At 27.0% G+C, this 138,279-nt stretch overlaps 5 protein-coding genes across 7 annotated transcripts; 3 read left to right on the forward strand and 2 right to left on the reverse strand.

Moving 5' to 3' along the window:
- Positions 1-33,087: 33,087 nt before the first annotated feature.
- LOC134835223 (kunitz-type serine protease inhibitor A-like) lies at positions 33,088-33,567 on the forward strand. The gene has a single exon (XM_063850093.1). It carries the CDS (start codon positions 33,088-33,090, stop codon positions 33,565-33,567), a length of 480 nt encoding a protein of 159 aa, XP_063706163.1.
- A 2-nt stretch (positions 33,568-33,569) lies between these two features.
- LOC134833277 (epimerase family protein SDR39U1) lies at positions 33,570-36,537 on the forward strand. Its single transcript, XM_063847543.1, has 4 exons — positions 33,570-33,814; positions 33,907-34,355; positions 34,410-34,643; positions 36,227-36,537. Exons 1-4 carry the CDS (start codon positions 33,790-33,792, stop codon positions 36,428-36,430), a joined length of 912 nt encoding a protein of 303 aa, XP_063703613.1. The 5' UTR covers positions 33,570-33,789; the 3' UTR covers positions 36,431-36,537.
- Positions 36,380-38,389, reverse strand: LOC134833276 (nudC domain-containing protein 1). The gene is made up of 2 exons (XM_063847542.1): positions 38,199-38,389; positions 36,380-38,138 (listed from the first exon to the last, which is right to left on the reverse strand). The coding sequence occupies exons 1-2, from the start codon at positions 38,286-38,288 to the stop codon at positions 36,507-36,509; spliced, it is 1,722 nt and encodes a 573-aa protein (XP_063703612.1). The 5' UTR covers positions 38,289-38,389; the 3' UTR covers positions 36,380-36,506.
- Positions 38,390-46,278: 7,889 nt separating this feature from the next.
- On the forward strand, positions 46,279-49,831 carry LOC134834362 (NCK-interacting protein with SH3 domain). Of its 3 annotated transcripts, XM_063848998.1 has the most exons (5): positions 46,279-46,488; positions 46,547-46,644; positions 46,700-48,691; positions 48,767-48,836; positions 49,713-49,831. In XM_063848998.1, exons 1-3 carry the CDS (start codon positions 46,458-46,460, stop codon positions 48,575-48,577), a joined length of 2,007 nt encoding a protein of 668 aa, XP_063705068.1. In that variant the 5' UTR covers positions 46,279-46,457; the 3' UTR covers positions 48,578-48,691; positions 48,767-48,836; positions 49,713-49,831. The 3 variants fall into 3 exon arrangements, with proteins under 3 accessions (XP_063705068.1, XP_063705069.1, XP_063705067.1); XM_063848999.1 differs by lacking the exon at positions 48,767-48,836; XM_063848997.1 differs by lacking the exon at positions 49,713-49,831 and adding an exon at positions 49,650-49,701 and having other exon boundaries at positions 46,700-48,836.
- Positions 49,832-52,047: 2,216 nt separating this feature from the next.
- On the reverse strand, positions 52,048-121,548 carry LOC134835224 (netrin-B-like). The gene is made up of 8 exons (XM_063850094.1): positions 120,432-121,548; positions 87,055-87,165; positions 86,887-86,964; positions 61,348-61,497; positions 61,153-61,284; positions 56,472-56,537; positions 52,462-52,708; positions 52,048-52,399 (listed from the first exon to the last, which is right to left on the reverse strand). The coding sequence occupies exons 1-8, from the start codon at positions 121,546-121,548 to the stop codon at positions 52,246-52,248; spliced, it is 2,055 nt and encodes a 684-aa protein (XP_063706164.1). The 3' UTR covers positions 52,048-52,245.
- Between the last annotated feature and the right edge of the window lie 16,731 nt (positions 121,549-138,279).

Here is a 138,279-nt window from a genome sequence, read left to right on the forward strand (position 1 = left end):
CCATAAAACTCTTGTTTTGTAACACTTGTAAAGCAAATTTACGAGTTTAGTTTGAGAATAAATGTTTATGCGGTTTCATTTTATTTTATTCCGTTGTTTTGTTTTTTTTTTCTCGCAAAAATTATATGCAGCCGATATTCCACAAAAATTATTTATCATGAAAACTGATCATTTTCCCGCATTTTCCTCTGTTCGCAAGAAATGAGGAGGAAAAAAACATCTTTTGTAGTTTATTCAATAAATCAAGCGGTCTTTATGTGCGAAAATGCTTTTCCACTTAATAGAATACACAAAAAGGAGAGTATTTAACGTCTTCAGCATGAAGCAAAGAAACAGCTTCGTGTCATTGAATGATTGTTCATATTTTTCTTACTCATGTTCTGCTTTATTGTTCATTTGCCTAAAAAAATTTTTTTACCCACATAATAACACAAAAAATTGCGTCAAAAACAATTCTTGAGCTAGAATGACACGAAATATGAGAAGTTGGAGTTGGCGTGAAAAATTAATGGACTTGAGTGTATTTTAAAATTTTTGATTAAAATTAATGGATTTCGAATTAATTTAATTCTGAATTAAATTTATTCTTAAAAAATTAACAAAAATATTTTTTAAAAATATTTAAATTTTTATTTTTAATTTGTAATGAAATTAATTTAATTTTTTTAAATAAAAAATAAATTTTTTAATTAAAATTATATTATAAATTAATAAAAATAAAATTAAATTAATTTTCATTTGTAATCAAAATATTTTTATGCTAAAAATTTTCAAAATTATTTTTTTTTATAATAAATATTGTTGTTAATTAATGTTTTCATATTTTTGTAAATAATTTTAATTAAATTATTTTAATTTTTATTTTAATTGAATTATTTATTATTTATTTTTTAGTTTTTACTTCAACTTTTTTTGCAATATTTTTTTTATAGTTCCTAATTCTAAAATAATTTCAAATATATATTTTTAGAAAAAAAAAAAATATTGAGTAATTTTTTAATTAAATAATTTTTAATTAATTTAATTTAATGGAATTTTTGAATTTTATAATTCTTCTTTGTAATTTAAAAAATATTGTTTTTTAATTTTTTTAAAAATAATTTTAAATTACGAAATTTAAAAAAAAATTTAATTTAATAAATATTTCTGTTTAAAAATATAATTTAAATTATTAAACTTAATTTAAAAAAATATTTATTTTAATTTTGTTGAAATGTAATTTTTTAAATTAATAATTACTTTTTAATTAAATTTATTAATTTAATTTTATAATTTAAAAATAAATAAAATTATTTTTCTTAATGTTAACTGTTAATATTGTAATAAAACTAAATAATAATTATTGAAAAAAAAAATAGATTTAATATTTTATTTTTAAAAAATTCTTCAGATTAATTTAATTTAATTTAACTAATTTTAATTTATTTTAATTTTTATTTTATTTAATTTATTTTAAATTTTTCTTAATTTTTTTTTTATTAAATTTAATTTTTTACAGACAGATGCTAGCCTCAAATTTCCAAAAAAAAAAGCTTCCAAAACGCTTTTCAAACACACAAAAAACCAAAAAAAAATAATGAATTTATTTTACCACAAAACATCACAAGTAGGAAGCGCGAATGTAGGACACGCGTTACGCAAATAATAAAATAAACGATCATGCTTTAGACAAACAATGAACGTTATGAATGGCAAAGCAGGGATGATGCGAACGATGATGATGATACGAACCACCCTTCTTGTGTTTTATTACGCGAGCACACACACAAAAAAAAACTCGACGCACAAAACAATGTCAAATTTAGATAACACAAAACGCGCAGGAAGCAAAAAAAAATAAAGAAAAAACGAGAGAGAGATAGAGAAATCTCGTCAGTATTAAGCTTCTTAATATTTTCATCCATCAAATCCCTGAAGAATAATCACATTCATGTTTCATTCATGCATGCGTCTTCTGTTTTTTTGCGAGAATATCGAAACGTTTATTTAAGACGGCAAACCGTTTTAATTATGTGAACGTCACGAAATGCGTGTCTTTTCATGTCGGTCATGCCCTCTTAACGATGGCCCTTTGTCCGCAATTTCGTAAGTAGCACAAGCGGATTATTTTTTTCTCCTTTTATCTGATTTTCCAAACAAAACAAAAAAATACCCGAATTTGCATTAAATTTCTCCATCAAAATAAAAATTTCATCGTCATTTTATTGATTCGCAGAAAGAAAAAAAAATATCTCGTAAAACGCACGGAAATCGATACTAATCTTATCAATTATTCAAAAGTATCAAACACAAAAGAATGTTAAACAAAGGACAATATTCAATTTTAGCTCGTACAATTTTTCCTCATTTTATTCATTATTCAGAAAAATTATTTTTTTTTTGCTACGAGGCAAAATGAAACTTTTTTTTCTTCTTCTTTGGTACGATAATGAGGAGTTACTAAAAAAACGACAATAATAATTATAATAAAAAAAATATCTCCAGAAACCAATTTTGTGTTCGCCAGATATCCAAATCAATTTTGATAACAGACGTTTCTTTGTTGCTGCTTTTAATGAATTAAAAATTTAAGGAACAAAAAAAAAGTTTTGCTTCAGCTGATAGTGAACAAAAAATAATAATAATATTAAAATAGGCCACAGCGATTTATTTTAATTTATTTTTTAAAAAAATATTTTTTTTTGTGATTGTCTGTCTGTTTTAAATATTTTTTAATTCTGAGTTTTTTTTATATGTGTAACATATTTTTAAGAAATTTTTGTGGAATCTTAGAAAAAATTTTTTTTTTATTTAATTTTTTGTAAGTTTTTGAATAATTAATTTTATTTTTTTAATAAATTTATTTTTTTTTATTTATATTGTTATTTTTTTTAAATATTTATATTTTTTTTTAATTTTTAAATTTATTTTTAAAAATTTTCTGACACTTTAAAACAATTGTTAATTGTTAAAAATGTTAATTTATTTAAAATTTCTGTTTGAATTTTTTTCATGACTCACCGGTTAAAATATATTAAATAAATAATTCAAAAATTAAAAAAAAATCTAAAAAATTTGAAAAAAAAAATTAAATTTAATATTAAATAATAATTTTAAATATTTTAATAAATAAAACAAATAATTTTTTCTAAAATTTCTATAATTTTTATTTTTTAAAAAAAAATATTTTCAAAACATTTAAAAATAATAGAAGTTTAAAAAAATAAAATTGTAATATTTTTTTTTATTTAACTTCAATATATAAATTAATTTTTTTTTTTTTTTTGAATAATTTTTAAATAAATTAATATTCACTTTAAAAATATTTTTAAAAATTATTAAAATAAAAAAAAACCCGGATAATAATTAATAAAGAAATGATAAAGAATCAATTCAATAAATTTTGATTTATCAATTATCCAAGATTAAATTTAATAATTATTAATCTAAAATATATTAAAAATAATCAAAAATTAAAAGTTGAAAAAAAAATTAAATTTAATCTTAAATAATTAAAATTTTTTAAAATTAAAACATTTATAAATAAAATAAATATTTTTTTTAATTTTATTTTTTAAATAAATTTATTTTAAAATATTTTAAAAAATAATAAACATTAAAAACAAATTAATTTAAATATTTTTTTTTTTCAATATAAATTAATTTTTTTCTGATTAATTTTAAAATAAATGAAGATTTACTTTCAAAATATTTTTAAAAAATTATTATAATTAAAAAAAAATCGGGAAAAATTCAATAAATTTTAAATTATTTTATAAATTTTAATTCATGGAATTATTATGACTAAAAATAAATAAATAATTATTTATAATTAAAATTTAATAATTATTAATGAAAACAATTATTAATAATATTAAACATTTAAAAAAAATAATGATTTATTGGTGAAAACATTAAAAAATCTTAAAAATATTCATTAAGTTTTATTTAAAAAAAAATAAGGATATAATTTATTAAAAAATAAATAAATAAAATAAATATATTAAATATCCATAATAATTTTTTAAAATTCAAAAAATAAATTACAAAAATGCACTCAAACAAATTTATTCATAAAAAAGGAATTTCCCAGCCTTATTTTATTCCGTGTTATAAATAATATTATTCGACGTTATGCAAATGCCTGTCTCATCTCTGAATTAACGACGTGACGTACGCCACATCAGCGAAAAAATATTTCATCAACTTTTCTACAAACAACGAGCGTAGGTATAATTGAAACTATTTTCTCCCTTATCTCGTCAAAAAAAAAATTGTCACTTCAATATTCCATTGCGATCGTGTCTCCCGTACTGTGTCGTCAGATGTCTGAAAATCACGTGCTTAAGAAATAATTTTTTTTTTTGAGAAAATCGTCAAGGAGGAGCTGAGCTGCCACTTCTGTTGGTTGATTTGATGAGTAAATGCAGAAGAGGAATCCATATTTTTTTTTAGCAAAACTTTTTACAGTCTTATCACGTAAAATTCGTAAAAAAAAAGTTTTGTGTTCATTTTATGGTCTGGTCCGGTTTATTTTATGGTTTTAACAAAAGAAAGATGCTCTTTCATTGCCTCTTTTTATTATTTTTCTGGTATTATTCTGGTGTCTAGTTGGAAAAAAATTTTTTTCTTATTTTTAGCAAATGAACAATTTTCGGTACCCAACGGAGGAGAGGTGTATGAATAAATTTTTGGCAGTTATTGGATTGGCTCTTATCTGTCGGATGAATGGCAAAAAATGGAAGTCAAGAAGGATAAAAAACTCAAATTAACATAAAATGTGTTGGATAGGTCATTTCGAGCAAATTTGCATTGCAAGTTTTAAAAATCATCAACTTTTTGATAGACAACCGCACTAACGAAAAAAACACGAATTTGCTTTTAATTCTGGTTTTTCTCTTGAAAAAAGTTCATTAGAAATTTATTTTGATGCAAACAAAGACAGGTGTGAGCAAAATCGTGATAGATGAGGATGCGAAAAAAATTGCAATAAAATTGTCACTCAATTCAAGCCGTTTGGAAAAATTTTGTTTTAAAAAGTTTTCGTGGATTGTTCAATTTTTTATTTGGTTTATTTTTGTTTCTCTAAGTTTTTTTTTCAATTTTTGTATTTTTTTTTATATTTTGTAATTTATTATTTTAATTTTTTTTAAAATTATTTTTTTTTAGTTTTTAATATTTTTTTTATAAATTTTTAATTTTATTTTTTTTAACAAATTTATTTTATTTTAATTTTTCTTTAATTTTTAAAATAATTTTTTAATATTTTTTTTTTAAATTAAAAAAAATTATACCTATTATTCAAAATTTCTTAAACTTTATTTTCAAATTCTGCATTATTAATATTTTTTTCTGATTTAGTTCGTTTATCAAATTTATTTATTTTTTTTATCTTATTTTATTTTTTTTTTATTTAACTTAATTTAATTTAATTCAATATAATTTAAATTATTTAATTTAATTCAATATAATTTAAATTATTTAATTTTATTTTATTTTATTTTTTTTATATTTTATTTTATTTTTTTATTTGATTTTAATTATTTTTTTAATTTTTTTTGCAGTTTCATTCAAATTTTGAAAGCAACGGGTGTTTGGCGAAACTATACGTTTCCGAGCATATGTTTCATGGAGAAAAATGTTAGTTTTGACGTCCTAGAAGTTATGCGCGAAAAAAAATTCAAGAAAATTTTCACTCAAACCCTTTGGAAATTTTTTGATTTTTTTTAATTTAAAATTTTTTAACCACGTGACTTAATTTTTATGTTAAAGGACAGATGAGTAAAATTTTGATAATTTTTTTTTTCGAATGAAGTTAAACTCAAACTTTTCAATATGTTCCAATTTGACTGCGATCGGTTTCCGTTTTGCTCCAAATAGTTTTTTTTGTCGTCGTCGTGAGTGTCACGTACATTTGACATAAATTTTCGCTACGCATGATTTGACCCTTGTCTGAAATTTAATTTTAGTGTCGATGTTATAAATTTTATGCATACACAACGAGCTGCGATGCCGAAAAAGGACACCAAACCGAGCAAATTTTTATATTTATTTATTTATTATATAAACATCAAAAAAAAAAAAGTTGTAGTGTATATTTTATGATAAATTGTGCTGGGACTCTTTTTGGACAGGTCATTATTATTTGCACAACTACTCTTGACATCGCTTGCTCTCTCACATTAGAGACGTTTTGTGACAGGCTGTAAAACCCCTAAAATATTACGACGATCGAATATTTTTTTAGTAGCAGTTAAAGAGACGAAAATTTATGAGGATGATAAATTAGATATTGACATAAAGTTTTTTTTCCGAAGATCGTTCTTCGGCATCGGAAGTTAATTAAGATGTTTACTGTCTGAAACGAAATAACCGAAAAAAGTGGTTAATTCCGGTATGCGATGAAATGATGTATCGTGATGGAGAATTTATGTGGTCTTGTTATCGTCGTACGGCAGCATGTGAGAGACGTTCGTCAAACCATCCGAAAAACCATCATTTGGGGAGAAACAAATTGCTGAATTTGTTGTTTTAATGATGATGGTGATACTTTGGAGAGTTGCTTGGGATATAAAGCAAACAAATATGAGGCAAAAAAAAAATTAAGTGAGTCACATATGGAAATGTATAAAAAAAATTATATGGAGTGATATTAAGTGGAAAGGCAAATAGAAAGCGTGAGAGCGTAAAACATGTGAGTATTTTTCATTTTTTATGTCAAAATTTAATAAAATTTTCTTTTGAGGAACATTTGTTAATTTTTTTATCAAAATATATTTTTACAGAGCCATCTAGTGGCAATTTTTAACAAAAAATATTTTTTTCAGAGCCATCTATCGTCAATTTTTACCAAAAATATTCTTTTGAGAGCCATCTATCGGCAGTTTTAACCAAAAATATTCTTTTCAGAGCCATCTATTGTCAATTTTTACCAAAAATATTCTTTTGAGAGCCATCTATCGGCAGTTTTAACCAAAAATATTCTTTTCAGAGCCATCTATTGTCAATTTTTACCAAAAATATTCTTTCAGAGCAATCTATAGTCAATTTTAACCAAAAATATTCTTTTCAGAGCCATCTATCGTCAATTTTAACCAAAAATATTTTTTTCAGAGCCATCTATCGTCAATTTTAACCAAAAATATTCTTTTCAGAGCCATCTTTCGTCAATTTTAACCAAAAATACTTTTTTCAGAGCCATCTATCGTCAATTTTAACCAAAAATATTTTTTCATTGCCATCTAGTGGCAATTTTCAACCAAAAGTATTCTTTTCAGAGCCATCTGATGACACTTTTTAACCAAAACTTTTTTTCAGGGCCATCTTGTGTCGAAATTTGAACGAAATTTTGCCTTTGAGAAACATTTGGTAAGGTTTTGATTAAAAATTTTGTTTTAAGAGCCATCTGAAGTCAAAATTTTACTCGATTTCAAATCAAAAACTTTAATTTTAGAGCCTTCTTTGGATAATTTCTGTCATTTAGACAATTAGAGCCATCTTGTGGCAATTTTTTATACAAGTTTCACTTTTAAAGTCATCTGGTGTCTTCAAAATTTAGCTCTTTGGTAAATTTTTGATTAAAAATTATATTTTTTAGAGACATTTAGCGGTAATTTTAGACCATAAATATTCTTTTCAGAGCCATCTATCGTCAATTTTTGATCAAAAAACTACCAAAACCTTAATTTCAATTCAAAGAACTTTAAATTAAAACCCTTCAGATGTATCAACCAACTTTACCAAATAAATCCACTCAGACACAAACAATGCGAAACCTCATGAAAACATTCTCTCTAAGAAGCAGTCTAAGCACAATAATAAGATAAATTTAAATATTTATCCACTTGACGAACATGATCTCCTTTCTCCTCACTTTCACAGTTATTCGCATGTAACTCTTTAGACAATGCGAGAGATTGTTGAACACTCACAGACATGCAACAACATCGTTGTAAAAGCAAAATTTCTAATAAAAAGGCATTCCGACTCTCTCACACATTCTGGATGGAATATTTTCTTACATTTAACAAAAGCATATCATGCATAACCCTTTTTTTATTTTAATAAAGTTTTTTTTTGCCTTTTTTCATTCACATTGCTTCATGTTATATTTATTTTCTAAAAAAAAAACAAAACAACGCAAATGAGGAAAAATATTTAACAAACATGTGAGGAAGCTACACAAAAGTATGTTTCATTTATTTAAATTTTTCGAGATGAGTTGAAATCATGTTCTGTTCATGCTGGTTGGTTTGGGTTTTATTTCTCATGCAAAAAAAAAAATACAAGTGCGACTTCGTGCTGTTTTTTTTTTCAGAGAAGTAGCGAGAGACTAAATATGAGCAATTTTGCGTCTATTTATTTAATTTTATGCAGTACCAAGTATTGTTTCGAGACAATTGAAGACTAGATTTTTTTTCTAATTTGAATGAATTCAGATTTTTATTTAAAGTAGAAAAAAAGTTGTCTTTAAAAGACTTCAAAACACAACGACAAACAATTTCTCAGGTAACTCGATATTTCCACTGGCATGACAACAGCAAAAGTACCAGGTTTGTAAAATGTTTCAATGGTTTCATGGCACATTATTAGATAGCTTCTCTATTGCAATAACTTTCTTTTTATTATCACTTCGTTTGTCATCATGATAATGTAAAAAGTTTGTAAATGAAGCATTTTGCACTTTGTACTGTTGTAGGTTTGTGACAGACCGAGTATTTACTTGCTACACTTGAGAAATGTACCTTTGGTATTGTTTCGTATGACGTGAGGATAAAAACTAATTACAAAAGTTATGTCAATAGAATTTTAATTAAAATCGGATTCTTCTGTCTCCGTTATGTGTGATTCTCCGGGTTTTTGTCATATTGTTTTGTAGGAGTTTTTTTTTCGAAAACTTGAACAATTTGTCATTATTACATTTCATCGCAATTTATTTTGAAGTTTTTTAGAAAAATAAGACTAAAATTTTATATCAGTTTTTAAAAATTAAAATTAAAAATTTGTAAATGTCAATTCAAAAAATGACAGTTTGAAATTTGAAAATCGCCTTTTTGCTAATTCAAACAATATATACCAAAATTTTAATAAAATTTTACAAAATATAAACTTGAATTCATTTAAAAATATTAAAAAAGTTAAAACATATGATTTTTCTTATTATATTCTTAGTTTTGGCGGGAAAATAGTATAAAGACATATATTTAAATTTTTCCCGCCAAAATTAAAAATTTTAAACAAAAATTGATATTTGTTAGGTTTTCAAAGAAATATCTGATTTTTATCAAATTTTACACAGATTTATATAATTTTTTAAGTAATCAAGCGAAATTTCTTTAAAAAAATCAAAATCAAAACATACTTGTTAAATATATTTCATGATTTTAAAAGCTGAATTAGCAGAAAGCGATTTACAAATTTTACAAAAATTAACAAACTATAATTGTTTTTAAAGTAATTAAGCAAAATTTGTTAGAAAAAAAATCAAAATTGAAGCATACTTAGTTGTTAAACATATTTCATGATTTTAAAAGTTGAATTAGCAGAAAGCGATTTACAAATTTTACAAATATTAACAAATTTTAATTGTTTTTAAAGTAATTAAGCAAAATTTGTTAGAAAAAAAATCAAAATTGAAGCATACTTGTTAAACATATTTCATGATTTTAAAAACTGAATTAGCAGAAAGCGATTTACAAATTTCAAACATTTTTTTTTAGAATTAATTTTTAATCATTTTCATATTTAATTAATATTTAAGAGTTAAATATTTTTATTTATAATTTTTTCAAACTAGGTATGTAAAAATTTCTTTTAATTTTATTATTTTTTAAAAAAAATTAATTGTTTAAAATTTTATAAAATTAACTTTTTATTGTTGAAAAAAAAAATATGTATAAAATTGCAAAAAGTAAAATTTCTTGAAAAATATTTCGCTTGTTGACCTAAGAAATAAATCAAATTCAACTCAAAAATTTAATAAAGGTCAAAAACCCGTCAACGTTAACTCAAATTAAATTGATTATGATAAATTAATTTATTATAAATAAAGTACGGAAAAAACTCGTCTTTCCAATAGAGATAAATTGAGGAGACATTGCAATGAAGAATGACGACACTTTTTATTATTATTAAAACTTTTTCAATTTAATCTTAAAACGAAATTGATTGCCGCAATATTTATCACCTGCGTTGCTTCTGCTTACTGCCTCGGAGGCGTCAATGGCGTTGTCGTCGTCGTCAGGTATGTCTAAACTTTGCAGACAGCAATAAATATTTACGTCATCATTACTTTTTTCATCTTCTTCATTTTTTAAGCCATTAAGGGATTGAATTGATATTAAATTGTCGTTGAAATATTCAAATTTTCTTGAAAGGATGAAGATATTAAAAACTAATAAATAAAACATTAATTTCGCATTTTACGAAATAATCAAAAAAATGTCAAATTACTGGACGACCTGAAATTGCAAAAATTATTTCGCATCTGTTTCCGAATATTTTGATTCTCGAAATCGAAGGAAATTGTTCAAAGATATGAATTCCGACTTTTTTTTTGTCGTTCATAAAGACACATATTTATCTCTGAAAGCAAGAAAAATTCAAAAATATTTTCTTTCAAATTTTTCTCGTGAACATTTTCTCTTTTTTTCTTGTTTGTCGAGAGAGATATGATGACGCTGCTACTACAAGAAACTTTTGGAATTCCTCGCATTATTGTAATATATTACAAGCTGTCGACTCGAATATTTGAACGGTTTTGTTATAGATGTTCTTTGGGTTGAAATGTGAGGCACTTGTCTCTCGTTTGCTCCTTATCTATGGGGAGTTTTATCTCTCCCTATTTTTATTCGTATGACATGCAAAAAGAAATAATGTAGGCATTTATATCTAATAACGACTCTATTGAAAAGAATAAAAGAAATTGGCAAATTTTCACCTGATGTACTCAGACAAGCCACACATACACGCTTTTCGATTGGTGTCATGTCGTATAATCCCACGAGAGAGAGAAAAAGGCAGAAAAAAGTTTCGTTGTCATGCAAAATCGGGTTAGTGAACTTTTTTTTTATGGAGCTGCGGAACGAATTGACGAAACGCTTTTCCCCCCTAAAGTGATTAAAAGACGCGCTCATTAACACGTCGAAGAATTACTGTTATGAACTGTCTTCTGGAGTTAATGTCGTGCGATTGCGAGGCGACGGCTTACGTGACGAATTAGAAAAGTGCGTTTTGATGATGATTAAATTGAGCAGTTTTATCGTTCATGCTTCGTTGAAAGTGGAGGAGGGTAAGGAAAATTACATGTATTTGAGGAAATATTTCTAAGTGGATGATTTGAGCGCGTTTTTTCCGGTAAGAATTCATTTTTATTTTTTTTAAAATTTTTTTTTTATTTAAAATTTTTAATTTTTTAATTTTTTAATTAATTAATTTATTTATATTTTAAATAATTTTTATTAAATTGTTTAATTTTTTAATAAATATATTTTTTTTAATTTTATATTAATTTAATAAAAATTTAACTTTATTGTTTTATTATTTTTATTTATTTAGGTAGCTTTAATATTTATTGCTTTTTATAAATTATTTTAATATATTTTTTATCATTTAAATTTTTTATGAAATTTTTCTCAAAAAAAAAAAATTTTTTTTTAAATTATCATTTTAAAATTTTAAGATTTTTTTTTATTATTTAAATATTTTTAATTTAATTTATTTTAATTAATTAATTTTTTAAAAAATAGTTTTTATTAATTTAATATTAATGAAATTAAATTATTCTTAATTAATTAATTATATTAATTAATTATAAATTATTAAATATTTTTTTTTGTAAATAATAATTTATAATGTAAATAATTTTTTTGCAAAAAACTTTAAAAATTTATTAAAATTAAAAATGAATTATTTTAGAATATTTTTTTATCGATTTATTTTTTTATATTTCTACCTAAATTTTTCTGTTTTTTTAAATATTATTTATTTTAAAATTTTATTTTTATTTTGTTTACTAATTATTTAAATGAATTTTATTTATTTGACTTTATTATATTTATTTATTATATTTTTGAATACTTATTTTTATGCATTTTCAAGTATTTTTTTATATTGAATTTTAAAAAATAATTATTAAAAATTAAATTATGTAATAAATTAAAATTAATATATTTTAATATTCAAGGGCAGATCCAGGGAGCTCTGAAGGGGGGGGGGGGCAAAAAAATAAAAAATTGGCTTTTTTGTTAATTTTACGGTCTTTTTTGTGAATTTTTGGGACTTTTTTTATCAATTTTTGGGTATTTTTGTTATTTTTAGTATATTTTGAGCTGAAAGGGGGGGGGGCAAATACCCCCTGGATCCGCCCTTGTTAATATTAGTATATTAAATTAATAATTAAATTTTATATTAATATTTATTAATTTTTCAATATCATTCTTTCAGTATTGAAGAATTCTTAAAACAAATCAGGTAAGTAAATATTTAGCTGGTATCCTTACCACTAGACAATATGGGAAAATTTAATCTTTTTGTTTGTTTTTAATTTTCAATATTTTATTAAATTTATTAAAAAATTATTATGACTTTGCGCAGACTTTGCTCAGTAACTATTAAACATCTAAAAGAAATTAACACTTTTCCAACTTTTTTTACATAAAAATAATAAAATGCACTTAAAACTTTTCTTAAGCAAAAAATTGAATATTTCAAGCTTTTCGCCTTCAATGAATGAATGGTATGCACTTGAGTCATTTACCTCCGTTTTCATGTTTTTTTTTCTTGCATTTAAAAGCAGACCAGGTTCCTTAACTGGTTCTTGTTCTTTTCGCTCATTCTCATGAATGAACGTTGAACACTTTTTCGCCATTTAACACGTTCGCCTTTTATTCCTTTTATATGTTTATTCTTTTATTTTATTTTTATTCCTTTTATTTACTATTTCACTTAAAGGAACATTTTCTCCTTACTCGTCTCTTCATTTTTTTTTCTTATTTTTTTTTGTGTCCAAACACGCAAACATCCACACAGAAGCCCGTTGGCTAAAATAATAAAATAAAAATAATAATCAAGATATGCAAAAGAACCATAAAAGCGGCACAAATTGCATTTGCTCGCCTTCTGCCTCGCATTTGGTCAATCGCCACGAGCAACACAAAAAAAAACACGGCACTAGCTTACTCAAAGAAAAGGGAATAATAATCAAAGTGAGAGGAAGTGCGACCGACAACGGCATCTCCCACAAGAGTAAGTAAATCACGTTAGAACCTTACTTACATTTATGCATCAACGTTCGTTTTTTTTTTGTCGTTCTTGTGTGAAATGAACAAACACCGAGCACTCGAAAGAAAAAGTAAATATACCTTGACGCAGATGCAAGGAGGAAAGTGCGACGAGAAAAATCATATTGCGAAAAACAATTATCGTCACTTTTCTTTGTTAATATTTTTATTTGTTTTTCTCTTCAACTTTAATACTCTTTCGACTGCGCTGAATAATTGGATTCAATCTTTGTTCGCTTTTTTGTTCCCATTTTATTTTTTTCCCGCTGCCATGCCATGCTTTGTCATAACAAAAAAAAAAGCTTTTTGAGGAAAAAAATATTGTTTTCCCAAGCAAACTATCAATCAGCTTATAATATTATCATGATTGGAGTGAAATTGATGTTTTTTATGACGTCAGGCGATAATTTTATTATTTTTTTCTCCCTCTGATAAAAGATAGTGGCGACCACATGCAGGCGGAAAAAACACACCAACGAGAAAAAACTTTGCAGGTAAGCTGTTTTTGATTGAGTTTGTTCTAGTTTTAACTTGACGGGATGCAGAGATATAAAAATGCTCTGCGTATGCTATGCTTTGCTGTCAAAAGTGATTGAGCTTTGACTTTGCTTTTCATACACGTGGAAGTAATTTCGCTTTGAAGGAAGTGTTTTTTGATTGGCTGACATTCAATTCTATGAATTTTTTTTAGGACATGATTTTTTTTGTGAATCTTTAAGATTTAAGAAACTTTTTGAGTAAGTATAAATTTTATTTATTTTTTCGTTTAAATAATTATCATTTTTTTATTTTTCAGTTGAAGAGAACAATCTTAAAGAAGAGCTTAAAATGAGGTAAGTATAAATTTAGCTGGTATCCTTACCACTAGACAATATGGGAAAATTTAAACTTTGAGTTTTCAGCAACGTCATTTTGTGCTTTCTAAAATCTAATATGAAAAGCTTTTCTGTGTGGATCTCTTTAATATGAGAAAGTATGTGAATTTGCAAATCATCCAGTGTCCAATGCTGTGATTTGAAAAGAGATGAATTTCGATATTTATAGGCTAAATTTAGCCTTAAAGTAAAGAATCTCAAAACTTTAAGTATTTTTGAAGGGATCTTCGAAATTCACAAAAAAATTTTCAAAAGGAAATTTAACTTTCAATTCTTATCCAACTAATCCAAACCAAGCAAAAAATTTAACAAGTTTCAATTCTTTGACCCATTTTTCAAAAGCCTTAAGTATCTTAAGTGCTTTGACAGATAAATTGAACCCCTAAAAGTAGTCAAATTCATCTCATTTTAAACCAATGGGATCCAGTTCCGGAAAATTGGATCTTAACTATCTTGATTATGGCATTTCCGCTTAATGCGGGTCCGACAGACGAATCTTTCACGATACAATCAACTATTAGTCGATCCCTTTATTATTCATTGATAAATATAACGGAATTATTCAAAAAAAGGTCTATCGATAAATTATACTTTCTTCGATAAAAATATGAAAAAAAAATCAAAGAAGAGGGTGTTGGTCAAATTCTTATTTTTAAACTTTTATTTTTTTGTTATTTGGGAAAAAACCAAATCTTTGAAAAAAAAGGAAGAAGAATGAAAAAAAAACAGCAAAAAGATTTATGGACATCGATTAAACCTATAGCAACGTCATGAATGAAGGTTTGCTGTGTCTGCTTATTTTGACCGAAAAATAAAATAAATATGTAGGACGAAGATGTCCCTCTGGAGCACCACATAAAATATCAGCACATCTACCTATATCTCTGTCTCGTTTGGACGACACATAATATAAATGTCACTTCCGTTTTCTGTTTCCTTTTTTTATCCTCGTCCCAAAGACATGCATTTGCCTCCAGATAGAAAACACAATTTATAAATTTTGTACGAAAAGTGATGATCAAATACATTTAAGCAGTAGTCCGCTCTCAAATGCAATAAATATTGCAACTCTTGTCTGAAAATGTTTCAGGAAGCGAAACAATAGCAAACTCTCACATATCGTACTGGGATGAAAAAAGAAAAAAAAAGAAGATTTATTTCTTGTATTTTTATTTTCGTTTGAACAAACTTGTTTATCACAAATTCCAAGAAAGAAGATACATGCTGAGAAAATGAGAGGAAAGCATGTCACTCTTAGACGAAAAATCGAGACACTTAGCAAAGAATTTAAAAAGTAATTCTATCTAAATATTGTTACACACACTTTATACACTCGAACCAACACACTTGCAGAGATCAAGATCAAAACCACCTCAAGTATTGCCACAACACCAACCCAGGAAAAACTTGACTCTAAATGAAAAATTGCTTATAACGAAATTACGCTCTGGCAAAACTTTGTCATCATTTAAATTTGTTGCTGCTCCTGTCGTTGTTGCTTTTGCTGCTTCTACCGTGCGGCGGCACATTATGTGATATGCATGAGAAAAATCAAGGCGCAAATATTATTAACTAAAAACTTGGTAAGCCTCATGTGTGTTAGGTATATGGCACAAACGATGTGTGAGAAAAACTTTTTCTAAAAAAAAAATCTTTCATCAGTCAAAATTATGGAGCGCGTTTCCTAGAAAAATTATTCTTTGCTTTATAGAAATTTTTCTTCATCTAACGAGAATTGTCAAGGATTATCAAGAAATTTATCAAAATTTAATTAAAAAAAAATTTTTGAGAGGTATAAAAAATTTTTTTTCAGATACTCAAAAATAAATTAAATTTTTTTTGATTAATTAATTTATTTAAAAATTAAAAAAAAAATTATGCAAAATATTAATTAAATTCTGTAAGTATAAAATTAATTTTTTTTTTGTCTTTAAAAAAATATAAAATTTAATTATTTTTTTCAGCCTTCAGGAAGTCTTGAAAAAATCAGGTAAGTATAAATTTAGCTGGTATCCTTACCACTAGACAATATGGGAAATTATTTTTTAAAACTTCTTCGAAACATCAAATTTTATTTTTTTAAAAGCCTAATTCAAAAGAAAAATTATAAAAAAAATTTCTTCTAAAAATTTGAAAGAGAGTTTCTTTAAAAAAATCAACTTCAGAAAATAATCGAACTATAAATTCTCATTATAAATTTTTTTCATTCTACAATAAATTTCGGTTAGCTTCAATGCAGAAATGTACTTTTCATTTAAAATCAAAAAAAAAAGTTTTTTCTTCCTACTTTTGCTCTACTTTTTCTCAGATAGAGAGGAAACAACCACTCAAAGTTTTGCTCCGAATGACATCTCTCCATAAAAATTTCACATAGAATAAATTAATCAACGAGACACAAAACACGCTGAAGGACAGCTACAGATTTTTTTTGTCATTCACATGCAAAAAGTGTGTCAAAAACTTTGATAAAACTAGATTTAAAAGCAATCAAAATAGTGTAAAATTTTCTCGGATTTCTTTTAAGATTTTTTTTTCTTTTTATGACACAAAAGTTATGACATCAACTTTGTGTATTGCACATTCCTTGTAGAGTATTTCTTTTGGCTATACGACTAAGACATTACATAACGCCATGTAAAAATTCTCTTATCCGCCATTATTATGTGAGATAAGGCAAAAAAAAAGTTGTGTACGAAGAAAAATCATCTTCATGCATGAAAACTTGTCCTATTTCAAGAGCATGCATTACATTGTCTTCCGACATTACATTGTCGACGACTAGTGTACAAGGATTACTCCGTTTCCTACATCATGATCGTGTAATAATGTCTGCCGAAGACAAGCTAGCGTGTATCAAACATTAAAATAATGTAATTTATGTAGGTACGAAATGACGACGACGACGAAAGATGGGTATGCAAAAAGGCTAGAGATAGTAGAATGGATAAACAACAAACTAATGAGGGTACTTTAGAGATATCTATATTTACGAAATGTTGATTGATGAGGAGATTATCATCACATATTTTCTTTATAACCGGAAAACGCGTTGAACGACCGGCAGGACATACGGAAAAAGCATGGAAAATTGATTCCATTAAATTTAGTGTATTAAGAGATTTTTTTTAAATGAAGGAATAAAGGAAAAACGTGACGATATAAAGATCTGAGTGCATTTATATCGGATGTTCTACTTTTGGACACATTTATCACTAAAAATGTTTAACAAGATTTACAATTTTTCTCACATAGTCATGCATTACTCTTGACAGTGAAAAATATTCTGTGACAAATTTTATTTAAAAAAAATATATTTTGAATTTTTTTTTCAATACTATCAAATTTATCTTTGAAAAATAATTTGAAAGAAAATTTTCAACTTAAAAATTATTAAATATATTTTTTAATTAATAAAATTATTTATTATTATTTTTTTTATTTTTTATTTTATTTTTTTTTTTTTTTTTTTTAAAAAATAATTAAATAAGTTTTTTATTTTTCTTTTTTTTATTTTTAATATTTGAATATTTAAAAAAAAAATAATTCATTTAAAAAAATTTTTTGAATAAAAATAATTTCCGTAATCTAAAATGCTAAAAGAATTTAAAAATCTGTTTTTAAAATATTTAAATTTTTTTGTTTCAAATTCTAATTTTTGAATTTTTTAATAAAAATTTGATTTTCATTTTGTAAATTTTTAAAAATAATCATTTTTGTGTCAAAAATATTTAAAAATTTTTTTAAATATTTAATATTTAAAAAAAATTATAATTCATCAACATTTCAAAAAAATATTTCGGTTTCAGTAATAAAATTAATTTAATAAATAATTTATTTAATTCTCAAATATATTAAAACAAATTTTTTAATGTAATTATTTTAAACTTAACTTTTTTTTTTATAAAAAATTAATTTTAATTATTTTTTTTAATAAATAATTGAAATAATTAAATTAAAATTAATTTTTGACTGAAAATGTCTTAAAGTTGATCAAAAAGACGTAAAAGCCCTCAAAACGAAAATTTTTCCTTTTAAAAATTTTTACAGGAAAAAAACATGTTGAAAAAAAGAAGAAAAAAACAATTCTTATAATTGTCTATTTTTTTTTCTTCCTTAACAAACTGTCCAACTGCTCCATTGCCCGGGTAGTTAGAAGATCGTGGAATGCGATAAAATAAATAATTTTAATGGGTTAAATCAGACATCATTTATTTCAAGGGGCCTCCCCATTTGTCTATGTCAATCTCTGTCATTGCCATTGATTGAAGTGAATTTAAGCGAATAACGAGAAAAAAAGAAAATGTAAGACTATTAAAATATCTCTTTTTTTCATCACCATCCTGTACGTTCACACACTTTCTCACAACGAGAGTAAATACATTTAATTTCATTTCGTTAAATTCATTAAAAAAGTTTAAAATTCTTCTGCGACGATAGATGAAGAGTGAAAAAAAAATGTTGGCGACATGAAACAAAAAAAATTTAAGAGAGCAGTCATTTGCTTTTAAAAGTGTCACGAGTAAAGTGATTTGATTTTATTTTATATTTTCAAATGGTGTCAAAGCTCGTTCTTTAAGCTTTTATTAAAAAAAAATGTTCAAACCGATAAAAATTCATTTAACAAAATCACCGATCCCGTCTTAATTTAATTTTTATTCAGTTGATTAATTTACACACAAACAAAAAAGTGACAGTTTTGATGCACTCACAAAAAATTCAACATCTTTTTTCGCTATTTTTCAAACGACTTGAAAAAATTTGTAGAACTGAACAAGAAATGGCAATCAATGAAGTGACACGACTCGAACATGCTTTTGCTAAATCAACTAAATTTTCATTTTTCATAATATCTACATCTGTTTTTAAAATGTTTTTTTTTGTCTTTTTTTTTCAGAAGCTTTATTTAATAATAAAGTTTTTTTTGGCGCACTATTAATTTTGCTATTCATGAAAAAAATGGAACTAAAAAAATATAAAGGAACAGATGGAATTATTATTTTAAATATTTTTTGTTAAATTTGGCTCGCAAAAGTGTTTGTGTTAAAAGTTTAACATAAATTTTTATTTTTTTGAGAGATAAAAATTTATCAGTTGCTTTTTGTGTTACATTTAGATAAGGTGCATTATTTTCGCTAATTTTTAAATAAAAAAGTTTTTATACAAGGCAAATGTTGATTTTTGTATATTTTTTTTTCGAAAAAATATTTTTAATGCAAATTTTTTTATTTTATTTTTTTATTTAACTTATTTTTATTTTAATTTTTTATTTAGTTTTTAACCTACAAAAATTCTTAAATTTTCAAAAAAAAAACTATGTATTTTTCAATGAATGTTTTTATTATTATTTATATAGAAATATTTTTATTTAAATTATTTAAAAATTATTTTTAAAATTAAAATTTGGAAATTTAATATTTTTGTTTTCATTGATATTTTATTAAATCTAAAAAAAACATATTTTTAATTAAATTTAAATTTTCAAAAAATACTTTAGGTACAAATTTTTATTTAAACTAATATTTGGCTAAAAATTTAGTTTTTTAATTTTATTAAAAATAAAATAAAAATTATTAATTACTTAAAAATGTATTATTTGATATTTTTATTATTTATAAAAAAATTAAAAGATTATAAATTTATTTTATTTTGTTCAATTTTTAAATTAATTATGTATTTTTTTTATTAATTTTGTTTTAAAACGCTTTTTCTAAAATTATTAAAATTAATTATTAAATTTATATTTTTTAAATTATATTGACATTTTTGACAAAATTTTTATATAAAATTTATTTTTTTGAAATGCTTTAAAAATTTTCTGATAAATCCTTTTCTAAAATTAAAATAAATTTATCAAATTTAATTTTTAAATTATTATTTTTTTATTATTTTATTTTTTTTATTAAATTTAATATTTTTTAAGTGAAACTTAAATTTTAAAAACTTAATATATCAAATTTAATTAATTTTTTTAAATATTTTTTTTTCAAAATTTTAGAACAAAAAATTCAAAATTAATTCAATACTGAATTAAAATTAATTAATTTTTTTTAATTTTAAACTTTTTCACAAAATATCCAAAAAATCACCCAGTTTTAAATTTTCTTCAAAATAAAAATTTAAACATTTGGTCGAAATTTTCCTTTAAAAAAAATTTTCATAAAAAAACATTCACACTTGCATCCTCTTTTTTTTCATCCTCCTTCCATTGAATGCATCGTGCATAGTGCAATGACAGCACACATTTAAAAATTGCATTATTATGTGTGTGCAATCAAATGGAATGAATTGGAATTTTCACAGACTGCAAAAATGTGTGTGGCAGCGAATTTTGTTTTATGCAAAAAAAAAAGAAAATTCACAGACAAAAAAGATAAAATTAACGTTCACCGGAAAAAAATCATTCTGAAATAGTTTCAACCTGAATCATCATTCATCATTCATTTTGAGCAAAAGAAAAATCTTTAAAGATATTTATTTAAGAATATTTTATCCTACTTTTTTTCTGTAGGTATCTACTCAAAAAAAATATATATATGTCACTCAATCACTTTTTCAAGGAAATGAACTTTGTGTCAACAAATGATAAAATATTCTGTGACAATTTTCAACGTTGCCTGATGATAAAAAAATATTTACACACCTTTTTCGAGAAAACTAGAGCATGATATCCAAAAAAATTAACTGAATATTTTTTTATAATTTTTTATTTTTTTCACGAAATTACGTAATTTTTCTAACCGTTTTTTTTTAAATTATTTTTTTTTATTAAATTTAAATATTTTTTTTTAATTAATTAAAAATTTTTTAACACTCACTTTTTAACCCATTTTGCTGGATAAAATTTTTTTAATACAGTATTTTTCCATATTTTTCTTGTATTCACAAAATTCTATTATTTAATTTTTTTTTATTTTAAAAAACTTCAATTCCGAGATCCTTATTATTACATAAGTTTTACACTTTTTTGTCTATTATCTTAGATATGTGTGTCGGAATTTGTTCGTGCCTTTTATATGCGCTGATAAAACACACTTTTGTACGTGTCTATACGTATATATGATATCCGCATATATATATCGCAAATAAGTAACTTTTACACCATGAACTGCTTTGCTCCCACAACACTTTATGTGAGAGTTAAAAGTTAATAATAATAATAATTTTTTCCTCGGTTGAGTATTTTTTCCAAGAGAAAACGTCTGAATAGTCCGATTGCCAAACACTCACTGACTTGTCTTGGATCGCAAACTGTGATACAAAGCCCCCAAGACACGTATGCGACGTACGTGAATGTGCAAATTTTTTGCATACGCACATAAAAGAGGCGCCTCGTACACACGCACATCTCCCGTATATGCTGTACGTGTGTACGTGGGTCTATGTGTGGGTACATGAACCCGAAAATGAGGACAACACACACATAAAAATTAACGAGAATCCCCCATTTAACGGAAAAAGTGCATTTTACGTACATACCGTTCTGTACGAGGTTCTGTAGAGTTATACGTAAACAGGATCATTCATCTCGTGTTTTATTTCAATGTCATTCTGTACTGCAGTCGCGGCAGGATTTATCTCAGTCAGTCGTTAACTTCCATCTCTTTCGCACCAATAAAGACGGTTCATATCAAAAGCACATGGTCCAGGACGAAGGACGCATGCCTGAGAGTAAGACTGAAATCATCTGTGATGCTCCGTTAACGGAAACACTGCATCTTGCGGCGTGTATGTGTGACATTGTGCCACATTTGTCGTCGTCGTTGATGTGTTTGGAGCAGAGCAGTAGCTGAGATGTGTACTTTTGTAAAGTGATGTGCAATTTTATTCTATTATTATAATAAATCTCAGATGTCTCCCCCATTATGAACTTCTTCTTCTTCGTAGTCGTCGGCTTCGTAGAAGACGTCTTAGTCGCTTCAACGTCGTTATGTGTGTTACTTTGGCATCATTAGGTACAAATGGAGATGATGTACCAGGCGTTTTCACATGATTTATTTTTCATCATTTTTTTCCCGTTTTTATTTATTTGCAAAAGTAAACAAAACTATTCAAGATTATATAAGGATTTAGTTACTTTTTCCTGTATAAGAATAATAAATTGAAGGGATGTAATTTTTATAATGAATTAAATTTTTAAGTTAGCTTTAACATTATTCAAGTCACGTGGTTTGAAACTTTTTTTCCGTAACTTGATTTGAAAATTTGTCAAATCATGAAAAGTCATGAAGTCACGTGGTTTAAAAATTTCTTAAGTCACGTGGTTTGAAAAATTCTCAAGTCACTTGTTTTGAAAATTTCTTAAGTCACGTGGTTTGAAAAATTCTCAAGTCACGTGTTTGAAATTTTCTCATGTCAATTGGTTTATAAACATGTGAAGTTAAGTGATTTAAAAACTGGTTTTAAGTCACGTGGTTTTATGATTTCTTAAGTCACGTGGTTTGAATATTTCTCAAGTCCCGTGGTTTGAAAAATTCTCAAGTCAAGTGGTTTGAAAACTTCTTAAGTCACGTAATTTAAAAACTTCTCAAACCACGTGGGTTAAAAAATTTTCATACAACCTAGTTTGAAAACTAAGATCACGTGTTTCAAAAATTTCTCAAACTACTTGGTTTGAAAGTTTTTTAGGTCACGTGGTTTACAAATTATTCAGATATCTTAGTTTGAAAATTTTTGTAAGCCACGTGCTTATAACATTCGGAAACCACGTGGTTTCAACAATCAACTAATTAACATTTTTTCTAAATATGACGAGAAATCATTTAAAAGTTTCAAAGTTTGAATTCTTTAGGGTAATTTTAGGTCAAACACTCTAAATTAAAACTCTTTAAAATACAGTTTGAAATTGCTGACAATGTTAAACATATTTTTGTATGAGTTCTTCTCTATTAAAATTATTTCTCAAAACAATTCATCAATTCATTGACAAATCCCAAAAGTTGAGCATTCACATCACTAACCGCAATACGAAAACCTCCCATTAATGTCTCCATTGTGACACTTCGAAATAAGGACGAAACAAAACAATTCACAATTATCGCATAAACAACTCAATCATCCGCACAAGGATCACTTTATTACTCATTCAAAATGATTATTTGCACTTATGTCTCCATTGATTACTTGTACACCAAAGCAATCCTTAATTGCTAATAATTATCTGATCGTTCACTAAGAGAATTGAACACAGACATACAGAGAGAAAGTGGTGTCATTAGTCCACGAGTGCATTGCTGTTTGTGCGACTTTATGCTTGTTTGAACATCGAAAATTGCAACACGTATCATATCAAATTAAAATTATTCTGTTCCGTGATATCAATAGACGACTGCGTTTGATGTTGAGGAAAATGAAATAAAAACAAAAACAAGCTAATCCGAAGGTAATCTAAAGTAATGAACTCGTCAAATGATGAAAATACGACAACAGTCGAGCACTAAATGTTAGGCAATTTGACATTTTTTACGGAAACTCTAACATCAATCATTGCGAAGTTTTATCTACGAGGTCCGTTTGATAGCCCTGTGGATTAAAAGGAGGTAAGATTTAACACTGAATGAACTAAATATTTGCGTTTGCACTTCCCTTTATAGATTCCAAGACACGCAAAAAATGAAGGATGAAGCTAAATTTCGTCAAAAAATGAATTTTTAAAAGATTTTCACTACAAAATCATTAAAATTATGATATTGAACGAAGAAAAGTGACTTCCTCAATGATTTCTCAAGCAAATTTTGAAGAGAAATTTTGCAAATTCAATTAAAAACTCTTTTTTTCATTAATTTTGTGTGTGTCTATACACATACGCAATACATTTCACTAATACCTGCATCCGAAAAAAACAGTATAAAAGGAAGCGAACAAAATCTTGTTAGCAATTTATCAAAATGGCTAAGAAAAAAACTACTGCGTCTAACTTCAAAATAGAACTTGAAGAAAGCAAGGAAGAATTAACCGAACGTTATGAGACAGCAAAAAACAATTTTAAGCGTTTCAAAGAAGCTTTTCTTGAATTTAGCGACAACTTCAAAGAAATTTTCCGCAAGCACAAAAAAATGCTCCTCCAGAATTTTTCGAAATGGCTAGCAAAGGCAGATTCATAAATCCAGTTCTCAGCAATAATATTAAGCGTTGAAACCGCCATACTTAAAGAAGAGAACAAAAAAAATCAGTTGGAGCTAGAATTCGATGACGAGATTTTGAATGAAATGGAGGAAGAAATGAAAAAGCTTCAAGAAGAGATTGCTAATGATGCGGAAACAGATTAACGAAATGACTTTTAAGGACCACAAAAAATATTACCTAAATATTGACGGCATGAACTCAGCTTGCCTATAGCTTTACATTGAATAGCAAACTGTAAAAAGGTATTTATGATCAGCTATGCTCAGAACGCAAAATATAGACAGGTCAAAAGTATACTGACCAGTAAACATATCCCCAAAATATTTTTTATTGAAGACTCATATATCAAACTTGTATTTTCTCTTTGACTTTGCTTTCAAAAACGAATATTTTAGTAACCAAAGTCTTTTACAATTCCAAATTATAGTCAATAATTTCAAGCTGGTTTCTAAGATCTTATTTAGAAAATTAATTTCTTGCGAATTGTGAAAAAAGATTTCAAATTAGAATTTCTTCTGTAATATAAACGTTTAAATATAGAGTATTATGAACTAACAATAGATCGAAAATAAAGTAATCTAACATAAAAATTTGATTCGAGCTAGGGAGATGAAGAAAGATCATTCAAGAAATAGAGGTTTTGCAAATTATGAAGTAAGTTGCTTGATCGTAATCCAAAATTTTTTATTTTCATGGGATGTCAAAATCGTAAAATTTTATGTATACCAGATTATTCGTACATCGATATAGTATGAGATACCTTCAAGTTTCTGATCTTACATTTATTGTTAATAATTAGACCTTTGAAGGTAGCTTTGATCTTAAAACCAAATACACAAAAAAATAATTTAGCTTCTCAAGGACTTAAATTGCTCCATTTTTGATCTTCAGGGTACGCACTTGCTTCCAATATATTCAAATAAATATTCGCTCGCACTTTTGTCGGCGCTATGGACGATGTTGTCAAGGCACGTTATGCCACACACTCTCACACACAAAAAAAATATTTATTTGGTAATCCCACTTGGGAGTTGAATGTGAAAAAAATGTACTTGTAATATTTTTTCCCCATCTACTTCATTTGTAAACATGAAAGTGTGTGTCTCAAAGGAGGTAAAACAATATTTGTGTTGCTTGGCGAGAAAAAAGCTAGAAAGGACTGCAAGGAGAGCAAATTCAAAGGAAAAACAGAGCCAGTCAAGAGCAGAAATGAATAAAAGGGTGTGAATATGCATAAATTTCTATTTTCATTTCTTTTTGAAGTAAAAGTGTGTCGTCGCAACTTCTTTTCTTTCCTTTTTGGAAAACCACACTCACGTCTTTCAAGAAGTTTTCCCGTATTCCACAGGTAACTTGTCGAGGGAAAATTGTTTTTAATATTAGGTGTGATGTTCTTTTTTTTCGTCTACTTTTTCTTATTCTTTTTTGCTTAACACAATATTGATTGTTTATTCTCGGAGGAGGTCATCATGAAAAGTCGTGCGTGAACCTTTGTCAATGACAAGCCTTTTCACAGACTAAGGGACATGTTTGCAGGATATATTTTTGTTGTTTAAATGTAATAAAATATATCGTAGCAAATAGATAGAGACAGGAGGTAACACCTGCATGACAGGAAATGACAAATAAAATTTTCTTGGGATTCTTTTTAAATTGTATGTTTAAGCGTATTTTATAAAGAAAAAAAATTAAAAAAATATTTTCATGAAAATTCTGGTTTTTGATATCTAAAAAATTCTAAAAAACTTTAATATTTTGATTAAATTATTTTTTTATTTTTAAAAGAATTTTTAAAAAGTTTAAAGATTTTATTTTTTTTTTTACTATTTTATATTAAATTTTAAAACCAAAATTAAAAATTAACATGCAATAAAATTTTTATTCAAAAAAAAAAAAAAAAAATAATCGCTTTCGAATTTTCTTCAAAAATATTTTTAAAGATAATTTCATAAAATATTCTAAATATCTCTTTGCAAAATAATTTTTCTAAAATTATTTTCAATTTATTCAATAAAATTTAAAAAAATCAAATTAAGTAAAAAATAAAAAATAAATTTTTTTTCTGGTTTGTAAAATTTAATTTTAATTTAAAATTTATTAATTATTTTTTTTTAATAAAAAATTCGAAAATAATTTATGAACTTCGAAATTGTAAAAATAAAAAATTTTACTTACAAAATAACTCATTAACCTCATTAGAAAAGTACTTTCAACGCTTATTTTATCTCTCCCGGAATGTCTTAATGCTCCACATGTCACACAAAATTAGGAAAAGTAAACTTTCATATCTCTCAAAGATCTCTAAAGCAGCATTTAAAACGTTAAATTGTTGACTTTTCAACTCTTCTTCTCCTTCTTTTTGCCAAAAGTAACGCAACTCGTCCAGCTCGCATGTACACGATGTAAACACACATGACGACTACAAATGTGTGTCTATTTACTTTTCAAATAAAATTTTCAGAGAGAAACGAGGATGACAAGACAAACACCCAACACAAGTAAGCACCCGGAGGAAGCAGATCCAAAGTACCGTTAAACACACACAGCAGGATTCTTCTTCGTTTTTTTTTTGCGAATAAGTAAGTAAAAAGACAAATGTTGACCTAAATGAAAACTCAAATAAATACACAGAAAAGCAAAGAAGAAGAATAAAGGAGACAAGTTGAGTTCAGAAGCTACCCGAGTCATGTTTTATCGTCAAGTCAACGGAATTGGTTTGAGTGAGTGAGAGACAGACGTAAGTGGATAATAATATGATGAATGACTGGCTGAAAATTAAAAATATGTACGACGTGGTAAATGTTTATTGTTTAACAAAAAAAACGAGAACTTTGCCTGCAGTTGAAAATTTTCTCAAGTGGCACATCACGTATTTACTTGCATCACTTTTCGAAAGGAAAGAAAATCTAAAACGTTGAATTTCTTTCGCAGTGCAACGACAAACTGCTTCAGCAAACATGACACGACATGTCTAATTTCCTCTCAAGCTAGTTTCTGCGAAAAACCCATTTTTTTGTGGAAAGCGTTCATAGAATCCTGATTTAAAAATTTAAACTGATGGATGCCTTTTGAGGTTAAAAGAAGTCAATTTAAAACCATAATTAACTAGTTTTTTGAGTTCTAGTTTGTGAATTTCAAAAAAAAGCCCGGTAGAGGGCGTTTAATCCTAATTTTTAATAAAACGCCCTCTAGAGGATATTTTTTTGATAAACTTGAATTTTTTTGCTCAATTAAACTTTTTTTTATTCGAAAAGCTAATTGAGTGAAAATTTTCAAGTTTATTAAAAAAAATCCTCTAGAGGGCGTTGTATTAAAAAAATAATTTAAACGCCCTCTACTGGTTTTTTAGAGAATCAGAGAGGTCTCTTCTAAAACTTCCATACTAAAGTAAACTAACTTCACAGAAAATCTCAAAATCTTACCAAAGAGTTTTGATTTGAAAGCTACAAAGACGCCCTCTAGCGAAATTTTTACAATTTGGTTCTAATGATAGATCAAGTATTAAATTTAACTCTTAAAAACTAAATTTGACTTTCAGAACTTTTTAATTCAATACCTGAAGAGATAAATGAATGATCTTAAAGTCAAAAGTTTATCAGAGTCAAATTTAATCCTAACCAACCATTAAAACCAAATACTTTAGGTCAGTTTACGCTCAGAGTAAAATTCATTCCCTTTCAACCCATTAAGTGACATTTTAAAAACCGGATGAAAAATTATTCAACCACAAAAGAACATTATTTCATGCATTATTAAAATTGCATTTGCCATATAATGCACAAAAGACAACCCATATAGTCAAATGTTATCGCGTTAACAATACCAAAAAAGTGGAAAATGTTGCCTTTAATTTTGTGTTTTTACAGTCGCTAATGTTGTTTGAAAATTCTTCATCTATTGACAGGGTGCGCTTTGTATATCGTAGAACAGCAGCTGGAGGCATTTACTCCTTCATTGGTAAACATGTGTAACCTTTTATTACCGTTCTTCGGCAGGTGCATGCCTTTTAAGTTCATTTATCAGGTTCCTTTTTTTTGCGTCGTTGCTAAAGCGTTGTTAGTCGAGTTAAATAAACATTTAACATCGCAGTGAAAAATTGAAATTGAAAAGAAAAGGAGGGAAAATGTATTGACATGAGACGATAATTGGCTGAAGATTTCAACAGTTTTAGAGAAGCCACTTTCTCTGTGATTTTTTTGGTTTGTAAAAAATATCCGCTAGATGGCGCTTTATTTTTATAAAAGAGTCATCTAGCGGATTTTTCTTGATCAAACTATTTAGAAGATTTAAACAGTTTTAGAAAAGCAGTTTTCCGTGAGTTTATTAAGTTTGTTAAAAAATCTCCGCTAGATGGCGCTTTAACTTCAAAAAGAGTTATTTAGCGATTTATTTCGACCAACTTAATTAGAAGATTTCGACAATTTTATAAAGAAGCCATTTTCCCTGAATTTATTAAGTTTGTAAAAAAAATCTCCGCTAGATGGCGCTTTATATTGAATTAGGGTTTTTAGCGGATTATTTTGGGCAAACTTAATTAAAAGATTTTGACAGTTTAAGAAAAGCCATTCTCCGTGAGGTTATTAGTTTAAAAAAATATTCGCTAGAGGGCGCTTTATTTTATTTAAAAAAGACCTTTTAGCTGATTATTTTGAACAAACTTAATAAGAAGCCATTTTTCCTGATATTATAGGCTTGTTAAAAAATATCCGCTAGAGGGCGTTTTAACTTTTAAAACAGATCTTTGGCTAATTTTTCTTGGCAAAATTAATTTGAAGTCAGTTTTTCAAGTTTTTTTCAAAAATTTAAAACAAAATTTTACAGTAAATACAAAAAAACTTTGCATACTTTGAGGAGTCCAAAGCGTTAATGACCCTCAAAAAATTTTCAAGGACTCGGAAAAAGCCGTTGATACAATCAGATCGCAACGACCAACAACGAAAAAGCAACAAAGGCATGCAATAATCTTTATTTTACTGCACAGTTTGACTTTTTTTTTCTTTCTCTATGCGAGAACAAAAACGAACAATGCACGAAAGGCACATTACATTACGGCATTTTTCATTGTTCCCAAGTTGCTATTCATCTGCATTATTATTCTTCGTACCGCCATTTCTCCCTCTATCGCATGCATTTGTATCATTGTTAACTCTTCTTTTTTTCTCCCTGCACACTAAATTAATGTGCAATCTTTTAAATATAAAAGCGGTAACTTGTAAAAGGAGCTCTTCCGTTTTAATTTTTCACCACGCAGTGTACCAATCGAACTTTTCTCGAAATGCATTAGCACCTCTTTCTTATCAGATTCTTGTTTCAACAGTAAATCAATGCTGCTGCTGCCTGCCAGACATTTATCCTCCGCACTTGGCTGTGCTGTATCTGTGGCAACATGATTAAACTTTATTTAAAAACTTTCAATATAATGTTCGAGCTTCAATTTTTCTTGATTTTTATACAGAAAAAAATACATTTTAAGGCCATTAACAAAAGTACCGTTAGTGCAGTGTGGTTTTGTAGCCAGTTGAACTGAGAGGAGTAACTTTATGTTTTATGACGGGTGATAACCGTTCGTTTTTGTTCTGCAATGTCCTTCAAATGAAGATATAAATGACCAGTCATGCATTAAAGAAAATGTACAAAAAACCAATAAATTGATGAAACTTGTAAATTAATGACTTTCGAGAATTGCTTTTAAGGTTTCGCATAAATAGCAATTCGAGAGGAAATTTTAACTCCAAGAAGATTTTCTTTATTTTTGTTTTAAAGAAAAAATTTGAAGACTCGTAAGATTTAATATTTGTCACTAACCGCTGAAGGCTTTGACTAATGACTTTGAAATATCTGATAAATATATTTTTTAAACTTCAGATAAAAATGTATGTTGCCATATTTTGTAGTTCATATATAAGTAAAAGCTTGAACTTATTTTCAGTTCAATAGAAAAACTTCAAGATGACTAAATTCTTATCAATTGCAATAACTTTTATTTTCGCCGTAATTCTTGGCGTTTCCTGTCAACCTTTGTCCTCTCGAAATGAGCAACAAAAACAGGAGCTTAAAAGATGTTTCCTTAGACCTGATTCGGGAAGCGGTCTAGCAATGTACAAGAAATATTATTACGATGGAAATTCGCGTAAATGCAAGGAACTGACTTATGGAGGAATGTATGGAAATGCAAACAGATTTGATTCGTTGAACGAATGTAATGAAAAATGTGCGAAATTGGTAAATCCAATGTTGAAACTTGTACCAGGAAAACACTAATAAAATATTTTGACTTTTTCAAGTACTAAAGTTAATTTAAAAATTGTTGAACAAGATTTTGGATTTAAATAAAGGAAACTAACTTATACTAACTTTACTTCCCATAAACGTTTTTTAAATTTTGTTTTGTGTTTTTATGGCTTTTTATCATCTTTTTATTCAATTTTAGGCTTTAAACTGGTCAAAAATTGACTTGCAAAAAATTTATATCAGCATGAGGTAGAATCGAGATAATTTTTTTTTGTTCAAAAATTGACAAGATATGAATTGAAATCATCTTTAGAACGACTTTTTAATTAATTTTAGGCTTGAAATCGATCAAAAATTGACTTGCTGAGAAAAGCTCATCGGCTTAAATTGTAGATTTTAACCTTAGAAATAACTTTTGTTTTGGTTTTTTTCTAAATTCTGCGTTTCCGATGTACAGGAGCCATTTAAAGATGTTAGCGAAAAAAATTGATCAAAAAAAATTTCAGCCAAAATCCTCTTATTATGAGGGCTCACGTACCGATTTTGATGATATAGATGATGATTTTATGACAATTTCAATCGATATTTAATTAAAAAAAAAACCTAAAAATTGACGTTGTCTTAAATTGTACAATATTTCGTGATTTTTCGTGATCTTACAAGCCAGTTGTTAGCAGTCGATTCTTTTCCTTATTAAGTCAAAAGCAAACATGGAGTTGATGATCGTTCTTCTTCTCTCAAGTGTATCCATATTAAGAAGTTTAAGTCTGTTTCGAACCTCTTAAGAATCTAAAGATATGAATTAACTTGTATTCAAGAAATTCAGTAGGATTTATTCTGTTGAAAATATTTCGTCTTCTGTCTTCTAATCCAAGACTATTCCAAAGCACAGAATGTGTTTAAATTTTTTTTTTATCATTGAAGCAAATTCTGCACGTGTCATCAGATCTTATGTTTAATCCCTTCAGGTGCTTTAGTATAGTTTTTTTTCAACTAGTTAGCAATATTATTATATACCTAGCGTATGTCTTCTTTCATTTTCTTTCAAAAACTCAAGAAGAATCATAAATTCAATCCAATTCAACCCTTCAACCAATTTTTGGCAGCATCAGTTAATTAGAGAAACTCTTCTGGTTGACCATTGAACCTCATGTATGGGTAAACTGTAATATTTTCCACGTTGAGGATCACAATACATACTTACAATACAATTATTATTATTATTATCGTATATAAATCAATTTAAATTTAAACTACAGAGTGATTCTAAAATCTTTCATCATACTTTATTGAACTTTATTAAACCGCTCATTGAACTTTTCCATACTTTATTAAACCATATTAAACTATTGTATACTTTATTGAACCATGTTGAACTTTGTTGAACATTATTGTACTTTATTGAACTTTTCAAAAAAAAAATTTGAACTTTTTTGAACTTCATTGAACTTTATTAAACTCTTGTTAAACTTTTGAGAATTTAATATAAATTTTCAGGATTTTCTTTCTTTTTTTAAGTTTGAAATAATTTGATTTAATTTATAGAATTTCATTACATGATTTAATTTCATTTCATTTCTTTTTAATTAATTTTCAAAAAGTTTAATAAAAAAAATATGAAATGCTCAATAAAAAAAATTCTCTAAAGTTCAATAAAAAATTTAAAAATTTTAAAAAAATTCTCAAAAGTTTAATAAAGTTCAATAAAAAAATTTAAAAAAAAATCTCAAAAAAGTTCAATAAAAAAATTTTAAAAAAATTCTCAAAAGTTCAATAAAGTTTAACAATGTTTAATAAAGTTTAAAAGACAAAAATTAATGATTCGGTTTAATAAAGTTCAATAAAGCCTCCGATGAAAATTTTAGACACTGTTATAAAAAAATATTCTTCAATTCGTTAAAGTTTGATTTCGGCATTATGAAGCTAATCAAAGGGACATTCAAGTATGTTTTTAAGGTTTGAATCTGCAATTGCAAAAGGGATCTTCTCCTTTCCCCAATTTGCATTTGCAAAGTTTAAAAGAGTTTAATAAAGTATGGAAAAGTTCAATGAGCGGTTTAATAAAGTTCAATAAAGTATGATGAAAGATTTTAGAATCACTCTGTATAAAAAAATATTAGAATTCGTTATCCAATCCTTTACTTGATTATCGGCATTATGGATATCAGTAATCACCGTTAAGGGACATTCAAGGGCTATGTGTTTTATTGTTTGGTCAACTTGTCTGCAATTGCAAAAGGGATCTTCTCTCTTTCCCCATTTAGACAACAAATAATTGCATTTGCCATTTTCACACCTTATTCTGTTTATGGTAGTCCAAATGTGCCTTCTTTCTCTAAAACCTGGTAGTTCTTTTGTTGGGTCCAAAACCAGATGGCTATTTATTACAATACAATGAGATCCAAAAAATACTTACTAAAGCTTCAGAAACTAAAAGTTATAATAATTGCGCGTGTAATTCTTACCTGTCAAGTTGATTAATTTCCATCTGTTAGACTTTTTTTCAATTAAAATCAACAAAAATGCTAAATATCACATCTTATAAAAGCTCGTATTATCTTCAGCAACTTCGTTAGTTACAAATCGTATTTCAACCAAAGATGTTTTCTACAATTTTAAGTTTCTCCCTCATCATCATTTCCGTATCATGCCAATCCCGTGGCATCCCATCAATTTGTCGTGGCGGTTCTGATCGAGGACTTTGCGATGCCAATATCAATCGTTTCTTCTACGACGAACCATCGAACACTTGTCAACCCTTTTATTGGTCCGGTTGCGGCGGAAATAACAACAACTTCGTCTTGCAAGGAGATTGCGAACGTCAATGTGTCCAAAAACCCAAACTCCGTCCTCGAGATCATCCAAAACTGAAACGTTGTTATCTCAAACCAGATGAAGGACCTGGTCGAGCAAATTTCAAAAGGTATTATTACGATCCAGCAACTCGAAGATGCCAAGAATTCTATTATGGCGGCCGCAATGGGAATGATAATCGGTTCGACACTTTCGAGGAATGTCATGAAAAATGCACCATTGCAATCAACCGTTATCGAAAATTGGTGCCAACAGTTAAAAATTGAAAATTTACCTGAATCCGTCCCTGTTGATGCATTCTCTTTCTCTCTCGGTTGGTTTTCTCTCTGTGTTTATTTACATTTTTTCGATCAGCTGTCTGTGCAAAAATTTTTGTTTATATCTGCGGAACATTTTAAAATAAAAATAAAATAGTAATAGCTTTTAAAACTTGCCGATTTGTCTTTCAAAAAGTTTCTTAAGCAGTTTTTGACTGATTTTTCATCAAAATGTCCCTCAAAAATGTGTTAATAGGTGAAAAACTTAAATTTTTTTAATTTTTTCAGCATTATATAACGCAAATTTTTTGTTTTTGTTTATATTTTCGGTCATTGAACCCTGCGTAGGAGGCGGCAGTGGCTTTCTCGGTACACGTTTAACGAATCTCCTCAAGACAGTTGGTTATGATGTCTCGATTATCTCACGGATGCCTGGAGCAAATCGCATCACGTGGATAGACATCGAGAAAAATGGCTTGCCAAAAGATACGAGCGCTGTGGTGAATCTCGCCGGTCAAAATGTCCTCGATCCGACAAAACGTTGGAGTCCCGGATTCAAACAAAACGTTTGGAGTTCCCGCATCAATACGACGACGATGTTGGCAAAAGCCGTCGCTGAAGCGGAACAAAAACCCGAAGTTTTCGTGAATATCGTTGGAGTGAGTCACTACAAACCCCGTGCAGACCCAAAGCCATACGATGAAAGTCATCCAGGGGAAAATTATGATTTCATGTCGAAACTTTGTGTTGAATGGGAAAAAGCGGCTCAGTTACCTGAAGGAAGCAAGACACGATTGGTGAGTGATTTTTTTCATTTTTTGAAGGATTTCAATGATTTTTTGGTCAAATAGGTTCAAGTTCGTACAGGAGCAGTTGTTGGACGTGAAGGCGGTATGATTAAATCGATGTTTGTTCCTTTCTTCTTGGGCGTTGGAGGACCTCTTGCCTCGGGGAAACAATTTTTGCCGTGGATTCACGTAGAAGATCATGCAAGTTTAGTCAGATTTGCCATCGAGAATCAAGCTGTTAGTGGAATTTTGAATGGAGTTGCTCCTGAAATTGTTACAAATGCTGAATTTTCAAAGGTGAGTTCAAAGTTTTGAATTAATTTTATAAAAAATTATGTTTCGCAAGGCAAAAAAAATCAAGGCACTTAAATTTCAAAGATTTTTAGGAACTTACAAAGTTTTTTTTTATGACTTTTGTTCAAAAATAAGCAAAAATTGTTGAATCAATATAAATTCTTGATTTAAAGGAATTTTTACATTCGTCAAAATTGATTTTTTATAATTGAAAATTTTTCGTTCAAACATTCGGGAAAAACCTTCATTAAAAGTAAAAAAAAATTATAAAATTGCCTAAAAATAATAATTCTGTTGAAAATTTAAATTATTTTTTTTCCTCAAAAAATTTCAAGTTATCAATTTCGTATCTAAATTCACTCAAAAATAGCTCAAGAAAGTAATTTCTTTTACTTTTTGAACAAATTTTGGATTTAAATATTTGATAAATTTACAATTTTAAGAAAGATTTTATTTAAATTAAATTAAATTATTTTTTTAAATTAAATTTTTTTTTTAAATTAAAATTTTACTTATTTTTTTTTAATTATTTAATTTTTTTTTATTATTTTTGTTATTATTTAAATTTTTGAAATAAGACAAAAAAAAGTTAAAAATTTCTTCAAAATTTACCATATTTTGGTCTTTTTCCATATCTTTTCAAGAAATTTTTAAAAATATTTTCAATTTTCAAGAATTTAAGTATTTAAAAACGAAATTTAACATGAAACATTCATTCTCAAAATATTTTCAAAAAAATAATTTTTCAAATTTTTTGATAGTTATTTTTATAAATTTTTTGTTTAATACCATAAAATACCATAAAAATACCATAAAAACAACTAAATTTAAAAAAAAAAGATTTTTAATTTAATATTATTTTTCCCCCCCCCTCAATTTTATAAAAAATTTCATTTTGAATGAAAAAATTATTTAAAAAAAATATTTTTTTATTTTTTTTTTGATTTTAAAATTTTTAAAAATTAAAAATATCGGAAAAATTTGGAAAGGCCTTAAATTTAAAAAAAATAATTAAAAAAATAAAAATAATGATTTTTAACCTATTTTGTTTTTTTTTAATAAAAGAAAAATTTAAATTTGCAAATTTTATGATTTTTGCTGAATAATTTCTACATTAAACAATTAATAGTTTAATAAATTTTTAAATAAATAATTTATTTAACATTAAAATTTCAATTTAAAAAAAATTAACGTATGAAAACAAAATATTAAAATTTTTAAATTGACAATTTTAACGATATTAGATTTTATTTTGATCAAAAGTCAAATTTAACTAAAAAGCTTTTATTTCAAAGTAATTTTTAATTTTTTTAATTCAATTTCTTTTTTTTTTAAATATAGTTTTTTTTTCAAAAACGAATTATTGTCAATATCAGACATTTTTACTCAATCTTAATTTTTTTTGAATTTTTTAAATTTTTAAAATTTTTAATTTTATTTAATTTTTTAAATTAATTAAATTTAAATAATTTTTTTTTAATTTTTCATTTTCATGATTTTAAACCATTTTTTTTACCTTTTTCAAACCAACTTTTCCCAATATACGAAAAAAATATTTTTTTATAATAAAATTTTTCTTCTTATAGACTTTGGCATCCTCTTTCACGCCACCCAGACCTGCAATTTTCCCGATGCCTGAATTCGTCGTCAACCTAATTTTCAACGAGGAACGTGCCGTAATCGTAACCAATGGTGCTAAAATCGAACCCAAACGCACTCAAGAGCTCGGTTTCACTTACAAATATCCCGACATCAAATCTGCTTGCAAGGAAGTCGCTAAATTGTTCTAAATGAACCACCGCTTAACAAAAAATTGTGATTTAACAAAAAAAAATAATTTTTAGAATAGTTGGTAATGCAAAAATTTTACTCTTCAATTTTCAATTGAATGCACAAAATGAACTGAGTTGTCAATAGCAACGTGACATCATTCTCCACAGACATGCCGATAACTTCGCCCGTATTTTCCAACGTCACGAGTTTTTGTTGTCCGATGTTCACGGAGGCGCCTGTTGTGCGATTTCGCAAGTTGCTCCCGTCATAAGTTTGTTTATAGATGAAAACGTGTCGTTCGGGTTCGGCAATTACGACGTAATTCGCGTTCGGGGCGCATCCAACGAACTTTTTCTGCTGTTTCGAGGCTAAAACGTAACTAAAGGCATCGATGGTGGCTTCATGGGACATCGTCCATTCCGTGGTTTTTGTGTTATTATGCATTTGGAGCCAAACACAAGCATCGACGTCATGTTTTAACGCCACGGCATTCGGTAATCCGGGTCTTAGGTTGACGTCAAATAGCGGGCCATGCGATCCCAAGTACACTTTATGCGTAATTTCTTCGGTATTCCACGATAATCGGCTCAAATAATTCTCCTTATCGATTTCGTTGATGTCCAAATCGCATTCTTCCATCTGATTTGCGAATTGCACGACGGGATTCGGGTCAGAATTAGCTTCACACGAGTCCGCGGGGCTTCCAGGGACCAAAAATGGCCATTTTAAAGCTACAGAATCAGCTTTATTTAAAATAACCTCCAAATTTCGATTGTTAATAGACCACGTGGTTGTGTCAGGATCAATTTTTTCAAATAATTGACCTTGTAACATGACATTTCCCTTGCATTTTATCGAAATTTGGTCTCGCGTGACTTGAACAACGTAATCTGCCTTTGTCGCTTCGGGCTGTTCATCGAATACGATCGTCACATCTTCCTCAGTTTGGGTCCACGTGTACTTGTGAATGTCTTTTTCCATCATTTCCGTGTCTTCTTTCGATTCGTTGCCATTTTCCGTGGGTTTTTCTGAAGGTTTTTGTCGATTTTTTTCACGTTCGAGGATTTTTGACTCAAAATCCACCGGATAATCGCTCGCGACGACCAAAGCTCCCGCCCGATGCTCCAAAGCGCAGTAACTGAAGGCACCACGTGACCTTAAAACTTTTGAATTTTCCACTTTCCAGACATTTTCCGTCAAATTAAGGACCATCCAATGTGCGATAGTCTCGAAATGCTCCTTATTTTGACGAATGAACGTTAAAATGCAAGAAATTTTCCAAACCCCGTCTAAAACGTCAAATCGCGCATTGGAAATGACAAATCCTTCGACATTATCAAGAGGCTTCAACATTTGCCGCACTTTAAATTCGCAACTTTTTTCCCGGTCTCCAGTTTCAATAATCGCCAAAGAGCCGCATCCGTCGCTGAATAAACCAAATTTTTCCGAAACAAAGACCAAACAAGCGGGATATCGATCTTCGACGACAATTTTGGGTTTTTGCAGCTTTAAAACCGCATTTACGGGCTTAACTTTTCCCGTTTCGTCGTCGTAGAAGATTTTTTGCACGGTCCATGAGCTGTCGAGGAAGTAACACGTATTCAGGTGCCACGGATCTTTGAAGAGATGATTGTGAAAAGCGAAAAGTTGGGCATGCAAGAAGGAAAATTGACGATCGGTGGTGCTGATTCGCAAGGGAGTGTGTTGTAATTCGTACCGGAGGACCTAAAAATTGATTAAAATCTTTAAAAATATTGAAAACATGAATTTTTTGGAGATATTTACCGGTATGCTTTCCAAATTGAGCTTGTAACCCTCGAAATTGGTGCGTAACTTTGAGCGATCTGGTCGAAGTTCAACAGTTTTTGGTCCCATTTTTTACTTTAAATGCTTTTTATTTGAAATTTCTTACGATAAAAGACAAAAAATGATGAAATTTTTTAAATTTTTGTCGTGTTTGTTTTTAAAAACGATTCGTTTTTTGCTAATTCATCAATTTTAGCGCCATCAACGGTCAAATCTTGAACTAATTTTTTTTCAGTTTCAATTTTTTAGCAGTTTTGAGTTGCAAAATGATTAAAAATGATAAATTAGAGCCCTCTGACAAATTTTTATCCATTTAGAGCAAGATTTGACAAAAATGCTTTGACACAGTTTTTGACATAGTTTTTGACACAGTTTTGCTCTTGATTTAGTTTTCAAATCAAAACTGTGTCAAAAATTAAAAAAGGTCAGTACATTTTTTTTTTTGAAAAATTTAAAAGTTTTTAAAAATGAAAATGATAAATTAGAGCCCTCTGACAAATTTTTATCCATTTAGAGCAAAATTTGACAAAAATTGCTTTGACACAGTTTTTGACATAGTTTTTGACACAGTTTTGTTCTTGATTTAGTTTTCAAATCAAAACTGTGTCAAAGAAAAAATTTTTTTTCAGTTTCAATTTTTTTGGCAGTTTTGAGTTATAAAATGATTAAAAATGATAAATTAAAGCCCTCTGACAAATTTTTATCCATTTAGAGCAAAATTTGACAAAAATTGCTTTGACACAGTTTTTGACATAGTTTTTGACACAGTTTTGTTCTTGATTTAGTTTTCAAATCAAAACTGTGTCAAAGAAAAGTTTTTATTTTTTGGCAGTTTTGAGTTATTTTTGATAAATTAGAGCCCTCTGACAAATTTTTATCCATTTAGAGCAAAATTTGACAAAAATTGCTTTGACATAGTTTGGTGCTTGAGTGAGTTGTCAAATCAAAACTGTGTCAAAGTTTTTTTTCAGAGTTTTGATTAAAATGATTAAAAATGATAAATTAGAGCCCTCTGACAAATTTTTATCCATTTAGAGCAAAATTTGACAAAAATTGCTTTGACACAGTTTTTGACATAGTTTTTGACACAGTTTTGTTCTTGATTTAGTTTTCAAATCAAAACTGTGTCAAAGAAAAAATTTTTTTTCAGTTTCAATTTTTTGGCAGTTTTGAGTTATAAAATGATTAAAAATGATAAATTAGAGCCCTCTGACAAATTTTTATCCATTTAGAGCAAAATTTGACAAAAATTGCTTTGACACAGTTTTTGACATAGTTTTTGACACAGTTTTTCTCTTGATTTAGTTTTTAAAACAAAACTATGTCAAAGAAAAAATTTTTTTTCAGTTTCAAATTTTTGGCAGTTTTGAGTTATAAAATGATTAAAAATGATAAATTAGAGCCCTCTGACAAATTTTTATCCATTTAGAGCAAAATTTGACAAAAATTGCTTTGACACAGTTTTTGACATAGTTTTTGACACAGTTTTGTTCTTGATTTAGTTTTCAAAACAAAACTATGTCAAAGAAAATTTTTTTTTTCAGTTTCAATTTTTTGGCAGTTTTGAGTTGCAAAATGATTAAAAATGATAAATTAGAGCCCTCTGACAAATTTTTATCCATTTAGAGCAAAATTTGACAAAAATTGCTTTGACACAGTTTTTGACATAGTTTTTGACACAGTTTTGTTCTTGATTTAGTTTTCAAATCAAAACTGTGTCAAAGAAAAAATATTTTTCAATTTTTATTTTTTGGCAGTTTTGAGTTATAAAATGATTAAAAATGATAAATTAGAGCCCTCTGACAAATTTTTATCCATTTAGAGCAAAATTTGACAAAAATTGCTTTGACATAGTTTTTGACACAGTTTTGTTCTTGATTTAGTTTTCAAATCAAAACTGTGTCAAAGAAAAAATTTTTTTCAGTTTCAATTTTTTGGCAGTTTTGAGTTATAAAATTATTAAAAATGATAAATTAGAGCCCTTTGACAAATTTTTATCCATTTAGAGCAAAATTTGACAAAAATTGCTTTGACACAGTTTTTGACATAGTTTTTGACACAGTTTTGTTCTTGATTTAGTTTTCAAATCAAAACTGTGTCAAAGAAAAAATTTTTTTTCAATTTCAATTTTTTGGCAGTTTTGAGTTATAAAATGATTAAAAATGATAAATTAGAGCCCTCTGACAAATTTTTATCCATTTAGAGCAAAATTTGACAAAAATTGCTTTGACACAGTTTTTGACATAGTTTTTGACACAGTTTTGTTCTTGATTTAGTTTTCAAATCAAAACTGTGTCAAAGAAAAAAATTTTTTTCAGTTTCAAATTTATGGCAGTTTTTAGTTGCAAAATGATTAAAAATGATAAATTAGAGCCCTCTGACAAATTTTTATCCATTTAGAGCAAAATTTGACAAAAATTGCTTTGACACAGTTTTTGACATAGTTTTTGACACAGTTTTGTTCTTGATTTAGTTTTCAAATCAAAACTGTGTCAAAGAAAAAATATTTTTTCAGTTTCAATTTTTTGGCAGTTTTTAGTTGCAAAATGATTAAAAATGATAAATTAGAGCCCTCTGACAAATTTTTATCCATTTAGAGCAAAATTTGACAAAAATTGCTTTGACACAGTTTTTGACATAGTTTTTGACACAGTTTTGTTCTTGATTTAGTTTTCAAATCAAAACTGTGTCAAAGAAAAAATTTTTTTTAAGTTTTAATTTTTTGGCAGTTTTTAGATAAAAAATGATTAAAAATGATAAATTAGAGCACAAATTTTTATCCATTTAGAGCAAAATTTGTTAAGTTAAAGAATTTTTTTTCAGTTTCAAATTTTTGGCAGTTTTTAGTTATAAAATGATTAAAAATGATAAATTAGAGCCCTCTGACAAATTTTTATCCATTTAGAGCAAAATTTGACAAAAATTGCTTTGACACAGTTTTTGACATAGTTTTTGACACAGTTTTGTTCTTGATTTAGTTTTCAAATCAAAACTGTGTCAAAGAAAAATAAAATGATTAAAAATGTTTAGAGCCCTTTTGTTTTGTTCTTGATTTAGTTTTCAAATCAAAACTGTGTCAAAGAAAAATTTTTTTTTCAGTTTCAAATTTATGGCAGTTTTGAGTTATAAAATGATTAAAAATGATAAATTAGAGCCCTCTGACAAATTTTTATCCATTTAGAGCAAAATTTGACAAAAATTGCTTTGACACAGTTTTTGACATAGTTTTTGACACAGTTTTGTTCTTGATTTAGTTTTCAAATCAAAACTGTGTCAAAGAAAAAAAATTTTTTTTTTCAGTTTCAAATTTATGGCAGTTTTTAGTTGCAAAATGATTAAAAATGATAAATTAGAGCCCTCTGACAAATTTTTATCCATTTAGAGCAAAATTTGACAAAAATTGCTTTGACACAGTTTTTGACATAGTTTTTGACACAGTTTTGTTCTTGATTTAGTTTTCAAATCAAAACTGTGTCAAAGAAAAAATTTTTTTTTTTATTTTTTGGCAGTTTCAAATTTATTTTTTAGTTGCAAAATTTCAAAATGATAAATTAGAAATTAGAGCCCTCTGACAAATTTTTATCCATTTAGAGCAAAATTTGACAAAAATTGCTTTGACACAGTTTTTGACATAGTTTTTGACACAGTTTTGTTCTTGATTTAGTTTTCAAATCAAAACTGTGTCAAAGAAAAAAATTTTTTTTCAGTTTCAATTTTTTTGCAGTTTTTAGTTGCAAAATGATTAAAAATGATAAATTAGAGCCCTCTGACAAATTTTTATCCATTTAGAGCAAAATTTGACAAAAATTGCTTTGACACAGTTTTTGACATAGTTTTTGACACAGTTTTGTTCTTGATTTAGTTTTCAAATCAAAACTGTGTCAAAGAAAAAAATTTTTTTTTCAGTTTCAATTTTTTGGCAGTTTTTAGTTGCAAAATGATTAAAAATGATAAATTAGAGCCCTCTGACAAATTTTTATCCATTTAGAGCAAAATTTGACAAAAATTGCTTTGACACAGTTTTTGACATAGTTTTTGACACAGTTTTGTTCTTGATTTAGTTTTCAAATCAAAACTGTGTCAAAGAAAAAAAATTTTTTTTTTTCAGTTTCAATTTTTTGGCAGTTTTGAGTTATAAAATGATTAAAAATGATAAATTAGAGCCCTCTGACAAATTTTTATCCATTTAGAGCAAAATTTGACAAAAATTGCTTTGACACAGTTTTTGACATAGTTTTTGACACAGTTTTGTTCTTGATTTAGTTTTCAAATCAAAACTGTGTCAAAGAAAAAAAATTTTTTCAGTTTCAAATTTATGGCAGTTTTTAGTTGCAAAATGATTCAAAATGATAAATTAGAGCCCTCTGACAAATTTTTATCCATTTAGAGCAAAATTTGACAAAAATTGCTTTGACACAGTTTTTGACATAGTTTTTGACACAGTTTTGTTCTTGATTTAGTTTTCAAATCAAAACTGTGTCAAAGAAAAAAATTTTTTTCAGTTTCAAAATTTTTTTCAGTTTCAAATTTATGGCAGTTTTTAGTTGCAAAATGATTCAAAATGATAAATTAGAGCCCTCTGACAAATTTTTATCCATTTAGAGCAAAATTTGACAAAAATTGCTTTGACACAGTTTTTGACATAGTTTTTGACACAGTTTTGTTCTTGATTTAGTTTTCAAATCAAAACTGTGTCAAAGAAAAAAATTTTTTTCAGTTTCAAATTTATGGCAGTTTTTAGTTGCAAAATGATTAAAAATGATAAATTAGAGCCCTCTGACAAATTTTTATCCATTTAGAGCAAAATTTGACAAAAATTGCTTTGACACAGTTTTTGACATAGTTTTTGACACAGTTTTGTTCTTGATTTAGTTTTCAAATCAAAACTGTGTCAAAGAAAAAATTTTTTTCAGTTTCAAATTTATGGCAGTTTTTAGTTGCAAAATGATTAAAAATGATAAATTAGAGCCCTCTGACAAATTTTTATCCATTTAGAGCAAAATTTGACAAAAATTGCTTTGACACAGTTTTTGACATAGTTTTTGACACAGTTTTGTTCTTGATTTAGTTTTCAAATCAAAACTGTGTCAAAGAAAATTTTTTTTTTCAGTTTCAAATTTATGGCAGTTTTTAGTTGCAAAATGATTCAAAATGATAAATTAGAGCCCTCTGACAAATTTTTATCCATTTAGAGCAAAATTTGACAAAAATTGCTTTGACACAGTTTTTGACATAGTTTTTGACACAGTTTTGTTCTTGATTTAGTTTTCAAATCAAAACTGTGTCAAAGAAAAAAATTTTTTTTCAGTTTCAATTTTTTTGCAGTTTTGAGTTGCAAAATGATTAAAAATGATAAATTAGAGCCCTCTGACAAATTTTTATCCATTTAGAGCAAAATTTGACAAAAATTGCTTTGACACAGTTTTTGACATAGTTTTTGACACAGTTTTGTTCTTGATTTAGTTTTCAAATCAAAACTGTGTCAAAGAAAAAATTTTTTTTCAGTTTCAATTTTTTGGCAGTTTTGAGTTATAAAATGATTAAAAATGATAAATTACAGCCCTCTGACAAATTTTTATCCATTTAGAGCAAAATTTGACAAAAATTGCTTTGACACAGTTTTTGACATAGTTTTTGACACAGTTTTGTTCTTGATTTAGTTTTCAAATCAAAACTGTGTCAAAGAAAAAAAAAATGATTTTTTTTTTTGTTCTTGATTTAGTTTTTAAAACAAGACTATGTCAAAGAAAAAAATTTTTTTCAGTTTCAATTTTTTTGCAGTTTTGAGTTATAAAATGATTAAAAATGATAAATTAGAGCCCTCTGACAAATTTTTATCCATTTAGAGCAAAATTTGACAAAAATTGCTTTGACACAGTTTTTGACATAGTTTTTGACACAGTTTTGTTCTTGATTTAGTTTTCAAATCAAAACTGTGTCAAAGAAAAAAATTTTTTCAGTTTCAAATTTATGGCAGTTTTTAGTTGCAAAATGATTAAAAATGATAAATTAGAGCCCTCTGACAAATTTTTATCCATTTAGAGCAAAATTTGACAAAAATTGCTTTGACACAGTTTTTGACATAGTTTTTGACACAGTTTTGTTCTTGATTTAGTTTTCAAATCAAAACTGTGTCAAACAAAAATTTTTTTTTTCAGTTTCAATTTTTTTTGCAGTTTTGAGTTATAAAATGATTAAAAAATGATAAATTAGAGCCCTCTGACAAATTTTTATCCATTTAGAGCAAAATTTGACAAAAATTGCTTTGACACAGTTTTTGACATAGTTTTTGACACAGTTTTTTTGTTCTTGATTTAGTTTTCAAATCAAAACTGTGTCAAAGAAAAAATTTTTTTCAGTTTCAAATTTATGGCAGTTTTTAGTTGCAAAATGATTAAAAATGATAAATTAGAGCCCTCTGACAAATTTTTATCCATTTAGAGCAAAATTTGACAAAAATTGCTTTGACACAGTTTTTGACATAGTTTTTGACACAGTTTTGTTCTTGATTTAGTTTTCAAATCAAAACTGTGTCAAAGAAAAAAATTTTTTTTTTCAGTTTCAATTTTTTGGCAGTTTTGAGTTGCAAAATGATTAAAAATGATAAATTAGAGCCCTCTGACAAATTTTTATCCATTTAGAGCAAAATTTGACAAAAATTGCTTTGACACAGTTTTGACATAGTTTTTGACACAGTTTTGTTCTTGATTTAGTTTTCAAATCAAAACTGTGTCAAAGAAAATTTTTTTTTTTCAGTTTCAAATTTATGGCAGTTTTTAGTTGCAAAATGATTAAAAATGATAAATTAGAGCCCTCTGACAAATTTTTATCCATTTAGAGCAAAATTTGACAAAAATTGCTTTGACACAGTTTTTGACATAGTTTTTGACACAGTTTTGTTCTTGATTTAGTTTTCAAATCAAAACTGTGTCAAAGAAAAAATTTTTTTTCAGTTTCAAATTTATGGCAGTTTTTAGTTGCAAAATGATTCAAAATGATAAATTAGAGCCCTCTGACAAATTTTTATCCATTTAGAGCAAAATTTGACAAAAATTGCTTTGACACAGTTTTTGATATAGTTTTTGACATAGTTTTTGACACAGTTTTGTTCTTGATTTAGTTTTCAAATCAAAACTGTGTCAAAGAAAAAAAATTTTTTTCAGTTTCAAATTTATGGCAGTTTTTAGTTGCAAAATGATTAAAAATGATAAATTAGAGCCCTCTGACAAATTTTTATCCATTTAGAGCAAAATTTGACAAAAATTGCTTTGACACAGTTTTTGACATAGTTTTTGACACAGTTTTTGTTCTTGATTTAGTTTTCAAATCAAAACTGTGTCAAAGAAAAAAAATTTTTTCAGTTTCTATTTTTTGGCAGTTTTTAGTTGCAAAATGATTAAAAATGATAAATTAGAGCCCTCTGACAAATTTTTATCCATTTAGAGCAAAATTTGACAAAAATTGCTTTGACACAGTTTTTGACATAGTTTTTGACACAGTTTTGTTCTTGATTTAGTTTTCAAATCAAAACTGTGTCAAAGAAAATTTTTTTTTTTCAGTTTCAATTTTTTTGCAGTTTTGAGTTATAAAATGATTAAAAATGATAAATTAGAGCCCTCTGACAAATTTTTATCCATTTAGAGCAAAATTTGACAAAAATTGCTTTGACACAGTTTTTGACATAGTTTTTGACAGTTTTGTTCTTGATTTAGTTTTCAAATCAAAACTGTGTCAAAGAAAAAAAAAAATTTTTTTTTTGACAGTTTTAAAAATGATAAATTAGAGCCCTCTGAAAATTTTTTGGCAGTTTTGAAAAAATTGCTTTGAAAAGTTTTTAAAAATGACAAAATTGTCAAAGAAAAAAAATTTTTTTTCAACCTTTTTTTTAAGCTTTGAATTTTTATCTTTATTTTTTCTTGATTTTTTTCAGTTTTCAAATCTTTCAAAGAAAAAAATAAAAAAAAAAATTAAATATCCAACCTGGCAACCCTAAACAAATTTTTTCTAATTCAACTCAATTTGCCTTCATGCCAATTCAAAATTAAAACTCCACAAAATTGGTTCGCGAAAATAATTGATTTTTCGCAGTTGCAAAGCTTGGAAATCGACAAAAACACCGCCAAAAAGTAGATTTGTCCTCAAATCAACGCAATCAACTGGAGGTTCGGCGAAACATTTGAAGGTTTGCGTGAATTTCGATAAAATTGTGGTGCACTGAAAAATTTTTTGCGAAGAAAAATGGGCGATTCCAAGGAAGATTTTATCGGAGGTGATAATTAATGGCATTGATTTTGATAAGATTTTAATATTTTTTTTTCTTTTTTCAGAGGAAAATTATGAAATGCTCAAAAGTTTGTACGATTTCAAGGCAGTTTATCCCAAAACCATTTCCTTTGACGAAGGGGAGTTTTTCATCATGCATCAGGTTTGCCTAAAAAAAATCAAGTTTTTAATAAAAAATTAATAAAATTTTTTTTTAGACAAGTACTCGCCAACGAAATTGGTGGCAAGTGGTCAGTATGAAAGGAAATATCGGCTTCGTTCCTTCCAACTACGTGATGAAGCTAAAAGTTGAACCGTCGTTCATCGTGGGATTTTTAGAGTCCAGCATTGAATCTTTGAAATTAACTTCGGAAAATGACGAAATTAACGGAATAATTTTGCGCGACGATTTAATCAAAAGTTTGGAACAACGCAAAAGTCACTTGGAGTACTTAATCGAGGCCAAAGAGAATGGCGAACGCAATCCCAAAGTCGATAAAAAGATCGCCAATGGCAATATCAAGAGTGCCACGTACAACGACGGCAATCTTTCGGACGACTTGCGAAATGACGTGCGTCACAAACTACCTGATGAAGTGCCAAGCAACGCAAAAACCCAAAATTCCAAAGAAAATCCGCAAAAAAGTACTTTACAAGCGACGCCATCCGAGCAAATTGTCTCCCCAAGCCCTCATGACAACAGTATCATGTCGGAAGCGAGCGAAGCGAATACCACGACAACTACAACAACAACAACGAGCGACGAAATAACGACAATTTCCAAGTTGGACAAGCCGAAGAAGCAAAAAACGCCCGAAATTGAGGCCGATATCAAGGAAGAGCCGAAAGAAACGCTCTCCGTTGAGGTCGAAGCACCCGAAGTTTATGCCATTCTCGATGCCATCCGGAAAAACACGAACCTAAGTCACGACATGTCATGTTCCGTCTTACGTGTGGTCCTCTCGGAGCTCGAAGCGATCCTCCCGAGCAGCATAACTTCCTATTTAGAACCTATCGCGGCACATTTGGCGGCTAATTTGCCCGCGCCCGACAACATGTTGGGCCAAACTCATGACGCGCAACGCTTAAGAATCATTTTTTCCGAACTCGCGGACTATAAAAATGATTCGCAGCAACGAAGCTGGATGCTGTACGAAGACGAGGCGGATATCCGGCGATATTTGTCGGAGCTTGTGACCATTTTGACGGATGCCGATCCGAAAATTTGTCGTCATGAGATGTCGTCGGACCAGTATCAGGCAATAACGAATCTCGTGCAATATTATCAGATGGAAACGAGATGGTCCATAAGGAAATTGCTCCTTAAGGCTTTTACGGCGATGTCCCATCTCGACTATATCGCCGTCGATATTTTACTTAATTCGGTGCTGCCCATGGAACTGATCCAAGATATGTTGTCAAATCCGAAAAATGTCGATTTGCTGCAATCGCTTGCCAATATGCTCACAATTATTTTCTCCATTGGCCGGAAATTGCCGGTAAATCATCAGGAACATCTTCGTTCGGAGTTTATTTCGTTCATAATTAATCTCATTGAGAACCCTGTCGATATGGAATTCCAGGAAATTATGGACGACTTGATTTATTTGATTCTCTCGTTCAACTTGCAGTTCACCGATGCCGACGATAATGTCGTTATCGAAGCCATGCAGCAATTACAATGTGCCAAAAATTTCACCGAAAAGATCCTTTTGCTCATAAATCGCGAAAGTGATCCGGTGGCGTTGCTGAAACACACTCAGCCGCCCATCAATTCGGTCGTCAAAATGTTCATCGACATGTACAATTTGCCCGTTACCGCAGCCCTCTTTTACACGAACGACAACAAAGTCCTCATCGACATCATAGTGCGTCAATTATCCGATTTACCAGCGGGAGAAATGATTCGTCGACATTATTTGGAGCTGGCACGTCGCATAATCCGCAATACCAACTACAGCGAACAGCAGCATCGCAAACAGGAGTTACTCAAGATTTTTACGAGAATTTTCTGCGAAGACACGGAAATTAGTGGCGGGGATCAGCAAGTTTGTCGTGAGATTGCAAACGAGTTTCCGCAGATTTTTAAGGCCTAAAGAGCGAGCGAGGTTGGTAGAGAAGAAGAAGAAAAAATTTTTTCTAAGTGTTTTTGTAGAACTAGAACATGGCAGCAGGTTGAAAAAAAAACGCACAGAAGTCTCGAAAAAGAGGTAAGATTTTTTTGTTCATTCCTGAAAATGAAATCATTTCCAAATAATTCCATTTTATGATAAATTAATTTTAAGTCGAATGCCAAAGACAGTATTAAAGTCAACAGAAACTCTCCGTTTTACTTTTAAAAAAATATTATTAAAGGTTGAAGTAATGAGGAAAAATGTTTCATGTTACAAAATTTTAATTTGAATTAGCAAAAAAGCGATTTTCAAATTTTTTAACGGTTAATTTTTTTGAATTGACTTAAAAGTCGCCAATTTAAAAAGTTTAAGTTCAAAATTAAAAAAAATTATTAAAACAATAAAATTTTATTAATTTTTTTATAAATCATAAATTTTATATTTTTTCTAAGATTTTTATAATTTGAATTAGCGAAAAGGCAAACTTAAATTTAAATAACAATTTTTGCAGTTAAAAGTAAATTTCAAAGAATTTTTTTTTTGAAGAAAAATAATAAAATTTATTTTTTTAATAAATTAATTTATTTAATTTAATTAATTAATAAGTAATATTTAAATAAAAACTTGAATTGTCGAAAGGCGAATTTCAATTAATTTTTTAATCTTTTTAATTTTTTAATCGTCATTTTACAAGTTTTTTGTCTAAAGAAAATTCTATGAAAATTTTTAAAGAAAAGATTTTATTTTTTATTCTAAAATACTTAAAATTTTTAATTTGAATAAGTGAAGGCGATTTTAAAATTTTTAAACGAATATTCTTTAAATTTATTTAATTATTTTAAGTAAATTTAAAGAAATTTTTTAAATCTAAAATTCAAAATATTATTTAAAAAAAAATATAAAAAAATATTATTAAATTTGAAAAAAAAAAATTTCCGAAAAATCTTTAATTAATTAAAATTAATTTGAATTAGCGAAAAAGCGATTTACAAATTTTAAATTGAATATTTCAAATTTAAATTTATCATCTTTTATTTAAGTTTTATAAAATTAGCAGTTTTAAATTAAATTTTGTGATCAATTGAAACATTTTTACTCATTGCATCAACTTACAAAGAACTACAAAAAGTGACATAATAAAATTTAACTAAAATGCCATGATAGACTTACTTAACTATAACTGAAATTTATGACTTTCTAAAGTCCTTTTTAATAATAAAATAAAAAACTATAACCACAAAAATTTTCCTAAAATGAACAACTAGTGAAAGTAAAAACCAAAGAATAGAATATTTTTATGAATTTACCAAAAAATAAAAATTTAGAAAAAAAAGTGAAAAACTTTTCTAGCTGTAGGACTGTTGACTTATTAAAAATATAGAAAAGTGAAACAAACTGTGTAATAATAATTAATAATAATAATAAATAAATGGCTTTATCACTAAAAAACAAGAAAAAAATTCAATAAATAAACACACTCACATCTCTTTTGGATAAAGTGCAATAATAATAATGATTCTACACAATATTTATATTAATTAAATGAATAAACAATTCTGAATAATTCACTCACAGATCAATAAATTATAATAAATGATCACAATATGCACAAAACTTAACAATGATTATTATTAATTAATTCATATTGTTAAATTCTATCGACGAAATATATCGAAAAATTTTAAATATTCTAAATTTCTACGTTTTATAATTTTTCAAATATAAATATATTTTTTATTAAAAAAAAAATAATTTTACTTTGTTCATTCCGAAATTGATGAATTAAAAAAAATATGAAAAAACTTAACTTTTGAATTAAAAATAAAATGAAAAAATATTAAAATTATTACTATAGATTTATTATTAAAATTAATAAATTTATTGATTGTTGAGACACGTTAAAATTATAATAATTAAAAAATATAAAAAAATTATAGAATTATATATGTTTGAATTAATATTAAAGGAAAATGCATTTACTTAATAATTTGTTCGATACATAAAAAAGTATTTAAATTAAATAAATAAATACATAGAATACAGAAAATATTTTGTGGTTTTTTTAATTATATTTATTTTTAGAAATTTTAAATTAGGACGCTCCAAATTTTTTATTGAACTTTTTGTCCCAAAAACTTTTTTGTCGAAATGAGGGGGCAACAAAAAAAAAGATTTGAAATACTTTTTCATACAAAATGAAAAAATTTTAACAGTTTTTTGTCATTAATGAATATTTTAGTTGATTTTTTGGTATCTACATTGAGATTTGATAATTTAAAATATATCTCAGAGTATTTCAAGATAAAAATTTAAACAAAAAATTTTCGTAAAAAAAACTGTCAAAAAATTTTGAAAAATAATTTTTTTGAAAAAAATTTTAAAGATTAAAATTTATGTTAAAATACGATTTTTAATACGAAAATTCTTAAAAATTAAAAATTTTTTAAAAAATTTTGAAAAATTCCTTGAAAAAATATGAAAAAGACCAAAAAACGGCCAATTTTGATGAAATTTTAAACTTTTTTTTTTATTTTGCCCCATTGGATTTTCGACTTTTGAAATGGGGCATGGGACAAAAAGTTCAAAAAAAAATTTGGAGCGGCCTTATTTTTAAATAAAATTTCTTGATAATTCAGGTAAGATTTTTAAAAGAAGAGTAATTTTTCTCAGTTGTCTTAAGAGATACAGCCACCGAGTAAAATTTTCTTGAAAGAGTATCAAAAATGCAAGAAAATTTCGATACTTATTTGAATTTTGAGCTAACGAAAAAAAATTTAGTCAACATAATACTTGAACCTCTTTTCAATCAATTAAATTCAAAGCAAAAAAAAATCGTTAATTCTTATCTCATTCTTTATTTTTACCATTTTTTTGTTAATAATAATAGTACAATACTTTCGATGTTGAAATGTACAATTTCTAATTCATTTCTCGTCATTTATCCTTAAAATTATTTTTTTTCTGTTTAAACATTATATTTATCATAGTTTTAAATATTGTATCAGTAAACACTTATAATAAGTCATTTAACATAAAAATACTTGACGACTAGTGTTATCTCTACATTTTATGCCATAAATTGTATGCCTTTTGTAAGTATTTAATTCTACTCTATGAACTTTCTATGAACACACTCTGGAATTAAATTGGACTTCATGCTAAATTTTCTATGGTTTTTGGTTGTAAAATCGGCGTCTGATCTATTTTTCTTACAATTTGAGATGGCACAAGAAATACAATAATAATACTGATCTACGTCTAAGTTTTTTTTTTAATTGAACTGGTAATTAATTTTTATATTGAAAAAAGCTAATAATTGGATTTTTTTTTGCATTTTTTGCTCGTATATAAAACTTACATGTAACAATTTTATTTTTTAATTACTCACGTTAAGATTCATAATTTTTTTTAATAAATATTAATTCTAGCGACTCTTTCTATTAATTGAAGAGTCCTGTCAAACACTTGTCTCGTATATAGTTAGTATTTTTATGTGGTTGGATTCAATCCCTTGTTAAAATTTTATTTGTCTTTTTTTCGTTTTTACTTTTTTTTTTTTTTGGTAAATGATATGGCTCTTTCTGTAAAATAACAATAAATGCTGATATGGACAAAAAGTTTTTTTTGGGGAAAATTTTTTAAAATTTAGTTTAATAGCCGGAATCACAAGCCCTGGAACTCTGTCGCTTAAATTGCTGCAGTTTTCGTTGCCAGTCGTCTTTCCATTCGATGAATATTGAGCGATCGCTTAAGCCGAGCGTTGTGTCTGTGCCATCGTCGTCTTTGCCAAGAATGAGATAAGATCTAAAAAATCCAAATTTTTAGGTTAAAATCTAGTTTTTTTCTTTAAAACCTAAAAAAATTACTTGTTCATTTTAATCTTCGGACATTGGCATTGCAAATCTTTCAGCGAAATCATCATCGTTATGGGCGTTCGTTTGACAGCATCCGCTAACGGTCCATCATCAGTCCTCTTGAATATCTGCTGAATTATTAAGTTGAATTTTACCATATCTGCCACGTCGCCGCGATTTCTGTTTGATGCCTGTTCACGACTGTTTGCGCTCTTGATGGCTGTTGCCGTTTCACGACCAACAACGCGTGCCATGATTGCTGGAATATGAAAAAAAGGTAACGAGAAAAAATTCAATTAAAAGAATCAAGTGGATAAATAATTAAAAAGGGAATCATATTCTGGATTTTTTTATGTTTACTTTAAATGAAATAAGCAAAAACGTACAGAATCCCATATAATAAAGTTGATATTCAGCGAATCCCTCAATAAATCCATATAAACTTAACAAATTTAAAGGATAAGACAGAAAAAAGCAGATTTAGATACTTAAAATGTGCATTGGGGTAAAAAATTTTAAAATGCCAACTTGGACAAAAAATTCAAATGTATTTTGGGTCACAATTTGTATGTACAGAAGGTCAAAAATCTTCATTGTACATTAGGGCAAAGAAAATTTAAAATGTCAACTGGGGATAAATGTTAAATTTGCATTGGGTCTGAAATTTTCTTTTTGACTCTTCATAACTTCTGTAATGTTAACTACATTTTTCAAATAATTTGTTATACATCAGGGCTTTTGACCAAAAAATTGGTATATTTTAAGTGAACCACTTCAAAGTACCCATCAAATGTAGGTAGTCAAAATACCATTTTGCAAGTCAGTATGTAAATATAAAAGAGCTTTACTCTTGAGGCAGCCTTTCAGTTAACTTCAAGGAAGGCAGAAACTTTTCTGTGTAGATTGGAAATGCGGCAAACATTTTCATAAGATAACGGATCTCTGTAAGGTTTTAATTGCTTTTACTAATTCGTTTGTTCGAAGGTATTAGTTAACAAGTTTTATAACCAAAGGTCCCAAATTTGACAAATAATGTCTCAATTCGTACAGCAGTTGATCCTCACCACTGGCCCTTGCTGAGCCGATTGTAGAGTTTCCAATTGTCTGGCGGGTAGTTAAGAGAAAATTTCCGCCCTTTGATGCGGTTCAATGTTGAACCGAGGGCATCTGCGTCCAGCATACCAGCCTTTCCGAATCTTTCCTCTCTGAAGTTGCCCTGCCTCATCTAACAAAATTTATGAAACTCCTTTCTTTAGAGTTTGATATTTTTCAAACAATTTTTTATTGTTCGCAACATTTCCAACATGCAAAGTTTTTCTGATTGCTTATTCCTTGACTGTTTTAGAATTGTATTTCAAGAAGTTGTTAAGAGAAGATGATTTGTTCTTCGTCACTGCGATTTATTTCCTTTTCCAGGTTGGATGAAAAATTGTTGAATTTGCATTGGGTCAAAAAATTTTGAATGTGTATTGGGACAAAATTTTAAATTGTGAATTGAATCAAAAATTTGAAAATGCTTTGAGGGCAAAAAATTCAAAATGTCATCTGGGGCGAAAATGAAATATAAAAAGCATGAGAAACTGAGAAATATGCACTGGGTCAAAAAATCTATTTTTGTTTCATATTCGCTATAAAGCCCATTCATTATATGGGAATATGTACGTAAAAAATAACATTCATTCCTCATAAAACATTTTTTTTCAAGAGATGTTCTTTTTTTTCTACAAACGAGTAAAAATTCTTTTGAATTGTAATTTTTTTTCTCTTTGTACTAACAACTTGAACGACGAGCCTCTTGCATTTAGCATTTCACTTTTGTTTCGTTTCCTGTTGGAATTTCACTTTTTTTCTCTCTGCAGATTGAATCAAAAATGTTACAACAACGGTAGCAACAAATTGTGTAAATATTAATTGAGATATTAACTCTGATATAAACAAAAGTTTTAATAAGAGGCGTTTCAATTCATTGGCTCGGGCATTATCGTGATGTCTGCGTGAATTTGCATTCAATTCCCAACGAAATGAAAACAGCTTCGACATTTCCGACAAATTTAAGTTCTTCTCTTGAATCATAAAGTTAATTTTCGTCTCATTTATAACCGTTTGAATAAAATATCGAAGCCAAACATTCGCCCATACATCAAATACAAACATGAAATTCACTCCTCCTCAAATATAAATCAAACATGAAACAACCTGTTACTCCGATTTTGTGCCTCTATTCGTGTTATATCGCTACTATTTATTATCAGTACAAAATTTTATTTGCAAACATTTTCCACGCCATTTCACACGCTGGCAAAATTTTAGCCACCCACGAATTTATCGTCTGTTAACTTTTTTCAGTGATTTAATCGAAAATTAGCGAATTTCGTAACTTTTGAAAAAAATCGATTTTTTTGAAAAATTTCTTTAATTCTGAAGACGATGAGTTAAATAACAACAAATTTCGTTCATTTGTTCTCTTGTTACGAACTTTTGCCGTGAAATACCGCAAGCTCTTAGGAACGCAAGGAAAAACGGAAGTTAAGTACTAACTTTCTATTTTAATGTGTATCTCAAACTTTTACTTCTTCTTCCTCTTATTCGCATTCTTCATCTTTTCCCGCATATTTTCTTATCGCACGAAATTTATCTTGAACAAACTTTAGAATTTTTTTTTCTTCCTTATTTATTTATTTATTTATGAAACATGATTTTTGTTTACTCTCCAGCACCTTCGAGGACAGCCAGCGGCATGGAAGACGGTGTTGCGTCAGGAATGAAAGTCCCGATAAGCGAAGAATATTAATTATTTAGATTTTTTCTCTCGTAACAAATTATGTGGGCGGAAGATTCCTCATTTGAAAATGTGATAAATGGGACCTAATTAATTACGATTGCAATGATGGAGGAAAACATGGGAAATGTAGGTAAGTATGTAAGTTTAATAAAATTTTGGTAATGATATGAACTGAAATTTATCATTTTTTACGTTTTTATGAGATTTTCAGGAAAGTTTTTACAAGCTGAGGAATTCTCAAAGGAAGACCTACTAAAAGGAGCCTTTTGGTCAAGGAAAAATAAAGCTAACCTCATATCGATTTTTGTAGTACGATCATGATACTGATGAAAGATGATGATTTGAAGACGATACAAAAGATTTGCAACAAGGCACTCTGAGCGAATCTACTTAAAGACAGATATGCGAATTTAAAGAGATTTAAAAATCAAGGAAGTTTTGATGGAAATAATCTTTAGAATGAATATTTATTCAATTTTAGCTTTGAAATCCATCAAAAGTTTGTTAGATTTTGACTTGAAAAATTTCATGACCGTTTTAATTTTTTTTTCGAAAAACGGTCAAGGAAAAAAAAATTTTTTATTTCTTTAAAAATCAAGGAAGTTTTGATGGAAATCATCTTTAGAATGAATATTTATTCAATTTTAGCTTTGAAATCCATCAAAAGTTTACTTAAACTTGACTTGAAAAATTTCATGACCGTTTTAATTTTTTTTTCGAAAAACGGTCAAGGAAAAAAAAAATTTTTATTTCTTTAAAAATCAAGGAAGTTTTGATGGAAATAATCTTTAGAATGAATATTTATTCAATTTTAGCTTTGAAATCCATCAAAAGTTTGTTAGATCTTGACTTGAAAAATTTCATGACCGTTTTAATTTTTTTTTCGAAAAACGGTCAAGGAAAAAAAAAATTTATTTCTTTAAAAATCAAGGAAATTTTGATGGAAATCATCTTTAGAATGAATATTTATTCAATTTTTTTTAATCAATCTTTTCTAAAACCAATTTTTAAATTGAATGAAATAAAATTTGCTCTTAAAACTTACTTCAATCGTAAATATTTAACAAAATTGAACAAAAACTTCCCCAAATCCTCCTTTCCTTGTTCATTTTTAATTAAAAAGAATTACTCGAGATTACGGAATTTTACACATTGCAGAGGTTTCTGTTTACGTGTCGCTCATTTCATTTAAAACTTTAAAAATTTAAAAACTTGTCAAATAACGAAACAAAAAACTTACCGTAATCACGCTTACAGAACTTGTTCAAATTGAGTCTTTTAGGTGCCAATTTGCATTCCTTGCATTCTGAAAGAAAAAATGAGAAAAAAATGTTATTTTAGACAAAAAATATTTTTCTGCCTGAGAAACGAAAGAATTTCCTTTAAAAAAAAATTTTTTTTCGTATCTTCGTCATCATTATGCCATCTCTCTTTTTCTCAAGTATCTCATCTTCTAAAATAACATCTCAACAATTTTTTTTTGTTGCGAGTCACAGTTGTTATTGTTTACATTTGTAACTCGACCATGATGATGATGCTGATGATTCGTCGTCGTTTTGTCTCGCAAACACACATTTGAGTTATTTTTCGAAATAAAACTAACAATTTTAAAGTGCCTCTATTATGTGCTTGTGTTTATTTTTGCACTTCAACGTATTTTTTTGTGAATCGCTGTGTTGTGTCAAAAAAAAAGTGAAATAATAGAACACATCAGTGTCATGGTTCATTATCTAGCGTAATTTTTTCGTCTCTTATTCATTGTTAAATGTTTCATTAAAATGAAACACCTGACGATGAGTGGTTCGAAATGAAAATGAAAGTTTTTTTGTTTGAAATTTGGTTAAAAATCAACCTTTAATTAAAGAAAAAAAATATTAAAAATTTTAAATTCGTGGGACCGAATATAAAAATTAACAAAAAAAAATTATTAGCAATTTTTATTCATAAATATTTTTTTTTTTTTTTTTTCTAAGAAGTCCTCTTTTTATTTATTTTTTTTATTCAAATGCAAATTAAAGATTTTTATCAATTATTGCAGTAGACGTAATTAGAATAAATTTGCATGGAAGCAAGAATCGTGTTGAGGAATAATTTTTTCTCTTTTTCTTTTTCTTTATTTTTTTTTTATTTTATGAGAAAAAATGGACAAACACTTCACTCTACTTTGTTTCACCTCTCGAGAAAAATTCTAGCAATCTAATTATAGAAATCCGTAGAAGTCTATGATAAATGTTCTCTAAGCGATAAAATAAACAAAAAAAAATGTAATAAATTTTCGCAATCAAAATGTTGCACAACTTTGATTTACAGACTCGAATCTTTGTTTGTTTTTCCAGAACATAAAATTTTTAGTGGTGCAATTTCCAGTTTTAATTACTCCGCATGTGATTATTTACTTTTTGTACATCTAATGATGATAAATGTTTGTGTGATCTAACATGAAATTACATTTTCTACCTTTTTCTGATATTTTTCCGCACTTTGTTGATTTTTCTGTTTTTAACAAAAAATTGTTCTTAATTTTTCATGAGTCAAATTCGTTTTTCGAGAAAGTCTTATGTGTTGAATAAATATTTTCATAATATGAGTTAAATAAATAGAATAATATGAAGAACATGTTTTGAGAACGATGGTGATGATGATGATGAAACAAAACAATGTGAGAACAGAAAAGTAGCTAGAAAATATTATTTTACGCAAGTTTTCATAAAAAATAATTTTTCTTTTCATTTTGAAATGAGTTTAAGAGGCATTGCAGTTGAAGTTTTTGGTGACATTGCGACATAATGTGCAAGTCATTATTTTTGTTTTTGTATTGTTATTAAAAAAAGAGGTTCTTTGTTATTAAAAGTACCTAGAAGAAAATGTCTATCATTGTCGGGTTTAATGTCACATGTCGAAGATATTGTTTTGTGTGAGAAACTGACCTTTTCGTGATAATTTTTTTTAGTTTTTAAAATTGAGAAAAAAGTTTTAGCTTTGTTTTAAAATAATTTTTTATAATTTTTAATTTAACTTTTTTTTATCAAAAAAAAAAAATTAAATAAGTAAATTAATTTAATTAATTCACAATAATAAAATAATTTAAATTAAAAAAAAAATTATCAAAAATTAAAAAAAAAATTAAGGGTTTCACTAAATTACAGAGCTCAAAAATTTATTTTTATATTGTTTTATTAAATTATTTTTTTAAATTTTTAATTTAATTTTTATTTTGACTATTTTTTTGATTAAAAAAAATTAAATAAAAAAAATAAATAATTAATTAAATTAATTCACAATAATAAAATAATTAAAGTTTAATAAAAATAAAATAAAAAATTTTAAAGGTTTTACTAATTTACAGAGCATAAAAATTTATTTTTATATTGTTTTTTAAATTATTTTTATTTTATTTTTTAAATTTTTTTTTAATTTTTATTATTATATTTAAAATTATTTTAATTTATTTCTAAATTTAAATGAATTTTTTTACTAAAAAATTTTAAAGAAAACTAAAATTTTAAATTAAAATAATGAATTAATAATTTGTTTTTTTTTAAATATTTTTATAAATAATTATTAAATTTTTCAAAATTTTAAGTTTTAAATAATTTTAATTTTTAAATTTGATTTTAATTCATTATTATTTTTTTAAATTTTTTAAATAAATAAATTCTAAATTAAATTTAAAAATAATTTTTTTAAACTAAAAATAATTTGTTTAACTAAAAGGTCAAGATAATTTAAAATAGATGCTAAAGTTCACCATAAAATTACTGACATTAAAGGGTCCTTAGACACCAAATATGCAAAACTTTTCAATAACACCCCTTTTTATAAGAAAAAAAAATACTGCAATATGAATGTAATTATAAACATTTGTGAAAGGTGTTTATTTTTAATATAATACTGCATCGCATTTATGCATTTCTAAATATAAATAGCAAAAGTTTCCTCCATTATTATTATTACTATCATCACCATGCTCTTAGAAAAAATTATAAAAAAGAATCTCTTCCGTCACTTATGAATTTTTATATTGCTAGATTTTTTTTTTCATTTTTTTTCTACATACCTTGAATAAAATGATTATGTTAACACACACATAATACGGAATAAAATGTTAATTCACACAAAAAAAAGGTACATGGATACGTGTCATTTTTAATTTCGTGATGATTAAAATTGTTAAGTCTTCCGTAATGAAGCGTGGCATTCGGTTGACTTTTGCAAATAAGTCGGCAGTAAGCAGATTTACATTTTTTTTTATTAAATTAAATTAAAGAGTCTCGAGTATTTAACGAGCAAAATTATAATTATATATTTTTAAAGAGTCACGAAAATTGATCCTGTCTGAGTAGGAGTTGAATCAAAAATAATTGCGGTAAAAATTCGAGGCTTTTCAATGAAAAAAAAAATTATAATAACTCATAAAATTAAATGTTTCCGTTTTTTGTAGGAAAAAAGCAGCTTGTTGCACTGATATTTTTTTTCGGGAAATTATTTTCATCACATGACGAGTTGCAAACAATTATAACGAATGAAAACAAAAAGGATATTAAAACAAACATTGTTATAAAAATTCAAAGAATTGCATAATAACAATAAAAAGCCGAAATAAAGGAAGCTCTTATGAAATTTTTTAAACGAAAATGCTGCTTAACGAGGTATCTACATTGAAGATTTTCCCCATTAAGTCGAATTATGAAAATTGGTTTGGAATGAACAATTTAAGCGTATTTAATTATGGTGAGTAAAATTTTTATTTTTTTTTTCTTAAATTTTTCTGAGTGTTTAATCTCAAAAAAAAAATTTTATTAATTATTTTTTTATAAATTAAAAATAAAAATAAATTAAATCAAATAAAAAAAATAAAATAAAAAATAAATTAATCAATTTTTTTATTAATTTAATTTTTTATTTTTATTTAATTTCTTTATTTTTTTAAAAAAAATAATTTTTGTTTTAAATAAAATAATTTAATGTATTTAATTTTAATCTTTTTTGAAAAATTTATTTATTTATTTATTTTTTAATAAAAATAAATTAAATAAAAATTAAATTATATTAAATGGAAAAAAAAAATAATAAATATTTTTTTATTAATTTAATTAAATTAAATTTTGATATTTTTTATTCATTTTTTATTAAATTTTTTATTTAATTTATTTTTTTATATTTTTATTTTTTTTTATTTTATTTTTTTTATTTTTTTTTTATTTTTATTTTATTTATTATTTTATTTTTTTTTATTATTTTATTTTTTTTTATTTTTTAAATATTTTTTTTTATTTATTTTTTTTAAAGAATTATTTTTATTTATGTTATAAAAAAAAAATAAAATAAAAAATTAATAAATAATTTTTTATTACTTTAATTAAATTTTTATTTAATTTATTTATTTTTTTTCAAATTAATAAAAAATAATAATCAAATTAAATTAATTAACTTAATGTATTAATTTAAATTTTTTTTTTTTTTTGAAAATTTTATTTATTTTTTTATTTTAATTGTTTAAGATTTTTCTTCAATTATCATGAATTTTTAAACTATTATTTTTCAATTTTTTATATAATTTTTCTTAATTTGCTAAGTTTTTTTTACAGACAAAAAATCATAATGGAAATCTTTCAAAAACTCTTTGAAATGCGGTAAAAATAAAAAAAAAAACACAGGAGGCTTAGCTGCCTTTTGTTCTTTGCCGTCGCCATAACAATGGTAATTATTGTGCGTGAGTAACTCCAAACAAATGCAACACGAACAAACACGGATGGATGGCAAAAAAAATAGTAATTATAAAAGGAAAAAAATATGTTTGTTTTTGTGTTTCGTAATTAATCAACACCTACTTCCCCCACGGCATTCATTCGTAATAATGCAATTATTTTATGAATATTATCGCGAAGCCAGATCTGAAGCTTGAACATTATTGGACTTACCATCCTCATCATCATCCTCATCGTCGTCGTTATCATCATTCTCATCAGAATAGGCGTAGGACGAAGCATCGGGATCCTGTTGATACACTTGTGGGTCTGTATCGCTTTGCATTCCTATTACTCGAGGAATTTCTGTTCAAAAAAATATTTTTTTTATTAAATTTTTTTCATAAATAGTAAAAAAATGTAACTTACTGATACATGGAGCAATATGTGAATTTGTCTGCTGATAGCCTCGCATACATCGATTACAAGTGAGTCCCGTGACACCGTCTTTGCATGGACATTGACCTGACGTATGGTTGCATGTTTTGCCCGATGATCCAATTGGATGACAATCGCATGCTGTGTGAGAGACAAAAAAAAAGTTACATATGGCAAGTATTTTTGTAAATGAAAAAAAAAGTAGATCTGACACATCTCTCACTACAAATTTGATGGTATTTTGAGCCATTGCCAAAATAAAACAACAACATATTTTCATAGCTGTCGGGGTGATTAACTTTATCATGGTTACTGCGTTGTAAAAAAAAAGGGATGAGTCAACGTTTCGAAAATGGTACGAAAGTTGCGAGACGAAATCACGTAACTTTTTCATAAAGCACTTTTAGTACTTATAATTCAACTATTTTTGACAGGTAAGGCAAAGCTGACTTGTTAAAATGTTTAATCCAAAAAATCATATGCTTTTATGACCGAAAAGACAAAAAAAGATTTTTCAACAGTGATTTACATCTTCAACATGGTAAAGACAAAAGAATAGTATGCTGTGGAAAATCAAATTCTAAACATTCATATAACTTTGCGAGTTCAAAACCGAATGGAAAAAAAGTTTCAGCAGCGGATCACAAGCTGAAGCGCACTATAGGGCAATTATAATTGATTATGATTTTCAAACCCTTATATTTTTCGACCCAAGAGAAGAAAAATTATTTGAAAATGAAATTGAAAGACAGTCAAATGCAAGTAATTGACCAAGGATAATGGCAAAGCAGAGCACTTTTTTTAAAAATTAGAAATAAAAATGACCTATAGGAGGCAAACAACAGAGCCAGACTGTGATCCGAAGTCTTTTAAATTTATAGACACAAATTTCATTTTTCAATATTAAATTCTTACTATCCAAACTATCTGAATATTAGATTATCGATGGCATAAGAAAAAAAAATCCAAAAAACCATTCTGATAAGATAGTCAACGGATCTCTTAGCAATCATGCTCTGAAGCTATTGCTTTACAAAATTCCCTTCTTTTCAATCCATACATAATAAGGGACCATCCACTTCTCTTTCAATCAAAGAATGAAAATTAACAAGGTAAGCCTAGTTAAACAGACGGATATCGCCAATGCCTATCATAATTCTTTGTTCTCGAAGGAGTAATTTATTGTATCTTTCAAAAAAAGTCTACAAATGTTTTTGCAAAAAAGTATTGCCTGTCAAAAGATTTAGTAAAAAAATTTCTTAGCAAAGTTTAATAAGCATCAAGTTAAGACTTCAATTCTTGAAGTCCAAATAAGAAAAATATACCTTAGGCGAAGCAGGCCTTGGGTTTAAAATCGAATCATATTGATCCCTTAAATTTACAGATTTGTAAAAAAATTTAATTAATTTATTTTTTTTTAAAAATCATTTCTTATAATTTATCATTTAACCCATTTTTTAATTTTTTATACCCTTTTGTCTTAAAATAAATTAAATTTCATCTCGCAAATTTTTTTATAAGTTGCGAAACACTCAATTCTCACAACTTTTATCACCACATCCATTGTTGAATGTCACAATAAAAGCTACATTATTCCATAATTACTGGAATAAAACTCAATTATTTGGAATGTAAATTTGAGCGCGTTCATGTTGATGGCGCGCCGCCCACGGGGACATTGATAGTGGTAATTTAATTTTGTGCTTGTCTGCTTCAATAGGTACAAAAAAAATGTTTAATTCGGCAAAAAAACGTTAACTAACCAATCCTCCGATATATAAGTTTCACTAATTAGCCTCCTCACATACTAAGTTAATCAATAACATTTATTAGAATTACGTGTATGATGATTTCACTTTATCTGATTGGGAGATCGTGTTTTCGTGTCTTAATATTTTTTTTCTCTCCATCTCATAAAAACCATACGTCACGTAGTCGAACAAGGGTTAAATATAGGTTAGAAAAATATTGCTTCGTGCTTCGTCTTGTTCGGCTTTTTCGCATAGTTTGAGGTTTTTATCGCGTTTGTGGATGTGATAAGGCACTGACAAGTGTTTAAGACCTGTTGTTGGCAAGCAAGGCGAGAAGCTGTATGATTTCCCATAAGCAACGCACATGAGACTGTATAACGGGACATAAATCATCCGTTCGTTCGAAAAAGGAATAAACTTTATCTTTTGCCGGAAATGTCTTGTTACGTGTATCGTTTCGTCTTTTGCGTCTAATCGCTTCTCGTGTTGATAGAAAACAAGGAAAGTGAATGTCTTTTGCGAGGCTTTGCAAAAAATACGAATTAACGGAGTTTTTCTAATGAATTACGTGCCTTGACATCACTTTCTTGCTTAAAACGTAATTTATTTCCTAATTAATTTTTTTTTTCGTACTGTTTATTTAGTTGCTATTTCGTCTAAATATTTAGCTAAAAGTGAGATGATTCCCATTAACAGCCTTTTACCGCAAAAATGTTTTTCGTTCGATCCTTATCGCTCACTTTGCCGTCACTCAAAAGCCATTTTATTGTGTGACTGTCAAAAATATGATAATTTCGCCACAAAAGTATCAATCATTCAGTTTACACGGCTCGGTGATTCCCGTCATCGCCTACTACAAATATCCAAAAATTCGTGTGAAACCTGTTGATTTATTCATATTTGCATGAAATGAATTTTGTTTTTTGATAATTATGCATGAATTTTTATTTACTACCGTTTTTTTTGCTGAAGACCTAAAAAATTCCATTTTATCTTGCCAAATGAGGGTTATTAATGACCTTTATTGTGAAAAAAAAAATTATCAGGTAATTTTTTTTTAAATTTTTGGTTTTTGTTTAAATTTTTACTAAAATTTTAATTTTTTAGCAATTTTAATGTAAAATTTAAATAAATATAATAAAATAATTAATCAAATATGTAAATTTGAAATTAAATTAAATTTAAAAATTATTAAATAAAATAAAAAAATAATTTTTTAAATTAAAAAAAAAAATTAAAAAGAAAATTAATTTACTTAAAATAAAAATTATTTAAAAAAAATAATTTATAAAATTTTAATAAATGTAAAATAAATAAAAAATTAATAATAAATAATTTTCAAATAAAATTAAAATTTTAATTAATTAACTAAATGAAAAATTTATTAAATTTAATAATTTAATTTTTTGAATAAAAATTTAATTTTAATTGAATTAATTTTTAATTGAATTAATTTATTTAATTTATTTTTTAATTAAAATTTTAATTTTAATTAAAAATAAATAAAAATAACAAAGTTATAATAAGAATTTATTTTTTTTAATTTTATATTTAAATTTAAATTTTTTATTTAAATTTAATTTTAGTTTTTCCAAAATAAAAATTCAACAGATTCAAAAAATAAAATATTTCAACAAAGGTTAATATTTTGTTCAAAAACGTCAAAGTCAAATATTTTTGGCAAATTTACAATGTCAATGCTCACAAAATCCACTGAAAAATGTTAAAAACAACTCAATTTTACGCAAATTTAACGCCAAAAACTCATGTAGTAGCAAAAATATTCGCGCAATTTAGATAAGCATGTAAATTTTTCGCACAAAAAAAATTTGAAACTTTGCAAAAAATATAAAAAGAGGTGATAAAAGAAACATACATAAAGATAAAGACGAAAAAAAAAGTTAACAAAACGCGCGTGTCCACTTCACTTCATCTAAATTATGGTCGTAATAATCGTCATTATCACACAAAATTTATATCTCTACCGTTTTTAAAGCAATATTTATCTTTTCTTTGCCACTCGTTTTATTTTTCACTTTTTGTCTTCATTTGTCTTTCGTTCCTTTTTGTCTCAAGAATTCTTGCGAGAAACGACAACGATGATGACGATAATAATTATGACAGAGGACAATTTATACTTTTTAAAGCGACGCAAATGATAAAAATAATAAAGAATAAAAGATGAAGGGTAACACTCTCCAGCCAAGTCTTCAGGGACTGAAATACAGAGCTGAATGATAAAAATCACTTTTTTTAATGTCTTGAAGTTTTGTGAGCAATTTTCACAATTCACACCTATTGTATTGTGTGCTTTATGAACCGCATGTCTTGCTGGTATTGTTCGTTAAAGTACCTTTTTTCTTATTCTTCAGTCGTCGTTGAAACGAGTAATTGTGATGTAAAAGACAGTGGCTGCTCCTTTTTGTTAAATTATTGCTATTATCATTTTAATTTGACGTTATTATAATATTTTATGAGCAAAAGTGGATTTATGGAAGGCGGAAATTTAGTGGGCAAGAGGTTGCGGTCAAGGATTTGCTGACTGAGATTTATTGTGAAGAAAAAATGTTGAGAACTGTAAAATTAAATTTTAAAAAATTTGGCAAGTTTTTTTTTAAATATTTTTTAAAAAAATATAAAAATATTTGATTTAAAGATTTGTAAAATTTAGAAAAAATTTAAAAAACTTTGAATTTTAACATTTTTATTTTTTTTTTATTTTTTGATCATTTGCTTTATTTCTTTTTTTGTTTTTAATAATATTCTTTATGTAGTTTTATTATTTAATTTTTTAAATAAATTAAATTTTAATTTTTTTTTATTAATTTTAAATTGTTTAATTTATTTTTAATTAATTTTTAATTAAATATTTTTAATTTAATTAAAAGAATTTTTTGATTTATTAATTAATTAAAATTAAATTAATCAGAAAATTGTAAATAAGTAAAAAAAAATTATAAAAATAATTTTTTGACATTTTTATTTTTTTAAGTATATTTTTTTTATATATCGATCATTAATTTTATTCCTTTTTGATTTTCAATAATATTCTTTATGTCTTTTTTAATTTCATTATTTAATTTTTTTATTAAATAATTTTTTTTATATTTAAATTATTTTTTTTATTTTAATTTGTTTAAATTATTTTTAATTATTTTAATAAAGAATTATTAATTCTTTAAAATTAAATTAATCAAAATTAATAAATTTAAGAATTTTTAATATTCAAAAGGAAATTAAATAAATTTTTAAAACAAAAAAATTGATTAAAATATATTTAAAAGTTCTATATAATTACTCAAATCAATTTTTTTTATAATTTTTTGAAAAAAAATTTTTGTTGAATTAAAATTCATATTTAAAATAATTTTTAAAAAATATTTAATTTTAAATAATTATTATAAATAATAATTTAAAAAAAAAATTAAGAAATACCTAATTAATTTAATTTTTATGATTTTTTTTTAATTTTCATTGATTTTGGTAAATTTTAAATATTTTTATTTGTTAAAATTTTGTCACCAAATACCCTTCCATCCCCCGAAACCTTTACCTCAAATACTAAAAGTCATCCATGTCACGATAATTATTATAATTACGTTGTTAGTGTTCACTTTTTTTTTGCTGTTCACTTGCAACCTATTCTCCGATCAATTTATTCAGCACTCCACACCTTTTGTCTCCCATGTCAGTTTCTCTGTCAGTCATCATAATTTTTTGACACGCAAATCATCTTTTCAATTTTCTCTCGTTCCTCCGTCTCACAAATTGGCAAAAATTTTGTTTGATCTGAACTTTGATTGGCATTTCTCATACGTTTCGATTCAAAAGCAACTCAATCTCGGCTCTGGCAAACAAAAAAACTTCATTCAATTCAAAAATTCATGTCGAACAACGTTTCGATGACAATTATTGTTTCTACTTGTTCAGTACTCGTTTCTGGTCAAAAGTGAAACCACTTGAGAGTGTCATCATAGATCATTGCATTTTTTGTTGTCTCTCTCGTTCGTGCATTGTTCGCATGTTGCATATATTGTTATATTTAAATTGTTATATCATTCAACGGCGACTCAAACAATTGACAGTTTATGCATTTATAAATGGCAAAATTTTTATGTGAGAAGTGAGACTATAAATTTCATTTGGGATTTTTTTTTATTGATATTTATGCATCGATACCTCACACTTATGCCTGTCGATGTCGACGTTGTCGTTTCCCATGTGAATTTTTTGATTTTTATGCATTTTTAGTGAAAAAATTTTAAATTTTACATCTTTTGAAATATTTTGTCTGTCTGCAAAAATTAATAAAAAATTAAAAATAAAATTAAAAAAATTTTATTTTTTATTATTTTTAATCTAATTGATAATGAAAAAATTTAAGAAAATTTAATTTAAAAATAGAAAAAAAAATTTTTTAAATTATTTATTGAAAATAATTTAATTTTTTATTAAATTAATATAGGAAAAATAAAAAAATTAAAAAAAAAAAAAATTTTATTGATTTTTATTAATTTATTTAATTTTTCGTTTTTTTTTGTTTTTTTTTAAATATTTATTTATTTTAATTTTTTTAAATAAAAAAATAAATTTAATCAACAATTTAGTTGAAAATTATTAGATTTAACGACTTAAGCTTAAGTATTTTAAACTTAAATTAAATTAAGTGACTTAACTTACAAAATTAAAATATTAAATATTAATTCTTAAAATTCCGCCAAAAGTATTCCAATTGATTTTTAATAATTATTAATTTTTATGTTTAAGTCACAGTAATTTTTAGAGCCCATGAATAGTCTATAAATTCCTAAAAAACTAAAAAATTTGCGAAAAATAAAAAAAAAAATAAAATTTTAAAACCTAATTAATTTTTGACTTATTTAGAAAATTCAGCCTGAGTATGAGAATATTTTACGTTAAAAAATTTTTTAATTTTTTTTTAAATTGATATTTTTTTTTAATTTTTGGAAATAAAATCTTAATTTTTCTTAAGTTGAACTGAAAAATGTTTTCCCGCAAAAAATTAAAATCCAAACTCGACGACAACAATCAAAAAAAAAATTCGCTATGGGCTATGATTCCATTTGTACTTCGCCGTAGCTATTTTTTCCCATAGCTAGTGTTTGTGACTGTGAATGTGTCTGTGATGTCGGAAATTAATTGAATTATCTTGTATGCAATAAATTTTGAATTGGTTTAAAACATGCATAAAATTGAATCGCACACAACTCACAGATGGTGGTGATTCCGAAATGTGTGTATTTGCCATATATGCGGAACAATTGAGTGAACAAATTGATGAAAAAAAAATTGGTAAAGTTTGCAACAAACAGCGCGACTTGTTTTCGGATTACAATTTGGTTCAGATTTCTAAAAAAGTAACATATTGACAGCACGTAGAATGGGGTTAACTTAATAATAAAAACAGTAACATAACCGAATATGCTGGAATGTAATTTTTTTTGTTACAACTTTGTTGTTTTTGGTTTTTGCTAGTTAGAAGGCAATATGCTACTCAGTTAGAAAAAACTTAACTAGAAAAGAATTAAAAAATTAAGTAATTTTTTTTTAATCAAGTTTAATTTAAATTTACTCAATAAAAATTGGAAATTCAGGAGATTTTTTAAAAATTGAAGCTAAAACATCTAAATTCCAAATTAAAATGTTTGGACCAATAGTTTATTTTTTAAAAATTTGTATATTTTTTTTAATTAGGCGAATAAATTTAATATTTTTTTGCAAAATTAAATAAAAAAAATTATAATATAAATTTATAAAATTTTTAACTATTCAATAATTTTTTTTAAAATTAATTAATTTATTAAAAAAAATAAATTAGATTATATGTATTTTCAAAAATTTTTATTTTGTGAATTTTTTGAAAAATTCAAATAAAACTAAAAAATAAAAAAAAAATTTAAGAATCAATAAAACGTTAATATATTTCCAAGATTTTTTTCTGTTTCAAAAATATTAATATTTAATTTATTAATTTTAAAAATTTTTTTAATTAAAATATTAAATTTATTCGCCTTAATAAATTATTTTTTTAATTAATTAATTAATTTTTTAATTTTTAAATTAATTTTTTAAATTTTTATTTAATTTGAAATTATTATTTTTTTTTATTAAATTTTATTTTTTTCCATTAAAATTTTTTTTTTAAATTAGAAATAAAAATTATTACAAATCCTTTTTTAATGCATATAAGAAAATTTAAAATAATAAAAAAAAATAAAAGTTTTATGCATATTGGTAATAAATTCAAAAGCTCAAATAATTTTCATTTAAAAAATTTTAACACACACACTTTTTTTCAAATCACTAATTCGAATTAATTTTGAATTTGTTCGAAAAACATGTTGCATGCCTTAAATTTACACACCATATCCAGCTCTTAACTAACAACATTTTATCATGTTTTTACCGCATTCCAAATGAACAAATTTCCCAATTGAACTTCAATGCTATTTTTGCTCAAATGTGTCAAATGTTAGTTTTAAAAACTGTTGTTTCAAAAAATCATTTATCATTTTTAAATAAAATCTGCTATTTTCCGTTATTTATTAGAAAATAAGTGTAATGTGACAGAAATGATCCTAATAAAGTCATTGTTGGGTGGCCCTTTGTGTGGCAGCAGGTAAAAAACAACAATGGACTTAATCAGCTATTCAAACCCTTTTTTTATTCCAAAGTCCCCCTTTTTTCGAGCTGATATTGAAGAATGATGTGTCACGTCGTATTAAAGAATGATTATTATTTGCCAACTCACACACACACTTTTCTCTAAATATTTACTTTTTCTCATTTAGAGTTGAGAGTATTAAGTCCTTCAAACGAAAACTGGGGACCGGCAAACGGAGTAAATGATCATTTACAATTTTCTTTTATGTTGATTCTCGCAAACAAAAACACTCAAACAATGGAACGATTTACTTTCAAGCCATTGTTTGAGCGACAAACAGGATTTGGGGAAGGAGGGGAGATTATTTTTCGACAGTACAAGTCCAATTCAATCTGTTCCGTGTCTCGTTTTCGTCTGCGAGTAATTGAGAAAAATTATCGAAAGACCGCAAAAAGCGAAATTTTTCACAAATTACCTGGATGCCAAAATCACATGTTCGCTGTTATAAATGCATTTTCCTAATTTTGCCGTGAGTCAAAAAAGACTCGAGCAAGAGTAATGGAGTTGCTACATATCTTTGGAAACAACAGTTTTTAAAACTAACATGGTATGACACATATGAGCAAAAATAGCATGGAGTGTGTTCTCTTAACGAAAAAAGCGAAATTTTGTTAAAATATAATTGGAATGCGGTAAAAACATAATGTTGTTAGTTAAGAGCTGGATATGGTGTGTGGCGGCATTTAAGGCATGGCAACATGTTTTTCGAACAAATTCACATGTAATTCGAATTAGCAGCTCTTTATTTGAAAATCAGTGTGTGTGTTTGGAATTTTTTGGAGAGAAAATTATTTGCGCTAATTAAGTCTATTTAATTTTTATATTTTTTTTAAACGTTTTAAAAATTTCTCATATTTTTAGAAAGGAATATTTTCTTTTAAATCAGTCAAGTTTTTAAATAATTTCCAAAATAATGTAAAAACTTTATCAAAAAAATTTTTTAGTTGAAAAAAATTAAAAAATAAATAGATAAAAAATAAAATTAATTAAAAAATAAATAAAATAAATAATTAAATTTCAATCGATTCCTAAATTGTTATTTTTTTATTAAATTTTAATTTTTTCTATAAAAAAATAATTTTTAAATTTTTAGAGAATTTTAAAATTATTTTTTTTAAATTCTAAAAATGATCAGAATTTTTCCACTGAATAATAAATAATTTATTTTTTCTATTTTTTGTATTATTCAGTATTTAAATCCTTAATTTTAAATTTAATGAACAAAAAAATCGACATGATGCCGACTTTTTGCGGTTTAATTTTCCTCCATTCAAAAAATAATATTTTAAGACGATTGATGTCATCCATAATTAATTTCCTCCTCCATTCTGGTTTCACTTTCAATCCACAATTTCCACTTAGAAATGTCGTAACAACAACAACATCGACGATATTTTACAAGAAACGCCAATTAGTCGTTTCATTTTGACTCAAAGCAAGCATCGACTACATGTTATTTTAATAGGATTAAAATCTTCTACAACATTCCTCCATACGCTTCTCGTACTCATTTAATCATTTAAAACAAAAAAAGAAGTTAATTTACAGCAAAAAGAAAGTTTTGTTCAAAAATTGAATTAAAATCACTTTTGGTATGAAATGAGCGAATTAAATCAAGGAGGAAATCGAGACTTTATAAAGTCACTCAAATTCCTTGTAAATCGAACAATAAAACAATAATCTCATGTTTTCTTGTGTATTGTTGCTCATGATGGTGTCATGGTCGAACATGAAAACATGAGAACATTGACAAACAGTAGTTTTGTATTGCCTGTTCGAACAATGAGAGAACATTATTGTCGAACAAATAAGAGATGTCCTCATGGTAAAAAAAAGTAGATGAATGTCAAAAATGGGCTTTAATGAAAGAATCACTTTAAAAAATTCATGTTTTGAAAGCTAAAATATCCGCGAGACCAATAACAAATAAAAAGATTGTACATTGGGGCAAGATTTTAGAATGTGAATCGGGTCAAAATTTGAGAATATGCCTTGGGGAAAAGTAAAAAATGTTTATTGGGGCAATAAATGTGCATTGAGGAATTTTTTTTATTTATTTTTGCTTGCATTTTATTAAGAATTATTTTTTTATTGAATTAGCAGAGAAGCGATTTTCAAATTTTATCGGTTTTTATCGGTTAACCGGTAATTTTTTTTTTATTTTTGAATTTAGTTTTTTAAGATTTTGTTAATAAATAATTTAAAATATTTTTTAAAGATTTACCCCAATTTACATTCTGAAATTTAAACCCAATGCACATTCAAATTTTGCCCTAAGACAAATTTTTATTTTTAGACCCAATTCGCATTCTAAAATTTTGCCCCAATGCACAATTTTTTATGTCTCGCGAATATTTTAGCTTACGATTCATTGGATTTTTTTAGAGTGATTAGAACAAAAAGAGTTAAAGATGCTTCTCTTCTGAATTCTTTTTTTGTTCCATGAAAACGTGCAAAAAAAAGTGTGACATTTTTACTCCGTTACTCGAAACAAAAAAAAAAACAACAATGAAAGTCACAATGTCGCTCATGATGTTCAAACCTAGAACAATTATAATTGTGTGGCACGACTCAACAACCTTGTTTTTTGCCCTCATTGTCAGATTTCTTACACTCTAAATATATCATGTTATTATTACGTTAACATTTTTTTCTTGTTCTATATCATCACTGAGTAGTAGTAGCAAGGAAGAAGAAAGAAAGTTAACTTATGTACATGATGTGAACTTGGTAAAAAACAACACGCATTACCGTGGAGAGCATTATTAAACATGATATTAAATGTTGGCATTTTCTCTATTCTCCGCCGTGGTAACAAGAAAGCAAGAAGAGGGATAAACATTACTTTTAACTATGTTTCTTCCTAACATATTTTTATATTTTATTAGAATACAACAAAAAAATTTCGTATATGTGGAAGCTTTTAGTTTTGCACCTTTTGTCTGCGAGAAAAAATCTCACGTATGTTCCAGTTCACATTCGCATGTGAGAGAGAAGCAGAACACATTGCACGATGATGATGATAAGACGGCTTTTCTACAACTACGCTCTTTTTTTGTCATGTTGTTTAGTTAAAGCAAAATATTGTTCCTGGCAGAGCGTTAACATTAACTTGCTGTTACTTCTACAATAAGATGTTTGCATGGTTACAGGATTTTTTTAAAAAAATATTTTTTTTTATCAAAAATGAAAGAAGAAGAAAAGGCTTGTTCAGCGTGAGTTTTTAGATACGATTTTTATGTCGTGAAAGGTGCAACAAAAATCTTGGTGTTCTGATTTTGGAAAGAATGAACGTTTGATAAACAAAACTATTTATCACAAAGACTTATCGCAATGTAAAATTACTTGAGCTCTTTTTAGACATTAATTTTTCATACCAACATTTTTTGCTCTAAAGGGTGAAAAGTCGTTGAAAAGTTAAGAGACTGGTTCCTAAATTGGTCAAATTGATCAATAAGAAGTAAAATTAGTTTTAAAGAAATAAATTTGGTCAAAAAATCTTAAACCGATTCAATCCGTAGACTGTGATTTAGAAGAATAGTTTACTCTTGGCTATGAAAGTACTCTCTTGGTCGAAGTTAATTGAAAGCCATGATGACAGAACTTCTTATAGTCTTTGAAAGATGAAGTCAGTACATTTGCCTCTCAAAATCTGATCCAGATACTTAGCATATCCAATAGCTATGAGCCATAGTTCAGATGATAAGATCCCTAAACGAAAAAAGTTTTGTAAATACTTTATTAAATGCAATCCTGAATAGAATTGGACCTAAAATCGATCCTTGAGGCAAATCCGTAGTTAGAAACAAGCAACCGCCAATCTTGAAACGAATACTCCTTCCACATTTTTATCTGTATCGTTTGTAGTTTTAGAGTCACCCAAACATCAAGAGTAATATTCGTGATACTCGTAATACTTAATATTCATGGCTCTCTAAATTATTGCTTCTTATAAGATACTTATGAAAGCCTTTTACATTTCTCATCATAAGTTTTTCGTTAGTATCATCTTCTAAAGAAAGCTTTTCTACTACCAAGTTTTTTTTCCTTTGGCTGGATTGAAATTCCCTTTCATCCAACCTTTTCTTTCGACTATTCATCAGACAACAAATTGAATGGTTTTCCGGAACGGAATCTTCAAATCCATGGAAATGTGACAATCTGTCAAATAATCTTCTTTTGACCCTTAAGTTAAAGAATTCTCAATTCAAAAACTTAGCTAAATATCTGAAAAAGAAAGTAAAAATTATCAATACACGGACAGACTTAACTCCAAAACCCATTTAAATTTCTTAACAACGCCATAAAAAAAACAATAAATCCATAAAACACAAAGTCGACATGTTCTTGTTTCGTGTCAAAAAATATTTGTGCCACACACAAAGCTCATATTTTTGCAAAAACGATCTTTTCACATCTCTTAATTGAAATTTCACCAGACGTCGGCGCGGCATGTTTCTTTTTTCAAATTTGTCTTCACACCATGAATCGTTGTTGTCGCTCACTAATTACAGACAATGATAATAATATTGCACAAATTACACGCATGTCGTTGCTAAATACGCTAATATTTTACACGTTCGCCGAGAGTTTATGACTAAATGTCCCACATCTTGTCACAAAAAGTATGCAAAACAATTTTTTTTCTTTTCTTCTTCAAAAGGTACAAAAATATTTCATTTTGTTAAATTTTTCATCTCTTTATTATTATTACGATTATTACCATGTCACATAAAAATGTCTGTCAAGTTTATTAAATTATCGTAAAGAATTTTTATCGCGTGTCTTGTGTTTTGTTTTTGCACTGAAACAGGTCTTTTTGCACGTCTTTTTTTTTGAGTTTTTACTTTCGATGAATGTCGATAGAAGTCACCTTGTACCTTGAAAGTGATATCATAAAGATTTCAGGCGCGATAAAACATCAATTTTTAATTGAATTTTAATTACAGAGCACTTGTGCAAAAATTTATTATTTTTTCCGCAGTTCTGTCAGTGAGGCAATTAAAAATCATATTTTTAGCATCCACGGATAAACAAACCAAAAAATTTATCATTGCGGATCAATTAATTTCTGGCATGATTAGCGGTGTAAATAGCACGCAAAAATTGATATAAATTGACCAGATACATTAAGATTGACCTCAAATTTTCGTTTCAAATGTTAATTGATTTCACATTTCATCGCGCATTAGTTTTGTTGTTCATAAATAATTTTGACTAGTTTACGCGAACTGCGGGAACCTTGTAATGGCGCCCCTTTGAAAATTTGAAAAAAAGTTCAAAGAGAAATGGGGCATTCGTGTCATCGTTATAATGATGTGTCTAATTTATTTTATGGACTTTCGTTTGTCCTAAAGGTCAAGTTTTTATGTCTTCGAGGAACATTATTGTTTCCCTCTTGGCGTAATGTAATGTAGTCCATGAGGGCGAGTTCTTGTAACCAACATTGTTAAAAATGATTTATAGTTGTGGTCCGAGTAGGAAATCTTGTTTCTTTCCGGTTTGTTTTATGTTCTTGTTACAATATTTCGGGATTTTTTTTTGCAAGAAAATATCTTAATCATGTAATTTTTTGCTCTTTTTTCTTTAAGAACAAACAAAGTTGGCAAGTTATTATTACCCAGTTAAAAAAATTTGGTAAAAAAATACAGGAAGTCTGCTAAATTTGTTAAGTCTTAAAAAATTCAAATTTTTAAGATTAATTAATGGCGTTAGCAGTTTTTAAAAATATTAAATAAAATTAATTTTTAAAATAAATTTCAAATAAAAAAAAACGTGTATTAAAAAAAGCATGGAAAATGTTTTAGAAGTCAATTTAAAAAATATTAACAAGATTAACTTTTCTAAGCATATATTTTAGTTGGATTAGAAATATTTTTCGCCTATAGTTTCAGTTCTTGGCCTATTATCTTGCCCACGGTTTGTCAAGTACTCACTATTTATTCTTTCCTTCATTAGTAGGTCATGGAAAACTGAACAAAAAAATCATAACAACTAAAGACGTTCCATTTATCAATTTTCTCTATATAAGGTTTGATGGATATGATGGAGTCTCTAAACTTCTGTTCTAATATTCTCTATTAAAAGATCTTCTATTTTAATTTTTTTTACTGTGACCAGATATTTGTCACCATTCAGCTTTCCCTCTTTGTGCTTCACAATGGTTTGATTGATTCATTTTTGGAACTATTTTGTCTTATATTATGTCTTATTGTGTAATTAAAAGGTATACAACAAAGCCAATTCAGCCCTTGGTATTTAACGAGTGGTTCTTGATGGAGGCGAAATTATTACGTTCATTCATAGCTATTTATGCTTAGCTAATAATCGTTATTTTTTTCTCGTATTATAACTTCCTCCCCGTATCGTTCCAAAAGTTTGTGGTACACATCCAAGTTCAATGTCTAAAATAAAAGTTTCAGTAAAAATTAAAATCAACTAATAATTTTACCTCAAAAGCAAAGAAATTTAAAATTATTTACAAAAAATCAGGTTTCATAGTTTTCCTTGATATTTTTAAATTCAAAGAAAAATCTTCAATTTTTTACCCAGTTTTTTCTTCTTTTTTGTTGGTCAAATCAATATGGTTAAGGAAATCATTTAAGGTTTTCATAAATTTACATAAATTTTACATTTTTTATTTTTTTTAACACTTCTTTTTGTATTAAACTCATAATTTTTATCTGGGTAAACATTAATGAAGGTCATAAAAAAGAGTAATCAACAATATTTTTTATGGCACGCACTTTTCCGACTCGAAGATTAACTGAGTTCATCGTGTTAAAATCCCATCTATGATCCCATTTGGAACTCATAACGAGCTGGTTTAACAGAAAAATTGCTTCGTGTTAATTTCCGTGTAAAATGTTGTTCTTGCATCTCCAAAAACTAAAAACATCCAAGAGTGCTTTGTGTGTATCTTTGATAATAATAATTTTTAAGCACTGCAAGCGATAAATAATAATATTTTTGTACTTTATTATTAATATACTCTGGGCAGTTGGCTTGGATCTGAACATTTAGCACATTTAATGTGAAGCAACGCGGTCCAGTTTCACGAATGCATGAAGGTGCAAAGTAAAGGGAAAAAAGTGCAAATTAATATAAAATCTACGACTTTTTGAGTTTACAGCGCAAAAAAATGAAAGAACAACGAGACGATGCAAACAAACTAAGAGGCAAAGAGTGAATAATGATAATGTGTTTGAATTTTATATTAATGTGCTACAACGAACCATATGCGGCTGCTGTTTCTGCTTCTGCAGCAGCAGCAGCATTACTAGCCAAAAACATTTTTGTTTGAAATAAATTCACGTCATAAATTTTGCTCCTTGTTAATAATAATTGTGCTGGTTCCCTTTTTTTCTGTGCCGACGACGACGACGACGTTTTCTGATAAAAACATTTACACACCTTGAACTCATATTTTATTCCTGCTGACAAACATTGATGTGCCGCCACGCCAGCGAGCTGCTGCTGCTGCCGGGATAAACAACGATGCGAGAGAGAGTAGAAAAAGGCGTGACACTCACATAAAATTAACGCTACATAGTCAGCATTGCCTTTGGGGAAAAGAGATCAACTAAAAATGTATTTTTTATACAATTTTTTCCAATGTGATATTTTAATCCAAAAACTGTCTCTCATTGTGCGGAACATTATCTGTTCAATCTAAAAATTTATATTTCGCATCAACCGACAATTTTTTTTTTTACAAAATACGGCAAAATAAAATTTTTGTGATATATCACCTTCTCTCTCCTCGAATACTTCTCAATTTTATATTCGAATAAAAAAATAAAATAAAATCTAAATGTTGTTAAATATCAATTTAGCCAGAAGCCAATGAAATGAGAAGAATGTCAAAATCATCCTTCTTCTTTATTTCGATGTGGTGCAAATAAATAAATATATATATGGAGAAATGTTTTTAGAAAAAGCTAAAATAATAATATTGCAAATGCAACCCTAGCCTAGACAGGGAATGTGTCATGTTTTCTCTCTGTGTTGCTTTTTGAAAATCTAGAAATGTTTGTACACAGAATGTTTTAATAACGAATGACACATACATTCGTAACATAGTCAAACACACATTTCCTCATAGACATAGAGAGATAGAGAACAAAAAGCCCTGGGCAATTAATTAAATACAGTTTGTGTTCGATTCTATATGGTTTTGCGTATTCACGGAAACATCTAAATGTTTTCAACAAAGGGATTGAAATTATTGAGAGGAATTGTCAAAAATTCTTAATATTTCAAAGCATAAAATTAGAAAAAAAAAATTGAAATATCGAGCAATTTAACATTTATTGAAATTAGTTTTCTTTCGCAAATTAAAATTTTGAATTTTCATTTAAAAAAACATTTATGGTCAATAGCAACGTATTCTGAACTCAAAACCTAAAATTTGATTCAAAACATAAAATGAAACTGGAATTCCTTCCTGTTTTGCTTTAAAACGAAAAATTGATGAAAATAACTGACATGAAGCTTCCAAAGCTTCGTTATGCCTTAAGACGTCAGAAACAACCCTTTTTTGTTCTCTTTATGAATAAGTGATTTTATCGAGAATTTTCATTTCAAATTACAGTAATCTGATCAAATTGATTGCAATAATTCTATTTCTGCAAAGTGACGAGAAAAAATGTCATACTGCACATATCGGTCCTCACCAACAGAATATTTGAATAGGACTGACAATGACTGTCACACTCTTCTACTCTAATGGTACATACATGGTCAGCTTGAGTTCTTTGTCCTTCATTGGATTTTGCATTGGTGTGGTATTTTTTGCATTTTTTATAATAAAGTTTGTTCCATATCTCAATACAAAAATTTTTAAGATACTGACTTACGAAAGCCTTAACATCGATTCTTTTGGAAAATTGAAAAAAATTAAGATATTGATGTTTCATTAAAAAAATAATTACTTACTTTCATTACAAAATCCATTTTATAAGTGGAGAGTTTTGCTTGTTCCAACTTCTCATTACATGAATTTCGAAATCGATTTTAAAGGTTCATATTGGTTTTAAAGTACAACAAGTATCACTCACAAATGTTATAAATTTTTGGAAAAAATTAAAAATTAGTCAACTAAAAAATGTTCTTCTCAACCAAAAAGTTCCCCATGTCATATAAAATCCTCCTTTTTATTGTATTTCATTTGTATCTCGCTCGCTCTCTTTTGAAACTTAATTAGAAATTGATTGGCAGAGGTCACGTCTGAAGCATTTCAGTGATTTAAATTTATTTATACACATTATTTTTTTTTCGTGCGTTTTCCGCAAGGCTTAAGAAAAACATCAGCAGATATGTATCTTTAATCCATTATTCGGACTTAATTTGAACAAACACTTGAGATCTTAATTATATTGTTAACCTTTGCCGTTTTTACACTAACCAAAGTTCAATCAATTTTTTTGCGCTGTTGTAACATTGATGGTCCCCAAAGCGATTAAAAGTATTGCGACAAATTTACGCATGAATCGATCATTATTCCCCATTTCTATCCGGTTGTATTTCACAAAAAATATTTAAACTACCGGATATGAAGCTTTTGATATTAAAAATGTAACGTTTTGGAGTTCATCTCGTTTTTTTTAAATAAATGGTCTCTAAGCAAAAAGTATGCAATTGAATCACGACATTTACTTATAAATTTTTTTTGTGTCTCTTATGGCTTAACGAGAAGAGTACAATATTTACAAAATATAATCCGTAATAACGTAACTCGGTAAGTACGAGTTATATTTAATAAGCTTGCTTTTATCTCTCTTCACATACGTTTACGCTTTGTTTCGTTATAAATTTATTGTGAATTTATTTTCTTTGTATAAATTCATTCAACTTTTTATTATTAAAATTACGGTTTCAGGGAATTAGTTAATGCTTTTTTGTTTGTTTGAAATTAGTGACAAATTGAACTCAATTCGGGTCGTGTGCAACAGTTTGGCCCATTTTTCAATTAAGACGCATTCAATTAGTGCTGCTCTAATTCTCTTTCGTTTTTTGTTGTTTATAAATAAACCAGGAAAATCGATACATTTTCATCCTGGATTTTTCGTAAAAAAAAACATTTCCACGCCATAAAAATCCTGTTAAAGAGTTATCTCCTAGATAACACGCGGGGATTTATTGCAAACAGAAAATCGATTCGTTTGCCAGGGAAATAAATATTGTAATCCGAAACCAAAAAAAAAAACTTTCTTCTTCTTCTTCTTTTAACACTTTCGGCAAATTGTGTCATTGATATGTTTGTACTACCAGCACAGTTGTTTGCTCGGAAATGGGGGTGAAAATTATTTTAAATTCTACTTGGGGAGAGATTGTTTCATTTCAATAATAATCATTTTTAACGAAGCCTTGATGATGTTAATCTGTTTGTGTTTTCTTTTATATTTTAAATCTTTTTACGAGTTCCTTATGGAGAGGAATTTATCTGCGATTTCAATCGTCTGGAAAAAAAGGCTGGCTTGCTGTCATGGTGAATTGCGTCTACGGGAAAAAACAATTGAGCTTCGTTGATTCTTTTGAACTTTAAAGCATAAAATAACAAGCAACGAGTTAACTCAAGTATCATTGAAATTCTTATCATCAAGCAGTTGCTGGTTTGAGACAAATTGAAGAGGCATAAAACTTAACATCATTCTTTACTTTTCTTTGCATATTACTACTCACTTTCACAAGAAAAACTTGAAGACGAAGAATAATTTGTTTAAAGTGATAAGATCACATTTCCTTTGACTAATTTTCTTCCCTTTTTCTCGTCTCAGTCGCTTATTAATTGATAACGTAGTTTCCATACTTTTCATTAATAATACGAGGTTTCACTTAATTTCGTTAAATTACGACACTCATTGATTTAATATTCTTCGAAGCATCCTTTGAGATGCAAAAATTACAAGGATCCTTTATAGCTGACATGATACGTTCATGTTTTTCGTAGTAATCAAATTTTTATCTCCATTTTTCTCTTTTGGGTTTTACGGGAAATCGATAGTTTGTTTGGATATTGATGATCCATGCTGACAAATATCCCTCGAAGGCATCGCAGAGGATGAGTCGAGACGAAACGCATATATCTCGGATGATTTGGTGTCCCTCGAGGAAACTTATCCCATATTTCTTGTCCGAAATTTTTTTCCCTTTTGTTTAGAAAGATTTTTACGGTGCAAAGTCAATGATGCAAGGATGATGCTTAGAATAACATACACACAGCGATAAATACACTCGAGCATCTTTGTTTGGTTTCAACTTGAAAGAGAATAAAAGTAGACAAACAATAATCAGAGATTTTTTTCTTATATTAATGGAAAGATGGTCGAAAGTCGAATGGGGTGAAATATATTTTCTTGCGAGAAAAGTTGAAGGAAACTTGAATGAAAGACGAAACTTTGGTTTTTCTCCCTTTTTGAACGTTATTTCTATTCAAATGTTGTGCAAAAAGCATAGAGGTAGACACGACAAAAAAGTGTTAGATGATCGGACATTTTATACACGAAAATTTAACTCGACTAATGATTATTTTAACTTTATTTACTTGGCAATTTCTTAGACTTTGTTACCACAAGGCTCTTGTTTACTTTAGCGCATTTTTTTAAAAGTCACTTTTCATTATATTTTTTAAAGGAAAATGATTAAAAATTGCATTGAAATAGTTCAAAAATGGTTATTTTTATTTAAAAAGAGCAATAATAACATTAAAAAACTATTTGTATTAATATTTTAAAGTCTCTTAAGAAATTTTAACTTCATTATAGAAATATCTTAAAAAGGTTAATTTTAAATTAATTTGCTACGAGGCTTTGTATTTCTTTAAGAACCTACTTTTTATAATCTTTTAGGTTTATTTTGTGACTTGCCGAAAAGAAAATGAGTTCTTCTTCTATACGTTTACAAATTGCAAATTAACAAAGATCTTTCTAATTTAAGCATTTTCTCAATAAATTCAATGTCAGACAAGTCTCTTTCCTAATGTGTAAATATCGAGTGTCTGAATAAAGATTGAACAAATACTGCGCAAATTCTGTAAGAGTGTCTCACGGATTTCAGTTTGAAAAAGAAGATTCCCTCACTTGGTATAATTCTTATAGCATCTTATAAAACGAAATAGTAAGCTGATTTCAACGTGTGTGAGTCCTTCAACGATTGCTTTTAAGTCAATTAGTTACATTTTTAGTGATAGTAAACCTTGTGTGTTTTTAAGAACTGGATTTTCACCAAGAAAGGGCAGCAAAGAAATTTCAATACTTTTGCATTCAATTGTTGCTTGTCACATAATACTTATTGACGACCTTTTTCCTTCGTTGATACTTTGTTTATCCTGCTTAATAGATAAAAAAATCAACAGATTTCTTTCAATCATTTTTACTTATAATTTAAAAATTAAAAATAATTTAAATAATAAACAATACTTACATGTCAAAATAAAATTGAATGAAAATTTATACTTAGACAGACAGACCAAAAACATCTCCATAAATCCATTTTTTCTCTCGAAACGTCGTCATGAAAAAAAGTGTGAAATAGCAATAAAAATAATTGCTTGAGTTTCCTTTTTCGTCTCCTCAACAAAGTGGTAATCGAGATTTTTCTCTCGTTTTCTTGCATTTCAACCATGACATCGAAGAAAAACAAAATAAAAACTCGTAGAATTACTTTTCCTTCGACGACATCCATTCATCCAATTCAGAAGACAAAATTTTAATTGAACTGAGCTTTGAATTAGTTTTATCTCGACACTTTTTATGTCTCATTTCTCGTTCCAGCTGAAAAATATTACGACACCTTTTTGCTTTATCTCTGGATGGCCTATAAAGCACACAAAAAAAACTGAGCAAGGGAAGAGTCAATTGTTTTGTCTTCTTCATCGTATAATTGCTTAATAAAATGTTATGTCTCGCACTTTACAAAAGGTTTATTGGTCGTTTTCCGTCACACCAAAAAACAACACAAAAGGATTCGGGAAATCAAAAATTTTAAAGTACTGGTCGTTAATGGGATTTAAAGCGTTATCTCGTGCTTTGTTCTAGATAGTTTGAAATTCGTTCATCGCGTTCACTGAGGTAGAAACATTTCATCCTGTAATCACATCAAATGTTCATCTTGTTCGCCATGTTTGTGTGTGAAATTATCCAAATAATCGATTTTTAATCAAATGAAGGAAAATTGCTGCTTTTCCATGGAGAAAAGTCGACGACTGGAGATGCGGAAAAACATTAAATTAAATTTATTTGATTTAATGGAAAAAATGTTGCGGTAGAGGGAAAAGTTTAGAGTATTTTCATGACACGCGTTTCACGAGATGATCAATCTGTATTTCCCACTTTTTCTATGCGAAAGCTCCAATCGTTGACTGTTAGTTTGTTGAATTGTGAAAAAACACAAAATTAGATAAATTTCATTTTTTTTATATCGAATAATTTATTCTATCCCCGTATTTCAATCAGCAAATAAATTTTTCTTTTACCTTCTTCGTAAAATTTTTTCTAGTTCTATGAAAATATTTGTCTGTCTTGCTTCTGTAACACTTCAGCATTTTTCTTTTTTTAGTAGTGACGACGCGACGTGATAGACGTTTATCCATATTTTTACGAATTTTCACACCTTGCTTCCTCATCGGATCTATATTAAAAAGTAATGAATTTTGGATCGCATTTTTCTGTCAATACGAATCAAATGTGAATAATAATCGAAGGAAAAAAAAGGAAGAAGATTCCTATTATTATTGTTGTTCCGTATTCAATTATAATGTGCTAGTGAGATGACGACGCGTTTTATTATTCCGCTCATGAATGTGGAAATTGTGCACGTACCTAATGAAACATTGTTTTTCATTGGTTTTTGCTCTGGTTTTGCCTTATGTTAATTTTTTTGTGTGTTTTGGAGTTAATTCAATTGAAAATTTAGATAATTTCTTTCTTTTTCTTCATGTGGTAATGATGTAGAGGAAAGTAATGGTGTGGAATTTAAATTTATATCTTGAGATTTTTGTGGTTGCTTATATGGGGAATGTCGTAAATTGTTTCAAGTATATTTTGGATATTAAGGAATTAAAAGAAATGATTTTTTTTTGTAAAAATTGCTCTTGAACGAATTTTTGTGGGTTTATCAGCTTAAAGATTTAAGGCTTTCTGTTAGAAAATATCAAAGTCAGGAAAATTTTATTTTTATAGAAATCAAGCTTAACGTAGAATGTTCGAACAGCCTAAGTAACGTCGAAGATTTAAAGGAAACCTAATTTACAATAATTTAAAGAAAAATTAAGCAACTGTTTTCTGAAAATTTAAAGCTTTTAAAATTTCAAGGACATTTCAAGGTCATTTAACTTAAAGGCTCTTCTTTGAAAGGATAGCTGCTTGAAATTAATTATAGAGTCTTTTTTTTTAAATTTAAACTTCTAAGCTATTTTTTAGCAGCTTTCAACCATTCAAATTAGTGACTTGAACTTTAACCTTGAAATGACCTTTAAGACTAACGACCTTCAAAATGCCCTTGCTCGTGTGTTTTTCGAGAAGTTTTGAACCGAAAAAGGATTTTTGAAGAAAAAATTTTCATTTGAGCCTAAAATGAGTCTGATTTTCAAGAAAATTAAACTAATTTAAAATAATTTGGTGAAAAAAAAATTCTTTTTAAAAATAAAATTTTTATTGTTACCTGACCCTTCGAGTCAATAAAGTGCTACTTTTTAATCACAAAAATAGCGAATTCCATCGCAAAATAACCCTTCTACACACTTTTAGCTACTTATCTCACCTCCCCAAGAGCGCAGCAATCAAATTTACAATCAATTGTTCGACAAATGATCAACAAATTGCATAAATAACAACAGCACACTCCAACCAACAAATGCTCAAATCTCTCAAAACACACATATTTGCCTTTGACTCGCGTCTAACATCATAAACAACAACATTTTAAACAGCAAAATACCACAAGCTGTGACTTGTACACACATCAACATACTATATATTTACCAACTGAAATTATCAGCATCTACCACAGTCGGATGTGTTTTCTGGTGTTTAACTACGACTACCTAAAAAAGATTTTTGCACTGCTTGAGCATCACAGCGGTGTCTCTCGCAACTACCAAAACTCGTCGCTTCACACCTCCGCGAAGACGAAACATCTAGGCAAATACTTTGTGCGAAAGCAGTAGCTTCTCTTGTTTGTTTTACGAAAAAAAATCTCAAATTTATTCGCGATGTCTGTCTATTTCATTACTCGTTTGAATTTTAATCAGGTATCGCAGAAAATTAGCATGATCATTATAAATTATGTTTAAAATGTGATTAAAATTCATTTTTGCAACACTTTATGTGTATGCGACAGCGTGAGGTTTTACGACTCGTCGATGTTGACAATAATCATGTGTGTGTGGTTTTTCGTGCGCGACAACAGCGTACAGCAGAGTGAGATAAGAGGTGGTGATTTTATTACAGTGATTTTAATTTTATTATCATTTATGAGTGGTGTTAAGCATTAATTAAAGACAGGCTTAGATTGGCATCGACACAAAAATGATTACAATGTTTGTTTACGAGTTTTGAATTGAGATCAGTTGACGAGATATTAAGTGAAAATTATTCAAAAATTATTCGCACTGTGGGGTGCTTTTGAGAGAAATTTTTTATTGAAAAATTTCTTAAGTTTCAAAAGAGGTTTGAAATTTTAATTTTTAAAAATAGAATAAAAATATCAAGATTTCCCAAATTAGAAATCGAGTTCGATAAGTCTCTTGATATTTGAAATCAGGGCTGCAAAACTTATTATGTCAAAATTATTTAGCTTATGACTTAGGCTTAAGTATAAATCACTTAAGTTTAAAAGTCTTAAAAATTAGCTAAATTTACGATATTTTTTTAATTTAAAAAAAAAATAAAATTTTACTCGAAGTTTGGTCGAAAATCCAAAATATGTTTGATTTTTGACTTTCAAGTTTGCAACTTTTTCCAAAACTTAAGCTTTATTTTATTTATTTATTTATTGCAACAAGAGATGTAAAACCCTTGGCTACATAAAAACTAATATTCATTTGGGGCGAAAAAGTCATTGGAGAATCCGCCGGCATAAAAAAACCCATCTTTTCAAAAAACATTTATTCATAGTGTTTCGTCATCCTTCTCAGAGTAAAGGTCTTGCATCCTTCTTGCGACGGCCACCGGAAACATAAATGGCTTCGACAAAACATATACAAGTTCAAATTAAGTCAAAAGCTTAAAGCTTAAGTCAAAACTTAAAAGTCTAAGATAATATAAGGTAAAAATTTTGTTATTTTTTTTAAGTTCTTGCAACTCTTTTAGAAATTTGAACTCAAAATCTTAAAGCTTTAACTCAAAGTAAAATTTTCTAAAATTTTTTAATTTAGATTTCTTAAAGTTTCCTTAGGTTAAAACTTGACCTTCATTTGACCTTTGTCTGTTTAATTCTAATTTTGACTTTTATATGCCTTTTACAGCTCATTCTTGTGTTGTGCCATCTTGAATAGGAAGAAAAAGTAACAAATCTTTATCAACTATCTACAAAAAATTTCAACTTATGGTAAGTCTTTACAGTTAAAAATTACATTACTTCATAAACCATTAAATCAACATCCTTTCCTCAAACAAATATCCTCCTTTGATCGACTTCTGCATCATTTGTGCAATCACGCCATAAAAATCTCTCCATCGTAATTAAAAATCACAAATTGTTGCATCGACTTGCACATTTATTGCACAAAACTCCCACATTTCATTACATTGCTCATATAACTCGTTAATTTTGCGGTATTCTAATTAAATTTAATATGAAATTGCAGAAAAGTGTGGTAACTCCCGCCATATACAGCATCACAGGAGCACCGTGCACGAAATATAATTAAATGCATTTTCTGTTTGTTTTAATTTCAATCAAATGTTAGATAGCCGCGGATTCACATATATGTAACTCTGTTTGAAGAGTCCGATATTAAATGATTGTTTGTTGTTGAAAATAAACCAAAAAACCAAACTTTTGACCATTTTATTGGTTTCCGCTTTTCCATCGAGAGAATTTTAATTTCAGATCTACTTTTAGAGTTTTAGAAAAAAAAAACAAAATACTCACGTTTGCAAACACTCTTGCTCATGATCGGCTTAGTTGGATCCCGATAATATCCTTCTTTGCAATAGTGACAATGACGTCCTACGAAAAAACAAAGTACGGATTAAAATTTTTCGTTTTTCCTTTTAATGCTCTTTTTGTGTTTATTTTTAGGAGGAAATCAATACAAACCTGTGGTGAAATGCCGACAAGCCAAACAAACGCCGCCGGATTGTCTTCCTGATAATTTGTACAATTCCATGTTGAAGCGACATCGTCTTGCATGCCCGTTACAGTTGCACACTGAAATGGAAAGAGAAAAACATTTTAGAAAAAAAAATATAATCATTGACATGAAAATGACATCCTAGAAGAAAATGACAAAAAAATAATACTTCCGGTGAATTATCAGATCGTTTTAAGAAGTGACATGATGAGAGACGGAGGAGAGTGGAAAAGGAAACACGAAAATCATGATGACCTAAATTTTTTAGTAAGTTAAATTTTTTTATGAAAAAAAAAGTTTCTTTTCGTCTTTTTGTTCATTTTTTTCAGAATCAAGTTGATTTGGTCAAAAATCTTTTCAAAACATTTAAAAATCAGTCAAGGTCAAATAAAGGTCATCAGTTCAAAATGCTTCTAAGGATTAATTTTTTACATCAAAGAGGTAAGTATCCTAATGTCTTAAAGTGCAATTGGTCGACAAGGTCAAAACTGAGTTCATAGCTCCTAAAAACCTCAAAGGTCAAATAAAGGTCATCAGTTCAAAATGCTTCTAAGGATTCGTTTTTTTCATAAAAGTGGTAAGTATCCTAATGTCTTAAAGTGACATTAGTCGACAAGCAAAACTATGTCCTATTCTTAACATCATCGCCTATGTCATTCTATTTGACGACTTTCAAATTTTTTGGATATTCAACATTGGTGTTGATAGAGGAAAGCACACTTACGTAAGTGCTTTGATAGAAAATCGATCCCATTGTTAAAGACACTTTTGATCTTGATAATGGGTGACAGTATTAACCCAAAATTTTCCTATCTTCGTTCTTTTTATGTTACGTTTGCCAAAAATTTTGCCTTGAAGTATCTTTCAAGCAGAGAATTTCTTGAGAAAATGTTTGAAAGTATTGCTGATGACAATAAATACTGAATTAATCACTGTTAAAACCCACACATGTCTGATGATCATGACCTTTTAACAGTTATTACTCGATTATTAACTTATTAAGCGATTAGACTTCCCAGAACCAGTAATTATTAACAGGATGGGAGAAGTTTTTTATTCAGATTTTTTCGTCAAACTTTTTCTAGAAACAATGAAAAGTAGTTTCTTCTATCTCTTCTTTTTTTCTATACACGAATTGATATCGAGATACACGTTTCGTCTCAACATATCAGAATACTCTTGAAACAATCGAGCTTCGTCTCTTTATCATCGCTACGAGTGAGTTTCATGTTCATTTTCCTTTCATGTGAAGTAGCGAGAAAGGAAAAAAAATCGAAGCTAATCTGAACATGATTTTCTACTAAAAATGTAATAACTTGGACATTATCTGATTAAATGTTTACCTACTCAAGCTCTTTTTATACAATTTTTTTATTGCCTTTGTGCGATATACACGTTTTGTCGTCTTCATCGATGCTTTATGAGACATGAAAGAAACCAAAGTTAGCTACTATTGCAAAGAGTTAATCCAATATACAGTTTTATCAGACATATTATGATATACTTTTCTCTTGTTGTTATGAAACAGCAGAAAAAATTGCAGCAAAGAGAATATAAAAAAGTAAACACTGTGAAGACAAAACAAAAAATCTTCTTGGATCGCGATTAAATGGTGCATGTAATTTTTTATAAGTTTAATATTTTCGTGCAAAACATGATGTTATATTGCACCATATCACTCGCGAACATCTTCTGAAGCCCACTCGAGATGAAACGTGAAGGGCGATCAACTTCTGTCTTTACTCTTTTCTTTTTTTTTGTGTTGTGCAAAAATTCGGTGCACAATTCAATGATGGTATAAAAAAAGCAATGAAACCAAATGGGATGTTATCTACATAACGGATATTAATGTTTGATAATCCGGAAATTGATACCAAAATATTGAATGAACTGTTTGAGCAGAGACCGGACATACTTTGTCCGTGTTTATAGTGATAAGAGCTTGAAGGAAAATTCATGTTGAAAAAAGAGTAAAGTTGGGGAAAGTTAATGTTAGTTAAGATGAATCGAAGTCACGTTTTATTGGGTATTAATTTAGGAGAATTTAACCATAAATTATCAGTTTTGTGAACAAATATGACTTCTTCAGGATCAGTTACATTTTATTTTCAAATATAGATTTATAAATTTAAATGAATAAAAATTTTTATAAATTTAACATTCTTTTAAAGTATACCGTAAAGTAGATAATTCTTATGGAAAAAAATCCGTTACAAATTCAAAAATGCTAATAATTAATGGAACATCAATTTTGAAGTTAATACAAAAGAATCATTTTCCATTAATTTTTTGATTTTTTTTTTTAAGCAAATATTTAGAAAAAATTAAAATTAGTTCTCATAAACTAAAAAATAAATTAAATAATGTTCATCAATATTATAAAATTCTCAAAAATTTTGTTAAAAATATTGAAAAATTCAAAATTTCGTTAAAAATTCAAAAGTTTAACGTAAAAATGTTAATAGAACGAATTTTAAAACCTATTTTCGTTAATAGAAAGAATTATTTTTTTCCATAAGAAATATCTGCATTACGGTCCATACTATATATTCTAAATATAAACTATATGTATACTATTTATGTACTATATACTATATTTTTAAAATATATACTACATATATATCCTCATATACTTTATGTACCATATTTATACCATATGTAGTATAAACGACTCAAAATTTTTTAAATGTCTCTTCAAAGACCTTTGATTTTGAGATCAAACATTTTTGATAGTTCTTTAACAAACTAAACGATTCCTAAGAATTTTTATGATTAGTTTTGATAAAATTTTTCCTTTGATTCAAAAATTGTTTAATTAAGGAAAATTTTTCAATCAAAGGCAAAAATTTGACCAAAACTAATCATAAAAATTCTTAAAATAGGAATCGTTTAGTTTGTTAGAGACCTATCAAAAAAGTCTGATCTCATTTTCCACGACTCTGTGTGGCATAAAGGATTGAATTATTTTAACAAAATGACTGTGATATGTGATATTAAAGACTATGATAGTTTGGAGATTTTTAAAGTTAAGGCAAAGCAATATGTGATAAACGAAATAAGTATATGAAAAAGTGATATTAAACGAACTAGCCAAAAAACCGTCGCAATATCATCGTAAATGATGGAAAGAAATACAACAACAACAACTTTATCATGAAGAAATGAAGCCTTTGTTTAATAGCGTTTTGTTCATTAGACTTCTATGTCTCAAAAAATAACTTAGTTTATTAGATGTCAGTAGAATTCTATTAGAATAGCTTCATTTAAAGTCGATCGATTCAACCAAGCTCTGAAATCTTAAACAAATAACAATCCTTTGAACCAACACGCTATTTTATTGCTTCTCATATGTTCCGTCCTTCACCTCCAACCTTCCTTGTCTTCTTCTCTACTCACTTCTTCAACTATTTTCCCTTTGCACAATACATCGATGACTAATCTCAGGTGAATAATTAAAGCAATCTCACCATCTACGGTTCTCAAATTAAAATGATTCAACCTTATATGTATTGCTAAGTGGTTAAACATTTCACACAACTAGATAATTGCTGAACAAATATACCTCGTTTTTTTTTTGCTTTATTCACAAGACAGATACAGACAATGCATCGACTTGCACACGACACATAAAAGGGAATTGAAAAGAAACAATAATCACAATGAATAATAATGAAGAGAAGTAACGTGCACAATAAAATAATATAAAAAGAGAGAACCAGACACATGTTATTCCTATTTTCTACTTGGAAAACGTCAATTCACTCACATTATTAAAACATAACCATATTATCGCCTGAAATAGCTGCACAACGAAGGCAGAAAAGAAGAGACGAAGTTTAAAAACGTTTTATACACAATCTGTCAATTTAATTGCATTTTAATTGGTTCATTATGTTAAGATTTATATCTTATTATAAACGCTTTGGTACAATGTTGATAACTTAGTTGTTCATATTGCAATAAAATACAAAATAAAAAAAATAAGAGAATGCAATATGAGAACACTTGAGCGCGCCTACTTCATAAATTGATCGGATTACTTATTGAAAAAAAATTTCCAATAATCTTCAAGTAGAATTAAAGCCGCTCGATTTTCAGAAAATTCTCTCCTTTAAGTGTTCAAGTTAAATTGGAGTGAAGTAGAGTGATATATCGGATGAAATGGACCGAAGATTGAAATATGAGCATTGATTGTTAAGATAAAATAATGACAGTCGTCCTTTCGAGTCTAGACATTTTTTTTTCAGATTTTTAAAATGAAAGTAAGTGAACTTAATTAATTTTTTAAAAAAATCTTAAATAATTTTTAAAAAAAATTTTTTTAATGAAAATATTAATCAAAGTGTGACTAATTTTATGTATTCTTTCCCCCCTTTTACCCTCACATTTTCTTTTTCAGATCAAGATTTTAATGAATAATGAAGTTCTATGAGGATTTTTTCACCACGACGACATACTTCATCAAAGGTAAACATGTTTCTTCGTTCACGATATAAATTTTTCATTTCAGGCAAATGTCTTATCATTAAACACAACATGTGCGTTGATTAATGTATTTTAATATAAAATCTCGCTCGTTTGCTTTCCTTGAAGCATGGCTCACATGTAAGTAATGACGTACTTTTTTTTCTCAGTTTATAATAAAATAAACAGCTAGTAAACACTACATTAAAAATGTATAATCAGAGCATTTTTCAAGTATATGTTGCTGGCAACGTGTTATGAGAAAAGAAGGATGATGTATGAGGAAGAAGTTGTTTACAAGAAATCTTTCAGGTTAGAAGGATGTGAAGCTGGGAGTGATGAATCGAAACAGGATTATGGTTCAAAATTGAATTAAATGGAAGAAATGAGAAAAATTTGACCTTTCTTTAACAGTTTTTAACATTGACTAAACCTGAGCTTCAAAGGCTCAGAAAATCAAAAGCGCGGGAAATATTTTTTTGCGGGAGACATTTTTATCAAATCTTGCTCCAAATGGATAAAAATTTGTCAGAGGGCTCTAATTTATCATTTTTAATCATTTTATAACTCAAAACTGCCAAAAAATTGAAACTGAAAAAAAAATTTTTTGACATAGTTTTGTTTTGAAAACTAAATCAAAATCTTGCTCCAAATGGATAAAAATTTGTCAGAGGGCTCTAATTTATCATTTTTAATCATTTTATAACTCAAAACTGCCAAAAAATTGAAACTGAAAAAAAATTTTTTCTTTGACATAGTTTTGTTTTGAAAACTAAATCAAAAACTGCGTCAAAAACTATGTCAAAGCCAATTTTGTCAAATTTTGCTCCAAATGGATAAAAATTTGTCAGAGGGCTCTAATTTATCATTTTTAATCATTTTATAACTCAAAACTGCCAAAAAATTGAAACTGAAAAAAAAATTTTTTCTTTGACATAGTTTTGTTTTGAAAACTAAATCAAGAGCAAAACTGTGTCAAAAACTATGTCAAAAACTGTGTCAAAGCCATTTTTGTCAAATCTTGCTCCAAATGGATAAAAATTTGTCAGAGGGCTCTAATTTATCATTTTTAATCATTTTATAACTCAAAACTGCCAAAAAATTGAAACTGAAAAAAATTTTTTTTTTGACACAGTTTTGATTTGAAAACTAAATCAAGAGCAAAACTGTGTCAAAAACTATGTCAAAAACTGTGTCAAAGCAATTTTTGTCAAATCTTGCTCCAAATGGATAAAAATTTGTCAGAGGGCTCTAATTTATCATTTTTAATCATTTTATAACTCAAAACTGCCAAAAAATTGAAACTGAAAAAAATTTTTTATTTTGACACAGTTTTGATTTGAAAACTAAATCAAGAGCAAAACTGTGTCAAAAACTATGTCAAAAACTGTGTCAAAGCCATTTTTGTCAAATCTTGCTCCAAATGGATAAAAATTTGTCAGAGGGCTCTAATTTATCATTTTTAATCATTTTATAACTCAAAACTGCCAAAAAAATGAAACTGAAAAAAAAATTTTTCTTTGACACAGTTTTGTTTTGAAAACTAAATCAAGAGCAAAAACTGTGTCAAAAACTATGTCAAAAACTGTGTCAAAGCCATTTTTGTCAAATCTTGCTCCAAATGGATAAAAATTTGTCAGATGGCTCTAATTTATCATTTTTAATCATTTTATAACTCAAAACTGCCAAAAAATTGAAACTGAAAAAAATTTTTTATTTGACACAGTTTTGATTTGAAAACTAAATCAAGAGCAAAACTGTGTCAAAAACTATGTCAAAAACTGTGTCAAAGCAATTTTTGTCAAATCTTGCTCCAAATGGATAAAAATTTGTCAGAGGGCTCTAATTTATCATTTTTAATCATTTTATAACTCAAAACTGCCAAAAAATTGAAACTGAAAAATTTTTTTCCTTTGACACAGTTTTGATTTGAAAACTAAATCAAGAGCAAAACTGTGTCAAAAACTATGTCAAAAACTGTGTCAAAGCAATTTTTGTCAAATCTTGCTCCAAATGGATAAAAATTTGTCAGAGGGCTCTAATTTATCATTTTTAATCATTTTATAACTCAAAACTGCCAAAAAATTGAAACTGAAAAAAATTTTTTTTTTGACACAGTTTTGATTTGAAAACTAAATCAAGAGCAAAACTGTGTCAAAAACTATGTCAAAAACTGTGTCAAAGCCATTTTTGTCAAATCTTGCTCCAAATGGATAAAAATTTGTCAGAGGGCTCTAATTTATCATTTTTAATCATTTTATAACTCAAAACTGCAAAAAAATTGAAACTGAAAAAAAAATTTTACTTTGACATAGTTTTGTTTTAAAAACTAAATCAAGACAAAAACTATGTCAAAAACTGTGTCAAAGCCAATTTTGTCAAATTTTGCTCCAAATGGATAAAAATTTGTCAGAGGGCTCTAATTTATCATTTTTAATCATTTTATAACTCAAAACTGCAAAAAAAATGAAACTGAAAAAAAAATTTTACTTTGACATAGTTTTGTTTTAAAAACTAAATCAAGACAAAAACTAACAGTTTTGATTTGAAAACTAAATCAAGAGCAAAACTGTGTCAAAAACTGTGTCAAAGCCATTTTTGTCAAATCTTGCTCCAAATGGATAAAAATTTGTCAGAGGGCTCTAATTTATCATTTTTAATCATTTTATAACTCAAAACTGCCAAAAAATTGAAACTGAAAAAAATTTTTTTTTTGACACAGTTTTGATTTGAAAACTAAATCAAGAGCAAAACTGTTTGACACAGTTTTGATTTGAAAACTAAATCAAGAGCAAAACTGTGTCAAAAACTATGTCAAAAACTGTGTCAAAGCAATTTTTGTCAAATCTTGCTCCAAATGGATAAAAATTTGTCAGAGGGCTTTTATCATTTTTAATCATTTTATAACTCAAAACTGCCAAAAAATTGAAACTGAAAAATTTTTTTCCTTTGACATAGTTTTGTTTTGAAAACTAAATCAAGAACAATGCTTGATATAAAAAGCATTTCTTCAAACATTTCTTTAATAGTATCAAGTATTCAACAGTAGTATCCTCACAACTAAACATCTAACAAACACTCAGAAAGCAAGATATATTTAATGAAGTATTAAAATAACTACATGCTTGACTAATTAGGGCGACAAATTACTTGCATACTTTGTATCTACACATCTGTACTTGGAACAATAAAATGTTAAGGAATGCTCGCCATTTCCACTACTCCGCGCACTTCTGTTGCTTCGCATCTCGTTTATGGATTTGTGTGCGGAGAAATTAATGATGATAAGTAATATACGAGGAAGTATGGGAATGCGGGTTAAAATTATATGTCTAACACAGGGGGAATTTTATGTTTTTGTTTTTGTAGTAATTAATAGTGAAATGCGGGGGAGAAGCAGATTAATGAAATATGTATTAAGAGTCTACTTTTTCTATATATAGGGGACATCGACCTCCCCTCTTGGCATTTATTTATTTAGATTTTGCAAAAGAGGTAAAAGATTCCGAGACGAGAAAGAATAATAAATTAAACAGGTGTCTGAAACATGTGTTTGTTTATGTGTGTAAAATGGGGAATAAATGCAATAATGCACACAAAATATTACGCACAAAATAAATAGCGTCGTCCTTCTTATTGGCTAAAGAAATGTCATTTACACTCCCGGTATTTTCTCAAATATTTAAGTACAAGCGTTGATATGTCAATATTTTGTTTTCTTTGATCTTGGTTTGCACGGTTAATTCACATTTTGCGCCACAAGTACGATATTATGCTGGAATTTACAAAGCCTTTGTTTAAATTTTAAATCAAAATGGTTTGAGCGCATTTTTGAAGATAATAAAGACTAATGATTTTATATCGTATTTTGTTATTAGATGTTTAAGTTAAATTATAAATTTAGTAGCTTCTAATGAAAAAATTATTTTAAACGCAGAGCGGTCTTGTACGATTGTAATTTCATAAATTTTAAGATTTTTTAGCCCAACATAAACTTTACATTTTAACAAAGGCTTCGAAAAAAGACCTCTTTTTTGGTATTGGAGCTTCATCGTCAAGAGCTTACTATTTATTCTTTAATTGTCTTGTTGATTTTCCTGTTTTGTTTTGAATGCCCTTTCGCAAACGTCTGCTTCTGCTCGATGGCATTCGATTCAGGCTCCGTAATCGCATAAGGTGGCAGTTTTGGAGTACTTCAACATTTACATCTAATCCGTGAGCAGATTTAAGATGATCCATCAATGGCTTCGGAACCAGATCAATGGCTTGATCGTCCAGCGGCAGTCAATGTCATCTTTGCCAATACTTTGCTTAACAAAGTATGCTTAAAGAATTTTTGATTATCCAAAGCAGGACTTTTGAAGTTTTTTCCAGTCATCCTAATTTTTAATAAGTTGTCAACGGCCTTTTTTCATTGGATCATCTATAGAATCTTCATCAGTCGAAGCTTCACATTTCACGAAATTAGTAAGAAATTTTCTTATGAGTTCCGAATTCCAAATCTGCTCGTCCTTTCTTGTAGCTAAAACTCCAGTTAACTAAATCTTTTGTTTTAAATTCGTTCATTAAGTCCTGAAAATTTATAAAATTATGTATTAATATCTTTTTGCATCCATACAAATTTACAGTTTTATGTTTTCTCATCTCCTCACCTTAAACAGACAGACATCCAAAAACCAGTAAATCCCAAATTTTTATTTTGCGAAAAATTCCGCAAGAAAAATCTAAGCCCAATTCCAGTCTGATTCTCTTTTTTTTTCTAACAACAACACAAAACAATAACATAAAAAGCGGCCCTTTTTGATGTCTTTTCGTTCGGTTGTTTTATTATTTTATCATGTAAAAAGTTATGTATTTATTTATTCGTTTTATTTTGTGTTTCCTTAACGTAAAAATAAAAAGGAAAAATTACTTACATGAATGCTTTATGTACGAAAGATAACAAAAAATGTGAGTGTTACACATAAAAAAATGGAATAAAATAGTGTTCGAGACACAAAAAAAGGGAAAATATTTCTTTTGTACGACACGGTTTGTTTCTTCTCCTAAGTAAGTAAGTAAGTTTGAAAAAAATATATTTACAAAACAAGATAAAGAGAAAATATTATTCGCTCGTATTATTCAAAACAGAAAAATAAGTTGATTTAGTTGTGCTTTTTATGTTCTACTATTTTAGTTATTTTTTATTTAAATAAACAAAAAAAAAACATTTTTACTTTCAAACAGAATTTTTTTCTACAAGACTGGACTAAATATTTTAAAAAAAAAACATATTTTTCATATTTAAAACCAGTCGTCAGAAAAATTTTACTTTCATGATTTTTTTATTAATTCAATGTTTGTCTGTAAAAAAGGGGATGACCCCGACTAGACATTTGGACAAGTCTCTTTTAATTTTTTTTTATTTTTGAAAAATTGTCCAAAGACGGCTTATACGCAAAATAATTATAGCGCACATTTACATTTATTATCTTTAAACGATGCTATTAATAAAGATTAGCAACAAAACAACAATTTTTATTTCTTAATCATGTTGTCCCCCCATTTTTAAGCGGCTCGGCTCGGCTCACATGTTTAACTCGACTCACTCTCATTCGATTTCCACACTAGTACAAAAAATAATATTTTGTGCTTAAATACTCCAAGAGTCACAAGTAAATAGGAAAAAGAAGAATGGCTCGAGTTGTATTAAAAGCATACCACAACAATAAAACAACATCATAAATAGATGGATTACAGAATAGACTCGGGCTCGGTGGCATGACACGCAGTTACTTACGAAAAATCATGAGTAATTCCGAAAAATATATGCGTTTTATTTAAAATGCCAAAGCAATCAGACAAAGTCTTTTAATTATACAAATCATGAGTTTTTAGGCATATGCTTGCTATATGGCTAAGCCATGTCTCAGTTAATTCTGATTTAAAATTTTATTGCGTGATACCGTTTTGTATAAAATGAGTAAAGTACGAAAGGGATTTATTGTCAATTTTTTGTTTTGTGTGCGGTATGGAATAATTTAAAGTTGCTATTTGTCAACGGGAAATGCGGAATTTGTAGCAATTTCAAGAAGAAAATAATTTTTAAATTTTTCTGGATAAAATTTCGGATCACATAGAAAAAAATAAAAATAATTTTAAAAATTAATTTAATTTTAATTAATTTTAGGTTTCATAAATAAATTAATAAAAAAAATAAATTTAATAAAAAAATTGAATTAATTAAATAAAAAAATCAAATTAATTAAATAAAAAAATCAACGAAAATAATAAATAAATTAAAAGTTTTCAAATTGATAAAAAATTTCTTTTAAAAAATATTATTAAGGCCGTTCCAAATGAAAATCAAAAATAAAGTCCAAAATTTTTGAAAATAAAATGGGGGGGGCAAAATAAAAAAAAAAAATTTTAAATACTATTTTCATACAAAATGACAAAATTTTTAACTATTTTTGAGTGTTAAATATTTTTTATTTATTTTTTTTATTAACTTTTTTGATATTTGCTAATTTAAAATAGATTTCAGAATATTACATATTAAAAATTAAAGAAAAAAAATTCAAAAAAATAACTGTCAAAAAAATTTGAAAAATAAATTCAGTAATTTTGTAAAAAAAAAATTAAATAAGAAAATGTATGTTAAATTACGATTTTTTAAACAAAAATTATTAAAAATTTAAAATCTTTTCAAAAAATTTCTAAAAACATCTTGAAAAATTATAAAAATACACCATTTTTGATGAAATTTTTAACTTTTTTTTTGCCCCATTGGATTTTCGACTTTTGAAATGGGGCATGGGACAAAAAGTTCAAAAAAAATTTGGAGCGGCCTAAAAAATTTTAGAAAAAAAAAAAATTTTCATTAAAAATATAATTTATAAGTGAAGTTGAATAAGCTAAAAAATAATTTATTAATAAATTTTATTTTTTTTATATATTTTATAAATATTAATAAATTTTTATTTATTCTAATTAAAATTTTTTTTTGCTATTATTTTTGATTTATAAAATTCGTATACCTACCTAATTATATTTATTTAAAAAAATTAATGAAAATCCAAAAAAATCGATTTGAAATTACTAACAGACCCATTTCCAATTGACCACAACGAAAAAATACCACAAAGAATGCAAAATTCAAACAATAATATTATGACCAAGAAGAAGCTATTGACTTCAAATTCAAGCAGTGGCAAAAGCAAGCAAGAAAAAAATATTATTGTTGCACTGAAATGCCAATAGTCAATTGAAACATTATATAAAAGGAAAAAGCAAGTACTCCAAAGATGGAAATATTCTTGTTGCTGTCAATATAACGTTATTGCTTGCTACTGCGACTTCAAGCACTTTGTAGTATGAGAATTGAATTGAAAAAAAAATTTTTTTCCTTTCTTCCGATGGAATGTGACGAAGATGATCTTTGAATTGATTCTCCTTTTGTTCACTCATATGGCAAACGCAGTACTTTGACCCCAAAGCGAATTTGATTTGACGCAAAAAAAAACATTTGCTGACTCAGCAAGATTTTTTACATTAAGCTAGAGTGATGAGACTTTATCCTAGATTTGGTTCGGAAATCCGCTCACTTTTGTTTCGTGATGCGTTAAAGCCGGGCTTTTCTCGGCAATATTTGTTTCCGAGAGATATGATGACACCTTATACAATTTCAAACACTTTCGATAAATGTCTGAAAGTTATTCGAGCGGAATCCAAGTCGAAGCATAAACGACCTCAACGATACACAAATAGTGCGGTTTTGCCAATCAAATCCTTTTGACAATCAAATAATATTATTTTGTGTAGGTAGATATGGTTTCAAATGTGTTTGAAATGGCATTATGACGTTATTGGTAAAGAGAAGGACAAAAGGAGAAAACTGCATGATTGTCAACGATTGTGGTTGAATGTCACCTTAATTCGATAGACAAATTCTCACAATGAACGGAGATTGATTAGAAATTCTTTTGGTTGAGTTGGAAAATACAATTGATGCACATTTTTGGATTGAATCGTAAAAATCTTAAAATAAAAATATTAAAAAAATTAATATTAATTAAATAAAAAACATTAAATTAAAAATACTTTATTTTTTGATTTATTTTTTTTTTAATTTTGGCTTGATTTCGAATAAATATAGGAAGTTTTTAAAAAAGCGGTTCAAAATTAAACCTTCATGTCAAAAAAAAAATATTTTGTAAGCTTTGAATTTTTTGTTCTGTTAGCAATTTATTGTCCATTATGAATTTTCTAGAATCTAATAAGGCTAAGAATCTAAGCTTTTCGAGTTTTTTTTTATTAATTTTGTAAAATTTTATTTTATTGACTATTAAAGCTGTTTATCACTTCGTTAGGACCTAATTTTTTTTTAAATTTTATTTTTAATGATTTTGAATTAAGATTTTAATGATTTTATTTTCAGTTTACCTTCAAGTTTATATTTTTACAAATTTTTTTTCAATAATTTTTATAAATTCAAAAATTTACATACAGATATTAAAAATTTCTTTCAGTTTCAAAGGTATTAAAGCAAATTTTAAAAATTTCCCGCCTTTTTCAAGATAATTACAAGACCCCTAGCGGTAGATCTGTGTACTTATAAACTTCTTCAATTTATGAAAAGGCGGGAATTTTTTTAAATTTGTTTTGATAAATTTTTTGTTTTTTAAATTAAGTTTTTTTTTATAAAAATATTATTGAATAAAATTAGTGAAAATAAGAGGTTCAAAATTAAACCTTCATGTCCAAATTAAAAAATTTTTAATTTGTTTGTTAGCAATTTTCCATTATGAATGAAATCTAAAAAAAAAAATTAAAACTTTTTATGTAAAATTTTGACTATTAAAATCACTTCGTTTAAAATTTTTATTTTTTCAAATGATTTTGAATTTAAAAATTTTTCAGTTTACCTTCAAGTTTATATTTTTAAAAATAATTTTTATAAATTCAAAAATTTACATACAGATATTAAATTTTTTTCAGTTTCAAAATTAAAGCAAATTTTAAAAATTTTTTTTCAAGATAATTACAAGACCCCTAGCGGTAGATCTGTGTACTTATAAAATTCTTCAACTTATGAAAAAGGCGGGAAAAAAAATTATTTTTTATAGCTTTAAAACTGAAAATAATCCTGAAATTAAGTATTTAATTTTATAAATTTTTGAATTTAAAAATATTATTGAATAAAATTTAGTGAAAATATGAGCTTTTAACGTTTTTTCAACTAATTAAGGTCGCCATATTTAAAATCAGATATTTTAGATAGTTTTCGATTTTTTGAACTAAAATTAGGCTCTTTATGAGCAAAAATTTTTAAAATTAAAATTTTTATTAGTCCATAACCAATTTCTATTTATTTATTATTTTTATTAATTTTAAAACTAATTAAAACGGCTTTTTGGCGCCATTTTTTAAATAAAAATTAATAACTGAAATTTTTTGAAATAATAAATCACATATAATTTCATCACTTCACATAATAAAAAATCCCTCAAAAAAAAAAAGAGAAAGAAGAAAGCACACCTTCATCATCATCGTCTTGTGTGATTTTTAAAAATTTAATGTTGTGTCGAAAGAAAGATCATCATTATTATTTTGATTACGTATAATAACAATAATAATAATTCTTTGTGTGTTACCCTTACAGACAGACACTGACTGACTCACTCCTTCATCATCATCGTCGTCGTCAGACCAACAATAACGCATCTCCGTGTCGAGCTTGAAATAACAACAAGGAAGACAATAATAACAGCACAAAAGGGAATTTAAATGTCTGCACTGAAGTTTCTTGAACAAACATTATAAAAGAATTTTTAATGGGATGTGTTTCTAAAAAAAGGTAGATTACAGCACGGTAACGGCAAAATATGAAAGCGGAGCATGCGGAACGAAAATTCTTATTAATAATTTTCAGTCTAATAAACAAAAATGGATCTTAAGCAGCGACGAACGGAGAAAAAGGGCACAAAATTTCGTCAATAATTAATTAAGATTAAAAACTTCCTTTAATAATATTCAATTATGTAAATATGATAAAATTTTGATAAATTTACCTCTTGATTAGAATGTGCAGAATTAACGGAAAATTCCTGACTGAGCAAAATAGGTCGCTACGAAATTTCTTTTGTTCTTTTTGATTTATTGCCTCAAAATCCGAGAAAAAATTAAAAACATGCAAAGCAAAGTAAAGCATGACGTAGGTGGCCCAGATCAATGCAAAAAACTATAAATTTTTGCTAAAACATGAAAAATATGACCGTCACGTGTTTCGTTTCATTAGAGAACGAACGAAACAAAACCCGCATTACGTTTTTTTTAAGCTGCTCAAATGTCATCGAAACTGCTTTTTTTTTTTGAGGAATTAGCTTTGTTTTGTTATGAAAGAGATGCATTAATTACAATTTTTTTGTTGAAAAAAAATCTGACGAAATGTTTGGGTGGCATGTCAAAAAAAATGTGAAAAAATTGAAAGATTTGTGATGGAAATGAAATTTATGAACAAAAATTTTAATTTAAATGTGGAACGAATTGCTTGTTCGACAAAAAATAACGTCTTATGACGTTCATTAATTTTCAATCAATTAACGAAAAATTCTGTTTTGCGTCATTTTTTCGTGTTTTTGAAAGAGAATTTCCTGTTTAGTTTCGTGAAAGATATTTAGAACGGCTTTGAACTTTTTTGGTTCAGGTGAAAAATGTTAGAAACCATTCTCTTTTGATTCAGTTCGACTCGAAGGTCGGTAGTTATGGGATAAAGTTACATCATCGTCACATAATTGAGGCATTAAAAGTCGACATTATGCATTTTTTCGATTATTTAACAACAATAAGCGACGACACGATGACTGTTGAAGCGATGATGATCAATAGAATAAACAAAGCGCGGTTTAAAAGTTAAATATTTTTATTTAGGCTTAAGCGCATTTTTATTTTTAAAATCTTCAAAAATTATTTAATTAAAAATTTTTCAATTTAAAAAAAAATTATTCATTTTTTCTTAAAATTGCTTAAAATTTTACAATTTTTTATTGCTTTGTAAAATTTTTTTGAAATATTATAAAAAAATTAAAGCTTTTTAAAATGTGATCTGGGATAAAAATTTAAAATGCATACTGGGTCTAAAAATTATAAAACATTTATTGGGTCAAAGTATTTTTAAACATTAGCAATGTAATAAAAAATCAAGAACTCCGTAAAATTTTTATCCTGTTGCACATTTTAAATTTTCGACCCTATGCACATTATTTTATTTTCGCTTTGATAACTTTTAAACCCAGTGTACATTCTACTTATTAACTTTAAAAAATATAAGCCATAAAATTCGAATAAGAATTGCAATAGCTTTTGGCCCAGTTGAAATTTTATTTTATTTTCTAACCCAGTTGACATTTTGAAAAACTATTTTCCCATTGCACATTTGATTTTTTAACCATTTTATTTATTTTTTAATTTAATCAATTATTTAAAATTTTTTAAATCGATTTACATTTTCTTTTTTGACCCAGTTGACAATTTTGGAATTTGTGAGCCCATTGCACATTAGTATGATTTTTTTAACCCAGTAGATAATGTTAGTTTTACCATTTTTTTTTAATTTAATTTTATTTTTTAAATTTTTTGAATTTAGATTTATGTTTTAATAAGTTTTATTTTTAATTAACTTAATTGACCCAGTTGACAATTTAAAAATATATTAGCCTAGCAATTTTTTTGACCCAGTTTTTAATATCATTTTGTTTTTGTTTTTGACAATTTTTATTTAATTGACCCAGTTAAATATTTTTGTAGCCAATTTATATTTTTTTTGATCAATTTTTTTCAATTTTTTCAAAATTTTTGATTTTTTTTTTTAAATAAGTTTATTTTTTTGTTTAATAATTGAATAATTTTAGCCCATTGAAAAATGTTTTTTTTACCTATTTAATCAATATATTCTAAATTTTTTACTTTAATTTTATTTTTATTAAATAATTAATTAATTTAACTGACCCAGTTAACGTTTTAAAAATTATGAGCCCAATGCACATAAATTTGATTTTTTAAACCCAATATTTTGATCAATTATTTTCAAAATTTTTGATTTTTTTTAATAAGTTTAATTTTATTTGTTTAATAATTAATTAACTTAGTTGACAATGTGAAAAATTTTTTAGCTTATTTTACTTTAAGTTTTTTTTTACCCAGTAGATATTTTTAATTTAACTAATTTTTATTTTTAATCGATTTTTAAAAATTTTGAATTTATTAAGATACAGTTAGATTTTTTTTAAATTTTTATTTTTTTTTTTTAATTTTGAACTTCTTCATTTAAAAAAAATAAAAGACAGACAATCCAACCCAATTTAACCCAAAAAAAAATTCTTCCATCAAAACGCCGTTAAAAATAGAAAAACACATCGCGACATGCATTAACACATCAATAGAACCGATTGTATACTAATTAAACATGTGTGAACTAATTTAAATCGTATCGTCGAATCGATTCTCTAGTGATGCAGTTAATGAGTGAATTTGTTATTTTAATTGCTTAACCAGTTGCTCCGATGACAAACGGGCCTTATTTTGTCGTCTATATTGTTTCAGTGAAAATTGAACTGACCACCCGATCGATAGAATCGATTGATGTTTTTTGTTTTTGAAGTCTCGAAAAGTTTTTTTTCTTACGAAACAACAAAAATTATTTAATGAGAAAAGTTTGTGGAGTGTGGTCAAGAAACAACACAAAATTGTCCATTTTCATTACGAGATAATGTTGCTCGAAAGAAATAAAATATTCATGAAGACGAAAAGTGTTTTAGGCGAAAAAGGGATGAATATTTGCTAAAGTGATGTCGAGCGTCTCAAGAAAATTTATGTTGTGAAGTTTTTCTGTTTGTTTTTGTGACCGATATTTGCACAAAAACGACATATTTTAAAATGAGAAATTTATCTTTGTAACTTTATCTTCTTCAAAAGGAATGGTCATCACTTCCGAAAATTGTCCCCAGCTGAATTTATTGCCAAATTTGTCATTTTCTGGTTTAATTTCTCCCCATTCAACGTCTAGACCAGCAACTTTCACACTTTTTTTGCATTCCAATGCCCAAAAGTACAATCGAAAAATCCACAAATATTAAGTGATTTGCTGTATTTTCGCTAAAAATCCTCCAGAGATCGATTAAATTAATGGTTTTCTTATCATCGACAAAAACTCTTCTCATGAAAACTACAAAAAAAAATTTTTTCAATACATTTTTTATGTTGTCTGGGTCAGACACGAGACTCAACTTAAATAAATTTTACTTTTGTGGGAAGGACAGAATAGAAAAGATCCAATAAACAAACAAAAGAACGAGCGAGATATTAATGTGTCTCATTTATTTATAGCTCCTCGGTGTCTTGGTGTCATGATGTCACACATTCTCTCTCGTTACTCGTTATTGATAAGAGCGATCATCGAATTTTTTTATGCTGTTTTTATTTTATTGAAACAAAAGACGAGACAGAGAAGAATGAACAAAAAAAGTTGCACGCTTTGTCGTGTAAATTCTTGGGACGATGATGTTGCATCATACGCGCGGCTTTGTACGAGGCGAGTAAAAACAAAAGACAATGAATTTTACGATCAATGTGCTGTGATACACTTATTTGTTGTTTTTAAGCATTTTTTTTTGCATTGTGAAAAATTGGAGTTTCGCATTTTTTTTGAAAATTAAAGAGATTCGTAAATAAAAAATTTATTTTATTTTTTTTTTAAATAAAAAAATAATTTTTTAAAATTTTGTAATAAATTAATTGAATTTATTTAACTATATTTTGTTTAATTAATTTAATTTTTTTTTATAATTTACATAAAATACAGTTTTTTAAATTTTTTTTTTATTTTTTTATGAAATTTTTTAAACTATTTAATTATTTATTTAACTAATTACATATAAAAATTATTGTATTAAAAAATTATATTAAATTTAATCTAGTTGAAAATTAATATTTTTTTTGTAAAAAATAATTAAAAATTCAACATTATTTTATTTTGAGAATTTTTAAAGCTAAAAAAATTTTAAAAATGACAAAAGATAAGTTTAAAATCGCTCAAAAATAGTTTTTATTAGAAATTTTGCATTAAAACGAATTAATTTTCTAATAAAAGTAATTTTTGAGCAATTTTAGACTAATCTTTTTACATTTTTTTTTAAATTTTTTACCTTTATAAATTCTCAAAAAAAAAATGTTGTATTTTTAATTATTTAAAAAAAAAATTATTAATTTTTAACAGATTCATAATAATAATAATAATTCATACAAATAATTAAATAACATAAATTAAATTAAAAAATTAAATGAATAATAAAATAGTTTGAAAAAAAATTAAAAATTCTAACATTTTAGAATATTTATATAAAAAATAATTTTTAACTAAGTATTTTTGACAAAAATTTTCGAAATTTAATTTTTAGTGAACTTCTGATAGAAATTTCTGATTTAAAAATTTTATGACTAATAAAAAAAAATTATTTTCAAATAAATGAAATTTTCTGAAGACTTCTTTAACTTCTTAAAGCTCAAAATATTTAAATTTATCAAAAAAAAAAAAATTAAAAAAAAAACTTAATTTTATTTAAAAAAAAATAATTAAATATTCAATTATCATGCCTACTTTAATTAATAAATTTAATGTTAATAATTATTTTTTAATTTAATTAATTCAAATTTAATAATTTAAAACAAATTTTATAAAAAATATCCAAAAAATAATTTTTTTTAAATTTGTTTTGTTACGAATCATGAATTTTGCACAGCGATTTCATATAATAAAGTACTTATAATAAAAAGTGCTTAATAAAAGAAAACAGAAAAAATGATTATAAAAGAAATTTTTTATTATTACATTATATCAATATTATTTAGTATGGTATTCATATAGTGGCTGGAGTTGATGTTTATTTTATGGCAAGTCAGCCTTATTGTTGCTGCTTTGGGCATTTTTTACAATAAAAGATACGTTTAAGTGGTTTGTCATCGAAGAACCCTTACAAAAATTGTCCAAAATTTGGCTAGAGACAGTCTTGATGATTCATAGTTGATCCTAAGATGACCCTAACTCATCTACTGAACATTGTATTGTCTCATATAAATACCAGTTACTTTCAGTTTTTAATCATTATACAATTGACTAACATCCTGAAAAGATCACAGACTAAAAACTAAAAAAAATCTAAAAAGCTACAAAAATGGAAGTTGTTCGTACTCGTCAAGAATCCTACTTAAACGAAGCCCTTGTTGCTCGTTGTTTCAATCACGTTCAACATCTCGAAGCTGATGGCGAAATCATCAACCTTGACTATGATCCTATCAAACTTTACACAATCCTCAAACGTGCCAATGACGACAAACTCGACGAAGCATTTCACACTGAAATCATCGATATCCTTAAGGTTTATATCGCTGTCGGAACTCGCATCTTCAAAATCATCCGAGATCCAAACACTTATTCGAACAATCATTTCCTTCGAATCGGACAAATCTTCCACAAATATCACATCACGGATCACATCCAAAGCGAACGTCACATGGCCAAAGCTATAACGATGCCTCGAATCATGAGACTCTTTCCGCATCTTCTGGCTAAAATTGTCTCAGTTGACATGACCATCGAATCAAACATCTCCGACGAGAGTTTGGAAGAAAATGGCTTGATAAGTATCAGTCCTGCTTGCTTCTGGAAGTCTACGTTCTGTCTTCTACCAAAGTACGAAGAAGATGTTGAAGATGAAGGAACTCGACTGAACATCATCAAGGCTATGCTGTTGGCGCAACATGAACAAATGGAAGTCATCCACGAAGAAAATGCTTATCGGACAAAGGCATCAGGGTTGGAACGGATGAGAGCTGTCTTCATGAATTGCAAAGTCATCTACGATAGTAATCACATCTTGGGAAGTGTTCGATGGACTTCGTACAAAGCTTTCTTACTGACAGATCCTCTGAGTGGAGTTAAGTATGACTACAAGAAAGCCGGGGAAATGTTTGATTCGAGATTTGCTGAAGTACTTCCCTTATTTCAACATGCCTTCAAGTTGAGAAGTGGAACAGGAATCGAACGAGGTACAAATGTTGAAGGAATTTTGAAAACTATCAAAAATGTCAACTCTAGAAGGCCCAGAAGAAGAAGTTATTAAAAATTGTAGAAATAAATTTATCTTAAAATGCAGTCAAGTCTTTGAACATCCTCATCCATCCTTAAAAAAAACCAACAGCAGCTTTTGTATCGACACAGAAGTCAAGTAAGTACCATATGTTAAAAATAAAAAAAATCCTACAAGAATTTAAATTTTAAAAGGAAATTTGCCTCATAAATCTTAAATTTTTCCAATATTAAAAATCATAAAAAAAAATATTTAGCTGAACATGCAAATTGAGGACATTCTCAAGGAACTGCAATAAAAGTTAATGTTCCTTCTTGCTGGATGTCCTAAAATTATCACACACATGTTCCAACAAACCACCACCGTCGTTGTCGAAATAAATGATTTCCAATTTTTCTGCTTTGCAATTTCATTTCAATGAATGCAGAAAAAAAAATAAAACCACATGCCAGCCCCCTTTTTAATTTCATTCAATTCATTATTTCATTTTGCTTCACAAAAATTAAACGTAAATCAGCTACAAATCGAGAGTATTGAGCGGTAACAGATTGAATGAATTGTTCGTCGTTATAATTCCTTCATGTATCAATACTTTAATTTATTGACTGGAACGAAAGAAAATTAAGTAAAAGAAAAAAAAATAAATTAAGAAAATGTTTTAATTTAAAATGGGGAGGGAGGGAATGTGATGAACAGCAGAAGTGAGAAAAGTAAGTTGAAATTTAAATTTTTTTCAGTTTTAATTTTTTTTTATAGATTTTAAGTTAATAATTGGTTAAAATGTTAAAATTTGACTTATTTTACTTAAAAATTTTATTAATTTAAAAAAAAAATTATTTTATCTTTTTTTTACTTTTAACCAGCTAAACCTATTAATTCAAAACTAATGACTTAAGTTTGAGCAAAATTAACTTAAGCTTAACTTAAGACAAATTTATTTACTTAATTTAATAAAAAAATATAAATTTCCCCAAAATTTGATCAAAATTTCAGAAAAAATTTGGTTTTTGATTTTATTTCAGTTTTTCTAAAACTTAAACTTTAGTCAAAAGTCATTAAGTCAAAATATTCTTTAATTTAAGTTAAGTTAAGTTAAATTTAAGTTAAAGCTTAAGTCAAAAAAGTTTTGTTAGCTTTGGTTTAAGTTTTAAGGTTTTTATGGTATGTTATAGATATTTACAAGAATTTTTTGGAATTTTAGAATTTTTAATTTAAATATTTTAAAGATTTTGTTAGGCATAAATTAGTTAAAATATGATAAAATTAAACTTATCTTAAGTTAAGATTTTATCAGTTAAAAAAATAAAAAAATTTTAATTTATCCTTTTTAGCTAATTTTAACTAGCAAAACTTATTAAGTCAAAATTTATGACTTAAGCTTGAGTAAAATTAACTTAAGTTTGATTTAAGTCTTTAAGTTATTGACTTAATTCAATAAAAAATAATTTTTTCGCAAAATTTGATAGAAATTTCCAAAAATATTAAACTTTTGACTTAATTTAGCATTTTCTTAAACTTAAGCTTAAGTGGAAAGTCAGTTAAGTCAAAATATTCTTTTACTTAAGTTAAAGTTTAAGTCACAAAAATTTTGTAAGCTTAAGTTTAAGTTTTAAACAAGTCTTAAATTTTTGTAATTTATTTTTCATAATTACAAGAATTTTAAGAAAATTTCATAAATTTATAATAATTTTTAATCAATAACCTAAATTTTTTAATTTTTTTTTAAATTTTAGCTCAAAACCCTTTAAAATTATTGGTCGATATGCTGTTTATCCCATCGAACATTCAAACGTAAACTAAAGTAGCGCCACACACACGAACCTCTCACGTCAAGTAAGTATAAATCTTCTTTCTCATTTTTTTACGCAATTTATGGAGGACGCTGACTAAATGGTACAAGATATCTCAATTAACAATTAAAATTTTCAGTAATTAACATTGACATAAATTAATTAAGTTTCACGGATGAAAAGGTTCATTAATGAGAAGTTTGTTTATTTAGTGCGGCTTTAAATAAAATTCGCGTCAGTAAAAACATTTTTTCCACTATTTGACATCCCTTTAAACGAAAAAGTGTCTATCAAGATTAATTTTATTAATGAAAGCAAACAAGAAGACGGGACTTAAGCAAATTACTCCACACTCTGCTAAACTTTGTACCGTAGTAATTATTTTCTCATACAAAATTAATGATTAAGGATATCCGTCATCCATCAAAATAAAGCTATTTGCCTTTCTCCCGGACAGAAAAAACGTAAAAATGGTTTACAAAAATTTACTTTCCTTAATCCAATAAACTCCAAGTTCTTATAAAGCAAAAAAAAAATGATTTATGGATTCATGCAAAAATGGACATGCCTCGTGGCAGTCTCTAAAAGGACAAATTTTTAAGAAGATTGATTCCATTTAGTCGAGAAACATGCATCTGTTCACATCGTTTTCGCACATGAATGAATAAGAACGACAGAATGGAAAGGAAATATTTAATCGCGATTATTGTTCACACCAATGCTATATGTCACCGCATAACTGAGGATGTGCCTGAGGGCTGTTATTGATACGTTTAAATTGTATGTCGACAAGGATTTTGAGGTGACGTAAATCTAAAATGTTATTTCCTGTCGATTTAAAGTTTTTTTTAAAATAAGAATGACTTTAAGTTGAAGATTTTTCAAAAATTTTGTTTGTTTAATAATTAGAGATTTTTTTAGAGAAAACTCTCACGTTTTAAAAAATAACATCTAAAAAATCCTTGAATTTTACAAAAAAGTTTAAAAAAATAAATTTTTATAAAAGCGTCTTTTAAATCTCGTTTCAGGAGGAAAAATATCACAGACAAGTGAATTGAAGACTTGAAAATGGATTTTAAAAGCAAACAAATGCTGCTCCATAACATTCTCTATGAATGTTTGTTTTGATTGAAAACAACTTGAGTCGATGATTCTTTTCCTTCTTCGTATTATTTACAAACGAATAACGAACGAGACAACATTCAGTGGATTCAGTGAATCAAAACTAAATAAATATTAAGTTTAACGAATAATAATATCAACAAGGAACGAATAACAAATTGATGTCAGTTTAGTTTGGTTCAGTAGCTCTGTGGATTATTTCGAACTGAGTGAGTCATAAAAGATGTCTCTTGGATCGAAAGGAAAACCCCCAGGGCTTTAATTTGGTGAGTTTTGGTCTCAAAATGTAAGTATTGACATCCCTTTAGCACTTTACTTTCCAATTATAACCTTACACATGTTTTGTTTTTCTGTAAACTCATCCTCATCGATTTCATTTAATAAGAGACATATTGCATCATTAAACTCCTCTCTCTACTTTCCAATACTATCATATAGATCCGATGTGTGATGTAACACAAAAGGATGAATACAAAAGTGAAGAGCTGCTTGAAATGTGATTTATTATGCCGCTTGTACAAAGATTGATAGAAGTGTGTCGAATTTGAATTTATTACTCCATTCTTTCTCCTTCTTCTCGTATGCAGCATATGCCATTTGATAAAACAAAACAAGAAAGAGATAAAGATGATTTTGAAGAAAAAAAAATAAGTGAAAGGATATTCACCCCGAATGTTTTTATTATTATTTCTGTGTGGCTTCTTTTTCGATATCATGGTAAGTAGAACTATCGATTTATTATTTAGATCATGATATATTCAAAAATTATTCAATAAACACTTGACCGCACAATATCATTTGTTTGTAGGTACCCAGGAAGAAATGTTAAGGTCATTATGGGCTTTCGAAAAGAATCTTATTGTAATATTTTTTTGTTCTCATTTAATTATTTTTTTATTTTTAGGAGGATTTTTACCAACTTAAAGAAGTCTGAGGAGCTCTATGATTTTAAAGTCTTGATTTTCAGATAAAATATCTCATTAAAGGATCAACTTTATTCGACCAGAGCTTAAATTTTTAAGGATTAAATGTTTGTTGAATTTTTTAGCATAGCTGGATTAGAAAAACAACACGTTGCCCAATGATCCTCCTTTTTGTTTTACATATCACGATATCCGGTATGCCAGAATGAAACAAAGTAAACGATGAAGATGGTTTAACTTTCCTTACTGCTATAGCACATGATGTAAGACTTCAGTTAGAAAAACAGAAACATCAAATTATGTTTTTAAAGGAGAAGCTTTCGATGTCACATTTTCATTTGACACTATTTTTTACATGCCTGTGATCTTCTATGATCATATTGTTCAAGATGTAATTAATTAGATTCAAAAAACTCTTAAGAAAATCAGGAAGTCAGGAAAAACAATAGATATACCAATTACTATGTACAACCGCGGGAGAAGGACACATTTTAAGAACGGGATCAATTCTCTTTTTACTGATGGTCAATTTTTAGAAGGAATAGCAAAACATGAAATGTATCTCAGACTTGCACCTGTATAGATGTCTCTTCTTTGAGATAATGAATTCATGTTCCTTTTTGTAGACCATCGATATTGACACAATTTATTCGAAAGCGAACTCCATGTTTTGTGATATAGCAATTCTTAGAGCATTTTCCTACTTTTTATCTTAACATGAGAAATGAAAGTGCTAAGATGCAAAAAAGCTAAAAAGCTTTGTTTCTGATCATTTACAGCAAATTACAGTTGTTTATACATCATTAGATATGAGTATCTCAAACTACTAAATTATTTTAAAATTCCTTAAGTTCAATCATTTTACCATAATAATTCTAACTGGGTTAATAATGATAAATAAAATAGCTTTCAACACAAATTGAAACTCTTCACGATACAATTCTCCAAATTGGAGTATCATTAAACTTGTAATGCACTGGAAAATGATATCATCTAATTATTATTATTAGGTGCTTACACACTCACTCTCTTAAACACGAACACGATAATGTGGATGACTCCCGAAAAAGCGAGTAATTCATCCTTCGATACAAATTTGTTGATATTCCATTTGACTTGTGGCATGTAAGTACCTATGCCTCTATGGTTCGCGTATCATATCATTATTATTAATAAAATGTAACAGCGACGTGAAAAGATGAAATTCTCGAGATAAGACTGGTTTAGATTTCAATAACAAGCGTAATAACAACAACAACACGTCGTTCGTTTGATATTTTATTCTATTAAGAGAGGCACTCGGTGTGCCGTGTTATGCATTAGAACGTGGCTTGTCTTCTTCGCGTGGTGCGTGCGTTGCTCGGAAATCATCAGGTAGAAAAAAAAAGTGAAATAAAAGAGAATAATTTAATTTTTATGATAATTTTTTAATGTATGTAAATAAAAGGAAGCAACATTTCATTCATCATGTATTCGTTCTCATCGTTCGTATTACTTTTTCATGTTTTATATTTATTTTTTTTTTTGTAATTTTTAATGCATACATGCCGCTGTCTGTTTAACAATGAGATCTTGATTTGGATAAAAAGTCAAGTATTTTTTTTTTCAATGAAAAGTGAAAGCTTCTTTGAACTTTAAATTTGATCAAATTTAAGATTTTTTTCACATTAAAAATTTATTCTAGCAAAAAATCTTCACATAATTCATGAAACTGAATGAATTGCATTGTAAAAAGTTTTAAAAAAAACTTTTTTATTGATACAAGATCTAATTGCTTGAGTAGAGATAAAACTTTATTTTAAAATGGGTTGATTTAATATAAACGAAAAATTCAATCATTTACCAAAATAATTCTAACTGGGCTAATAATGATAAATAAAATAGCTTTCAACACAAATTGAAACTCTTCACGAAACAATTCCCCAAATTGGAGTATCATTAAACTTGTAATGCACTGGAAAATGATATCATCTAATTATTATTATTAGGTGCTTACACACTCACTCTCTTAAACACGAACACGATAATGTGGATGACTCCCGAAAAAGCGAGTAATTCATCCTTCGATACAAATTTGTTGATATTCCATTTGACTTGTGGCATGTAAGTACCTATGCCTCTATGGTTCGCGTATCATATCATTATTATTAATAAAATGTAACAGCGACGTGAAAAGAAAATTCTCGAGATAAGACTGGTTTAGATTTCAATAACAAGCGTAATAACAACAACAACACGTCGTTCGTTTGATATTTTATTCTATTAAGAGAGGCACTCGGTGTGCCGTGTTATGCATTAGAACGTGGCTTGTCTTCTTCGCGTGGTGCGTGCGTTGCTCGGAAATCATCAGGTAGAAAAAAAAAGTGAAATAAAAGAGAATAATTTAATTTTTATGATAATTTTTTAATGTATGTAAATAAAAGGAAGCAACATTTCATTCATCATGTATTCGTTCTCATCGTTCGTATTACTTTTTCATGTTTTATATTTATTTTTTTTTTCGTAATTTTTAATGCATACATGCCGCTGTCTGTTTGACGATGAGATCTTGATTTGGATAAAAAGTCAAGTATTTTTTTTTTTTTCAATGAAAAGTGAAAGCTTCTTTGAACTTTAAATTTGATCAAATTTAAGATTTTTTTCACATTAAAAATTTATTCTAGCAAAAAATCTTCACATAATTCATGAAACTGAATGAATTGCATCGTAAAAAGTAAAAAAAAACTTTTTATTGATACAAGATCTAATTGCTTGGAGAGATAACTTTATATTGCAAGGTGGGTTGATTTTCATGTTTAATGTAATAATTTGCCGAGAGAATAACCACAATTTATAATAAAACTGATAAATTTACATTTTAAACAATTTTGTATTTGTATTTATAAAGGAAACTTGTTTGACACGAATTTTCTGTAAAACTGCAGGATTTAAGTGTTTCGTAAACTTTTGAATTTGGTAAACTACAATCGAGGAATATTTTAAAAAAATATTTTATTTTAAAATTAAATATTTTTTTTTATTTAAATTTTTTTTATTTATTTATTTAAAAGAAAAAAATCGAAAACAAAGCCTTAAATTAAAAAAAAATCCTTTATGATTAATTAATAAAAAAATATTAAATTAAATAAATAAATAAAATAAATTTTTATTTAAATTTAATAAATTAAAAAATATTTTTTTTTTTTATTTTTTAAAATTAATTTAATTTAATTAATTAATTAATTAATTAAATTTAAATTTTAATAAAAAAAATTTAATTCTATTAAAAATTTTAATTTTAATTTTAATTTTTATTTAATTTTTAAATTTAATAATTTTTTATTAATTTTATTTTTTTACTCCACGAAAAATTTCAATTTGCGAAACTTTAACTTCTTACAAAACCAAAGTAAAATTATTACATTATTTAAATTTCAACAAGAAGAGACTTTTATTACTACACAAATTGTTTGCGTTCATAATGTCTTAATCAAACTAATTTAGCAAAACGTTATAAATATTATTCTCGATATTTGCTCATCTGTTGCAATTTCGCACCAAAAAAGCCAAACAAAACGGTTATTTTTCGATTAAATTTAATCATCTTTTGAAACTGTTAGCTGTTCAACTCTCGCAAGTGGGAGGACTCACGCTTCCTTATAATAAAATAAAATCTCTCATATCGATATTTCATTGAAAGTTACGATATGAGGCGTAAATAAGCAAAGCAGAACATGTCGTGTTCGAACAATTTATCTGAACAATTGTCGATGATGATGAACACGAGTTTTACTCATCGGCAATCATCTTTTCATACAAAATAAAAAAAAAGTTAAAAAAACATGCAAACATTAATAATAATAACACCTTTAGTTCGATGTAAATGTTATAAATTACAAAACGCGCAACAACAATGCATTTATCTATCGAACGGATGATTTGCATCGGAACTATTAATAATAATCGCTAAAATAAAAAAAAAAATTGCACAAAGACGCACATTTTGCTCAATTCACAAAAGCACAAAGAGTGATGATTGAAATTAATACGTATTGAATATTAAATTTTATAATGACGAGCTTGATGCAGATCAAACGAAAAAAAAAAAAATTTGCCTATAAATTATTTTATGCACCGAACGAACGTAATTAAGGCAAAGTGTTTCTCGGAATAGAAATGAGAGAAGTAATTTAGATGCCTTTGTATAATTGAACTTGCAAATCTCTAAAAATCCCATAAACTAAAGCGATAAGCATCTTAAAAGGACAAAATCTCATAAGTGATTCCTTTTAAAAAGGTAAACAACGAAGATATGATCAAAAAAAATATATTGAGAAAAAAAATTTTTGTGTGACATTTTTTTTGCTAATAAATACTCACACGTAATAATATCTTTGTCACATTATTTTTTTGACAACTTACGTTGCCTTTTCCTCAATTCACCTTTGTTTGCCTTTTATTTGTAATTTTTGTGGCGAAATTGTAACAGAGGAAAAAAAATAACAAAAAAAAATTTATGTGAAAAGAATTGAATTGCAAAAGAAGGGCAATCGCAGGTAAAAGAGTCGAATATGTTTTATTAATAAATATCCGACGTTATTTCGCAACAGGCCACAATGCCAGCAAACATCGCTCGTCAGTCACTCAAAAGTATCCGCATGTATCGACGATGAAAGACTTCAATTCTGTTTACCTTTTTTGTATGCCTTGGAGCATCTTTTGTTGTGATTGAACGAAAATACAAAAAAAAAATAAGGACAGAAAAATCAAATCATATGTTGTTGGTTCGTTCCCGCTCTTATTCAATTTTCAATTATTAAAGCTGAAGGCGACTTATGTTGGATTTACTGTTTTCAGCGGGAAGCATCTAGCATCTTGCAACTGTAACTTGTTGAAAGGAACCGGCTTGCATAGAAATAACATTAATTGATCCATGATTAGTCTAATTTTATTCATATTCAATTCTGTTTAGTTTTTGATGCGTTTCGAAAAAATATATGAAAAAAAACGTTTTTTTGGTTTATAAGGGTCTGTCTGTCAAACTACATTAAATTTTAACAGAAAAAGCAATAAGAAGTTAAGTTTTTATTAAAAATTAAACTTTATTTTGATTTATTGAATCTAATTTATTTTATATTTCAGGTCATTTGAATTCAAATCTCAAATAAAGTTAAGGACGTAAAAAGTCGAACACAAATTACGAAATTAAGCTTTAATTTTTCATAAGCTTTTAGACCTATGTTTAACTTACTTACTTAAAAAAAAATCGTCAGAGTCCTCATCGTCGTCTTGTTCGACGTTGTTTGTTTCAAAATGTTCAACCTTAATCTCGTTTGAATTATCAATTTTTTCCATTAAATCTTTAAAATCTTTGAGATTTTTTTCAACAATGTCCGACTTGAACTTTGACTTGAACAGGATGATAGATATGTGGACGAGTTTTTTATCGTCTAAATTCGTGCAGTTAATCATGAGACAAAATATTTCAAGGATCTTAGCTTTTAAATGGTTTTTTGTGCCTTTTTTTACAATTCCGTTCAGATAATTTACGAACGACATGCAATTGAAAACTTCACATGCTGCATGAAAATAAGGTTTAGACCAGTCTATCACTAGATATCGGAACTTCCATTTGATTTTGTTAGCATGCAAAATGTTGACAAACTCTTGAAGAGCGTTTGCAATCGCATTTGTATTACCCATACTCGATACAGCTTCAAACAAGGGAAATGTGAGCCTAAGCTCAGACCTATGTTTAATGAAAAATGCCTTAATTCTCATTAGCAAATTCGTAGAATTAAAATATGCTGAAAAATGTCTTCCAAAAGTTTTATTCAGTAATGTTTAATATCCATTCGTTCGTCGGGCAAGCAGTAAACACTCCAATACCTTATGTGAGTCAGATTCAATAGAACGTACTATATTATCGAGAGCTTTTTTACCGAACCATTGACTGAAAATTTATTCTTCTGACACCGTACGATGGACCTTCCTTTTTTTCTGTTCTGCTGAACTTCAATCAGGAGTCTTTCTTTAGGAAGGAAGGTATCTGCTTATATTTTTGTAGCTGGTTAGGTTTGTGACTTTGAGAAGGTTTTATTAAGATTTATTATTTATTAAGATTCAGCCCAATACATACCAGTAAACTCAGAAAACTCTTGATCAAAGATTTTTCAAACAATTTTATTAACTTAAAAAAATCTTAACTTTGACTTTAACAAAAAAACCAAAAATGCGCTCAAATCTATTCACTTCTATCGACAACAAGTATTTTGTTACTTTTTTCAATTTAACAAAATAACGCCGCGATTCTGTCAGATAAGATGCATTAAAACGGTATTACGATCACCACAAGACGAAACATGAACGATGAAAGCAAAAACAAAAAAAATAATACGATTTACGACTTGTAATCATGTAATTAATCAACAAATCATCAAACAAAACGGGACTACTCGTAGTTTTTTTTTGTTTTATTTGTTTTTGCTTTTTATGAATGTCATCTTCGTGATCTTGGGTTCATAAACTTTTGTTGTTTATTTATTTCATAATTTGAGTGAAAAGTTGTCCGTAAAATTCTTCAAGCACAAAAAAGGGATGAAAATGCGGGACAGAAAAAAAGAGTAAAAGTGTAAAATTAATATGCAACATAATTCCATTATGACAAACTTTTTTCTTCTTCGTCTTCTTGGTCAAAAGGCGTAATTATTATGAAGATTTTTTTTGTGAGATTTATGAAAATCATTAACATCAGAAATTCAAGAGCACGACAAAATTAAAGGTAAAAAATGAAAAGTTTAAATATTCAAGAATTAGTAATAAAGTTTATAATTGACAAAGTTGACGTTCGTTCTTTGGGTGCTTTTTTCTTATTCGCGTCGTAAGCTAAAACCGACAAATCATTTCAGGTAGTAAAACTTTATTTTATTTTTTTGCATTAAAAATTTTCTTCTTATCCAAGTCCCAAGAAAAAATTAAATTTAAATGACACAGGATGAAAAATCCTCGTAGCTACCTGTTTTTTAATGCTTCATGTCTTGTAGCTGTTCTCAAAAGCGTAATGAAGAAGGCACCATAGTAAATGATATGCCGCTACCAAGTCTTTGGCAAGACTAGGACGACAACGTCGTCGTGTAATAAAAATGGAAATAAAATGAGGATAAAGGTAATCTGTTGATAATTGAATCAAGATTGCTTCGGGTTAAAATGAATCTTTGAACCGCAAGTTTTGTGTAAACTAAACATTTTTGACGAGCTGTAAGTATCTTTCAGCTGTGAGTGAGTCAAGAGCAGCAATTTCGTTGTAAGGCATAAAAAGATGATGATGTTGATGAAATTTATCTGCTACATTATTTAAGAGGAAATGGTCGCTGCAGGTAATGGAAGGAAATGGCTTTTAAGACGAAAATTTTGTATTTTGTGTTTCCGAGAAATTGTTAAAGTGCTTTTCGTGGAAAGTTTTTATTTTTAATGAAAAATTAAAATTATTTCATTTTGGATTAATTATTAAATAAAAATTTAAAATAAAATAAAATAAAGTAAAATAAAATAAAATAAAATAAAATAAAATAAAATAAAATAAAATAAAATAAAATAAAATAAAATTAAATTAAGTTAAATTAAATAAAATAAAATAAAATAAAATAAAATAAAAATAAAATAAAATTAAATAAAATAAAATAAAATAAAATAAAATAAAATTAAATTAAATAAAATAAAATAAAATAAAATAAAATAAAATAAAATAAAATAAAATAAAATAAAATAAAATAAAATAAAATAAAATAAAAAAAAATTAAATAAAATAAAATAAAAAATTAATAAAAAAAATAAAATAAAATAAAATAAAATAAAATAAAATAAAATAAATTAAATAAAATAAAATAAAATAAAATAAAATAAAATTAAATTAAATTAAATTAAATTAAATTAAATAAAAAAAATAAAAGTCAAAGACAAATTTTTTAAAATTAAAATTTTTTCAACTCTCAACCATCAATTTTTTAGTTTTTAGTTTTAATTTAAAAAACAAAAAAATTTAACCTTATTATTTTATTTTTTTCATTTTATAAAATTTTTATTTATTAAATTTTTAATTTGAAATGAACTAATCTTAATTTTTATTTAAAGAAAAACTTTCCACATAAAGGTAAAATGTGAATAAAATTTGTGAAATGTCATAAAAATTTAATCTAGATTAATTTTAATTTTTTATTTTATTTTTAAAATGATTTAAATTTTTTTTTAAATTTTTTAAAATGCTTAATAATTGAAAAAAAAATTAAGAGCTCAGAAAACTCAAAAAAATTAATAGAAAAAAATTGAAAAAGCCAATAAACAATAATCGAAATTCATTTTAAAATTAAAATCGACAACAATTTCCTCCTTGAAACATTTCCCAAAAAAAGTAAATTCATTCACGTTTCACTAAACTGCTACGTTAATATTTACTTTTGTTTTGCAATTGATGCACAACATCAAATAAATATTTGGAGGGGTTGCATTCGAGCGACTCCCTTTACTGAATTTATTTAATTAAATCACACCCTCCAGTTTTTTTCTTCTTCTAGTCTCTTCTATTGTTCACATGTTGCAACAATAAAGTAACAGAACTTCTTAAGCGTTTAAAATAATTTCACTCCGAGTCAATTTTTCTTGCAAGGCAAGACAAACTTCATTCAATAAAAAAAATAAATTGTTGTTCCATGGATGGATAACTTTCTAAAATATTTGCATTTTTCTTGAACAGTAGCGGGTTGGTGCAATCAAGTAGATAATAATAGTACGAAGAAAATGTAATGAAGAAATTCCTTCTTCCCTTAAAGTAAATATGTTTCCCCCTGTCTCTCAGTTTTTTTTTGTTCGATCTTCAATATTTGCTTGTTTATTTAATTTTTTCCAGTTAAAAAGGGTAATTAATGAAAATTTTTCGGGTACTTACTTTTACATTCGTTGACTTCTCGTGCCGTCGCACGTCCCCATGGTCGATCAAAGTAGTTTTGTTTGCACGTTTCGCAATCTTTTCCCGCGGTATTGTGTCGACAATCGCATGCCAGCTGTCCATCGCGTCCCAACGAACACTTGGATGCATGCCCATTGCACTTACAACGTCCTCCAACCGCAAAATCTGACACCGCATACTGATGCGTGGGTCCCACAATTGTCGTTGAAGTGGTAAACGAGTCAATGCTGTTGCCATCGTCATCATCGTTGTCCGTATTTTCGTTCACATTGTATCGCATCCCGGTCATTTCTTCCGTCGTTTCGACCTGCTGTGGCATATGCAGTCGATGGAACACAACTTTAATGTCCGTAGCTGTGACCCAGTCTTGCAAAACTACTGAAGAGTCGAAATCTGTGGCACTCGGACGCCCATCTAACACACTAAAAGCAATCCGAGACCCCGAAATTCCCGTGGCATCTCCCAAATGTCGATGCGAATCCGTGCAACGAGCTTCTTGTTCGTTATTTCTCGTAATCATCGCGCGATTTGGCTTCCCATAGATTTTACGACATTGCGAACTGTAAAACTGAAACGGCGAAAAGGTCCTGCCATAATCCGTGCTTTTGTAAATTGCCAGGGAATCGGGTTTCACGGCGCCCGGACAAAAGGTTAACGTGATATAAGTCAGTTCGAATTTTTTCCCGAGCGAAAGTAAAAGAGTGACATTGTCATTGTTCACGGTGTCAGCCAAGGGTTCGGAGCGCCAACACGTTACATTGTTCGAATTGTTGACGTCAGTCAAGGCAGCAGCAGGATACCGACGTCGTGGGTCATTTTCGTCGCACACAAAGCAATTCGAGTCGTAAGATGGATCCGTGGCGATGTTGTTGTTGCAATAACTTTGGGGTCCTTTCTGGCCACAAGTGGATGAGGCTTTGACAGGAATCCCGAATGCGGCGTTTACGAAGTCGGGAATGCATTTTTTTGGGCGATCGTCGTCGTAACAGGGATCGACGGGAGGCGCGGATATCATCTTGAGGTAATCGGGCGAGAGAGCGACGCAGATGGAGATCAGCAGGAAAAGTAGACCAAAGTGCAATTTTGATGGCAGCATCGTGGTGAGTTAATTTTTTGAATTGTTTAAAATTTAAAGTTATTTTTTTTAATTTTTAAAACTTCACTTTTTGAGCAAAAAAAAATTTTTTTTTCCAAACTTTTAGTATTTTAAATATTTTGTTCAAACTTTCTTCACTTATTGATAATTTTTTTTATTTTATTTTTTATTTTTTTGTTTTTTTTATTAATAAGTTTCACCCTTTAAATTTTTATTTTTTTTAATTTTTTAAAAATTGTTGGTAATTTTTATTTTATACCAAATCAATTATTTTTTTTTTATATTTAATTTATTTTTAATTTTCTGTTATTTTAATTAATTTTTAAAACTTTTTTATTTATTTTAATTTTTTTTTTATATTTCACCTTTTTTCAAAAAAAGTTTGATATTTAAATTTTGTTTTAAAAATTATAAAATTAATCGATTAATTATTTATTAGGTTTTTTAATTTAAAAAAAAATTTTTTTTTTCAATATTTTTTTATATTAAAACTAAAATTATTTTCACTGATTTTTAAAAATATTTTTCAAATTTAATTTTAAAATTTAGTTTTAGGTTCTTAATTTTTTTTTTGTTTGTTATATTTTGATTAGTTAAATAATTTTGTTTTTTTTTTAATTTTTGCCTTTTAAAAATTTTATTTTAATTTTTCTTCAATTTTATTATTTTTCTGTTTCCAAAAATTGTTAAATATTATTATTTTTTTTTTTTTTTGCAAAAAATTCACTTTTTTATTAAAATTATTTTTTTTAATCAAAATTTATTTTTTTATTAATTTTTTGTTAATATTTTAAAAAATTATTTTTGCACAATTAATATTTTCGCGCACATTTTTTGCAAAGCATCATAATTCGGTGAAGTCAAAAATACGACTAGCACGGAAGTATCAAACGCCCAGTTTAAAACATCAGAAGTGATTTTCCCTTTTTTTTTCATTGAAACATTCTGCCGAGTGTGTGCGCGCTGTTTTGTCGTGTGCTCTCCGTTGTTCCGTTTCATATGACGAGAACATTATGAATAATATACAATATAAAATGTTCTATATATTTCATGTTTGTTGTGTTAAAATATGCGTTTGTTCTGTGCGACATACTTACGCTGCTTTAGCTCAATGATGAGCAACATCATTATGTGAAATCATGCTCCTTGTATGGAGAAACGCACTTTTTTTGCGTTCCATCGTCAAATTCGTACGAAGTGAGTTCCGTTCTAATCCTTAACATCCGAAATACATTCGAAATTGTTACTCTTGTTGCATGTGAGTGCCACTCATTCTCGTGTATACTTTATAAGGCATGAAATTTCTCTCGCAACGTGAAATAGCGATACTCGGATAGAAAGAGAGAGATATATTCAGTTCTAGAAAGCTTTTGAGGTACGAAACTCAATAGACACCGACAATGTTTTGACTAAAATTCTGTCTGTCTATGACGAGATTCAAATTTAAACAAGGATCTTCCTCGCTACGGAGCTGTACGAGTTCTATGGAGTTATACAGAAACTTTGTATGTAAAAGCCGGCAAACACCCAATTGTTGATTTATTTTACAACATTAGATGGTCTTTTCGGTTGTGAGGTAGGTAGATGTACATAACGTAAATAAATATAGAGAATTACCTAAGCAGCATTTCTTACACCTGTGACGTATACCTGTAGCATATAGATACTTAGTCAAGGATTTTTGGTTGAACATCTGGTGAACTCGGGTGTCCTACAGTGCGATATATTCCGAGAAGCATAATAACATTAAAGAGAATTTCTCTTCCTGGTGCGATATTTGTTTGAAAAAGGTAAGAAGCGAAACAATGAAGAAGCAAAGAAAGTAGTTTGAAGCTCTTCAAAGCATGGTTAGCTGAATAAAATGCACCTTGATGGAAGAGACAATGAAGCGCCGTCGTCGTAATTGGCGTGATTTGGATCAGACAATAGAATGTATTTTTTTTTGAACCTCCTTGGTAAGTATTTAAAATTTAAATTCAATTTTTAATAATTAATGAACTTATTTTAATTTTTTTTCACTATCAGCTAAGTACATACGTTACTGAAAATAGCCTATTTACTTTATTTTTTTCATTTTATTAAAAATTGTCGTTAAAACAAAAAAAAAATTTAAGCAGAAATTCATCAAAAATAGAAATCTGAAAACTACATAGCCACGAACCAAAAGTGATAAAAGTTAAATTGATAAAATATGTTTTCCAATTCAAATGAACTAACTTAAATTGAATTCTTGAGTCAACTGCCAAGCTCATAATGATTGAATATACTTTAAAAAGTTTATTTCAATTGATATCTGAACGGCTGCGAAACCTGGCTCGTCCTGGAACGTCAAGAGAAGACTACAGCCTTTCGTTAACTGCTGTCTACGACGAATCCTGCGTCTTTTCTGGCTGTTGTGTGAACGATCAATGTTAACGGCGAAAGAAAACCAATCATAGGAATCTGGGTTTAACAGTTTTTTCTCAAAATATCAAAATTAATTTCATTCTTCCTTCAACCATCAAGTAGAACCAACGTAAATGAAAAATAGTATAATTCAGTGATCCCTTCCCAGGTATACCAATTGCTTATTCCAAATAAAAGCCTTGTTCTCATCACTGGCCAAAGCGGATCTCCAATCAAGATTTACTGTGAAGAGTCAACATGACGAACATAAATTTAAAAATACGCAGAAGAAAATTCGGTTGGATCGGGCATATCCTTCGCAAAGATCCCGAGGAAGTATGCAACAGAGCCCTTGTATACAACCCGCAAGGAACTCGCAGAAGAGGTTGCCCTAAGAACACCTGACGACGCTCCAAACTCTCAGAAGCCAATATCATTAGAAAGGGTAAGGGGCAACTAACTAACCTCTGGGATCTGAAAGATCTTGCGAATCGACAAACCAGATAGCGACAATTCGTGGACTACATCACCCGATATCAACATTTCATTGAAGAATAAATGGCATGAGATTGGTTTTGTATTAGTTAGGCCTAAAGTAGTCCAAAAAACCTAAATTCAAAATTCTAGAACGAACCAAAGTGTTTCTATGCATTTTTAGTGAGATCGGGTATGTCAAAGAGGTACTTGAATATACCCAAATGCACTAAAAAATATCTAAAATCTCAAAGGTTCGTTCTAGAATTTTGAATTTAGGTTTTATGGACTACTTTAGGCCTAACTAATACAAAACCATCAAAAAATCTCATGCCATTTATTTTTCGATGAAATGCTGATATCGGGTGATGTGGGACCGCCTTTACTCCATTTTAAGCTTTGTTTCAAGAAAAGACTTCCAAAAATTCATTGAGTTGATTCAACTGAAACTTTGACATCGATATTCTGGGTAAAAAATGTTGATGTTAAGAAACGCGTATCAAAAATTTATGAATCCCATTTAGTGGATTTCCTAACAAATTTTCAATAGAATTTGCTTCCATCATCAAATCTCGAACATGACAAAAATACAGAATAGCTAAAAATTCATTGTCCCTTCCTCTTTTCATAGCTTCATAGTAAAACTTACCCAAAACACAAAATTTGCTATTTTTCCATTCTTTTGTACTTCAAGTTTTCATACTAATCCTTCCATCACAGCAAAGTATCTCCGAAAAAAAAATAGAAAAACACTAAATCGATTGTCGCTCTGATTTACTCGAAGCCCTTTTGAACGAAATTTATTACATGCCATCTTCGGATACCCTCCTCTACTCCTCCCGTGATGATGTAATTCTCCCGTAAATTAGTTGTCATTCTATCAGAAATCAATGTTCCATAATAATTCCAGAGGATAAACGAAAAAATCTGGAATCAATATGAACATTGAGTAAGATTGAATTTGGCTCAAAACAACAACAGAAAATTGAAAAAATTTATACCTTTGATCCTTTTTCTTCTGTAAAGTGCTTGCAACTTTGAAATCCTCTCTCAAAGGAGGAACGTGTTACAAAAAAGCGGGAATTGAGGAGAAAAGCGTAATTTAGAACGATAAAAAAGTGATAGTAGCGATATAAAACTCTGGAATTTAATGTGGATGAATAGCTTTGTATTACGAAGGAAATTTTTCCAGGTGAGAAAATGAAGGAAAAATACTTTCTTCGACATAAACATAAACATAAAACTGAATAAATAAGTGATAAAATAATAAAAAGGAATTGAAAGGGGTGCATTACGGCAAAAAATGATGAAAATATTTGTTTCGGGATGAAGACGAGGTTAGCACAGGGGTCTCCATGTTGCGTCATGTCAAGGGGGATTTTAATATCATTTTTTTTAACGATTCGCATCATTCATCCACACACAGAAGACATAACAATTGCAAAAAAAAAATGATGAAAAATATCCGTCGGAATTTGTTTCTAAAGGGGAAATGATTTGCATTTATGACATCATGAGGTCGGGTCGTACGAATCACACGCCCCATAAACAAGGCCAGGAAAATAATGATAATAAATTTCTCTTCGGAGGGGAACGCATGAATAATTGCATTATGTCTATCCTGGCATGCTCCCCAAACACACAAAAAAATTTTATGACTTGCAATCAAATTGTTTTCTACATCAATAATTTCCATGAGTTTCGTGTCTCTGTGTTGAAGAATTTATTTATGACTTGGGGTTCATCTAGAAAGTTTCTTATCTGTGCCAAAAATTGTGTGTTACCATAAAAAAACAAAAATTGAAGCAAATTTCAAGAAAGATTTCTCCCTAAAAAGTGACAACTTTCACTGCATCGCATCAAGAACATTTTATGTCACTTTTACTGTCGACAGATATTTTTTTAAATTTTTAAAGATTTTTTTTTCGTGAACTCAGCATGACTCGTGTCAATGGACGGTGCGCGTGATACCTGTGGCGCTTAATGACAAATTCTATTCCAGATCGTTTAATTTCACATGGCGATGATTTAGATTCATAAATTTTATTGAGATGAGACAAGGTAGATTCCGATGTAAAAAAAGTTTGAGAAATAAAGAGAGAAATTAAGTAATAAATTTCGGGAATAAATAAATAAAATAATCGTTAAAATCGGGAGTTGGTAGGAGTGATGAGGTGATGTAATGAATGGACAAGAATTTTTTCTATGAATTTTTGTTTTTTTTTTGTTTAACCTTAAGTTTTTTTTACATTTTTTTATATGATAATTTTAAATTCGTTCAAATTAATTCATAAAAATTAAAATTTTAAAATTAAATTTTTTAATTTTTTTAAATATAAATAGATAAAAAATTCAAGTAAATTTTTATTTATTTTTTTTTAATATTTATATGAATTTTGGTTTTTAGATGGCCAAAAATAGGCTAAAAAATTTAATTTTTTCTTTAAAAATTTTTATTTAGTTTATTTTTTTTTTTTAATTAAATTAAGGTAAATAATTTTTTTAATTTAATTTTCAAAGCATTTGCTTACTGACAAATAAAAAAATTAGTCTTTTGTAAAATTTCGATATTATTGAGTTATTAAGTTTAAAAATATATTGATTCTTTCTTTAAAAAAATTTAATTAATTAAATTAAAAAATTAATTGATTAAAAAAATCAAGAAAAAATGTTTTCTAAACTTAAAAAAATTCGATTAAACTTAATCTTAAAATTTATATGAACTTTGTAACGAAATAACTTAACATCTGATTAAAAAATCTCTTTCAAATTTTTTTAAAGCAAAATTATGAGAAGTTTCAGAAACAGAAAAAAATTAGAACAAAATATAAGAAAATTCGTCAAAAATTCCCAATATATGATTTGTAAGATTTTTTTTTTAATTTGATTAATTTTTAGTTTTATGATAAATTTTTGCTTTTAAAAACAAAAATAAATAATTTTACAGGTAAAACAAAGTTTACGGGTAACACTATTTTTTTTTTTGTAAAAAAAATTTACAAAAATATTTAATTTATAAATTTTTAAATTAAATCAAATTAATTTTAATTTTAAAATTTAGTTAAAAAGTTTTAATTTAAAAATTTAGTCAAAAAATTTAAATTTAAAAATTTAGTTAAAAAAATTAAATTTAAAAATTCGATTTAAAAATATTTATTTAAATAAATTTTTTAAAACTTTAATTAATATTTTTTTTAAATTTTATTAATTTTTTAGTAACAAAATATTTTTAAAAATATTTAAAAATTAAAATTAACAAAAAAGCAAAATTTCATAAAATACTAAGGAAATACCTTTAATAAATTTTCACCTATTTTCTCATTTCGAAAAAAATTCAAGAAAAATTAAAGCACAAACCGCTCATAAAAGCAAACAAACACGTAAAATAAAGCAATTACCTGGGCTTCATAAATATAAAATAAAGTAAAGTTCCATTACTCGAGACAAGCAGACACCAAAGCAACAAAAAAACGGAAATGAAATATAAATTGTATCGAACAAGTTTCGCATTGCATTCGATCTTAATACGAGATAAGCCAAAGCACATATGGAAACATCTCACTCTCTTCAACAGATCGCGCAAGATATCACAAGAATTTACGAAGGTAATTAAATAACGTGAGTACAACACCGACCGAAGCAAAAAAAGTCATAAAATTATTTTATTATTTTTTTATAAACGCTCGCTGCGATGATCATCATTAAAAGTAAGGTGTTGACAAAATTGGTGATAATTAAATATATTAGAAGCGACCATGATGTTGTTTTTTTTTCTACAAGAGTTTGAACGCAACTCTTGACAGATTGATGACGATGTGTTTATTTTTACGCTCCATCTAGCTAATTTAATTAATTTCGATTTTTTCTTTAAAATAAAGAAAAAAATCAAGAGTCGATTAAATAAATTTTCTAGAAAGATTGCAATCTCCCGTTTTTTTTCGTGTAAAAAAGCAATAATCATGATGATGTGTTAGTGTCGCACGTTTTTGGTTATCTTCCAGCCGAGGAGGGGAGAGTGTCGAGATTTATGGGAATCTGGGGTGGCTCGAAGATAAATGCGATGAATTTTTCATACAAAACTCCAGAAAAAAAAGACCCACAGAGGACCGCTTATTGATGAGATGTGATTTTCTGGTGGCTTAATAAAAATAAAAATAAAACTTGAGGAACAAATTTTTGGTGATCAGACAAATGTTTAAATCCAAAACAAAAAAAAAAACGAAAATAACAGGAAAGAATTTTAAACAAAATTAATTGAATTGATTTTTTTTAATATAAAAAAAGACCTGAGATACAAAAAAAAAATAACATAAAACAAACAAGAAAACGAGTATTAAAACTGAAAACGAATGTAAACAAGTTGAAACCGACAAAAATTAGGATGTACCTTTAAAATGTATTTAAAAGTTAAAAAAAAAGAGTTTTAAAACTTGTGTTAAAATGAATTGTGAGCGCTTTTTGAATTAAAATTAATTTTTGAAAAATAAATGTTTTAGTTTATATTTTTTTTAACAATTTAGTTAAAAAAAATAATTTCAAGGTCGTTTAAAGGTCAAATTTAAATTTTGATTAAAATGAACAAAAAAATTTTAGATTTTATGCCAAATTTTGACTTTTTTGCAGTTTTGAATGCCTTACGTTTTCCAAAAAAAATTTTTATAATTTTTTAAATTTTTCTTTTATTTTTTATAAATATAATTTTTTATATAAAAAATTTTTTATTTTTTTTGTTTTAATAATTAAATAACCAAAAAAAAAATTATTAAATTAACATCTTGAAATGGAATTTATTTTTAAATAATTTAATTTAGGTTCTTTTTGTAAAGATTATTTTTTTAAATTTTAAATAATTTTTTAAAAGTTTAATATTTTTTTTTTTTTCTTTTTTTTTAAACAATTAAAAAGTTATAATTTTCTTATTTTCTAATTTCTTATTATTATTTTCTAGTTAAATTAAGAATTAAATATCAATTGAAGATAAATACTTTACTATAATTCAGACTTTTTTTATAAATTATAATAATTAATTAAATAAATAAAAATTATTAAATTTAATTAAATGTAAAATTTATTTTTTAAATAATTAAAATTTAATGAATTCAATAATTTAAAATTTTTTTTATTTTATTAATTTATTTTATTTTATTTTTTTTATTAATGAATTTTATCTTTAATTTACTTTAAAATTAATATTTATTAATTATATTTAATCGTATTCCATAAGAACATAAATTTAGAAAGAATTCAATAAAGTTATCAAAAAAATCAATTAAAGATTAATTTTTTACTAATTCAGATTTTTTTGATAAATTATAAACATTAATTAAAAAAATACTAAAATTTATTATTATTTATTATTATAAATTATTTTAAATTTAATTATTATTTTATTTTCTTAATAAATATTTAATTATTTTTAAAATAATTCAATTTTTAATTAATACTTTAATTTTCATTTAAATAAGTATTTTTTTTTAAATTCTTAAATTTTGTTAAGAAAAAATCTAAATTTTCCTTGTAATTAAAATATTTTAAAATAAAAAACATTTTTTCTAAATTAAAAAAAAAAATCCTTTAAATAATCCTCATATTCCTACATGAAATGCCTTTCCGAAATGAACCGAAACACCGGTACAATCAACTTGATCAAAATTTCATTGTTTTAAACAAATTAACAAAAGAACAAAAGCCTCCATAGTAACAGACAATATTTTGTGTTTTTAATTTTTTTTTCCTTGTTAACTTACTAACTCTTCTGTGGACTACCACAAAACGAAAGTCTCGAACGAAAGTGGGTTTGAACATTTTTAAATTGACGTCAAATTTATTGCTTACTGATGTTTACTTTTTGCCAATAATTGGATCGGAATCTTGTTCTTTTTTTTTGTTGGTTTTAATTTAATCGCTTGTTTAAACAAAAGCTCGGCTTGAATTCAGTGGAATGCATTTTATGAGATGTTAACAAGAATTTCGAACAAAGTAACGAGGTACGATAAGGAATTAAAAATTAAGACATTATTGCATACTTTTAAAGAGGATTTTAACACCGAAACCTGTAAAAAGGTCTCAAAAGTGAAAATTACTCATTTCCTCTAATACTTGACCGATTTTTTTGTTTCAGAGAAATCCCTTCTTACACACGACTTGGATTGAACGACGTCGACCCAGAAGAAATTGATTAAACCAACAAAAATCCGTTCGACATGAACAAACAAGAAAAAATCATGTATTTGCATAAATTAGCTTATGTACTCTCTTGATTAACAAACAAACAGAGAACAAAAAAAAAAATAAAAGCAAAACGATTGTTTGACTTGAATGAACAAATTAACATTTTGAGTCGTTCCATCTAATCTCGTTCTGTAGAGACGCGAGACAATTACATCAAACATCAAATAATTTGTCTCGAGCTGCCCAAAAAAATTTATTGAATGCCTAGACGCGCGTGATGTTAGACGAATTAAAATACATAAAAAAAATAACAAAAAAGAGAATTTCTATGTCGAGAATTAATAAAAAAAAATGTAAAACTGGATGGAATTAACAACGGAAGTTTGATTTGTTGTGATAATTGCATTTAATAATTCCACTGCGTGAACACGAAAAAAAACCGAAACCCGATGAAAACTATTTCATCCATTATGCGTTTGAATAATTGTATTAAAATCGGTCGGAATATATGGCGTCTCGTGAACAGCACAACAGCATTCCATATGGAGAGTGTACAGAAGGAAGGATGATGTGCGATGAAAGACAATCATTAGATTATGTGATGAGTTGAATTAGTAGTTGATGCACAAAGTGAGGGTTTGATTTTAAAAAATTATTTTAATTTAAATAATTAGGAGCTAAATAAATTTAATTTAAAATAATTATTAAAATTAAGGAAATTTTTTAAAAATTTTAATTATTAAATTTTTCTAACATTTTTCAATTTTTACTAATTTTATTGCTTTTATTTTTATTTATTTTTTTCATTTACCTATATTTAATTACTTTTTTTGATTAATAAAATTTCTATCTATTTTGATTATTTTTTAAATGAAATTTTTTGTTAAATTTTAAATAAAACTTCGGACAAATTTGAATTTAATTTAATTCTTAATTAATTTTTGAATAATTTTAATATTTTTTTCTTAATTTTTAAATTTTTATTTTATTTTTTTAATTTTCTAAGAAATTATTCTCAAATTAATATTTTTATATTTTTTTGTCAAATTTTTACTTTAATTATTTTTTTTTAATTTCCTAATATTTTTAAATTTTAACTTTTATTTTTATTTATTAATTTTATTTTTGTTAAATTTTGAATGAAATTCAGGACAAATTTGGATAAAAATTTAATTTTTTTAGTAATTTTTTAATATTTAGATTTTTTTTTTAATTTAAATAATTTTTTTTTAATTTTTATTTTTTCGTTGAATATCTTAAATTTGTGAATTTTTGGTGAAAGTTTTTGAGAAGTTTGATTAATTTTATTTTTTTTTTAAATTATTTAAATATTTTTTTTCAATTATTCGATTTTTTCAATCAAAAATGTTTATTTTTTTGAAACATTTTTAGTTTTAATTGTATTTAATTTTAATTTTTATAATTTTTTGTTTTCATTTAAAAATAAATTCTTCAACAAGGACCAAAAAACTAAGTTTTTGAGCCAAAATATTTTTCTTTTTAATCTTTTTAATTTTTTTCTGTTTCAAAGTTGAACATTTTTTTAATTTTAAAAAATTAATTAAATTTAAATAAAAAATTAAAATTTTAATTGAAATTAAATTTTTTAGTTGAAATGCGTTTTTAAAATTATTTTTTTATTAAAAAAAATTAATAAAAATATTTCCTTTTTCAAAGAATATTTCCTTTTTAAAAAAATTAAATATTTTTGATATTTTTTTTAAATTTCAAAAAAAAAAATTTTGAAAAGATTTTTTTTTTAATTTCAATTAAATCTTTTTTAAATATTTTTTATTTAGATTTTAAAATAAATAGGTAAAACAATTTTTCTACCTAAAAAAATAAATAAAAATATTTCCATTCTCAAAGCATAAAATTGAAAAAAAAATGTAATATGTAAATTTTTGATAATTTTTTTTTAATTTCGAAAAAAAAATTTAAAAAGTAATTTTTTTCAAATTTTATTTAAATCTTTTTTAAATTTTTTAAAAATATATTTTAAAAAAAATAAAATAATTTTTCTACCTAAAAAATCAAATTAAAAAAATTATTTAAGCTTTGAAAGTAAATTAAATTAAATTTTAAAATTAGTTTAAATTTTTTTAACCCTTTTTAACTCTAAAAATTGAATTTATTTTCTGTATTTTTTTAATTTTTTCTCCCTATCTCTAAATATTCTGTGATTTGAAAATATTTGTTCATCACGAACGAACACATTCCATTGAACTAATAAAATGATGATGATTCGATCATTGAAATTGGATTATGCCAGAAGAGAGAGACAGAGAGACTATGCACACAAACGGGGAAAGAGTACATTGACAGCATACATGTCAAAAATAAAACTGACACATTGTTGACACTTTTTGAAATGCCAGGCTAGAGATAGCAGACAGTCGAGATTTCAGCTAAATATTCTGCGAGACATCGAAACGTGAACGAAATTTGTTAACACTTGTCTGCAAATAATTTTTTTTCCGCTAAAATTCTACTTAAAATCCGCTAAATTTCCGAAAGAAATTCAATTTTGTTCCGTTTCGCCGCAACTTCAAAGCTCATTTTCGCGCGGATTAGCATAAATCTATCATTTCATGTCTCAACCAACCCTAATAGCCGTAAAATTGAACACCTCTTTTTATCTATGTCGCTACACGCGAAACACCAAATCAGCCGTTCAAGAGTTTTTTACGACTTGAAAATTTATTACTGGCAACGTATGGCAGCGAAGCAAAAAACAACAAATTCCCGAAATCGTAGGAAAAAAGTAGTCATGTCACGTATCCGATGCTGCATAAGTTTGGTGCTTTGCTTCAATTGATTATGTCGACGCTGCGTCGTACGAGGCACGATTTGATGAGAAAGAACGAAAAAATTTGTGTACCGAGTAACTCTTTCCTAGCTGCGATGGCAATTTAATTTTCAACAAATCCTTGTTTTATATCTCTAATAAAACTTTTTTTTTGCGCCCGTGTAACGAACGTTGACGAGCGCGCGCTTCACGTGAAAAAAAAAAAACAAATTTAGTACAGATGATTGGAAGTGTGCGTGAGTGAATGAACATATATCGAATTCAAACGGAGAAAAAAGTTTCGAAATGTTTGATACGTTTGCAAATCTACGGGGAAGAATAAATGAAAATAACTAGAAAAGTGTTGATTGAATACGAATTTTCGTATCTTATCAGGGAAAAATCCTGAAAATTGAAAAGGAGTAAATTTAGGATTCCTTGGAGATCAAATAATATTTTTTCAAAAAGTTTTTAGTCTTAGAATATGTCTTAAAAATTTAGAATCGATATTATTCTAAAATTTATTCTTCGATATATCGAAGAATTAAAAAAATATTCATTTAAGAAAATTTTTACATTCAAACTGATTTTTATGAAAAATTATTTTATTATTTAGGTAAATAAAAATTTAAATATTTACCGTATAATTGAATTTTTCATGTTTTAAAAATTAATTTTATTTACGTTTTTAGAATGTTAAAAACTTTGATTCTTAGTTTTATATCTCTAAATTTATTTAATTTTATTTTTATATTTTTTTTAAAATTTGCTTAAATTTTTCGTTTGCAAAATCTACATATATTTTTTTTGAAAATTAAAATTTTAATACGAATTTTGATTTCAAAAAAATTAAAATTATTTTATTTTTTTTTATAATTTTTTTGTAAAATTTTTATTAAATATTTTAAAAATTTTTTAATATAATTTTATTCAAAAATATTTGTATTTTTTAATTTTTTTTTAAGAAAATTTTCAAAACTTTTTTATGAATTTTTTTATTTAAATTTTTTTTTTTTAGAAAAAAAATTTATTAAATTTATTTTTTTTAAGTTTTCATATTTTTACATTAAAACTGATTTAATTAAAATTTATTTAATTATTTATTTATTTTTTTTATTTTTAATTTTTTTAAAATACTTAATTTTTTTTAATATTTTTATAAAATTTTATTTAATTATTTTTCTTTAATTAATTTAATTATTTTTTATTTATTTTAATTAATTTAATTATTAATTAATTATTTTTTTATTTAATTTTATTTTTTTTATCGAATTTTGAAGAAATTTTTTTCTTAAGATTAAGATGACGATGTAAAATTTGTTATTTTGCTTGGTTTGAATTAATTGGAAGAGATTTTAAAAATAATAGCGTTACCCGTTACTTCGTTCTATCCACCAGTCAAATTTATTTTTTGCTTTTCAAAGAAGAAATCCACTCTCAGTATAAAAATTTTGCCATTATTGATGAAGATTTTTAATTTTTATTGAGTACTCCGGATCTTAGAGGAATTTTGCATCATTTGTTCAAATTTTTCTGTTCCAAAACCTTCTTTAAGCATAACTTCACATTTTACAAAAAACCCTAAAAAGATTCGTAAAGCAGAATTTGTGTGATTAAATTTCAAAATTTGTATAGATTTTTCCTTAAACCATCAAATTTTGTTCCTAAAAGTATTATTTTAGCTTTTTATGTTAACTTAGAATTTCAGGGAATTTCTAATAGGACAAAAATAACATCTTTAGGCATAAGCTTTCTTTTTTTGGCTATTTAGAGCGAAAATAGTAGCAAAAAAGTAAATTTACCTCTACACAATGTTGACACAATGTTAATTTAGATCTTTTAAAGATCAATTCAAAACCCATAAAGAGCTAAAATAATATTTTGAGGAACTCAGTTAAACGATATGAAATTAATTTAGGACCTAAAGATGTTAAACTAACCCTTTTTCACTCCATAGACTTAACATACATTCCAAAACTTCTGTATAGAAATTTGCACGTGCCATCTTCCATAAGCAAGCATTGCATTTCCAGCGAAAAAGGAATTGAAACAATGCTAAAATTAGACGGAATGCAATAATATTAACAATGTAGATGAAAGATCCAATTACACATTGTAGCCTGGAAACCGCATTTCTGCAGTAATGATTTTGCATAAATTACATTTTGTCCGAGATTAACGAGATCAAAGAGATTGTTTTCACACATATGGTACTTACTTACTACATGCGTTTTTACATGCAATTCTGTAACAATTTTCTTGACACATTGCCATCATTTATCATTTCATTAGCATCGTTGGATGGAACAAGGAATCATCGGTCATCGGGCTTGAAGGTAAGGTTTGTTCCGTAAAAGAGAAAAAGAGAGATTTGTTAGATTGCAGGAGATTTTTAAAGGTGACTTGAACAATGTTGTTAAATTAAATTCTTCCTTTCTTCTCCTTTAGATTTTTTTTTATAAATCTAATGTAAGTTATCATTCTTAGAATTGCTAAAATAGATTTTCAAGCTTTGGTTAGTTTTCTTAGATTTTTTTTTGTATCTTTTATAAGATAATGTTTCAAAAATTAAATCAAAACAATTAGACAATTAAACCCTGAACCAATTATTCAATTGAATTTCGCATCCCAGTGCAAATTTGAAGTTTTAAAAGTATCATACACTCGAAATTTTTGTCCCAGTTGGCATTTTACAATACTTGTTCCAATGCACATTCAATATTTTTGATCAAATGCTTATTTAAAAACTGTGACCCAATGCAAATTTTAAAAATTTTGACCCAAAACACATTTTAGACTTTCGCCCCAGATCACATTTTGACATTTTTATCCCAGTTCACATTTGAGACTTTCGTCCTAATGCACATTTTTGGTTTGTAACCCTGTTTATTTTTTAAAAATCGAAAAAAAAATTTTTGAGGAGTACAGAAATGTGAAATTTTTTCAAAAATTTCGTAAGTTTGATCATTTTTTTGAATTTTTGCAAAATTTAAAAAAAAATTAACCTTTAAAATATTCTTTAGATTCTTCATTTCGTGTATTATTTTCCATAAATCGAACTTCAAATTTCATATTTCAAACGACTTTGAACCTCATTTCTGCCCCAAATGCACCATACTTTGTAAAACTCCAATTTTCTACATCATTGATGCGTCTTTTTTTTTCCTGCACTAAACGCTCTAACGCGCTCGTTTTCTAACAAAATGCAACAAACACCGACACCACGCATTCCCGACAAAGTTAATTGAATGTTATTGAATATTTATCTCGGTAATTTGATTGATCGTTTTCAATAATAAACGGTCTTCAACTGTTGGATGTATATGGCACGACATATGCTGCTCTCGCAAAATTACATGCTCAACGCCAATTTAGATTAAAAGTAGATTTCCAGCAGACAAAAGGGCACAACTTGCATCTTTACTGATGACCTCGTCTGTCATCACTTTAACAATTTTTTTGTGATGCGATTACTCGTTGTTTGCAAAATTTTACAAGTTATGAGAAAATTACATCAACAACATACACAAAAACATGCGGATTATGTTCATTGAGTTGTACATAATTTCGTGCATATCGAATGTTTTTGCCACATTTCTCGCTTGTGCCGAAAAAAGAGATCGTATCGAGGCGAGTCCGTATCATCATCGTGAACCCGGTGCATCATGTAATTGAAATATTTCGTTTTTTTCATTCGAATGTGTGTTTGATGGTTTAGTGAATTTAATCAATAACAGATTTTTCTGCGTACAAAAATGTAGGGAAGCGATTAATTTGAAATTTATTGATTTTTTTTTGTGCAGTCGTTACGCTTTTTTATCAAAGAGAAATGTTGCAAATCGTTTTTGTATTGCTTTTTTTTATTACAAAATATTTTATTGTGCATGTGATGTGATGTTCCGACATGCAAATGGAGTAATATGAAACATGAGTAAGTTCAAAGTGTACATGGAACGATTTGACTCGCAAGTACTTGCTACAAAAATGAAACTAATTTACACACTTTACTCCTCTTGTTTCTTGTTGCCAGAGTGCGAAAGACAAATAAATATAACACGGCTCGGCGTGATAAAAGTAAATAAACAACACCGTCAATATTTAAAAGCATCTCTTGTTGCCGGATCGCATTTCGACAGCTATAATAATAACATTGACGGCGAAGGCGAGGATGCAAAAATAAAAATTGTTGTGTAGAAAGATAATAAATACCAATAAAAATGTGTCACAAAAGTGCAGTTTGTTTACGGAGAAGATAAAGTCACTACTTTGGTGTGTGTCACATTTTTTTTTATCTGGCAGAAAAATTGTACGAAAGAGTATCGTTATCAAAGTTTATTTTGTTTCAATTTTTTTTTTGCACAACCGAGAGAGAAAAAGAGAGATGTTAATTGTAACAAACTGCTTCTGGTATTTTTTTATTTGTAGTCTGTTCAGAAGTAACGATGCTCGATAAGAGTTTTATCGATGGACATTCAAATGATGACCTATATAAGAGTTGAATTAGTTCAGTGTGAAACTATTGAAGGCTGGATCAATTAGGAAAGATGTTTCATGTCCTTGATGTTTCTTAGTAAGTTTTTTCTCTCTCTCTTTTGATTTTTATTATTAGGTTTTTATCAATATCGTTAACTGAAATTGAGCTTCTGTTATTTTGTAACATAAGGGGTTTTTGTTTTGCTTAAGAGCAAAGAATTTTCATATGATCAAAAATTGTCTTTTTCACAGAATGTTTAATTTGATGTATTAATTGGCTTACGAACGTCAGTTATTTTGCTCTAATTAACACTTCAGTAGTCTCGTGATAGAGTCGCCATGCACTTTGTACCAACGAATTGAATAGTATTCTCTTTCTAACAATTAGTTTGGTTTTTTCTGTGGCATAGCTCTTCTATGATCTTGTCTAAGCAAAATGT

Source organism: Culicoides brevitarsis, chromosome 3 (assembly GCF_036172545.1).
Source record: "Culicoides brevitarsis isolate CSIRO-B50_1 chromosome 3, AGI_CSIRO_Cbre_v1, whole genome shotgun sequence".
Taxonomy (NCBI): domain Eukaryota; kingdom Metazoa; phylum Arthropoda; class Insecta; order Diptera; family Ceratopogonidae; genus Culicoides; species Culicoides brevitarsis.

Excerpts from the sequence above, each read along its gene's own strand:
- LOC134833276 (XM_063847542.1), bottom strand. The coding sequence starts at position 38,288 with ATGGGACCAAAAACTGTTGAACTTCGACCAGATCGCTCAAAGTTACGC. Across the intron at positions 38,139-38,198 it reads TCAATTTGGAAAGCATACCG|GTCCTCCGGTACGAATTACA; the intron begins GTAAATATCTCC and ends ATCAATTTTTAG.
- LOC134835223 (XM_063850093.1), top strand. The coding sequence starts at position 33,088 with ATGTTTTCTACAATTTTAAGTTTCTCCCTCATCATCATTTCCGTATCA.
- LOC134833277 (XM_063847543.1), top strand. The coding sequence starts at position 33,790 with ATGTCCCTCAAAAATGTGTTAATAG. Across the intron at positions 33,815-33,906 it reads CCTCAAAAATGTGTTAATAG|GAGGCGGCAGTGGCTTTCTC; the intron begins GTGAAAAACTTA and ends AACCCTGCGTAG. Across the intron at positions 34,356-34,409 it reads AAGGAAGCAAGACACGATTG|GTTCAAGTTCGTACAGGAGC; the intron begins GTGAGTGATTTT and ends TTGGTCAAATAG.
- LOC134835224 (XM_063850094.1), bottom strand. The coding sequence starts at position 121,548 with ATGCTGCCATCAAAATTGCACTTTGGTCTACTTTTCCTGCTGATCTCC. Across the intron at positions 87,166-120,431 it reads AGAAGTCAACGAATGTAAAA|TGTGCAACTGTAACGGGCAT; the intron begins GTAAGTACCCGA and ends TTTCCATTTCAG. Across the intron at positions 52,709-56,471 it reads GTTCTGTAAGCGTGATTACG|CAATCATGGCACGCGTTGTT; the intron begins GTAAGTTTTTTG and ends TTCATATTCCAG.
- LOC134834362 (XM_063848998.1), top strand. The coding sequence starts at position 46,458 with ATGGGCGATTCCAAGGAAGATTTTATCGGAG. Across the intron at positions 46,489-46,546 it reads CAAGGAAGATTTTATCGGAG|AGGAAAATTATGAAATGCTC; the intron begins GTGATAATTAAT and ends TTCTTTTTTCAG. Across the intron at positions 46,645-46,699 it reads AGTTTTTCATCATGCATCAG|ACAAGTACTCGCCAACGAAA; the intron begins GTTTGCCTAAAA and ends ATTTTTTTTTAG.